This window comes from Alnus glutinosa, chromosome 8 (genome assembly GCF_958979055.1).
Source record: "Alnus glutinosa chromosome 8, dhAlnGlut1.1, whole genome shotgun sequence".
Lineage (NCBI taxonomy): Eukaryota > Viridiplantae > Streptophyta > Magnoliopsida > Fagales > Betulaceae > Alnus > Alnus glutinosa.
Window position 1 is genome coordinate 4,798,792 of NC_084893.1, and position 144,179 is coordinate 4,942,970.

General features: G+C 35.8%; 9 protein-coding genes and 3 long non-coding RNA genes across 26 annotated transcripts; 6 read left to right on the forward strand and 6 right to left on the reverse strand.

Moving 5' to 3' along the window:
* Positions 1–1,867: 1,867 nt before the first annotated feature.
* On the reverse strand, positions 1,868–2,275 carry LOC133876039 (NAC transcription factor 32-like). The gene has a single exon (XM_062314343.1). The coding sequence runs from the start codon at positions 2,273–2,275 to the stop codon at positions 1,868–1,870; it is 408 nt and encodes a 135-aa protein (XP_062170327.1).
* Positions 2,276–6,448: 4,173 nt separating this feature from the next.
* On the reverse strand, positions 6,449–9,220 carry LOC133874685 (uncharacterized). The gene is made up of 3 exons (XR_009901349.1): positions 8,437–9,220; positions 7,381–7,416; positions 6,449–6,465 (listed from the first exon to the last, which is right to left on the reverse strand). It is a non-coding gene; the product is annotated as an uncharacterized LOC133874685 (long non-coding RNA).
* Positions 9,221–41,198: 31,978 nt separating this feature from the next.
* Positions 41,199–85,468, forward strand: LOC133875412 (putative disease resistance RPP13-like protein 3). Of its 4 annotated transcripts, XM_062313544.1 has the most exons (3): positions 41,199–43,971; positions 84,722–85,049; positions 85,269–85,468. In XM_062313544.1, the coding sequence occupies exons 1-2, from the start codon at positions 41,652–41,654 to the stop codon at positions 84,997–84,999; spliced, it is 2,598 nt and encodes an 865-aa protein (XP_062169528.1). In that variant the 5' UTR covers positions 41,199–41,651; the 3' UTR covers positions 85,000–85,049; positions 85,269–85,468. The 4 variants fall into 4 exon arrangements, with proteins under 4 accessions (XP_062169528.1, XP_062169526.1, XP_062169525.1 ...); XM_062313542.1 differs by lacking the exon at positions 84,722–85,049 and having other exon boundaries at positions 41,200–44,307; positions 85,269–85,466; XM_062313541.1 differs by lacking the exons at positions 84,722–85,049; positions 85,269–85,468 and adding an exon at positions 44,524–44,830 and having other exon boundaries at positions 41,200–44,307.
* On the forward strand, positions 50,336–53,607 carry LOC133875411 (uncharacterized). The gene is made up of 2 exons (XM_062313539.1): positions 50,336–51,675; positions 51,943–53,607. Exons 1-2 carry the CDS (start codon positions 50,353–50,355, stop codon positions 53,560–53,562), a joined length of 2,943 nt encoding a protein of 980 aa, XP_062169523.1. The 5' UTR covers positions 50,336–50,352; the 3' UTR covers positions 53,563–53,607.
* Positions 74,091–75,714, reverse strand: LOC133876418 (uncharacterized). Its single transcript, XR_009901534.1, has 2 exons — positions 75,671–75,714; positions 74,091–74,313 (listed from the first exon to the last, which is right to left on the reverse strand). It is a non-coding gene; the product is annotated as an uncharacterized LOC133876418 (long non-coding RNA).
* On the reverse strand, positions 82,497–84,375 carry LOC133875414 (uncharacterized). Its single transcript, XR_009901452.1, has 3 exons — positions 84,286–84,375; positions 83,155–83,290; positions 82,497–83,071 (listed from the first exon to the last, which is right to left on the reverse strand). It is a non-coding gene; the product is annotated as an uncharacterized LOC133875414 (long non-coding RNA).
* Positions 85,469–91,221: 5,753 nt separating the features above from the next.
* Positions 91,222–94,510, forward strand: LOC133875413 (exocyst complex component EXO70B1-like). The gene is made up of 2 exons (XM_062313545.1): positions 91,222–91,375; positions 92,358–94,510. The coding sequence occupies exons 1-2, from the start codon at positions 91,316–91,318 to the stop codon at positions 93,996–93,998; spliced, it is 1,701 nt and encodes a 566-aa protein (XP_062169529.1). The 5' UTR covers positions 91,222–91,315; the 3' UTR covers positions 93,999–94,510.
* Positions 94,511–102,643: 8,133 nt separating this feature from the next.
* LOC133876040 (sialyltransferase-like protein 2) lies at positions 102,644–107,153 on the reverse strand. Its single transcript, XM_062314344.1, has 7 exons — positions 107,097–107,153; positions 105,191–105,344; positions 105,042–105,106; positions 104,389–104,543; positions 104,219–104,300; positions 103,548–103,657; positions 102,644–102,990 (listed from the first exon to the last, which is right to left on the reverse strand). Exons 1-7 carry the CDS (start codon positions 107,151–107,153, stop codon positions 102,786–102,788), a joined length of 828 nt encoding a protein of 275 aa, XP_062170328.1. The 3' UTR covers positions 102,644–102,785.
* Positions 106,758–110,855, forward strand: LOC133875336 (exocyst complex component EXO70B1-like). Of its 2 annotated transcripts, none has more exons than XM_062313440.1 (3): positions 106,758–107,230; positions 108,317–108,372; positions 108,895–110,855. In XM_062313440.1, exon 3 carries the CDS (start codon positions 108,908–108,910, stop codon positions 110,408–110,410), a length of 1,503 nt encoding a protein of 500 aa, XP_062169424.1. In that variant the 5' UTR covers positions 106,758–107,230; positions 108,317–108,372; positions 108,895–108,907; the 3' UTR covers positions 110,411–110,855. The 2 variants fall into 2 exon arrangements, with proteins under 2 accessions (XP_062169424.1, XP_062169423.1); XM_062313439.1 differs by lacking the exon at positions 106,758–107,230 and adding an exon at positions 107,723–107,878.
* Positions 110,856–119,854: 8,999 nt separating this feature from the next.
* LOC133875386 (sialyltransferase-like protein 2) lies at positions 119,855–125,846 on the reverse strand. Of its 3 annotated transcripts, none has more exons than XM_062313507.1 (13): positions 125,534–125,846; positions 124,633–124,743; positions 124,494–124,567; positions 123,902–123,991; positions 123,603–123,680; positions 123,211–123,311; positions 122,507–122,699; positions 122,326–122,416; positions 122,181–122,245; positions 121,528–121,682; positions 121,359–121,440; positions 120,711–120,820; positions 119,855–120,148 (listed from the first exon to the last, which is right to left on the reverse strand). In XM_062313507.1, exons 2-13 carry the CDS (start codon positions 124,718–124,720, stop codon positions 119,944–119,946), a joined length of 1,332 nt encoding a protein of 443 aa, XP_062169491.1. In that variant the 5' UTR covers positions 124,721–124,743; positions 125,534–125,846; the 3' UTR covers positions 119,855–119,943. The 3 variants fall into 3 exon arrangements, with proteins under 3 accessions (XP_062169491.1, XP_062169490.1, XP_062169492.1); XM_062313506.1 differs by having other exon boundaries at positions 124,633–124,860; XM_062313508.1 differs by lacking the exon at positions 123,603–123,680 and having other exon boundaries at positions 124,633–124,860.
* A 1,873-nt stretch (positions 125,847–127,719) lies between these two features.
* Positions 127,720–133,699, forward strand: LOC133874490 (ubiquitin-conjugating enzyme E2 4-like). Of its 3 annotated transcripts, none has more exons than XM_062312320.1 (8): positions 127,720–127,871; positions 130,427–130,540; positions 130,692–130,768; positions 130,943–131,022; positions 131,679–131,793; positions 132,094–132,146; positions 132,403–132,531; positions 133,334–133,699. In XM_062312320.1, the coding sequence occupies exons 3-8, from the start codon at positions 130,725–130,727 to the stop codon at positions 133,462–133,464; spliced, it is 552 nt and encodes a 183-aa protein (XP_062168304.1). In that variant the 5' UTR covers positions 127,720–127,871; positions 130,427–130,540; positions 130,692–130,724; the 3' UTR covers positions 133,465–133,699. The 3 variants fall into 3 exon arrangements, with proteins under 3 accessions (XP_062168304.1, XP_062168303.1, XP_062168305.1); XM_062312319.1 differs by having other exon boundaries at positions 130,695–130,768; XM_062312321.1 differs by having other exon boundaries at positions 130,695–130,768; positions 131,691–131,793.
* A 1,680-nt stretch (positions 133,700–135,379) lies between these two features.
* Positions 135,380–140,541, forward strand: LOC133876467 (ubiquitin-conjugating enzyme E2 4-like). Of its 7 annotated transcripts, none has more exons than XM_062314749.1 (9): positions 135,380–135,629; positions 136,072–136,167; positions 137,577–137,690; positions 137,836–137,912; positions 138,086–138,165; positions 138,823–138,937; positions 139,240–139,292; positions 139,582–139,710; positions 140,172–140,541. In XM_062314749.1, exons 4-9 carry the CDS (start codon positions 137,869–137,871, stop codon positions 140,303–140,305), a joined length of 555 nt encoding a protein of 184 aa, XP_062170733.1. In that variant the 5' UTR covers positions 135,380–135,629; positions 136,072–136,167; positions 137,577–137,690; positions 137,836–137,868; the 3' UTR covers positions 140,306–140,541. The 7 variants fall into 7 exon arrangements, with proteins under 7 accessions (XP_062170733.1, XP_062170728.1, XP_062170734.1 ...); XM_062314744.1 differs by having other exon boundaries at positions 137,839–137,912; XM_062314750.1 differs by lacking the exon at positions 137,577–137,690 and having other exon boundaries at positions 136,072–136,186; positions 137,839–137,912.
* Positions 140,542–144,179: the final 3,638 nt, after the last annotated feature.

The window sequence follows — 144,179 nt, forward strand, 5'->3', positions numbered from 1 at the left end:
ATCGATCACAAACCACAAAAAAGAAGAAGAAATATTACGTCTTTTGTTTTTCTTGTTTTCTCTTTACAAACAACGTCCAAACAATCGTTAATTATGATCGCGTATACACACACACACACACACAAACACATATATTTATAAACCCTAAATCCTAAACCCTAAAATATCTGTAACCTTAAATAAAAAATTAAAACATGAACTTAATCTTCAACAAGGTACTATATATATATTGTGCATTCATTATCAAGAATTGAATCAAGAATTTACAAACTCGATCTATCACAAACCACAAAGAAAAAGAAATATTATGTCTTGTGCTTTTCTTGTTTTCTCTTTACAAACAACGTCCAAACAATCGTTAATTATGATCGCGTATATATATATATAAACCCTAAATCCGAAACCCTAAAATATCTTTAACCCTTAATTAAAAAAATTAAAACATGAACTTGATCTTCAACAAAGTACTATATATATATTTCCCCAAAAAAAGTAAATTGTTATTGCACATTCATTATCAAGAATTGAATCAAGAATTTACGAACTCGGTCGATCACAAACCACAAAGAAAAAGAAATATTATGTCATGTGTGTTTCTTGTTTTTTCTTTACAAACAACGTCCAAACAATCATTAATTATGATCGCATATATATATATATATATATATATATATATATATATATATATATATATATATACCTTAAATCCTAAACCCAAAAATATTTTTAGCCCTAAATAAAAAATTAAAACATGAACTTGATCTTCAACAACGTACTATATCTCTATTTTTCCAAATCAAATAAATTGTTATTGTGCAATATTCATTATCAAGAATTGAATCAAGAATTTACGAACTTGATCGATCACAAACCACAAAAAAAAAAAAAAAAAAAATTACGTCTTGTGTTTTTCTTGTTTTCTCTTTACAAACAACGTCCAAACAATCGTTAATAATGATCGTGTATATATATATAAAGAAACCTTAAATCCTAAAATATCTGTAACCATAAATAAAAAATTAAAACATAAACTTGATCGTCATCAAGGTACTGTATATATATTGTGCATTCATTATCAAGAATTGAATCAAGAATTTACGAACTCGATCTATTACAAACCACAAAGAAAAAGAAATATTACGTCTTGTGCTTTTCTTGTTTTCTCTTTACAAACGACGTCCAAACAATCGTTAATTATGATTGCGTATACATACTCTAAATCCGAAACCCTAAAATATCTTTAACCCTTAATAAAAAAATTAAAACAAGAATTTGATCTTCAACAAAGTACTATATATATATTTTCCCAAAAAAAGTAAATTGTTATTGTGCATTCATTATCAAGAATTGAATCAAGAATTTACGAAGTTGATCTATCACAAACCACAAAGAAAAAGAAATATTACGTCTTGTGTTCTTTTTTGTCTTCTCTTTACAAACAACGTCCAAACAATCATTAATTATGATCGTGTATATATATACAAACCCGGCCTAAACCCTAAATCCTAAACTTAAAACCCTATATTCTAAAATATCTTTATCCCTAAATGAAACAATTAAAACATGAACTTGATCTTCAACAACGTACTATATATTTATATCCCCAAATCAAATAAATTATTTTTGTGCATTCATTATCAAGAATTGAATCAAGAATCAATGAACTCGATCGATCACAAACCACAATTAAAACATGAACTTCAACAACGTACTATATATATATGATCATCAAGTACGTACTGTACGTTAAAATTATATTCATCCATCATCATGTTCTAAACCGATATAAAGAAATTAACAATCATTAATTATGAGATTAAGCGATATTATAAACACAAAACCCTAATTGAATAAAAATCAATCATCATTACTTACTTACTTTTTCCTCCAGCAAAGAAAATTCGTGCATGATCCAGTGGCCGTTAGCGGGGCCCTCCTGCTCCTTGGCTTCGAATACGAGCATTTTTTTGTACCCAACATGTTTGTCACCATCCATGATCTTTTTCTTGTTTTGACCTTTCCACGTACCGCACCCAACAGCCCTTTCAATCCTTCCCCTGCTCCTCCTTTTCAGCTTGGTGAAGACATAGAAACGTTCATTCGAGTCTTTGTCGAAAATCTTCCATGGCTCTTTGTCGCCGTACATTTCACAGTCGGTGACAACGTTGGGAGGCAGTGGCTCTCCATTCACTCTCCTCTCAAGGTAATAGAACACTAGCTCTTCATCAGTTGGGTGAAAGCGAAATCCTACCGGTGTTTCTTGGAGTTCTTCCATCCTCTCGATCCGATCGCTCCGATATGTGCCTAAATTCTAATAGCTGGGGTTCTTCAATATGCCTACAAAGCCAGTCGGCCACCTCCAATATTTATACAAAAACCTTGGAATATTCCACTGCTAATAGAGTTTTTACTTTATCTATGATTAATCCTAGCTAATCACAAACATCGATCCTTATCTAGTTATCTAGGATTCATCCATGCATATACACCGACCACAATGCTCAGGCACTACGTACGTACGTACGTGCTGCTAATGTAAATTCTAAAAGCACTTAAGTGCATGCAGAGATGTTCATTTGTATGGGCCCACAGACGTAGCTGAGGGTGGGGGCCCATATTTCATGATCATTTAAAATTAATCACAACGCTCGTTTAACTCCAAATAACTGATTAATTTGGATTTTGTCATACCAATAAACAATGAAAATAAATGCAGAAAGCTATATTTTAAAAGTCGCACATTACATAAATCTCTTTCCTGTTTATTTTTTGTCGTCAAAAAACTCAAACTAGTTTTAAATTAAATTGTTGTTTGGAAGTGAACTCAACTTAACATCAATCTTATATTTTAAAAACGGATGTAGTTAGATGTTTTGAGCTCTTGGAGTTTTGTACAGAGTGTTGATTTCATAGAAAAAAAAAAACAATGTAAAAATTTGAATTTTTTTTAAATAATTAAATCCTAAATTTGCACGTGAATCTGTAATGAAATAATAATAATGAAGCTTCCAAACAAGGCAATGAGTGAAAAACAATTTTTTTTTTTTTTTTTTTTAAAAAAAAATAAATTATGAATTGAAAACTTTTATAGCTTAAACAACCAAGAATTACACATCAGAAAATAACTGGTTCAACCTTAAAACATTACAAAGGGCAAAGAGAAAACAACTCAAAAGCCAGCCGGCCTACAACCAAGCTAATACAGAAACTACATCTGCAAAACACCTTACAACACAATGAAACATACCACATGAAAAAACAACAGCAAGTAACATACTAAGAGAAAATCTTGTGAAGATATCACAAAGTCTCAAGCTACACATTCATGGAGGTCTTTTTATAAGGACCTTTAGCCATTATACGAGCCCGAATCTCCCACTTTATCTTGGCTATAATCATCTCTTCCGATTTTTCTTTTTTTTTTTTAAAAAAAAAAAATTGAAGAAAAATAGAGGGGTGGCTAAGCCTCCCCCTTGGCCAAAATGGTCCCTTGATTCCATACCGCTAAAACTACACTCAAAGAAGTGATGGTCCCTTGATTCCATACCGCTATGACAGAAAGGACATAGACAATCCCCCACATATCCCCAACCACGCATACGGCTTTTAGTAATCATAGCATCCTGAAAACTACAAACCATAACAGAAAAGCATGATTATGAATGAATGAAAAACAATTAAGTCCCATATTGAAAATATATAACAAGAAAATGAATGATTAATATAAAACAATTGAGCCTAAACCCCATTAGTTTAAGCATTTGGTTCAATATTGTCTTAATATGTTATATTACTTATGGTCTCATTGAAAAAACAATCTAAAGAATAATTAAATCTCTTTACTGCTTACTCGTCAAAGAAACTAAAACTAGTTTTAAATTTAATATTGTTTTCATTGAAACTGCATATAAGATAAAACCAAAATTAATTCAAATTAACTTGGGTTTAGATAAATTACATTAAAAAAAAAAACTAAAATAAATTGAAATTTGAGCTGATTTTATCTCAAATTTGATCTAGAATTGAATTGGATTAGTTCTCTAGTTCACCAAACAACTCAGAATTTTAGTGGTTTGGGGTTCAATTTGTATAGGTGTAGAATTTGCTCTAAATCAAAAAATAAAGGGATAACTTCACAAAAATGTATTAAATTATACGTCGTTTTGAGATAAGGGAACTGAACTAGCAAACGTCTCAAACTGAGGTATCCATGTTTCCAAACGTCTTATTGAAGGGCACTCTTTTAGAATTTGATGTTAAATCCTGTCAAATTTTTTAAAATACCTGTTGTGCAAATTATAATACTCGCAAGTGCACGAATCGTTTTGCAATATAGTGTTATGTAAGTGCGAGGTCGATCCCACAGGAAATTGAGTTGCGAAAATTAATCTCTATTCAAACTAATCCTATTTTAACTTAGTTCCAAATTTAGGGGTTTTTGAGAAAATAAAACATAAACAAAATTAATGAAAATAAAGGGGTCTAGGGTTTTGGAATCCACACCCACCAAATCACAACAACATAGGCTCATGCTCATCACACATATTTCGAATTCTCTCATTCAAATCTTAGGTATGCTCTACTTTTGCTTCAAAAATTGTTTAAATCATTCAATGAATCAATTCTTCCACAAATCACAAAAGATATCTAGTTTCAACTAAATCATCAAATGTATCCATAGAATGAAACACAATGAATATCCGAAATACATGAAAACCCAAGCCATCAATTTAATGAAACTATATCAAATCATCACTTGTATCCGGAAATCACAAGAGATATCCAAAAATAATCTCAAAAACCGAAATAGAACAATGAGAAATCAAGCCCATAAACTCAAATAGCATAAACAAGCATGAAACTCAGTTTCTATTCACTGGTGAGGTTTCATCCTCAACCCTAGATGAAAGTATTAGCTAGACATGAACAAAGAAAGCATAAATAAACTACAAGAATGCATTAAAAACGAATAAACTTACAAAAGATTGAAGTTCTAGGTCAAAATGGACCCAAAAACCCTAAGATACAGTGAAATCGGCCCTTTGGGCACTCCTAAGCGGCCTCCTCCTCGAACAAAAGAGAAAAGAATGGTATTTATAGAGTTATCTAGGGTTTCTAAAATTTCAGCTCCGCATAAATTCGATCGATCGATTTTAAAATCGATCGATCTACTTTTCGATTGATCTACTTAATATTCGATCGATCTACTTTTCGAATTAATTCGATCGATCTACTTTTTCAGCACTTCCGAAAATCCAGCTTTTCTATGTATTTTTGCCTTGAATATTGTCATTTTTCTCTTATTGCCCTGCAAAACGCAAAAACATTAAAACTAACCAAAACATCAGAAAGTAACAAAGCTAAAGGTTTAACTAATGTAAATTAAGGGGGTCCAAATATACACTTTTTTGCACTCATCAATACCCGTTTTTTTTTGTTTTCTTTTATATATATAAAAAAAATTAAAATTTTCAAAGATTTAGGCATGGGTATTTTTGCAAATTTTGTTAAATTCTGATCAACACCTAAATCCTAGAATTTTTTTTTTTCCTAAAAAAAGATAGAGAAGTATTTAGGGTACTCAGTTAGGATTTAACAACAAATCTTAACGGAGTACCCTTAAGTGAGATGTTTGGAAACGTGGATACCCTAGTTTGAGACGTTTGCTAGTTCAATACATTTATTTGAAAACAGCGTATAATTCGATACTCTTTTGTGAAGTTATCCAAAAAAAATAAAACGATATAGTTAAATATAAAGAGGCTATAGAAAAGAAAATCATTGAAATGGTAAAAGAAATGATGTCGTCGTTTGAGATAGAGATGTAGTCAAGATGGTGGCAGGTTTTGCAAGATGCAAATTAAACGGTGACAAACTTTTCTAGTCAAGAGGCTGACACGTAATTATTTCACAAATTAACAAATAGACCATAGTACACATAATAATCACCTTAATACACCATTTTAGGCCAAGCATTCAATAGGGTGGGTGGCAAGACCACCCCTAAGGCTTTTCAATGGTAGTCCCGCCACCCTATTGAATGGTTGGCCTAATTTTAAGGTGATTATTGGGTGTGCTACTAGGTGCGTGCATTTGATCTTTTTGCTCATTTGTGTGGTGTACTCAGCTTCAATGGCCATACCTAACCCTGAAAGGTCTTTAAGGCTAGCTCATATACGTACTGAAAAGCCACTCACCGGGCCACCACTAGAATTCTTGTCACGCCCCGTTTTAGGATATAAGAAAAAACGCAAACTTGAGTGCTAAAAACATTTAAATGGAAGCGTGCATATAGATTATAACTTCCTATTTTATTATTCATGTCCGTTAATAATTCTTTACATTGCCATGAACTCCAAAAAGAAACATACTACACAAAGTAAAGATTTTGTCGGTCCACAATGATCTATTGCTCTTAGCGAGGTCTACGCCAATACCAAGAATGACATCGTCTTACTGGGTCATCTGAAAAGATTTGGGGGAAAAATTGGTGAGTTCGACAACTCAGTAAGGAAATTACAACACCAGGGAAATAAAACATGCTATAAAACCTTCATGCCATAATCTTTTGTCATGCATAATGACAGTTTATGCAAAATATCAAAATGAACAATTAAACAGAATTTATGAGCAAGTGAATGAGGAATATGAGTAATGGCATAAGAAATTTATAAAGATCTAGTAAATTCTTTTTGTCTATTTTCTCTTAAAACTGTAACTGTGGTTTAACCTCTTATAGACTCTACACCGCTATTACCCGTGAACAGAGCACGTTGGCTTTTGTTCCAAGGACCTATGGACTCAACCTGTTGTCACAGAGAAGAGTCACCGGGTTGGGGATCTTCCCTAGATGAAGGCCAACCTCGGCCGGTAGCACACTCCGTCTTTCGGTATGCTTGCCTTACTACCCTATATGGTACCCATCATAACTGTAATAGTGCCTCAGGGTTAAACAATTATTGCACATGAACGCTTTTCTGTAATTCTGTAGGCTCTGCTATAACTGTACACTTTACTTTAAAACTGTAAGAGCTGCTTTCATAACTATAGTCATGTGCAGAATTTAAACTTTAGATCCTCTTTTCATTCAAAACTGTATTCATGTATAAATCATAAACTTTGGAATGCTCTTCACACAACTATAATTATGCATAAAATGTCCTTAATCATAACTGTAATTATGCATAAATCATAAACTTTGAAATGCTCTTATCCACAACTGTAATTTATGCACAAAATTCTTGAGTAATAACATATGAGTAATAAAAGCTGGGCATTAAAAATCACATAAATGAATCATTTGTAAAATTTCCCAACATTTTTTCAAAAGGATTTGTAATAAAATCTTGATGGGAGTTTTTCGGTGATGTATCCCCTTACCTGAACTTGCCATTAGCGTCAAGGTTGACCTTCTCCCTAAATAAATTGCCAGAAGAAGTTTAGAGAAATATTCTGAGATATGAAGCCTAAAAATTAAGCTAAGATATCCTATAACATATAACCATAGATCTCTAAATTATACTACCTATCTATATCAATATTAATACTTAAGTAGACTATATCGTCAATATTCTAGGAATTTCAATATGAACTCATTCGGCCTAAACTACATAAAATCCCTTCCAAAACAGTAACTCTTTTGAATCACCTAATCATTAGTCTAACACTCCATACCCCAAACAAACTAATTTTAATTAAAATAACATTATAAAAGTTTTAACATTAAAAAGCGTGTATATATATATATATATATATATATTATTTTTATGTCAGATAAACATAATAGTTTACCAAATATAAATAATGAGTTTTATATTTCAAAACAAATTAATAGAATAATAACCTTATTTTATTCTTATATAATTTGGGCAGAATAATGGCATTAGTATCAATAATGCCTAAAAATACTTTAAAATATTATGGCGGCATAACAACGTTTCTATAAAAATATTTATTTTTACTCGGACACCACAATGGCATGATTTATTATCTAAATACACCATTTAAAATACCTTGTTAAAATACAACTTAAACTTAAAACATTAGATACTTTAATCTAATAATTTTAAAAACATCAAAGCTCTATATATAAATCAAAGCTTTAATTGATTAAAAACATTTTGAGATATTTAAAATATTAAAGATTTATTTTCTTTTATTTATTACTCTTGTCCTTTTCTTACCTTTTGTTCCTTTTTTTTTTTTTTTTTTTTTTTTTTTTTTTTTTTTTTTTTTTCCTACTGAACGTACATCACACAAACCGGTTCTCTTATTATAGTCTTTTCCTTTTGTTTATATTTCTCTCTCTTTTCTTTTAGTTCCAGAACGTCCTTCCACTTTTTTTTTTTTATCTCTTTTTGTTTCTTCTTCTTTGTTCCTGCACAGTCGAAAATACACAGAAAAGTGAAGAACATAGACAGAGAAAGGGAGTCTTACGGTGGAGAGCTGCTGTTGCTTCTACTTTCTTTTGGGTTTTTTTTTCTTTTCTGATGCAACTCAAGAGGAAGAGATCGAGAGTTTCTGGTTTGCCTACAAGAACAGAGGGAGTTTGAAGGTTTTAAGTATTCCCTTTTCTAAGGCGTTTTTTGAGAGTGAGTAAGGCCTATGGACTTTTACATGGTATCAGAGCAGGTTCCTTTGACAATGATGGGCATTTCCCTCCCGTTGTTGAACACATGTTTGGCCAAAAATGCCACACGTGAGGGGGCGTGTTAAAGTGTCCCACATTGCTAAGAGATCCTTGTCTTGTAAATTTTATAAGCCATGGACACTCCTCCTCGCTCAAGGCGTCTTAGAGAGAGGATTGGGTCTTCCCTCCCGCTGCCGCTCTGATGCAATACACGTGATTGGACAATAGTGCCACACGTGAGGGGGTGTGTTAAGTATCCCCTTTCCTAAGGCGTCTTTTGAGAGTGAGTAAGGCCTATGGACTTTTACAGAAGGAATTTCTGCAGCTTTTAAAAGAAGTGATGCTGCAGATTTTCTGTTCTTTTTCTACTATGAAGAACCAAGAAATGAAGAGTTTGAGGGCTTTGCTTTCCTGCATCTACTAAAGAAAAGAGAAGATGGGTTGCTGATCGGGACTAGGACAGAGAGAAGATGGAGACTTTTTTGGTTTCTGTACTGAGCCGAGGAAAGGAACTTGCAAAAAATTCTGCACTGAATCGAAGAGAGGGAGTTTCCTCTCCGTTTTTTTTTTTTTTTTTTTTTTTTTTTTTTTTTTTTTTTTTTTTTTTCTGTTGCTGAAAGTTGAGAGAGGAAGAGAGTGTTTGAGAAAACAGAGAAGACTTTGCTTCAGAAAAGCACCAGAATTTCTAGCTGCAGAGAAATAGAGAAGAAGAAGAAGAAGAAGAGAGGTGCATGAAGTAGGGGGCTGTTCTCCTCAATTTATAAGAGCTTGAATGGTTGGGATTGCTTGAGAAGAATCTTGATCAAAGGCTGAAAACATCTACTTGGACAGCAAGTAGAAGATATTTTTGGGTGTACAGAAAATCAAACGTAGAGAGCAAGCTTTTTTTTTTTTTTTTTTTTTTTTTTTTTTATAATGTAGAGAGCAAGCTTGGGCGTGATCAATGTGTATGGGGCTGGCGGGGTCTTTTAACGTGTTGGGCTGGGCTGTTTTAAAGGCTGGGCTGGGTTTGTATATGAATAAAATGGGCCCATAAATTATTAATGTTAATTTTCGTCCAAAACAGAAATAGTAATTTTCGCTGGTGTTTTCGTACCTTTAACGAAATTAAAAAATTATGAAATTTGGAAGGTAGTTAAAGGACTTCGAGACAAGCGTTCTGATTTTTGAATCAACCAAAACGGAGTTCGTCTGACCCTATTTCCGTTATTCTAAAGTTTAAGGCCCGTTTGAACTTTTATTAAACTAAAACTATAAACGCTAATTAATAAATGAATATTTATTTTAATAAATATTTATATTTATTCTTTTGCCTTATTATTAGATTTTAAATCATATTTTAAAAATACAGGGTGTTACAATTCTCATGGGCCAACTCATATCTAAGTTGGCATAGGAAATTGGGGGCTACTGGTATATCCTTAGGCCTATAAGGTTCGTCCATCAATCTTAGGGCATCTCGGGTGCAAACATATACAAAATTCATCACTTTCAAAGAGCCCATAAAACTCACATGTTGAAAGGCCCGTCTGCCACAGGCCAAGGAGAGAGGCCCTAATTTGGCCATTGTATAAACATTTTGAAATATATAGATATATACATGCCAACATGTGAAGGAAGAAGCCGGATGTAAAATAATATTAGGATTTTACAGTCCATCGTCATTGAATTTAAACTCATATTTAAATCGATCCGGTAGAAATATTTCCTTGTTTAGAACAAGTTTGGTGGTGTTCTCCATTCCCAAGTCCCAACTTCGAATTATGGGTCATGTCGTATAAGCTAGACTTAATTTGAATAATTTTGAATTATTTGTCAAAGTAGTGATCATGTCGTACGTACGTGTAAAAAGTTTAGCACACGCCAAAGCTGGTTAATCTGGACAGAGTCAAAGGCCTAAGTATGCTTTCACCCGGCCAGTTTTCTCCGTTCAAAGTAGCCCAAAAAGAAAGCCAATGGTGAAAGAAAGTGTCCAGACTTGGGCTTAATTCAGTGAATGAAACAAGGGTTAGTCCGACCTCTTTACTTTTTAGTTACTTTTTAATTTGTTTTCTTTCAATTCCTTTTTCCATTCAAATAATATGACTTCTTATGATCGAGCATGTGAAAGACGTACCTTCATTGCACTGCACGACTTCTTTTTCATGCATGTGAAAGACGTAAGCTTTAGGATTGAAATCAGACCCAGTTTTTTCCTTTTGCGACCCGTTCAACTTTCAAGCTTTTAATTAGCATATATAAATAGTCAAGAGTCAAACGGTTCCAACATATAGAAAATTGGAAAATTCGATCAAGTCATACAAGCAAGCTCGTGCATATAAATACCCCATTTCCCTGACCGATTCTTCATCAAATTTTTTATTTCCATTTTGCTTCAAGAACAAGATGAGGCTTCTAAATGTGCTTCTTGTACTCGCAACACTTCCTTTTCTTATCAGCATGCACGCATACAACGCTTGCAGAATCTTGCATGGAGAAGAACAAAAACTGATGAACAAAAGCCTTTTGTTAGGGTCACTGGAGAAGGGTCACGTGCCTCCATCTGCTCCTAATTCGGGCACTTACATCCCTGCTTCAACAATCAATTCAAGGGCTTTTGCAGGTCATAATTTCGCTCTTTTGATGGGATCATTGCAAAGAGGTCATGTGCCTTTATCTGCACCCAATCCAGGCACTCATATTCTCGGTTTAAAGCTCGGCCAAAAGGCATTCGCGGGTCACAATATAGCTAGTTTGCTAAACTCATTGCAAAAGGGTCTTGTCCCTCCATCCGCACCTAATCCAGGCACCCACATCCCCACTTCAACGCTCGGCCAAAGGGCCTTTGCACGTCACAATATGACTCATTTGCTACTCTCCTTGCAGAAGGGTCGCGTCCCTTCCTCTGAGCCAAATCCAACCATCCCTTAATTAGTGCATATATATATATATAATTATATGCTATAGTAATGGTTCCTCATGACATGCTAATTGAGAGGAAATAAAGCTCCTTTAACATGGCCGGGCACGAGCATAAGTATACATTAATTGCCAGCCTTTCTTACCATTTCATTTTGGAATTCTTTTGTATAAATCCTGGTATTTGCTAAATACAGCATATGTACGTACTTGAAAGAATAAAATGAAGCTGACGAGATTCTTTTATGTTCTTTTTTTGCTTTTCTAGAGCATCCATGAATGTGTACACGCGTGTTGTTTCCGTCTTCTGAAGTAATTAACATTGATATCGAACTCCTAATTTATTAATTTTATGTTATGCATCCTAATCATTTATGAATTAAGCTGCTTGTGTATCCTAAATCAAACCATATATGCATACATGCATTAATAGACATAACAACGAAACAAATTTCATTGAATAACGTGGACTAGTCAGATCTTTAATTTCAGCCAACACTCAAATGCAGAGAGAGAGAGAGAGAACAAGAGAGATATATATGGACGTTGTATATTTATGTTGGGCCATGATATTTTGAACTTGAAAAATATAAATTATTACTTATTAGTGATATGAGTATTTTGTAAGAATTTGTAAAAAGATTAACATATGAACATAAAAGAGAATTATAAAAACCGCTTGCTTGCATCCTGCTATTGTTGCTCAAGTACTTTAATTGAAAAATTAGATTGAATGTCTCTAAATTTGTAAAATCTTTTAACGTAACTCTCACGATGTCTTATAAATGGAGAGTGATGGATAGACTTTTTAGCCTATCTTATTCTCACGTTAAAATTGTGATTGATGGCCAATCACAAACTTATTTGTAGATAGGTCAAGACCTTTATTCAAATATGTACAACAAACCAACGTTGATTCCTACCATCAAAATTGTGGTTCTGTTAATTTTTTGGTAATTCATTTACTCCATTTTCTAGACTTTTCATGGTCAAAATTATCCCGTGAATAATGAGAAAGAATGGCAGCATTTGGTGGCCGGGTACGTATCACTTAGATTGAAAACACTTTGTAATGATGATTAAAAAAACATTTAAAATGACACGGCAGTTTTGCAGGTTTTACAACATTTCCATTTGTCATAAATAAAAATAAAAATAAAAATAAAAATAAAAAGTGTATTTGAAATGAATGGTTGATGTACAACTTCCGCAACTAAATCCATATTCTTAAAGTAGAAAACCTAGTCTTATCTTTTATAATAATATTCCCCATTAATACTTGGCATATTATATATGTGTTTTTTGGTAGTTTGTATATATAATATTCTTTTATGTGTAGAATTATTTATATGTAAAACGAGGAGCGGTGGTACATGCTTTCTACCTTACCCTTTCTATCAGCTAGCCTAGAACTAAGGTAAATGTTATAACCTTTATGCTTCGTTTCTCTCGGCGTAAAATGATTTTTAAAAAATAATTTTGGCATTTTTTGGTGTTTGGTGGGAGTGAAAATAATAATCAACCGAAAATATGATTTCCGTTTGACTAAAAATACTTAGTAAATTTCGAAAAATGATTTATGCTTTTTAAAAGCGTAAATCATTTTTTCCAGACGGCAGATGCATTCAACACTCTTTTAAGCGATGCAGTTGACCTTCACGTTCAAGCAGTTGACCATCACAGGAATCTAGCCAGTGTCAGAATCCAACAACGTTCGGTCACTGTAGCCGGATTCCGGCCACCTTCGTCGGAATCCAGTCAACCCAGATTCCGGCGACTAGAATGGTTAATGGATTCCGGCCACCTAGCCAGGATTTTGCCAGAATGGCCGGATTCGGCTAACCCAAATTCCGACAAAACTGTCTGTATTCCGGCCTTTATCCCGGAATTTGGCAACAGTAGCCAGAATCCGATGAAAGTGGCTGGAATCCTGCCAGTTAGTGACGAAATCTCGTCACCAGTGATTTTTATATTATTTTACAGTAATATTTCTATGTTGTGAATAAAAATTGATTTTTATAAGTTAATATGATTGAATGAAAATATAAAAAATATTTGGAATTTTCCATACACGCCAAACACCGAAAAATGTTTTTGGCGAAAAATATTTTTCTGAAAAATGACTTCCCTGAAATCATTTTACGTTGAAAACCACTTTACAACGTTAATTTTCAGCTTTGTTTCAATTAGTGTTGCATGAAGTGGAGTGATCTATTTATGATTTTAATTGAATTATTTTGGACTTTATGGTGTTTTTCTCTTCGGATTTGTCATGGGTGATGGGATAATTAGTCCATGAGAATATATAGTTTATGCTTTCCAAGCTGGTTTTGTTCAAGGTTGATTAATAGTTGATGGTATTTTCCAGTTAATTAACATTAATTCATAACACATGTATTCATCTTCTCGATCTTCTCTTCTTTTAATATTCTCTTGCTTCTTTTCTTTTTGTGCATGTTGATATATTACTTCTGAAATATTTGCTGTGGTGAGCAGCTTAATTTCTTTTCACTGATTTTAGCTAGTCGGAAGTTGATATATAACTCCTTTAGGGCACAATTATATATCCATCTTAGCAAGTATATATATCCATTTCTTCGAGCATTGTATCATTGTATGTATGGCCTCAAACAGGTCCCATGCATGCGCTTATCTTTTCTTTTGTGTGTTTTAGTTGTTTTTGCGGAAATTAAACCTTGAATTTTTGTGTGTATATATATATAAAATCATATCAAACATAGCGAATTTAATTGGCCAGGATTTCAATTGATCATGCTTAATTGAAATTTCACTTTGTATAATGAGGAAGAAAAGTACTTGGTAGATGGTGATTAACCAAATAAACATAATTAGTGTATTGTTGATTTACATATATATATATATATATATAGAGAGAGAGAGAGAGAGAGAGAGAGAGAGAGAGATTGGCCTTGCCCGGCCTGTTAATTTATTTCTCCCTTTCTCACTGTCTTGCTGCACTTGTAAATATATATGCAATTGCTAACTATGAACTTAGAACCCTTAATGAGCAAATTTTGATATTATTCTTGCAGTCATGTTGGTGGGAGGACCGAGGAGATTCACTAGTTTGCAATTATTTAATATCGGTTGAGTTATTGAATATTAAGCTAATGAAAATGGCATGGTTATTATATATCTTATAAGCTAGTCTTTTCCGATTACTATCTTATAAGTCTCTTCGGATTATCTCAATTAAAAGCATAATCATATATATATATATATATATATATATATATATATATTTTCTGGGTTTATAAACAGGCCGTTAAAAAAATTTGGTTATACACTACAAAAAAAAAAAGGGGGTTTTTGAGCCGTTTTTGTTGGAGTCATTTAAACAAAACGGCTCTAATTTGAACCATTTTTAACTAAAGCGGTTCAAATTAGAGCCGTTTTTTAAAAGGGCTCTAATTATAGTCACTTTTTTAAAACGGCTCAAAATTATTTGGAGCCGTTTTTGTTAAAAGGGCTCTAATTAGAGTCTATTTTTTAAAACGGCTCAAAATTATTTGGAGTCCTTTTTGTAAAAATGGCTCCAATTTGAACCGTTTTTATTGGAGCCATTTTAGTTAAAACAATTCCAATTAGTTTGAGCCTTTTTATAAAAAAAAGGCTCTAATTTGAGCCATTTTAACAAAAACGACTTTAATTTAAGCCTCTTTTCTAAAACGGCTCTAATTTGAGTCGTTTTAATAAAAACGGTTCGAAATGGAGCCGTCTTGATCAAAACGATTGATCACACATGATCGTACCACGATCTATCACACTTAGATAGTACCATGATCGATCATACATGCATGATTGTACCACGATCGATCACACATGATTGTGCCACAATCAATCATATAGATCATACCACGATCAATCACATAGATTATACCATGATCGATCACATTGATCGTACTACGAACTATCACATTGATCATACTATGACGGATCACATAAATCGTACCACAACCTATCACATTGGTCATACCACGACCAATCACATAGATTGTATCACGATCGATCACACATGATCGTGCCACAATCAATCATATAGATCATACCACGATCAATCACATTGATCGTACCACGAACTATCACATTGATCGTACTAGGACCGATCACATAAATCGTACCACGACCTATCACATTGGTCATATCACGACCAATCACATAGATCGTACAACGACCTATCACATTGATCGTACCACGACCGATCACATAGATCGTACAACGACTTATTGATCGTACCATGACCTATCGATCGTACCATGACCTATCACATTGATCGTACCACAATTGATCACATAGATCATACTACGATCGATCACATTGATCGTACCATGTTCCATCACATAGATCGTATAACAATCGATCACTTAGATCGTACAACGATCGATCACATAGATCGTACCATCATGTGTCAAATGTTCCCCCTGAAACTACTAAAAAATGTCAACGTTCCCTCTAATGATAAAAATACATTTCATAAAATTATTAAAATTAAAAAAATATATATAAGATAACAAAAAATTATAGAAAATAAATAATAAATAAAAACTGGTTTTAATTTTTTTTTTTTCGTTTGTTTATTTATTTATTTTTTTAATAATTTTCAATTTCGTTTTAATTTTTTTTTTTAATTTTCAGGTTTTTTTTTTAAACAAAAATTTGTTTTTTCCTTTTTTCTTCAATTTTTTTAGTTTTTTTTTTTTTTTTTTTAAATTTTTTCAAGATTATTTTCGTTGGAGCCCTTTTGGGTGAAAACGACTCCAAGTCGTTTTGAGGGGTGCCCGACTTAGGGGGGCGCGCGGGGCACGGAAATTTTCGTGTCCTGCGTACCCTCATCTTTTTGTTCAAAATTTTTCAAAATTTTTTTTTGTTTCTTTTTCTCTTATAAAATGTACCCATTGGCTTGCCCCCACGCAACTCCTTTTTCTTCTTTCTTCTTTCTTTTTCTGTCCTAATTTCTTGTATCTCCTCTTCTCACCCGAACTCAAAGAGATGAAAAGAGAGTTTGAGAGAGGGTGAGACTGAGAGATAGAGATCGAGAGAGAAGAGTCTGAGAGAGGGTGAGACGAAGAAGGAGAGACCGAGAGTGGGAGTTCGAGAGAGAGAGCTGGGAGCCAAGAGAAACGCAGGTCGAAGTAGAGAGGAGATCCGGCGAACCCGTGACCCAAAGACCCGATCTTCCATGGATCGACAACCGGTGGAGCCAGAAGCTGATTTCCAGCGATTAGAAGCAGTTTCCAGCGACTGGGCAAGGGGTCGAGTCGGAACCCATGATTTTCGGACGTTCATTGCTTTTAATTTGTTGGCAATGGCTGTTACTCTGTTTTGATTTTTCTTGAGTTGTGGAGCGGTGTGCTTCTTGCTTCTTTGGCTGTATTGTGTTGTGTGTTGTGGTGTTTGCTCTGCTGTTGAGCTGGGTGTGTCTTGGTTTGCTGTTTAGATGCAGGCATCCAGGTTTTGTTTCTTGTTGAACTTCAAATCCAGTTTTGATTGGAGTGTAGTTTGCTGTGTTTGGTTATAAAGCTTTTAGTTCATCAAAAGCAACAAAAAAATGACGTCCATGATTTTCGGCGATTTCCGGAACCCTTGATTTCCGGTTTGTTTCTGCACAATGACTTCCATGATTTAATTTGTGTATTCTTATCCTTTTCTAGGTGAGTTTGAGTCGCTGTGTGTGGTAAAAGACAATGAATTGCTTGATGCAATTTCGTCTGTTGGTACTGGCTTGAGAAAACAGCAAATTGCAAGACCCACATTTTATAAATTGGTATATTGGTATATAATTTTTTTTTAATTTCTTTTTATTTAGAAAAACGACTCAAAAAAATGTTTTTTTTTTTTTTTTTTTTAATTTTTAATTTTTTTTAGAGCCGTTTTAGGGAGCTTAAAACTGCTCCAAAAAAAATAATGATTTTTTTTTTTAATAAAAAAATTAGAGCCGTTTTAGGGTCCTTAAAATGGCTGCAATTAATTAGAGCTGTTTTGGTCCAAAACGACTCCAACCGATTTGAGCCGTTTTAAAAAGCGGCTTAAACCAGTTTGAGTCATTTTTATTAAAACGGCTCAATTAGAGTCGTTTTAGTCCAAAACGGCTCAAACTGAGATTTTAATACGCTAGTGTTGAGCCATTTTGAAAACGGCTCAAGAAAAACGACACAAAACATTTTGAGCTATTTTAAGGCCTTAAAACGGCTCAAAAAAAAAGGCTTAAAAAGTCATTTTTTTTATGGGAAAAATACATATATCCCTCTCAAACTACCACTTCATTGTCAATGTCTTCCCTAAACTATAAAAAAATATCAATGTCCTTAAAGACAAAAATATCGTTAGTAAAATTATAAAAATTATATTAAAAAAAACCAGTTTTTCATTTTTAAAAATTCTCTTTTTATTTTTTTTTATTTTTTAAATAAATAAACTTTTTTAATAATTTTCAGTTATTTTTTAAAATTTTAATTTTTTTAAAAAAAAATTGTATTTTTTTCTTTTTTCGGATTTATAAAGACATCACGCCTTGGAGGTATGTTATTCCTTGATAAATAAAAGCTTAGAATTAGTTCTTACCGTTTTATTCTTGGTGAAGTTAATATATATATATTAATTTGTTTTTTGTGGTGATAGCTTACTACGTGGAAAATAACTGTACAAGCTCACTACATATAGAATAATTTTCACTACATGGAAAATAAATGCACTATTGATTGTATAACTTTAGTCTGCCATATTGTAGCAAGCATTCATAATTCATATTCAGGAGCTTCTTACTTTAAAAGAGTAACTCTCTCCAAAAAGGACGCTCAAATATGCTCTCTCTAAACATTTTTCATTTAGATATTTTGTCAAACAATGTTATACCGATTGAAGCATCAGAGTGTCTCCGGTCCCTCAAGGATCAACATAAAGATTTTCAGTGACCATTTTCTTTATTTTGCAAGAGGCCCATTGCCGGTCCGGCCATCCAAAAAATTGCTTCAACATATACTATAGGTTTTAATTTGTTAAAATACATATGTGTCACTAAATAAAAAAGAAACCAACATATGTCGTTATATATAAAGATGGCAGAAGAAATTAAGGAAAATCACTGAAACGGGTGGTCATGTTCATATCCATTCCCAATTACTTCAAATGGGTCATGTGGTAATTATGAGCTAGACTTCATTAATTTCATTAGTTTTGAATTATTTTTCAAAGTAATCATGTCGTGTAAAAGGTTTGCACACGCCAAAGGATCAGCTGGGGATATGATGATGTTTTCACCAAGTTTTCTCCGTTCAAATTTAAGTGGCCCAAAAGAAAGCCGATCGATGGTGAAAGAAAGTGTCCGGAACTGGCCGGGCTTCAGTCAATTCAACAAAGGGCTACTCCGATAGACCTATTTTTCTTCTCTTTCAATTTCTTTTTCCGTTCAAAATGCCCGAAGGGAAAGCAAAGTATAGATAGTTTCAGCTGAGGGCCAGGGAATAAGCGAAAGGAAATTCCAAATCACTACAAAAAACTTGGTATTTAGCCACATGCAGTTAGCCACGTGGATTAGAGTCATTCACGTTGCTAACGGCTAGCCACGTGAGTTCCGCGTGTGGCTAAATGCATTTTATTTTTGAAGAAAAATAATGCACTTTTAGCCACGTAGAACTATCTCACGTTGCTAACCACCACATTTTTTTTAAAAAAAAAAAAAAAAAAAGAACAGAAATTAATTTTTTTTTTTTTTTAATTTATGTTCTTTTTTTCTTTCGCCAATATTTTCTTCCTAGCCCTCGCTGGAAACTTTTTTTTTTTTTCCCTCGCCGGAAACTTCTTCAAGGCCGGCGAAATCTTCCCCTTCCTTCCCCCACGAAATCCAAACCAAAAAATCCTCCAAAAATTCTCCGTCAACCGCATTACTAAAATCACCAACAAAACACCAAAAATCACGACATCTTCGTGATGCATGTTTACCGGAGATGAAGTGAAATGAAACTACCAAAAAAAAACCCCAAAAAAAAAAAAGCTGGAAAAACACCTCCTTGGCTTCACGCACCGGCGTCGGGCCGTGACCCTCCAGACTCCGGCACCTTCGTCAACCACGACTCTCTCTCTCAGAATTGCTCAAGTTCTCTCTCTACAGGTCTCTCAGTCTCCCTCTTCCATCTCCCTCTCTTTGTGAAGAAAAGGAATTAAAAAAAAAAAAAAAAATTTAAAAAAAAAAAAAAAAAAAAAAAAAAAAAGGGGAGAAGGAGGAAAGGCCTCCGTGGGAAAAAGGGGAAGAGGGAAGAAAAAAAAAAAGGGGGAAATGAAAAGAAAAGTTAGAGGGGGCAGGGGAAATGAAAAAAAAAAGGAGAGAAGTTAGAAAAAGTAAGAACGAGAAAAATAATTAAAGAGGGAAATTAGAAATGCATTGGAGGGAAGTAATTACTCAAGTGGTTTATGTGCCACGTGGCCAATAAACCACATGGTTTATGTGCCACATGGCCAATTGGCAATGTGGCCAATAAACCATGTAGCTAAAATTTCAAACCTCAAAAAATTTGGAAAAATTTCAATTTTTGAAATTTTTTTTTTTATTTTAAAAATGAATATTTTAGCCACGTGGCTAATTGGCGACGTGGCAAAATCCACGTGGCTAATTACCTACGCAAAGCATTTCGCTACGTAGTAGATTACCCACATGGCAAAATCGCGATGTAGATAATCACCACGTCGCGAAATCGCCACATGGCTAGAAACCAAGTTTAGAAATTTAGAAAATGTGCTCTTGGAAATCTTAGGCCATTGTCCCTTAACTTCCTCTTAATTAATATTGTTAAATTACCTATCACATAAAAGTTTAAGCTAATAAAAAATATAAATTTAATCAAATATTTTACGGGTCTTCACAACATATACTGAATGTACGTTCATCGCACTGCACGACTTCAATCTTTTTCATGCATGTGAAAAGCGTAAATTTTAGGATTGAAATCAAACCCATGCAGTTTCTTTGTTTTGCAAGAGACATTTTGTTGCGTATTAGAAGATCTGCTGTGTATTTTCATTGGGTGAGATATAACCCATTGGAAACCGGTAATGCCTCTATGCCTAAGAAGAAGTGCAAGTCTCCAAGATCTTTTACAGCAAAGTCAGCAGTGAGCTTGGTGGTGATCAAATTTTTAGCAGCTATGTTGGATCCTGTACTATTATGTTGTCCACACAAATGAGAAAATAGATACCCAAGTTGCCTTGCTGATATATAAATAGAGAAGTATCGGCCTTTGAGCTAATGAATCCAAGTCCTAGAAGGCTATTACTAAGCCGGGAGAACCAAACACGAGGGGCTTGTTTAAGTCTATAAAGGGCCTTGCGAAGATGACAAACATGATTTGGCATTTGAGGATGACTGAAACCCGGTGGCTGAATCATAAAAACTTGCTCATCAAGAAAGCCATGACGAAAGGCATTTTGAATGTCAATCTGTCTTAAACACCATCTGGATGAGACTGCAATAGAAATGACAGTTCTAATTGTCGTCGTTTTAATAACCGGGCAGTAAGTCTCGTGAAAATCCACTCCTTGGTGCTGATGATAGCCTTTGGCTACTGAACGAGCTTTATACCACTCAATGGACCCATCCACCTTTCGTTTAAAGCGAAACACTCAATTGCATCCAACTACATTTTGATGAGAGGATGGGGCAATAAGAGACCATGTACCATTGCGAAGAAGGGCATCAAATTCCACATTCATTGCTTCACGCCAATAAGGATGCTTTACTGCCTCAGTGTAACGAGTTGGTTCTTGGGTCATATGAGAATTTTCTGCAATGAGAGCTTGTGGTAGAGGATATTTGATGGTGTCGTCATGGTGTGTTTTAGGCTTGAAAATATTGTCTCTAGCACGTGTAATCATGGGATGATTAGAGGAAGGTCCTGCAGTTGTTGTTTTTGGGACGTGTGGACGTGCGTAAGGTATAGGGACAGCAGAGAAGTCTTCCATTGCAGCTGCATGAGACGTGGATGCAATTGTGGGTTCAGTTTCCACATGCTGAGCAACAAATTTTGGTGTGGGTCCCACATTAGTAGCAGCAATGATTGCTAGATATGAGGCTCCATACATCTGGAGAGTATGATTCACGTGGCATCACATTTGATGGAGGTAAATCCCTTGCAGTTGAGTCATGAGAATTTAATGACACATGTGGCATTGAAGTGGGCAAGAGCATATTTTGCAAAAAAAAGAGTTAGTAGGAACATATTCTGGAGAGTGTGATGCATTTTCAGAATTGTTTGAGAAGGGAAATAATTGTTCATTAAAAACAACATCCCGAGATATGTAGATACGTCTTGAGGATTGATCACGACACCTATAGCCACGATGATGGGGACTATATCCCAAGAAAAGGCATGTTTTTTAACAGAAATCAAGTTTGTGACGATTATATGGATGCATACATGGCCAATATGCACAATCGAAAACCCATAAAAAAGTATAACCAGCCTTTGTATGATAAAGCATTTCAAAAGGACTTAAATGTCGTAAGATTGGAGTGGGTAGACGATTGATTAAATATGCAGCAGTAGCAAATGCATCTTCCCAATAAGTGTGAGGCATGTGAGATTGGGCTAGGAGGGCAAGACCCATTTCTGTTATGTGATGATGATGACGCTCAATCGACCCATTTTGTTGATGGGTGTGTGGGCAAGCAATGCGATATATAATTCCATGATTTTTGAAATAAACATTTAAATGAAAAAATTCACCACCCTAATCAATTTGTATTAATTTAATGGTTCGATTAAATTGTTTTTCAACTAGTGCTTGAAATTGATAGAAAATTGTCTCAATATTATATTTCAATTTAAGAGGAAAGAACCATACAAACTTGCTATAATCATCAACAAAGATAAGATAATAGCGACCACCACTAGTGGAAATAGCGGGGGAAGGGCCCCATACATCATTGAAAATTAAATCTAGGGGCCCATGTGACTGAGATGCAAAAAGAGGAAATGGGAGAGAATGGCTCTTGGCCATTTGACAATCAGAACATATTGAGGGTTGTATTTTATTGGACATTGGAAGCCCAAACTTACCTATGATCTTGGATACAGTTGGAAATGCTAGATGACCAAGTCTTTTATGCCATCCTTCAAGAGATACCCGAACACCACTAAGAGCCCATGGAGATGATGAACGAGAAGAAGGACGCATGGAATATAGAGACCATTAAGGAGGGGTCTGCGATGCAGAAGTGTCTGCGATGCAGAAGTGTCCCCATACGACAATCCTTTATCAAAAAATAGTTAGCATGAAACATGAAATGAACTTTATTATCGTGAGCAAATTGTTGGACAGATAATAAATTTTTCTGAATATCTGGAACGAGTAAAATATTTTTGAGTGAGAATGAATGATTTTCAATTTCCAAATTAGAATAGCCAATATGAGATATTCATAGACCTATACCATTTCCCACTTGAATGTTGTCTGTGCCATGATAATCCTCATTTCTTAGGGAAAGATTTGCCATGTCTGCAGTAACTATGTTTTCACTGCTTGAAATATTTAATTGAATCATATGTGCATGAAATATAAATAAGCTTTACAAGATAGAAGGTATTGCTAAGCTAGGACTGTTACAAGCTCAAAATTCAAACTATGTTTATCTATAACAATATTGAAACTAACACTGATCTTGAGTATCTTCATAAGTGGAAGATAGTGTTGGAGATGAAGTGAACTTCTTGCTTATTCAAATGATTCAAACTTACTCTAATCTTGAGTATCTTGGTTGGTAGATGATGAGGTAGATTCCTTGTCTATCACTGAGTCTTCAATATTTTTAATGAAATAGAGTTTCTGTTTCAACAATCCTTCGTTTGGCAATAAAAAAAAATATTGATTCTTTTCTACTTTTTTAAAAACAAATTATATTTTATTTAACTTTTTTAAATTTTTTCAAATTTTATCTCACAAAGTCAAACCTCGAAATTTACGTAGTAAATTAGAATTGAATTCTTATTTCAAAAAAATCCAACCTCCAAACAAATCAGCCTGCGTCACTGCATCTATCAGCATCTACTCATGCGGATACCCATGAGCCAGTGCTCCTCAAGACTCCCTTTTACCTGTGAGTCACATTTCAACCATACCAACGGATACCCATGAGCCAGATAATAATCACACCGAGTCTCTACCAATTTCCAATCCCAATTCCCATGGAATCCAAAATTCTTACTGATGGCACCATCAAATATCCCCTACCCCAAGCCTTGAACATGTCACTTAGTCAAGTTGATTCTGAACTTACTTGCTTTACAACTGCATCCAAGCATTCTAAATGGAGAACATCAATGTTTGAGGAGTTCATTGCACTAAAAAAAAAAATGGGATGTAGGATCTGGTGTCTTATAAACCTTCTATGAATGTGGTTGGTTGTAAATGAATTTTCCGCATCAAAAGGAAAGCTGATTGTAGTATTGAAGGGTATAAGGCTAGGCTTGTTGCTAAAGGGTTTCATAAACAGCTAGGTATAAATTTTGGTGATACTTACAGTCTAGTCATTAAACCAATCACCATTAGAGTTGTGCTTTCTATTGTTATTTCTGCAGGTTGGTCCATCAACCAAATTGATGTAAGTAATGCATTTCTTCATGGATTTCTTCAGGAGTCCGTTTATATGGTTCAACCTCCTGAATTTATAGATTCTCAAAACACATTTGCTATCTGTCATTTCAAGAAAGCCATCTATGGCTTAAAGTAGGCTCATCGTGCATGGTTTCAATGACTCAGTTCCAAGTTATTGGAACTTGGTTTTCATGGCTCACAATCAGACACATCTTTATTTATTTACAACTCTGGTGGTGTTAGACTATTTGTACTTGTATATGTGGATGATATTATTCTTACAGGGTCCTCTAACAATGCTATTGACACTTAGACTCTCTCAGCAACATTTCCCATCAAAGACCTTGGCCAGTTGAATTTCTTCTTAGGTGTTGAAGTCACAGCAAGTCTTCATCTCTGTCAACAGAGATACATATCAGACATTCTAAAAAGGGCTAACATGGATCTTGCCAAACCCATTACTTCCCCTATGTCTTCTTCGGTACCACTCAATTGGTTTGATGGTGTCAAATTTGACAATCATACACTAGATCGCAACATTGTTGGAGCTTTACAGTATTTATCCATCACCAGACCGGACATCGCTTTTTCTGTAAGTAAAGTGTCTCAATTTATGCATGGACCTAAAGATACTAATTGGTCTACTGTCAAGAGCATTTTATGGTATTTGAAGCAAACAATTGCTCATGGTCTTCTTATGAAACCATGTGAAACCATGTAAGTCATCTCAACTATTTGCATTTTCTAATGCTGAATGTAGGGGTGGGCAAATACCTGCAAACCCGCCCCAACCCGCATCCCCCGCCCCACCCAAGTCGGTTTTATTTGTTTTTTTTTTTTGCGGGTATGGGTTGAAATATGGTATATCCATGCAGGGCGGAGCGGATTGCGGGTTGGAGTTTTAAAATATCCCAGGGACCCGCCCCTACCCGCAGGAAAAAAAATAAAAATAAAAAACCCTAACCTTGCACTGCAGCTTCTAGAGTCTTCTTCATTCTTCTCTTCTCTTCACTCTTCGTTGAGTTCATTCAGCCTCTTTTCTGATCTTCTCTTCATCATGTCTCAGTCTGAAAGTCTGAAACTCTGAGGAAGAAGACAACCCAAAGAACTGAAAGAAGTGAAAAGAGATTATTCATGCACTGGTATAGCTGGAACTGGAAGCCATGCGTTGGTTTGAAAAAATCAAAACGCACGGGTATTTGCGTTGAACCAACTAGTAAGCCATTATTCTTTCTTTTCTTTTCTTTTTTTTTTTTTTTTTTTTTTTTTTTTTTTTAATAAATGTTTATTTGTTTCTAAATCCTTCCTCCGCGTGTGACGTGAAGGAAGTAGTGGCTTACAGGCTTACAATTGCTTTGAACCAATGCAAATACCCATGCGTTGGTTCATTTACCAAATACAGCTTTACAGCCGGTACATTACATCTTCCTTCCTCAATATTCATGCGTTTTTCATTTTTTTATTTTATTTAAATTGATGTGTTGGTTCATTTATCCATGCGTTGGTACATTACTTCACGTGGAGGAAGTAATATTCAAACCGAATCAAACGCACGGGGTAAGCCATTATTCACTTACGAAATGGCATGTGGACTTCCCTCATTCCTTCATGCTTTTCTCCTTTTCCTTTTTTTCTTGTCTTCATCTTCTTTGTTTTAACCCTAGCGCCGCAGTGCTAGTGCCAGTGCCGCACACCTCTTCTCTTCATTTTTCTCCTCTCTTCACAGCCTCCCCTTGCGCCGCTCTTCGCCTCTTCATCTTTTACGTTTTAACCCAAGTGGCGCAGTATTTTCAGAGAAGATTGAAGAAGTTGAAGAGCGGCGCATCATCCCCGCCCTGCCCCCGCCCAACCCGCACCCCCCACACCGTACGGATTCTTCATTCTTTGTGCAGTTCGCGGGTGAAATTTTCTCAATCCGCAGTAGTGCAAGGCGGGGGGAAAAAGGGCAGAAATCCGCCCCGCCCTGTGCACACCCCTAGCTGAATGGGAGATATGCCCAAATGATAGACGATCCACATCTAAATTTTTAATTTTCATTGGTTGCAATCTTTAATATAATCTGTGAAATAAAAAAATTCTTTATACACAGTTTAATCAAAGTTTAATAATTGTGTCATAAGGTCTAAATATTTGAATATTGTGTTAGGAAATATATGTGTACCATATTGAAAACAACTTAGTCACTTGTATGTACGTCAGATAATATGTCTGTGTGTGGAATTAGATCTGCCACCTAGTGAATTGTGTAAAAGAAGACTACACAATTATTTCCATCCATCTTCATTAATATTTCCCTAACCTTATTCATCCAGTTGCTCATGATAGACTCACAATTTTCTTATTTGTCTTTCTTTGTGCTTTGGCTGCTTCATTCTCTCGCACAACAATATGCCAACCATCAACAATATTTGCTTCGTTTTCTTTCTAACTATGTGCACCATGGCCTCTTTGTCACTGGCATCAGCATCACACAAAGTAGGTTTCTATAAATCAACTTATCCATATGCGGCTGATTAAATCTTTTTAAATTCTATATATAAACATATTATGTACACAACGGGATTTAGTGGATTTATGTGTAATCACCAATATAACTGTGGAATATCATAGCAAATATTTTATATTGATAATGTCTCAGTTAATGAGCAAAATATTAATGCAAAGGTAGTTTATTCAGACATGATATGTTGCCACCTCATAACACGTGCAACTTTTTCTACTCATTCTTAGTTTGTGAAACAAAAGCATCAAGCATCCATAAGGTTGAGATCTATGGCAATTGTTTGAATTATTATTTTATTAGCAATTTGAATAAGTAATGTAAGAGATATTATACACGGTCTATCTATCTGAGTACGTGCAACTTCAAATTGATTTAAATAAGTGGGTTTTATATGGGATATCTCGCACTACCTGCAAATAATTGATGCAAATTCTTGTCTGTGTCATCGAAGCTTTGGCTACTCATTCTCAATTTGTCGCACATGTCTACATTGTGAAACCTTTGTACTTCTTGAAAAGTTGAAGAGACGTAATCATGGCAAGAGACCATTGCAGTAGCGTCATGAGCGGCTAAAAACCTTTGTAGGGTATTGATGTAGCCCTATTTAAGCACAATTGTTTGATTGTATTTTAATTCAGAGAATTTTAGTTTATGTATGTTGGTTGTATAATTATGAGAATTGCTACAATTTTATATTGCTCTTAATCTTTTAATGCAATTGTTCTTCAAGTTCATAATCAATATTAGTAAAATTCTTCTGTTGTTTTAGAAAGCTTTTTACCTTTATTGAACTTAAATCATTCTTATTTTCTATGATTATAAGAATGATGATTATACAAAGAGTTTAATTGACATATGATCAAGAGGATTAGATAAGCCATGCCTAGGGAAGACGGATCGTATTACACCCTAATTTAGTATAATTTAGGTAGACGATCCGTGCCAACCGAAGATGAGTTATACTATTCCATTGGTTATATGTATCCTATGAAAGACGTAGCTAATTCATATCTAGGAAAGACAGGTCGTATTATATCTTAGTGGTTAGGTGGACGGTCCGTGCCAACCGAAGATGGATTATACTTATTATTTAGAGGTAATTTCTTGTTTATTTATAACATGCATAGAATGAATTTCTCTAATTAAATATGATTAACCATTGATGTGCGGATAGCAGTGAAGTCAATACTCTACTCTCTCTCTCTCTCTCTCTAACATTTAATTATGTTTTACATTTATGCACTTTAGTTAAAATCAAAATCAACAAATCTTTTCTTTAGTTATTTTTAATTTTTATAAACTTAATTACAACACCCTTGCAGTCCTTGAGGTTCGACACCTTCTCTATAGCCTTGTCCTATAAGGATTCGTTCTATTGCGAGTGGTTTAATTTATTATGATGTATTTTTACTTTAAAAATACCACATCAATTTTTGGCGCCGTTGTTGGGGACTGTTACGATTACGTCGTTAAGTTTTTGGGATTAAATATAATTTGATTCATAGCTTAGGACATTGTATATATTACTTTTTACGTCTCTGTTTGAGTGTTTTATTGTTTCAGGTGTTGCACTACATTATCAGATTGGGCTCAAGTGCACCTTCCTAGATCAGTAGTACCGAAGCTACTTTACTGCAAAGAGCGGTACATCTAAACTTTTTGTGATTTTTTATTTATTTATTTCCTATATATATTTGTTTGTGTTACTTAATTATGATTGGCTGCTGTTCTTTATCACTTCTATATTTGCGACCTTGACCTTGAAATATGGCTATGGACCCATATGAAGGTTATCAAACTCACTTTGGGTTTGATCACTTTCACTTAGAGCTAGAGGCTTTCTCTATAAAGCTTTCTCCGCCGCAGCGTTTGGAGTTCGCTTCCTCTTCTTTGAAGTCACCCACAAGGGACCTCCGGCTCAGCAGTCTCGAGTCCAGCCTTCCTCATTGGCTTGGTTTTGCCCTTCTTATTTAGCAAGATCTTGTTCTCTGGGATATGGTACCCGAGATGCTCCCTCATGGCAGCATCGGTGACAATCTTATCAAAGTCGAGCTCGACTGTCTGATTCAATCCTTGCCGAGAGTAAGTGATCATCTCTACAACCTCAACCCGGTCAGCTACGTTCAAGGGCAGTGGCTCCCTTAGATCGTAAGCCAGATGCCTCCATTCCAGAGGGATCTTCTGATCCTCAGGGAGCTCTTCAGAACTGGGGCATTCCCATTCCCCTGAGACACGGAAGACTTGTTGCTTCCACTGTTTGTTGTTGGAATAACCCTCATTCAACCAAATAAAGAGGGGGTTTTGATGGACTTGAAGCTCCACTACCCCGTCACGGTTCATCTTCGGTCGATAGAAGTTGAAAAATTGGGGAATGCTCATCCGGGTCCCGAGCACCGTCTTCCACAAGATATAGGAAGCGAAAAGGTACCTTCAAGCATTCGGTGCAACCTGGCTCAGAGCAATCATCAGAAATAGCATGAGCTCCCAAGCGATCTCTAAGAACGGGAGCCGAAGTCCAGCCATGAACATCCTCTCGAAAAGAGTAATGTCCCCGCCGAAAATCATCCGGGTAGCCGAATCTTGGAAGTGGAGACAAACGGAAGGGCCAATCTCGTAATTATGGTAAAGCACATGCTCGTCCTTCTCAAATAAAACCGCCACCCGACAATTCTCGAGAGGTATCAGGGCCGAAGCTTAGTCGGCTTTAACTTCTTCGGCTTTAGCTTCCTCAATCTGGGCCCCTCGCCTGGATTTGCTCTTCTTGGAGCTCAAGATTAGCACCATACTCAGAGTGATGACCAGACTTGTTGGACGACACTCTTGAGAGGTTGCAATGAATGTTGGAGGATAAGGAAAAAAAAAAAAAAAAAAGAGCAAGAGCTAGAGTTGAGACAAAGAGAAGAAAGTGAAAAGTGCAAAATGAAGAAGTGAAAAAGGCTTATATAGGCGTGATTGTCACCGAAACCAGCCAATTTCGAATGACTAGGATTTCAATCGACGCCGGTTTCCACATGCATTCCCAAAAGACGATGCGACAACTATCAAGTCGCCAAAAATTGAATCGACGCCGTCAAGTCAATCGCCAATCGCTGTCAGACACGAAACCCGAGAATTCAAAATTTGAAAGAATCGCAGGAATATTGACAAGGTTGCTCCCCGGTATTCACTCATACAGATCCGACCATTTGTCTAAGTGATTGGAGGGTAACTCAGTTATAGATTATTATGCTATGATTTGCCCAGCTAAAGCACTCTCTCGAAAATAACTTCGAAAAATTATTATTTGTCTAACTTATTGAAACCCTGCTCAGTAACCATCCAGGCTTACCATAGAAAAAAACGAGGAATTCTAAAAATCACCAGTAAGGCTCGGGGATAGCCTAGTACACAATTGAGGCTCAGAAGTTGTCTTGTCTCCGGGAGAAGCAGTTGTCACATTGTTTGGAATCAAAAGAATTCAAATCCTAAGAAGACACTGGTAATTAATTCTCTTACATGCAAAACTCAAATAAAAGAATTGGGGGGTAACTGTTGCGGAAATTATCATTCCGAAAGCACAAGTGAGCCCAAGACTAGACCATGTGCCCAATCGGTCTGGCCGACCTGAGAAGGTCCAGTCGATTGCGATATTACAACCGAGATTTGTAAAGATCATGAATTTCGAGAAGCCAGGGATCTGCAGAGCATTATCTCCTTCAAGAGGTAACACTCTCAGAGGACAAGGGCCCCGGATAATCACACTCAATCCTTGAGTAGATCATGGGTCACGACAGATCCGGAGAGAGGACAACCAATCCCAAGAGATCCAGGGCATGAATTTTGGGTCATTAATTCCATGAAGGGATTTTGGATCCCTAGAAATTCGGGACCCCCGAATGCCATAACTGCACCCGTGTGCCAATAAATTGGCGACTATCCCTAATGTAAATTGATTTATAACATAACCCAATAGTATGTTGATTTTAATTTATTTTAGATAAATTAAGTGTTTTTGAGTATATTAAAATTTACGATGATGTTTAAAAGTATGAATATGATATGTGATTTTAGACTGAGTATAAGTTGGAGATTCAAATTATGAAAATTGTCTGAGAAGTGTTATGCTAGGCTGTTTATGTTTTATAAGAAAACACATATTAAAGCATGATTCATAAATGAAATGTATTGTTTTAGGACAGGTGGTATAGCATATGAACAATTAAATAGAATTTGAAGAATATGAATAATGGAATAAGAATGACAGTTTACGTAGATTAACAAGATGAACAATTAAACAGATTTTCTAATGATTCAGTAAATTCTTTTATCAGTTTTCACTTTAAACCTTCATCTGTGGTTTAACCCTTTATAGACTCTAAACCGCTGTTACTCGTGAGCGGAGCACGTTGGCTTTTGTCCCAAGGACCTATGGACTCAGCTTGTCGTCACAGGGGAGAGTCATCCAGGTTGGGGGTCTTCCCTAGGTGAAGGCCAACCTCGGCTGGTAGCACACACCAACTTATGGTATGCTTGTCATGCTACCCTATAGGTACCAATCCTAACTGTAATAGTGCCTCAGGGTTAAACAATTACTGCACATGAACGTTTTTCTGTAATACTGTAGGCTCTGCTTTATCTGTATACTTTATTTCAAAACTGTAAGAGCCGCTTTCATAACTGTAGTCATGTGCGGAATTTAACTTTAGATTCACTTTTCTTTTATTCACTGGATTCATGAATAGAATCATATACTTTGGAATTCTCTGTAATCATATCTTTGAAATGCTCTTTATCATCTCTCTGAGTATGCATAATTCAATGATTCTTGAAATGCTCTTAGTCTTAACTATAATTATGCATAAATCATAATGCTTAAAAATGCTCTTAACCATAACTGTGATTTATGCTCAAAATTCTTAAACAATATCATATGAGTAATAAAGCTTGGCATTAAAAATCACATGAGCAACGCTTCGTAAATTTCCCCAACACTTTTTTCAAAAGATTTGTAATAAAATCTTGTTGGAGTTTTTCGGTGTTGTATCCCCTTACCTGGACTTTTCATTAGCATCGGGATCGAGCTTTTACCTAATAAATTGAAAGAAGAAGCTTAGAAGAATATTCTAGAATTTGTAACCTAAAACTTAATTAAAATATACATAACACGTAATCAAAGATCTCTAAATTGTACGGTCGGTCAACATCCATAATTTCACATTATTTCTTAGTGACTAAACTACCAACAAGTGTGACTCACTCAACCCCAATCACAATAAATCTTCCAAAAATGGCAACCCCCTTGAATACATAATCCTTAGTCCGAGAGTCCACGACCCAAACAACCTAATATTATACTAACTCGTGTCAAAATCATTTGCTAATGTCATTCTTCCAACTATGAACTCAATATCCAAAATCACACTAAACACTACTCAGTTATTTCAATAAAACATGATAATCTCCAAATTAGCCTACAGCTATTACATACCCTCAACAGAAGTCACAGCAAAACAACATACCCAGTTCCCATAATTAATTCAGTTAAAACTAGGGAATAAACCTAGCTCCAAAAGTTAACAGGTCACCAATACAATCGGACAAACACCTTACAAAATCTATACCCAATTTTCAGAACATAGACCAATCACTCTCAGCTCACACACATATAACCGGAATAGGAAACACATTAACGTAGTAAATTTATGGACTATACAACTAATCAAAACTCAAATCCTCAACACGATAAACACATAATCATTCTACAAAAATACTGAAAATAGGGGAATAATACTATAATCGGTTATACAACTAAACAGGGAATCCAAATCCACAAATTATCAACTAAAATCCACTTACAAATCGGCTAACCAAAACAGCACATATATACAGGTTCTACCCAAAAATTCCATCAACAATTGATTATACCCCAAATCAGATTACCCGTCAACAATTGACACAAACCTAACCCATAAATCCAAGAACATAAATATTCATGGCCAACACCCATATACCCTGTCAATCGACTACTAAAACAGGGAAAACCAACTCAAATGGAAACACAATAAGCAACCAGCTAATCCACAGAGAACCCATCACACACATAATCAATTCTATGTCCAAAAATAGCAAAACACAAGATCAAACTCCAAGCTTTAACCATACGATTAAATCCAAAGATTAACACCGAAAAACACCACACACACAAACAAGGATAACCCAAAAATTACCCATAGATTCTGGACTTAAGAGTCGCCGGAAAATTCTACTAAAGCTCGCCGGAATTGCACTCCAAGTCACCGGAAATCGCCTCCGACGACAACCCACGGAAATCCCAGCTCTGTCTCGCTGGAAATCACGTCCTCCGGCCACCGGACTTCGCCCATCGCCTCGCCCCTTTGATGTACCACCGGAAATCAGCTCATGGATGTCCGGCCACCGACGATCGAGTCTCACAGGCTCACGAACCACCCAGGTTCTCTCTCTCGGGTCTGGCGGGTTGCGGTCACGACTTCACGGGTTCAACGATCGAAGCTTCTCTCGGGTTACTTCTGGTTCTCGAGCTCGCCGGAAAACCACATTACAGGTCGCCAGAAGTCACAGAACTGGGATCTCCGGCCATCCTCTGGCTCTCAGGTTGCTGGGTTCCATTCAAATCCCTCTCTGTTCGGCTCTCTCTTGATCTCCCGGATCTCTCTCTCTTCTCATCTCTCTATCTCTCCCTATTGGCATCTCTCTCTCTCTCCCTTAGTCTCTCGCTCACTCTTTGTTTCTCTCTCTGTGCGTGTTTGGCGAAGAAGAAAGAAGAAGTGAGGAAGAAGAAGAAGAAAGAACAAAGGGGTATCGGCAGGGAGAAGAAAAGAATTAAATAAAATATTTGAAAGAAATGTTTGGTTTTTATAAAAAGAAGAAACTTGCTGATGAAGTTTGAACAAAACTTATCAATTAAGTTTACTTAACTTATTTAGTAAGTTATATATATATATATATATATATATATATATATATATATATATATATATATATATCTTTAAAAAAAATTGGGATATTACAGAACTCCCTTTGAAGTGACTTGACTTAATCCTCCATTCCACGAAGGAAAGGAAAATTATTTTTGCACAACAAAAAATGCACAACTTTTACACAACTAAGACACATTGGTGGAGCCCATGCACAGTGGTGTCTTGATTGTGTAAAAGTTGTGCACTTTTAGTTGTGCAACTAACACATCCCCGAAGGAAATTTGCTTGTTGTGTGAGTACCTCGGGCAAGTACTATAGGAGGAAAGTAATAGGATTGTCTCTCATTTTAGCTTATACGCTCCCGTAAATGTCTTTCAAACTCACAAATTAACCTATGTTTTTTTTTCCCATTATCTGTTGGGGAGGTGATGGGAGGGAGAGGAAAGAGAGAAGGGAGGATGAAAGGAAACTGATCGATTGTTTAAGTCTGCGGGTAAAACACCATTTTTGATGTTTTGATCTTGGAAAGCCACTCACAAACTTTTCTTGGCTTCGTTCTTTTTTTTTGGTAATGGATAGGGGAGAAAGACAATAAGAGGGAAGGAACAATGGAAGAACTCAGTTCAGAAATTAACATTGACTGGTGGGTTTTTGAAGAAAGACTTGTTGGGTACTCTCTCTCACACACACACACACACAGAATTGGTGGGTCAATAATTACGATGACTTTTTAAAGAAAGACTGGCAGAGAGGGACCAAGATCCTCTCCAGTTGAACCAAGATCCTCTCCAGTTGAGAGGAGCTGGAGAGGAGCCGGTCCCTTATGTTGAGGGGCAATTTTATAATTTTACATCATATAAAATTACAAAACTGTCCCTCAACATAATGGACTGGCTCATCTCCAGTTGAAATTCAATTGAAAAGGATCCTGATGCGGCAGATAGGCAGAGTTGATAATTTTTTTTTTTTTTTGAACAGTGCCGTCTTATTCTTCCATTCAAACCAAAGGAAACAACTCCCCGAAAGGGGTACAACCAGGGAAGAAAACATTACAATCAAGGCACCAATAACAAATCAAACGCCCAAAGGCGAGAAACAGACTGGAAGGCCGTCGGAGTGAGCAGAGATGAAGAATCTCTGCCCACAAAACCAGGAAAACCTAGTTTGAAGCAACTACCCACCGGTAGACCGTGATTACAAGCTGGAATATACAAACAAAACCCAACACATACAGAAAAAAACACAAACAGAAACCCAGACAGCAGACTCCGGCAAGAAATTACTGCCGGAGACGGCACGTGTAAAACACGCCCCCTCGCCGGGAACCTTCCAAGCAACAGACGACTTCCACAAGCTGAGATCGGCATCTTCCGAGACCAGAGGAAACGGTTGTAGCCCACACACTCAAAAGCATAAAAACTGGAACTTCGGCGCGTGCGGGTCACGACCGACCATGGACGAACAGTACAACCTCGAAAAATGACCATCCTGACCAGAAGAGGTCGGCCATCGCATTTGGAAAGTTCTTGCTGAAGAAAACCCAGTCGAGGCTAATAGATCTGGCGTTGAACAAAAACTCCACCGGAAATCCTCCAACACCCACCGTTCTTCACGGGCCAGCACCTGGAATCACTGTTTGCCACAAGAAAACAATAGAAACAGAAAAAAGGAAAAAAGGAAAAAAAAAAAAAACCCACAACCTCCACCGGTAGGAGTGAGCAAATCCCCGCAAAACCCGCCCCGCCCCGTAAAAACCGCCCCAACCCTCCCCGCAGAGCCCAAAACCCGCACCCATGGTGCGGGCCATGGGGCTGTTTTTGGCCCCCCCCGCGCGGTGTGGGGCGGGTTGCGGGGGGGACCCTTAAATTTTCTCGGGTCCCCGACCCGCCCCGCATATTTAAAAAAAGAAAAAAGAAAAAAAAAAGAAAAAAGAAAAAGAAAAAGGAAGAAAGCTTACCGGCTAACCCTAAGTTCCTAACTTTTAGCCTTTTCCTTCTCTGTTCTCTAACTCCCTAAGTTCCTACCTTGAGTTGCGCCGCAGCCCAGACTGCCCTGCCCAGTAAGCCCACATCACTCTGTGGCTCCGCCAGTCGCCTGAGTCTCCTCGCTAGTCACCGGCTCACCAGTCACCCGGCCTCACCTCCCCGCACTCACGGTCCGGCACAGACACACCCGCAGCCGCAGGCCACAGCAGCTTGATTCAGAGAAGGGGAAATTGAGACTGAGAGTTAGAGAGAAGCTGAGTTAAATCACAAGGCCGAGAGTAATATACGGTACAATTTTCCCTTATTTTAAATCTGATGCTTCCGTTGATAACTTGATATTCCTGTTAAATAAATAACAGGAATGAATATAAAAAAGAAAAATATCATTATGCCCTTATGTCGTTGTTGATTAGTGAGGGTTTTCCTTTTTGTTTTTCATGAGTTTGATTTGAATCTGTAAATGATTTTTGTGGTAATTTATATGTTTATTATGATTTTTAGTTTCTGGGTAATGAGAAAGTAGTTGTGTTCTGATTATTAAATTGTTGTGGTTGGGCTTTTAGTAGAAATGTAAATGAGATTTTTAAATTGTTGTGGTTGTTTTCTAGTTAAGAACTAATATTTGGTCACAGTAATAGTGTAATACCATATTACCATGAACAGAGAAGAAATTGGACAATTTTTGGTCACAGTAATCAAATGGGACTTTAATTCTTGATGCAGCTAAACATGAGAAGAAATTGGACAATTTTCTAGATTTGCATATTGGTTAAATAAAATCATTAATAGTTTCATTATTTACTACTAGTTAAGCTACTAGAATTAGACAATCAGAAATGCAATAACAATCTCATTTTATCAATTTATTTTATAGTTAATTAGTTACTGTGTGTTCTCATCAAAATCATCAAGGGGGCATTTAGTAATTCAATGTGATCATTAAAAAAGTTGAAGCCTTTGATTTAATTTATGAAAACAGAAAAAAATGAAAAAGAAAGAATGTTTTGGATTTAATTTATGCTTAATTGATTCTTAACTAAAATTTAACTGATTTTTAAATTGATTGTAGTTGTTTTTGACACAATGATTTAATAAGAGATTTAATTTTTATGTTTTTTTTTTTCCACTTAAATTGTAGAATCAAGTCATGGACGATTCAACTAGTGCTACTATTGGACCTATTGGTTCTAGTTCTGCTTCATCTAGGCCTAATCTATTGGATACCAATATGGGTTCTAGTTCTTCAACTATGGGCTCTCAAAATCCTAGTGCAGCTCTCCCACCAAAACCTAAAAAAAATGAGCAAACATCATCGGTTTGGGAACATTTTACCAAGTTAGAGTCGACTGACCCCAATGATCATAGATCACAGTGCAATTATTTTAAGAGGGAGTTTAATTGTCACCCTAGAAGCCATGGTACTTCATCTATGCTACAACATATCAGAAAAAGCTGTAAAAAATTTCCTGATAGGTTTGATAAGACACAATCGAAGTTGAGCTTTGAGGCTAAGAGGGAAAGACAAGCAGCAATCGATGAAGGATCTAGTGGTAACCTTGTGCTTGCTAAGTTTAATGCTTCAAAAATAAGGGCATCGCTTTCTAGGAAGATCATAGTGGATGAGTTGCCATTTAGATTTGTGGAAGGTGAAGGGTTTAAGGACTTTATGAAAACAGTTGAACCTAGGTTTTCAATTCCTTCCCGTTTTACTATGATGAGGGATTGTTTTAAGTTCTTTATGTCTGAGAAAGAAAAGTTGAGGGGAATGTTCTTGACATCTGGTGTTCGGGTTTGTCTTACCACTGATTGTTGGACTTCAATACAGAACCTTAATTACATATGTATTACTGGTCATTTTATTGATAATTAATGGAACTTACACAAAAGAATTTTAAACTTTTGTTTAATTCCTAATCACAAAGGTGAGACCATTGGGGGAAAGATTGAGTCGTGTATGCATGAATGGGGCATTGGTAGCATTTTCACTATCACGGTTGATAATGCTTCTTCCAATGATGCTGCTTTGGAGTACTTGAGGAAGAGAAGTGCTCATAAGCCTAGTGCCGTATTAGAAAATCGGTTTATGCATGTGAGGTGTTGTGCACACATCTTAAATCTTATTGTGACTGAGGAGTTGAAAGAGGTTGATGAATCCATTATGAGGGTTAGAAGTGTGGTTAAATATGTGAAGTCTTCTCCTACAAGATTTGAGAGTTTTAAGATTTGTTTGGAAAGAGAAAACATTAATTTCAAGGGGTTGTTGTGTTTGGATGTTCCAACTAGATGGAACTCTACATTTAAGATGTTGGAAGGTGCAGAAAAATGTCAAAGTGCTTTTGAACTTATGGAAGAGTTGGATGGATATTATTGTCCTACGTTGTTGGATAGCAAAAACGGTTTAGGACCTCCTAATTGTGATGATTGAGCTCGTATTAGGGTTTTTCTCAAGTTCCTTGAAATTTTTTATAAAGCCACAATGCGACTTTCGGGGTCTTTGTATGTGACATGTAATATGTACATTGAAGAAGTTTCTGCCATTCAACTGCATTTACAAGAATATTGTGACAGTGATGATTATATATTGAGTTCTATGGCGGAGAAAATGATGTTGAAGTATAAAAAGTATTGGGGGGATCTTGATAAGGTTAATGTGTTGTTGTTTGTTGCTATTATTCTCGATCCACGGACCAAGTTGGGATCATTGGAATGTTGGTTCAATGATATTCTTGGTACTAAGCAAGGCAATGATATGATATTAAAATTGAAGAACTACCTTAAGAAATTGTTTGATCACTTCAACACTGGAGAAAACTCTCAAGGTGAACATAGTGGTGCACTTCCTCAAGGTTCCTCGGGAGAAACTGGGAAACGTACCTATACATTGATGAATAGGTACAAAAACCTCATGACTCCTAATAGTGATGTTCAATATAAATCGGAGTTAGATCGGTATTTGATGGAGGAGATTGAAAAACCGAATGAGAACTTCGATATTTTAAATTGGTGGAAGGTGAATTCAACCAAATTCCTAGTACTATCCCACATAGCACGTATTGTGTTGGCCATTCCCATTACTACAGTTGCTTCAGAGTCGGCATTTAGCATTGGAGGGCGTGTGTTGGATCCTTTTCGAAGTTCATTGGCTCCAATAACGGTTGAAGCATTGGTGTGTACACAAAACTGGTTAAGATCAAAACCCATCATTGGTAATGACACAGAGATGGTTGAAGATCCTGAAAGTTATAAACTCGAGTCAGGTAATCTTTTAGGCATTTAGCTTTCTATTATTCACTTCTTAATTTATTTTGCTATTTAAATATTCTAAATTTCTAATTATCGGTTCCAATCTTTGTAGAAATCAATTTGAAGAACATCAATCTTTTGCTTGAGGAGGATTAGTGAAGTGAAGATTCAATCCGATTGGGAGATGCTTGATGCTTTGGAACATTTAATATTTGGGTTTTCTTCATCTTGTAATATTATGTTCTTTGCTTTGTCAGTAATTTGTTCATCTATGGGATTGAATTTCTATTCGTAATTAGCAGTTATGTGTAATATTTGTAATATTATGTTTTTGCTTTGTAATCTTTTTTTTTTTTTTTTCAATTTTTTTTGCACTAAAAACTGAAAACAAAAGAAGAGGATTACTTAAGAATCCATGAAGCTTGTGTTCTCGGTTTGGCAGCCAAAAGGTCAGGACCAGAATGGCTGCCAAACACAGTATCAGAGGTATCAATGTATCAGTATCTTGACAAATCTCATATGCAAAATGGAAAATGTTGGTTGATTGTTTTGTGCAGGGTAAACATAATTTATAGTGTTATCTCAACAGTATAGTGCTTTTCCTCAAAAGTTAAAAGGAGTGTGTTTCTAGCATACCATTTGTTTACGTAGAAATTTAGAAAGTATGCCTGGTGTAAGTAATAAAAACCCCTATTCAAAAAAAAAAAAAAAAGTAATAAAAACCCGCGGGGATCCCCGCCCCGCAACCCCGCCCCATCCACACCCGCCCCATGCGGGTGCATGGGGTTTTTTGCGGGGTGCGGGTTCACTTTGGGGAACCCGCACCTCTGCGGGGTGGGGTCAAAAAATCCCCATCCCCGCCCCCCCCGCCCCATGCTCAGCCCTATCCACCGATGCAAACACCGGGAGGAACAAAAACTCCTACAGCCAAAAGGCTAGGATACAAAATCCCATGCCCTAACGGCCAGGGTAACACTAACACCAGGAGGGGGAGACGTGGAGCCTCCTCCCCCCCCCCCCCGGCAGCAGAGTTGATAATTTTAATTTTTTATATGAAAAATGCTATTTTGTGTTTTGGTCTCTTTTGAGATTAAATTTGGTCTGCATTAGAGCTAAACTCGTTAACCAATTGATATGAAAATGCTGTCCGTATTTGGCGAAGTTTCTTTTATATATATATATTGGAATAGTAAAACAAGAATCGGTTTAGGTGAAATAAAGATGAAAGAAATTTTAATTTTTTATTGTGAAAAGTAAAAATAAAAATAAAAAATCTGTTTGTTAATGTCGAAAAGTGAGGATAGAGCAAAAATTGAGCAATTTTTGGATAAAAAATGGGAATGAGTTGATATGAAATTGACTTTTCAAACAAATTTTGACCTGTTCACGGATGAGATATGGTATGACTTCTATCCCTCTCTTATTCATTCCACCCGTCTTACTTGTACAGCATTTTTGTTTCTTTTATTTTATCTGTTAACAAAAACAAACCAGACAGCATTTGTTTTCTTATTTTATTTGTAAAAAATAAAAAAAATCAAAATCAAAAGATCGAGACTCTCTCTCTTCTCTATCTGTTCATCTTGCCAGAAAAGAATAAAGTCTCTCCTGGCGAGAGAGAGAGAGCTTTTCCGGCGAGTAAGCAGAGTCCGGTGAGAAGACAAGAGAGAGAAAAAGTTTTTAAATCTTTTTAATTTTGCGGTCCGTAGCAAAGAGAAAAAGGTCAATGACAAATCTCGAGAAAATCTGAGACCTACGTGAACAAATTGTACCTTCAAATCTTCTTTCACACGTAAGACTGATGGGATATGAGAGAGATAAAAATGTACAATAAAATATGTTATTTTCACATTACCTTGATTTAGATCGAGCATATATTAAGACCCATAAGCGTACACGATAGCATTTCTGATTCACGTATTAAGCAAAGAATTGAACACAAAGTGTCCATGTATCATTTTTTCCTTTTTTTTTTTTTATAAAAAAAAGATGAATACAAGAATTTGTGGACAACAAACATCACTCTTAAGGAAAAGAGAATATGTGGCATGTGAGAAACTTTTGTAAGATGGGCCCACTTTACCAACCGTAGAAAAACTTGTAATGATTTCTCCGGTCAACAAAGAGACAAGAGCAAGAAAAATTGAAGAAAAATAATATTTGAGCATCTTTTAGTGTTTTTTTTAATATACATTTAAAATAATATAAATGTCATTAAAAAATTATATCTCTATTCTTTTAGATGATAAAAATATGATATTTTAATAAAAAAAATTACATATATATATATATATATCATTCTAATGCACCAAAAGCTGCTCTAGCTTTCCTCTTCAAAAAATCACCAACCAAGACACGTACGTTGACAAAGACATACAACCAGAACCAGTAACTACTAGTCTTTCTTTCTTTCTTTCTTCCCGAGTAACCAGCAAGTCTCTCTTCAGAACACTTCAACGAAAACAGCCGTATTCGTGTATTCTGAACTGCGTCTACTTCTTCCACCGTTCTTTCCCTCTCAATTTCCTTCTTCCCTAACAACTACCACCTCAACTAAGAACAGAGAAAGAATAAAAAAAAAAAAAAAAAAAAAAAAAAAAAAAAAAAAAAAATCCAAGGATAAACAACTTACATCCTCCCTCCCTCGATCACCATGTTTCTGAGTTTTTAAAAGATTCAAGGGAGGGAAGATAAGCAAGTATGGCCGACTTTGTTGGTGATTTTCTAGTAGAGCACTTCTCCCAGCTACTGGCAGAAGAAGCGAACTCCTTAATTTGGTGGAGTTAAGGATCGAGTCAAGTCGCTTCATCAGGAGCTCAGATGCTTTGAGGCCGTGGGAGGATAAAGCATAAATGGCCACCGATCTACTTACTCCCGTCGTACATTACTTGGTCCAGCTAATCGATGAGGAAGCAAGACTCTTTGGTGGAGTGAAGGATGAAGTCAGTTCACTTCAGGAGGAGCTCAGTTTCATATATAACTACCTGGATCCTTCCGAGGGGAAGCCGAAGGAGCATGCCATATCGAAGGTGGTAATCGGGCAAATTAGGGAGAAGGCTTACGAGGCTGAGGATGTAATCGACACATTCATCCTCAACACCTCAAAACACAGGAGGAGGAACCCGCTGAAAAAGATAATTTATGGGCCAGAGCACGCAAAAACGCTTCTCGATGTAGCAAGGACGATAGAAAGCCTCAACAAAGAAATCAATAAAATCTTCGCCAATAGCACAAAGTACGCCGGTGAAAGAGCTGAAGCTAGTGTAGATGCAGATCAGTCCGAGGCACTGCAGAGACGTAGGAGAGTAGTCGAAGAAGATGACGTGGTGGGCTTCAATAATAACTTAATGGCATTGGAGAAGCTTTTTAAAGCAAACGGTGAAGAGCTTGATGTCATTTCAATCATCGGCATGGGTGGGTTGGGGAAGACAACTCTTGCAAGGAAAATCTATAACACTACTCACTTCAGGTGGCGCTTCCCCCGCCGTGCTTGGGTGTATGTATCTCAACATGACAAAACTCGAGAGCTGTTGTTTAAAATTTTAAAGGAGATGCCAATATCAGATGAGTTGAGAAGGAAGGTCGAAGGCATGGGGGAGGGTGAGTTAAAAGAGACGCTGTCCAAATACTTGAGCGAGGAGAGTTACCTGGTAGTCATGGACGACATCTGGAAAACTGATTTCTGGGATGAGGTAAGATCTGTATTTCCTAATAACTCTAATGGAAGTAGAATATTGATTACCAGTCGTAACAAAGCTGTGACTTCAAAAGCAAGCCATACTCCTCCCTACATTCTCCCATTTCTCAATAAAGATGAAAGCTGGAAACTCTTTCATAAGAAGGTATTTCGAGGAGGAGAATGTCGTCCCGAGTTAGAGCCTCTGGCGAGACAGCTAGCACAAGGCTGTTGTGGCTTACCACTTTCAATTGTGGTATTAGGGGGCCTTTTAGCAAACGAAAAGCAAGAATTGCTAACATGGTCAAAATTTGTTCGAGTAAATCGCTATCTTACACAATGCAAAGACATACTAGCCTTGAGCTACACCTACTTGCCCCGGCACTTGAAACCTTGCTTTTTGTATCTTGGTGCATACCCAGAAGACTTAGAGATTCCTGTAAGGCAATTGATTAATCTATGGGTAGCCGAGGGTTTCATACAGCACACTCACAATATAGATCACCTAGAAGATGTTGCTGAAGACTACTTGGAGCAGCTCATTGATCGAAGCTTGATCCAGGTGGCTAGCAAGAGGACAGACAGAAGATCAGTAAAGACGTGTCGTATCCATGATCTTTTACGAGATCTCTGCATATCACAAAGTGTAGAAGAAAAGTTTCTCGATATCCGTACAGAAATTAACCATTTATCTTCGAACAAATCCCGCAGACTTTCCATCCAAGGTAGCATTGATCCATATATTTCTTCAAACCCCTCTCACCCTACATTTACCCGTTCTTTGTTGTTTCTTGGCCAAGATACAAATGATTTTGATCCAAACCACTGGTCATGGGTCCACGAAAACTTCAAGTTAGTTCGGGTGCTTAATTTCGGACATGTAAATATCTCCATTCCCAGAAGCATAGAAAGATTGATCCATTTGAGGTACATGGGTATAAAATCCGATACATTAAAAGTTATTCCACCTTCCATTTGCAACCTTACGAATCTAGAAACGCTTGACATGAGAGGTACTTTTCTGAATCGTTTGCCAAAAGGGATATGGAAAATGCGACGCTTAAAGAATTTGTATATGTCTGGGGCAGTGAGTTTTCCTGAGGATTTGGACCCAGAAGTTAAAGCTCTGTGGAGCCTTCAAGTCCTTTCTACTGTATCCCTTACCCCACAAAATGTACGTCTAATTGTCGAGGCCAAGCTTGCTCAAATAAGGAAATTAGGAATATGGTTTGCGTCTAACGAGAGCAACAGCCAAGTAGTAGATGTTTTGAAAAGCCTCATCCACTTGCCTCATCTTCAAACATTGAAAATTATAAATTGTTCAGAGCGCCCTGGTTTTCTGATTTCATATCCGCCGAAAATCACCAAAATAACTTTGCGACAAGTGTGCTTTGAAGTCAGTGGCGGCATGAAAGTGCTGGGAGAACTTCCCAATCTTCTGATACTGAAACTACAAAGATGCTTGGTTTCTAATAATTGCCTCCAAGTCATTGAAGGTTCAACCTTCCCTCAACTCGAAGTCTTAAAATTAGAAAATTTGAGAATTAAAGAATGGAAACAGGAGAGAGGCGCATTCTTATGCCTCAAGCATTTGGTTATCAAAGGATGCACTGAGTTGACCGTCCTCCCTTCGGAACTCTGGAGTTTGTGTGCTTTGCGCGATGTGGAGGTGTTATGGAGCAACATAGGATCAGTAATTACGCTTCAGGAATCGCAGAGAAATCTTGGGTTCAATCTATTGATCGATCCTCTTCCGGGTGACAACTTTTATCAATGAAACGCGCGCGTATTGATCTCCGGTCCGATGACTTCATCAAAGAGCTAGCAAGCTGGTAAATACTTTCTCTACTTTTTGTTCTTTTGATTTTGATCGAGTTAATTAATCACACTTGACGTTTGTAGTGCCCAAATGTAGGGTTTTTTTTTTTTTTTTTTTTTCATTTTCCTTTTGCAAACAAATAAAATAGTCAAAATTATGCTGATAAAGTTACCAATTAATTGTTCTTGCTTTGTCTATTCTACATTAATTTTTAATTATATGATTACAGAAATTCTTTGGAAATGAAAATGGCGTTCCTTTCTAGTACTGATGTTGATTGTTGCAAGGCTTTCCCCGTTCAATAATTGATCGATGTTATCAGGTTCAAGCATGAACCGGCCGGCAATTGGCTCTCCACGTTCAATTACTGTTTTCCAATCCTGGTTTGCTTCCTCAATGGCTGGTGCTTCTCATTTTGTATTCTCCTCCCACATTTTGTGGTTTGGCGTACTTTGTTGTTGGTGATTAATTATTGAAGCAGGACTATCATGTAAGGAATTAATCCTCTTTGGGTAATTGAAAGGGTTCGATGCGTTGGTGGATTTTATATTTATATACCACTCACAACGTACGGTATCATTTTATAGACATCGTTTTTTCGGTCACAAAAATAGTAATCGTCAGCTATACTCAAAAATCTAAGAAATTTTATAGACAAGAAAACACTTTTTTATGAATAACTATAACTTGAAAATCGATAACAAAACAGTTTTGCAATTTTAAAAACAAGATTAAAATCAAAATAGTTTAAAATCATCGAGACTACACGATCATCATACATATTTTAAAAACTTTAAGAACATTAAGAATAAATCATAGTATTTGGAAAAGATTTGATCAAAACTCTTAGAAGGGATTAGTTACACATAATGAAATGAAATTAGGAATGGAAATAGACTTGAAAATGAAATAAAACAAAGGCTAATTTTTTCTGAAAAATAAAACTAAAATTATTGAAGAAATAACTAAATTAAAGAGATGCAATAAATAAAAACTGAATTTATTCAAAAGACAATCAAATACAAAACTCTCTGAAAAATCTTCTTCAAAAGTTGCATTAAAGGAAACTAAAATTAAAAGCTCTGTGAAAAATATATCACAAATTAAGGAAGCAAGAAATAAAACTAAAACTAACTGAAAAATAGACTAAAGCGACAGATGCTCTTTGGAAGATAAGCTCCAAAACAAAAGCATGAAATATCAAGGGATGGAGGTGCAATTTCAGCCACACAATTTATAAGTAATGATGACATTCTTTTGAGCCACACAAAATAATGTGGCATCTTGATTTCATGGGCTATGACGTACGTGATCCTTGACATAGAACATATGAGAGCTTTAAATCATCAAGTGGGACGCCTTCTTCAAGCTAGTCGGCTGAAAATTGAAATTTCTTTAAGGCCTTGTTTGAAAACAACCTTCCCCCTCCCCCAATTTTTTCTACCTTTTTTCTCCTTTTCCAGGCCCACTCAACAAACCTTACTAAAAAAAAATTTGAACATTTTTTTCCCCTTTACTTGTGCATCCAACTTTTCTTTGAGTGAGCAAAATTGTCTAGATTTTTTCTGGCAAGGACTATTGAGTGGGCCCGAGAAATTGTCCACTCAACAAACCTTACTAGAAAAAATTTGAATATTTTTTACCCCTTTACTTGCGCATCCAACTTTTCTTTGAGTAGGCAAAAGTTGTCCAGATTTTTTTTGACAAGGACTATTGAGTAGGCCCGAGAAAAGAAGAAAAAATTGAAAGAGAGAAATGGGGTTTTCAAACAATGCCTAAGTTGGATCTTTGTGTTACAGCCGCACAAAAGCTTCCAAAATATCCACGTACATGTCATCATTTGAATTTCAACTTCAGATTCCAGCCACACATTAAAATATCAAGATGTCTGCGTTTCTAAGCCTAGTTTTAATGATTTTACTAGTATTTTTTATTAGGACTTAAAAATAAGATAAAACACAAAAATATAATAAAATATTATATTTACAACACATTAAAATTAACAAATGTAAATGAAGGGTCTTCAATATAAATATTCAAAACTTATCAGTTCCTCATAAAAACATTGAAATGCTAATTTTAATGAATTTTCAATAAACTACAACACTGTTTCTGCTTCCATTTAATGTTCAAGTATCGAAGAATAGTGCTGCACGCTACGTAGTACAACTTGTTGACGCTTGCTAGTATTTCATTGCAGTAAAAGACTTGTCTAAATTTATAATATCATCAAACATCGGGGGCAAATGATTCACACGGCGCGGACGTCTTGATTTTTTTTTGAAGTTACAGTTTCAGCCTTCTACTCTTTTTAGGTTAAAGAAGAAGTTACAATTTTTCTGTTCCAGACTACCTTTGACAACACGCACCAGATAATGAATTTTATGGTTGCAAATGTGTGAGTACTAACAAAATATAAGCAAAGAACGGCTCTTTTTTTCTTTCCTTTTTTTTTTTTTTTTTTTTGGTGAAATCAACATTAATTATAGATGTCAAAGTGCCGTGTATCACTTAGATTCCATTGCCACCAAAGTCGATTTTTCCTCTAAGTGTGAAATCCTATTTGTTGTTTCCTCTCGGCATAATCAATATATGTAAACGCAAGAGATAGTTCAATTGGTTGGAAATAACGTCCATGAAGTGAAGGTCGATAATTCTAATCTCCATTTGCTTTCCTTTATGTGGACATGCCAATATATATATATATGTAACACTTGACAAAATTAGATGCTAGAAAAAAAAAAAAAAAATTTAGAATATAGTAAATAAAATAATAGAATATTTTGTATTCATTGGTGACATTATCATTGATTCTGCTAGTTGCGACATTTACAGTTGAAAGAGCCTTCTCTCTAAGGATTTTGCCCTCTTTCCTACACCCTCAAAAGCTTCCCCTTTCCCCTTGTTCACGCCTCCCATGAGGCCCCTACCTAGCTAGGGTTTTCCCTAGCCCTATCCGCCTCTTTGGAGACTTGTTATCTTTTTTTTCTTGTTTGCTTTTTGTGCTCCCCGTCTCTTCAATGCAGCCCCCATTGATCTTCTGCTGGTTTCTTATTGGTTTTTGGATTCGATTTTTCGAACTTAGATCTACAAGCCAGCTCAAGCTTCGGCGTGTCATGTGCCTCTTTGTTGTGTTGCCCGACGCTTTTCGCCTCCACCGACACCAACCGCTCATCGTCTGGACCTCCTTGCCATAGAGTGTGTCTTGCACGAGCCAGTGGGTGTTTTGAACTCGTCGGTACGTGACGACTCCTTCTCCCCCCAGCTTCCCCCTGTTGCTATTGATGGCGGATCTAGGCTGCTTGCGACATCCTCAACCAGAGAGAGGTCGCCCGATGCTAGCGCATGGTCTACACATGCCAGCACCAGCAACTCCCGATTGGGTGGCGCTATATTGTGCTTGTTTTTCCATTTTTTGTATTTTTTAGCTTTTTTGTTAATCATCTATGTTCTCCATGTTTATCTCTGTAATATTTGTGTTAGGGTCCTATGGACTTTTAGTACATCTACAACCACCTTAATTGGTGGCTCATTTTTTTGGCATTCATGCCAAAAATCAATAGACCTGCTTCATCACGCATTGTTTCCGTGTACTTAGATTTTCTTTGTTTGGTTGCCCAGCCCTAGACTCTTGTAATTTGCTTGCTGTTGTTTGTAATTTTTTTTCATGTATCTATATAAATAATAATAATAATAATAATAAAAGAAAAGAAAAGGAGTCTTCTTTAGTAATAAATATTGTTAAAAATCGTTTACTCAACTGAACGAAGAATTAGTAATTAGTAATGATTGTCTGGTTACATACATTGAGATTGATATATTCAACACTATCTGTAATGAAGAAATCATGTAGCAATTATGCGATTTCAAAATATGTAAGTTTTGTCAAGGACAATTTAATAAATAAATGCTAGGCGTGATAAAATAAATTGTAGGTTACATTTATATGTTTTAAACAATTTTTTTTTTTTTTTAAACATAATTCAAAATATGAAGACTCGTCGATGACAACTGAATAAATTAATGTTAGGCATGACAAAATAAATTATAAGTTACATTTATATGTTTTAAACAATAGTTTTTTGTTCTCTTCAAAAAAAAAAAAAAACAATAGTTTTTTGTTAATTGTTTATTTATTTCGTTAGTTATATTATTTAGTATTTTTAATCAATTTTTGCATACGTTTATTTTCTAATCTTGACCCTTCTAAATTAAAATTTTAGCTCCCCCACTATCCTTTTTTTTTTTTTTTAATATTAAAATGGGTGAGAGGGAACGGTTAAACATCTATTTTCTATCAATTCTCATAAATAAAGAAAGAGGAGAGTGATGCTCCAACAACTCCACTGAATCCTGTCCAGGAGAATTGATAGTGGGGACGTTTAACTTTCCCCCCTCCCCCATCTTAATATAAAAAAAATTAATTTCAATCAAAAAGAAAAAAGTTGTATCTTTAGGTGATATTGAATCATTACTCATCTTTTCACCTAAACTCCTCCGGTCCTCCCTCCATATCCACCTTCCCTCCCCCCCCCCCCCCCCCGAACACCCAACGCTGCCCACCGCCGACCCAACTTAACCGATCGGTTTTCTTTCATCCTCCCTTCCCTCTTTCCTCTCCCTCCCCAAACAAGAGGGATAAACACGCGTTTGTCAGTTTCAAAGAGATTTAGGGGAGGGAAGATCAGCAAAAATGGCAGACATTGTTGTTCCTTTCCTCCTACAGTACTTGCCTGAGGTAATAAAGAACTTGGACCAGCATAGGTACTTGCCTCGGATACCCGCACAAGAAGCAAATTTCTCCGGTGGGATGGAGGAGGAAGTCAACTTAACTATGGGGGAGCAGAGTCTGAAAATTATCTCGGGTGCAAATGAACTCAAATTAATCCATAGGGAGCTCGGACCGACAAATATCTTCCTGAAGAACTCCGAAGAGAAACGGAACGAGCATGAAATAGTGAAGGAGTTAGCTAGCCAAATCAGGGACGTTTCTTACGAGGCTGAAGATGTTATCGATACATTCATCCTCGACATAGCGTACGTGTGGAGCGAGAAGACCCGGAGTAACCGCGCATTTAGGCTTCTCTATGTTGCACAGAAGTTAAATGTCCTCAACAAAAAAATCAGAAAAATCTACGACGATGTAGAAAAGTACGGCATTGAAAGTTATCAAGCTATTGTACATACAACGACGGAGGCACTGCGCAACCGTAGAAGAGAAGTCGAGGAAGATGACATGGTGGGCTTCGTTGATAACTCAACTAAATTGATGGAGCAGCTCGTTGATGAAGGGAATCCACGTCTTGATATCATTTCAATCATTGGTATGGGTGGGTCAGGGAAGACCACTCTTGCCAGGAAAATCTACAATAATATTGGCATCAAAAGTAACTTTAATTACCGTGCGTGGGTGTGTATTTCTCAAAATGTTGGAACCAGAGAAGTGTTGCTTGAAATTTTGAAGTCTGTGATGCCAATATCAGATGAGTTGACAAGGAAGAAGCTGTTCAAATACTTGAGTGAGGGTGAACTAAAAAATAAGCTATTCAGATGCTTGCAAGGGAAGAGGTACCTTATAGTAATGGACGACATATGGAGAACGGAAGTCTGGGATGAGGTAAGATCTGCTTTTCCGGATAACTCCAACGGAAGCAGAATATTGATCACCAGCCAAGTAGACTTACATGCAACCCTTACTCCTCCCTACTTTCTCCGATTTCTTAACAAAGATGAAAGTTGGGAACTCTTTAGTAAGAAGGTGTTCGGAGGAGAAAAATGTCCTCCTGAGTTGGAAACTCTGGGGAGAAAAATTGCAGAAGATTGTTGTGGCTTACCACTTTCCATCGTGGTATTAGGGGGCCTTTTAGCAAACAGAGCAAAGACACCCCGAGCATGGTCCAAATTGATTGGCAATGTAAATTGGCACCTTACCGAGGCTAATACAATATGCAAAGACATACTCGCCTTGGCCTACACCCTTCTACCTTGGCGCTTGAAACCTTGTTTTTTGTATTTTGGTGCATACCCATAAGGCTTTGAGATCCCTGTAAGGCTGTTGATGCACCTGTGGGTTGCAGAGGGATTCATACAACACACTGGCCATAGGGTCCCAGAGAATGTTGCTGAAGAGTACTTGGACGAGCTCATAAATCGAGACTTGATCCAAGTAGCTAGCAGGAGGACAGATGGAGGGGTAAAGACATGCCGTATTCATTATCATTTGCGAGATCTCTGCACATCAGAGAGTGCAGACGAGAAGTTTCTTGAGGTTAGTACAGATGTTAACCTTTTATCCGCGAACCAATCTCGCAGACTTTCCATTCAGGGTAGCATTGATCTATATATTCATTCAAATCCCTCTCACCCTTCCCGTTCTTTGTTGTTTCTTGGCCAACATACATATGACTTTGATCCAAACCACTGGAAATGGGTCCTGGACAACTTCAAGTTGGTTCGAATGCTTAGTTTCGGGTGTGTAGATCTCTACTCGATTCCCACAAGTATAGAAGATTTGTTCCATTTGAGGTACTTGGGTATAGAATCTGATGCACTGAAAGCTATTCCAGCTTCCATTGGCAACCTTATAAATCTAGAAACACTTGATTTTAGAGGGACTTTTCTGAATTGTTTGCCCAAAGGAATATGGAAGCTTGGACGTTTAAGAAATTTGTATATGTCTGGGCCGGTGAGTTTACCTAACCATTTAGACCCAAACGATACAGCTTTGAAGCATCTTCAAGTATTCTCCACTGTATCACTAAACCTACAAACTGTTTCTCCCATTGCCTCTGGTAGGATCCCTAATCTAACAAAATTAGGAATATGGTTTGCTTCCGACGAGAACATCAGCGAAGTAATTGATGTTTTGAAATGCCTCAACGATTTGAGTCATCTTCAAACATTAAAAATTATAAATTGCTTAGAACGTCCTAGTCTGCCGGTTTCATTTCCACCGGCAATCACCAAGATAACCCTACGACATGTGCGCTTAAAAGTCCGTCGAGACATGAAAGTGCTGGGAAAACTTCTCAATCTTAAGATACTGAAACTACGAAGTTGTTTGCTTTCCAGTAAGTTCTACGTCTTTGGAGGTTCATTTCCTCGACTCCAAGTCCTTAAATTAGAAAATTTGAGAATGAAAAAATGGAAACAGAGAAGAGGCGCAATGCCATGCCTCAAGCATTTGGTTATTAAACAATGCATGGAGTTGGTCATGCTCCCTTCACAACTACAGAGTTTGACTGTTTTGCAAAATGTAGAAGTATTGTGGAGCACCTCAGAGTCTGCATTGATGCTTCAGAAATTACAGATGAATGTTGGATTCAAGCTATTGATCTATCCTCCTAACAACGATTCAAACGTCAGATTTGCTAAAGAGATGGTACGTTGTTTTCGTGTACACTAATATAGCCACACTTTTTTTTTTTTTTTTTTTTTTTGAGTAGAATATAACCACACTTGTTAACAACGCTTTTCCTAATTAATAAGATTTTACGTGTCTCTTTCCATATAAGATGGACATAATTTTTTTAATTGTACAAAGTTAGAAGAAATTTTATTAAAAGTAAATTTGCTTTTTTTAATTGTACAAAGTTCGACGAAAACTGCTATTTCATAATTATTGTTTTTACTGTTTTTGTTTTCGTAGGAGACAACGACAGGGTCCACGGACGAGGTCCGCCACATTATGATCCGGAACATGGTCCCGCAAGATGCCAAGCACCTCTGCGAGTTGATCCGCCAGACCAGGCTCTCGTTCTTCGAAATCGTTGAGAACAGTATGATCAGTTGGTCGACGCAGATCAGTGCGATCAGCAGTATGATCAGTAGGTCCACGCAGTCCAGTGCGAGAATAGGCGACGACGTTTCGGTCGATTTGATCAATGCAAAAGCGGTTGGTGAATTGAAAGAAATTGCGGACCGGATGCTTCGCTCTGGCTACGAAAAGGAGTTCGTTCAGGCCTATAGTAGTGTCCCCCGTGACGCTCTAGATGAGCGTCTTGCAATGCTAGGGATTGACAAACTTAGTATTGAAGAGGGTCAGATGAATATTGGGCGGGATTCCTTGGAAGGGAAGATGAGGATATGGATTGAGGCCGTTAAGAATGTTAGTGTTTTTGTCAGCCGTGAGAAAAGCCTCTGCGATCATATTTTCCATGATGCCGACGGCATCAAGGAGATTTGCTTCAACGAGACCGTGAAAGGCTTCGTGATGCAGCTGTTGAACTTAGGCGAGGCAGTTGCGATAGGGATCGGAAGGTTGCCTGAGAACCTGTTCAGGATATTAGACATGCAAAATGTGATGGCAGACGCATTGCCTGACTTGGAAGCAATGGTTACTGATGAATTCGTGATCAATAAGGCGAAAGGAGTGCTTGGCGGACTGGTCGAGGCGGCCAGAGGGACATTTGTGGATGTGGAGTTTAAGAATGCGGTGCAGAGTGACACATCGAAGATCCCGATGCAAAGCGGTGACATTCACCCACTGACGCGGTATGTGATGAATAATTTTCTGTATGTAGTACAGAAAGGGAAAGATAAGGATCTTGGGGAGGTTTTAGGTGATAACTTCGAGAGCTTCATCTTTGAGAACAGTATGATCAGTAGCTCCACGCAGATCAGTGCGAGAAGTATGATCAGTAGCTCCACGCAGTCCAGTGCGAGAATAGGCGACGACGTTTCGGTCGATTTGATCAATGCAAAAGCGGTTGGTGAATTGAAAGAACTTGCGGACCGGATGCTTCGCTCTGGCTACGAAAAGGAGTTCGTTCAGGCCTATAGTAGCGTCCAACGTGGCGCTCTAGGTCAGCGTCTTGCAAAGCTAGGGATTAACAAACTTAGTATTGAAGAGGGTCAGAAGAATATTGAGTGGGATTCCTTGGAAGGGAAGATGAGGAAATGGACTCAGGCCGTTAAGATTGTTAGGGATATTGTCAGCCGTGAGAAAAGACTCTGCGATCATATTTTCCATTATGCCGACGGCATCAAGGAGATTTGCTTCAACGAGATTGTGAAAGGCTGCGTGATGCAGCTGTTGAGCTTCGGCGAGGCGGTTGCGTTCGGGAGAAGGTCGCCTCAGAAGCTGTTAAGATTATTAGACATGTATGATGTGATGGCAGACGCATTGCATGACTTGGAAGCAATGGTTACTGATGAATTCGTGATCAATGAGGCGGTAGGAGTGCTTTGGGACCTGGGCGAGGAGATCAACCGGACATTTGTGGAGTTTAAGAGGGATGTAAGATTACTTGGATGGTGTAAAAATTGAGAAATTCTATTATAAATTTTTGAGTAAACGTGAAATTTGAAATTACTCTTAACTTTTTAATTTTGAAAATTAGATGCCTTAGATTTCAATTATTCTAAATAGATCCCTCCATTAATTTACCATCCAAATTTATTGTAGACCGTTAGTGCTACGTTGACATTTTTGTTTAAAATAATATCTTTGTTATTTTATTAGAAATTTAAATCAAAAAATAATAAATAAATAAATAAATAAAGCTCACAGCTTTATCTTCTTCTTCAACCTCTTGAAGACTCCCTCTGTTGGTATAATTTCCAGTCTGGTGACGTGTTAGCTCCAGATTCGCTTCTTCGCTGGTCCGGGTCTTTGGGTATTCTACAAAATAACAAAGGTTCGCTGGCAGAACCTCCTCCGATGCCTAAATCAATGGGGAGTCCATGAGAGTAAGAAGAGAGAAATTACATTTTTCAAATACCTCTTAACACACTATTTATAGGCCGTTTCAATTGATTGGCGTATATGGAGGTCCTTGATTTTCTGAGATTATTGACCACCCTGGTATAAGACGGAGAGTGATCTGGTACAGTGTGAATAGTGACTAGGCATGGTGTTTAGACACCCGGTAGGGTGTGCAGAGATTAGGCGCGGCACACAATACTGACACCTAATTAGATTTCTGACTTAATTTGACCAAGTTAATAAGTGTCGGAGATCCTAATAAATGCTGAGCATTTTGGTCACTAAGCCCCCCATACTTCTCATGGCAGGTGTACTCTATGCTGCGTGTCTTAGTGTATTCCTGGCACTACCCTTTGATAGTACCGAGCCCTCCATTACCTCAATGGTCGGTAGTATGCTAACCCCTTGGTTACTAGATTATTTTCTGAGTGTGGTTGTGTATATCCGACTTGCGTACAACCAGCTGGTTCATCTCCAACCCGACGAATCCAGCCGGGTTTATCTTGACCATGGGCCCACTTGGGCCTAGGGAATGATAATTCCCCAACAGCTACCTAATAAGTCTTGAATTATTCGATTCAAGACCCCTTAAATTGCATTTGTTAGACCTAGTTCGTATTGTATATATAACGTTTTGTTGTAGTTTTGTTTTATGTCTTATTTTCAGGTTTTAGTTGAAATCTAATTCAAAATACTTGAATTAGACCTGAAAATACATCAAGAGTACTTTAATCATTTCCAGAGTTCGGGATTGTTCCTGCAAGTTGAAGAATTGGCTAAGGCAGTTCGATCGATCGAAATAAAATTGGATTGATTGAAAGTTAGATCAATCAAAATAAAAGTCGATCGATCGAATTCTCCGTCTTCCAGAAAATAAGATATTTCCAGATCTTTGCATTCTTTATGCAATTCAAATCATAAGTTGGATTTTGTGGACAGAAATGGACGCCGATCAGCTCTGTTTGTGCGGCTAGAATTAACTCTTGATGATCTTTTGTAAATCCAATTCTCTATATATATGAGATTAGGGATTTAGGTTAAAACATGCATCTTTTGGGGTTTGTTCGGATTTTCTCAGATGTATCACTTAATTTCTCATGTTTTAGTTTACTTTGATGCACGTTTTCTGGGCTTAATTCCAGAGAGCAATTTCTTCTTCTCTTTCCTCTTTGTTCTTCATGTTCTAGCTTAGGTTTTTCTTCCTTTTTGTAATCCGAATTTCATAATTTCAATATAGTTGTTTTTGATTCATTTCTTTCTTGTTTCTTTACTGCTTTCCTTTAAATTCATGCTTAGATTAGATTCAATTCATGTCTAGCTAAATTAGTTCTTAGGATTTGATCAAAATCCAATCCAAAAACCTATGTAATGTTCTTGAGGTTCTTAGGATTTTCTTTAAATGTTTGATGATTGTTAAGGATTAGAGGATATCAAAACCCATGCTAAAAGGTTTTGGTATCAAGATTCCAATCTATTTATACATGGAAAAGAGTTAAACTTGTCTATGAGCTTTCTTAGATTTCTTGAGTAAAACCAACATTCTTAGAAATAAGAATGATGTCTTTTGCAATGGTTCTATATGACTTGATGTATGACTACCTATTAGAGTCACTTTATAGGGTATGCTAGGGAACACCGATCATTTCATACATTTGGTAGTATAGAATGTCTTTCCATTGTAGTTTAATCTTTACATGGAATAGACCGGTGTGAAACTAGATACCTTATCATTGTGACATAGTTAGGGTTTTCGTATATCTTGTATACTTTTTAGGATGTGTTGTAGAGTAGTAAGCTAGGGAGCATTAATCACTCCACACATTTCATAGTGTAAATGTTTTTCAATTATAGACTAATCTTTACGTGGAGTAGATTAATGTGAAACTAGGTGCTTTATAACTACGTCTTAACGAAAGTGTTTTCACGTCGAGGTCGTCGTAATGGTTGACGCCCATTACGCGCTCATATCAAGCATGTTAGGAAGGTCCATATAGACTTTAAGCATTTCATTGGTGGAGGATTGGATAAGATCAACACCCTAAGTTTTCTCTTAGTTTGTTTTCAATTTCCGCTTTCCTTTGCCTTACTTGTTGTATCTTCAATTCTACAACTCTTGCTTTTATTTTTATCTTTAAGTTAAGTTAAATACGCTCTTTAAATATCCTGTTACGCAAAACAACCAATAATCTCTGTGGTTCGATAACCCTTACTATAGTACAATCGATACGTACTATTGCGAGTGGTAAACTTATAAATTTAAAATCCACATAGCCGCTTGGCGCGCTACCACTACCCCTCAATTCTCTTATCTTAGATTTAAGATGAAGAGAATTAAGCACCAAAATTTTTTGGAACCTGAATTCCAGAAATCAAGTTCTCTAATCGTTCGTTTCCCAAGATAATTATGGAAGGTGACGCTTCGAATCTCGAGTTGTCGGACCCAAAGCATTGCCTTAATGGCAGACGTCAATTCGATCCTTGAGTGCGCATGAAATCCGATGTATGGATGAACGCCTCTTCGGCGTATGTGGTTCAATAGGCGTATTTAACGTCTAAAGAATCGCCTGGAGCATTGATTGGTCCTCCCCTATAAATACCTCTGTTCGTGGGAGATTTTTCATCCAACTCTCCAAAATCTTTCTTCTTTCTTCCTTTCGTTATAAAATATGCTCCCTTCAATGGCCTTGTAACTTCTTACGTCGCCGTCGGTTAGCCTTAGCTGACTATCGAGTGCAGCGAAATCTCCACCATGAACTCTGCGTTCATCCGTTATTGCTCCCTTACGCAAGAGAAATTGGGATGTGTAATCTTCGGCATTGTACTCACTGAAATGCGTAATCTCTGGCTTTGCGTCCTCTTGATTTTGATACGATCAAAAGAGGACGTAGAATCCTTCTGGCATCAGAAAACATGCGTACTTCTTCATGTTTTTCATCTCTTTTGATTTCCAACTGATGCGAAAGTTGCCCCTTTCGAGGATAGATGATTTTAGGATCTCGAACTTCTATAACTCTTGAATTTCCTGTAATAGAGTGGCTGTTTCCGAGCCTTAGGTTTCCAAGCTTTTGTAACTCTTGAACTTCCAATAACAAAAATTGTTATTTAATAGAATATTTGCTTCCTCTGTCGTGTGTTGTGATGTGTTATTGAACAAAGGTCTCGGTAAGTTAGGCAAATCAATCTAAACTGTTTGTGAGTTAACACTTTGCTGTGCCACCTATAACTTATCAAATCATAATTGAGAATCCAACTCCAAGAGATTCAAATTTTGGATTCCAAGTCTAAAGTTGTAAGCATTGATTGTAGGCCAGATTCCAAGGACAAAATTCTAAGGACTTCGGAACTCGATGAGTCTGAACCCAGCTTAGTGGGGGCATAACCAGAGATCTGATTTTAGGAATTAGGTTTCGAGTCCCGAATCGTAACCAGGGATCAAATCCCAAGAAATCTAAGATTTAGATTTCAAACTTGTCAAATCCTACTTTTCTGGAACGATGAAGGATGCCTTGGATCCTGTATTCTAGGATTCGAGGCTTCATCCTGGTGACATACGCTAAGACAAGATCAATCTTTATCGCATCATCATAGCCACCAACTTCATCCTATTAGCTATCTTTCTAACCTATCATTTATGTGTTAGGAGTGTTCGAGTGGATTGTTAGGCGGGCAGCTAAATCTGGCTTTCGGGCTACCCCCCTTATCGAGGGAGGATGGCTACTTCCGAATGAGAAGATTCCCAAAACAAAGCTTTTGGATTTTCATAGAGTTCGGCATCCATGAACCTATTTATGAGAAATGTTGGTAATGCCAGGTTATCCTTTATTAAGTCAGGAATTAAGGATTTGTCTAACTTACTTCTGAAGGGGTATACGTTCGAGTAGATCGTAACTTTGTGACTTCTCCTTCTTACCCCCCTAATTAACTAAGGCTAAAAAATAGATGACTTCTAATTCACTACAAAAATCGAAGTGATTTGTGACTAATTTTTAGTGGCCTTTCAAGGCGTTTGAAAGGCCACTAAACATTAGTGGCATGTGATTAGTGGCCTTTCTAGAAGGCCACTAATCAAGGAGTCAGTATTCCTTACTTTGTGGCGTGTCATTGACTGACACGCCACTAATTAAAGTATTTTTTTTAAAAAAAAAAAGATAAAAATTCTACAATCCAAAAACCTGTAATTCTGTATTGATCCGAAATTCTACAATCTGAAATTCTGTATTGATCAACAATCAGAATTTGACATATCTATCAATCCATGATCCACACAATTTATTCAACAATCACAACCACAAAAAAATCATTCCAAAAGTTTCATTAAACATATATATATGACATAGATTCATAACAATCAAATTAAAACTTACAACAAACAAAATATACAATCAATCTTTGTCCTAGATTGATACCAAAAAGTTATTCCAAAAGTTTCAATAAACATATGTCATAAATTCATAACAATCAAAATAAAAGTTTCAACAAACAAAATATACAATCAATCTTTGTCATAGATTGATAACAAAACCATAACAAAAAAGGCAAGTACATATTTGTCAATTAAACTAAACCTAAATGTTACCCAATATCAATCATCAGCAAGATTTTCATGATCGGGTAACTGCACAGCATTTTCCGTATGATCTGCGAATGATAAAACAAATATAGTTAGAAAACAATATGATCAAATCATATCAAGTCCTAAGCATTCAACAAAGTGTGAATTTAAACAGACGTAATCATACCACGGGAAAAAAATCCATTAATTATTACCTGATCTGCTATCAACAGATGATATATTCATATAATGTGCGGAATTTTTGTCTGGCACTACGTTATCATTAGACACTCCGGGCACGGATACTGACTGGCGCCACAATGACTCCATTTGGCTAAAACGAGACATAATCTGAGATTGTGCTACCAACACCTCATCCATTTGTAACTTGTGTTGTGCCCGCTCACCCTCAAGTACTCTCTCGATCTTAGAAGCTTGTCGTGCCCGCTCAGCCTCGAGTGCTCTCTCCATCTCAGAAGTGTGTCGTGGCTGCTCAACCTCGAGTGCTCTCTCCATCTCAGAAGCAAACATTTCTTGCGAAAAGACGGCGTGCCCTTGATTTTGTGAATGTGGCTGTGATGGTGTATGGTATGAGCGCATGGACCCCCGCACAGGCCAAATATTTGGCCCAACCTGCCGAACTCTGCCGGCGTACTCCGGCTTATTGCCGAGCGCCTGGGCGTACGCATCGTCATGTCTCCAGCGTACTGTTCCTTGTGTTATGCTTGACAATTTGGCAGAGTCGGTTGGCATTAGCATCACCATCCTCTCCTGCATGTATTAAATGTTGGTGTGTCAAACTAATGTGCATCGTAAATAAGTAATCACACATATAAGTAAAACAATATATAAAAGGTGAATATCATACACATCTCTCTTTTACTATATCATTTGGATAGCTTCCATCCTTCCTCATGTGAGTTTTTATGTACGATTGTGCTCGTGTAGGAGGAGTGCCATCCTTGACAGTCTGCCAAAAGAATAAAACATTATAACACATGTTTATATATATAAAATGTTTACATTTATATGAACGGGATAAATTGGTGCACATACTTCTTCGTGTGACAACCTCGCATAACTTTTGGTCCCCGTGCAATGAGGAGTATTTTGCAATGCTTGTAATTGCTTCATATGGTCAGCATACTCCTACACAATTAACATTCTTATTATGTAAACACTAACACAACTAAATGAAATTAATGAAACTACACAAAATAGGAATATAATTCATGACTAACCTGATACTCTTCGTCACACAATTTATTCAACAACGCATCCAAGTCCTCGAGGTGGTAGTTGGAGAGTCTTCTTGCCCCTACTCTTGCTCGTACCGTCTCAGAAGTATCGCCCCGTTGAATGCCTAGTTTATCTTTTATGCTGTGTCTCCAATTCTTAAGCTTTACACCCATATTCCGAAACACACCCCGTTTTATTTTTTGTAAATCATAACTTGGCGGGATGTAAAAGTCAACCTACACAAGTTGGAAGTTGATAAATAAAAATAAAAACAATTAAAAAAAAAAGAGCTTGAGGTATGTAAAAGTCCACTTACCATCAGGGCTTCCCATATATCCTCCTTTGTACGAGCCGATACTTGCGCCCAGTCGTCCCATAAATGCACATAGTTCCCGCTCCTTATTAGCTTCCCGATTTGCCGTGTAAATTTATTGGCGCTAAATCCTACGGGTTGCCAGCCTGGATTATAATCCAGCACGACCCTCTTCCCCATGGGGATCTCCCATGCCTTATGCGGGTCTGTAATAGTCATGACTTCAAAACAAGTGCTGCCATCCGGATTAGTACCTATAACATTAATAGATATTGATGTTAATTATTTCAAAATGAATATAAAATACAAAACAATAAATACGTATATATCCTTTAAATTTATAAAAATATGTACTTACTTATCGTCCGGATCTGATATGCGCCCAACACTTGTGTAGCAAGCTCATCCTCGGGCTGTGCATCATGTAGGCCCTCCGCGAGCTGTGCATCATGCAAGCCCTCTGTGGGTTGTGCATCATGTAGGCCCTCTGTGGGTTGTGCATCATGCAGGCCCTCCGGAGCTGCTGTCTCACTATAGTTTGAAAGATGTGTCTCGGTATCATGTGAACCCGATATGCTGTAGTCAAATAGCCGCGCCACGTGACCAGGGGAACACGCCTCTAACTGGTTCACCGTCTAGTTAGTTTATATGATGTACAAGTTCAACATTTAATAGTTAAACATGATGATAATTCGTACATATTCACGGTACCAATCGCAAAATTGTTCATGATGTTGGGCTTCTAACTGATCATCCATTGTTCGCCCCATATTATGTGATCGCCTAAGCGTATCCATGTGCATCCTACAATTGGAAATTAGTCGCATTATTATTCACCATAAGGCTGTAACATAATTGAACATACATATTTATGTAACACAACTTATGCCCGGAGCTGAAGGAACTCGTCAGAGTTCTTCGTAATATATCGATGAATCTGTGTCAATGTGATACAGTCAAGGATGACTCGTCAGAGTTCTTCGTAATAAATCTTGTTGCTAATTTCGCCTATGCACTTCAAGTTGTACAAAATGTACAGTAGCACTCAGCTTGCTATGTTTAGTACCCCCATGAAGTGGCTTCTCTGACTTTTTAAGTATGTCGTAGTACTTCTGAGCATTCCCTTCAGCTGATTCTTCATTCCACCCAATTTCTTCACCTCCTTGAACCACGACTTCAGGCTCACAATTGTCTTCTCTAACTTCGTGCATGCCAAATGCATCACGCAACATTGAGTGCATGTCGCTGCCTTATTCTGTGCTTCCACTAGCCGCATCTGCGGCTGAGCGATTCGAGTAAGAACCTGCAACAGGACCCCGAACATGCTTCTTACCATGCCAAAACCATGCAGTGTATGTAGTCATTATTCCCTTACCCCCTGTCAAGTGGGCAAGTACGACATCGGGCTAGTGACACTGGTTATTTCGACACGACTTACAAGGGCAGTGTATATTTCCATTGGGAATTCTACAGTTACTAACTGCGAAGTCAACAAACAATCTACACCCATCTCTATATTCCCTCGTACCCCTAGACTTTGTCATCCAAGTCTTGTCCATCTTCTTCTCTACGTACAATACAAAATAGTAACAAAATAAAGTAAATCCCTTGTTAGAAAAGTATCAAAGTCCACCTACTCACTCAGGAACTAATGTCTTACATGAGAACATTGTTCTATACCTTTATTTCAAATTTGATTGACTATATTCTAATCACTAATTATAAAGTTTTAAAACTTCCTCCTTTTGGTGTAAGAACATGACTTCAAAGATCTAATTAATTCTCAAGTCCCATTATGTTATTGTTTGAAAAAATATTTCCATGTAACATAAACGTGAAAAATAGTTTTGATGTTTTTTTAATGTTCATTTTCTTTTCAAGTCATTAAATATTAAATCGATTTTCATAGTTTTCATTTTATTTTATTAGTTCTTGTACACTAATTGCACCATTATTAAATTGATCATTTTGTTTATATATATATATATATATATATATATATATATATTTAAAAAAAAAAAAAAAAAAAAAAGAATATACTTGATAATAATGCAATTTGCAAGAATCAATAAGATAAAATTGAAAACTCGCGGTTATATAACATATCCAATTGAGAAAATTATTAAATTGGTTCATGTGGTTTAAGTCATTAAATATTAAAGGCATTAATAAATAAAGGCATTGCCCTGACATCATGATCGAGGTGAGATGCAATTGGAAATAACAATAATGGCAAACACTAACCAATTGATCAAAATAATTAATTATGCATAATAAATATACTACTGATTAATTAATCTTATTGCTAATTAAACAGCGAAGAGATTAAACAAGAAGGGGGCCGGGGAAATAAAAATGCCAACGAAGCAGCTGCATGCCATGCCATTTGTGTATCCTTGAGAAGCGCTAGCTCTTTGCCACCATCTAATGTCATGAATTAGTGGAATGGTTTTAAAATTTCATTTTAATAGTTAATACGACATTAATTAGAAGCTACAGAACATCATTACCAATTTAAATTAGGTTTTATATGTTTCTTTGGTAAGATAGATATATTCCATTACATTAAAAGAACATTACACATTATGGGTACCAAAGATTTACAAGTACAACAAAAAGAACAACAACAAATGGCCTTCTACGGACATCCATCCTAACAAGTACATACCAAAGTTTAGATCAAATAAAACTATAGTATATCGATTGTAATTTTTTTTTTTTTTTGAAAAAAAAAAAAAACACTAACGGTTTAGATTTAATTTATCTCTCTCGATTTTTAATGAAAAACCAATTCTTCCACATTATTGAACCCTTGTCCCCTATGCCTGAGTTAATTGCCCATATTTTTAACATTTTTTCTCTAATATAAAAGGCATTAATAAATAAAGGAAAAAAATTCTAAATCTAAGCATTTATGCATGAATTTTTTTTGCTAAAGAAGAAGAAACGGAGCACTTACCTTACGGATGGACGGCGTCGGAGGTCTTGTGCGGCCGGGGATGGACGGCATTGGTGGTGGCCGACGTTTGAGCTGGGTGGAGGAGCTACAGATGAGAGAGAGAGAGAGAGAGAGAGAGAGAGAGAGAGAGAGAGAGAGAGAGAGAGAGAGAGAGAGAGAGATGCATACCGTGTGGTGGTCAGAGCTGGTGCGGCGGCCGGCGATAGAGAGAGAGAGAGCAGAGTGAGAAAGGGACACAGGAGAGAGAGTACAGTGAGAGAGGGAAACAGAGGGAGAACCGGGCGGGGATGCGCGGTTCTATGAAAATTAGTGGCGTGTCTATGAAAATTAGTGGCGTGTCATAAATGACACGCCACTAATTTACCGACGCGTCTTATTGACACGCCACAAAATTGTGGCGTGTCAGTCAGACACTCCAGTATTTTACTGGCGTGCTGAATCCAACACGCCACTAATTCAGTGGCGTTTAATTCATACACGCCACTAATAATTTTAGTGAGGTGTTATGATTTAACACGTCACTAATTAGTGAAGTGTCAAAAAATCATTTACTGTAGACACGCCATTAAATGCAGAGTTTTTTGTAGTGATTTAACTGTTTGTGTATGTGTGTGCAATGTGTAACAAAATATCAAAAAGCGGAATATAAATGAGACAGATATTTTGTTAACGAAGTGGAAACTCAATTAAGAGAAAAACCACTCTGGTGCAGCCAAACCTAGGATTTCCACTATTTAGAAGACAAAGCTAGTTACAAAGCAATTGCACTAACATACCCCTGATGCAGTGGGCGTACCTTGAACTCTGACGCGTAACCCAACGCGAACGCCTCCCAACCAAGTCACCCACTTGAAGGGATCTTCAATAGAATCCTTTACCTTAAGGCTCCTCCCTAAGATAGACTTCAACACGAGCACAACAATAGCACTACGGCAACGGCTTGAGAGCAAACTGATCAGCACAATAAATCTTAAATTACACTCTTTAAGCTCTAAGGAATTCAATACCGAATTCATGAATTTTACATGCCTATGGACCTCTCTTTATAGGTTTAGAAGACCTAAATTGAGTCTGGAACAGAATTCGCTAGGTCCTTAAAGCGTCCGGACAGTCAACTGTACAACTAGCTTTCCAAAAAGTGCTGATATTCTTTCCTGAATAGGGCCACGTTTGGACGGTGTTGCCTTAGCATCTGGACGGTGGGACTTCTGCTACACGCAATTTCCATAATAAGGACTGGTGTTCGGACATTGTTGCCCTGATGTCTAGACGGTTGTAATTCTTCTCCACGTCTTGCCTTATCAAGGATAGCGTCCGGTCGGTGTTGACCTGTTGTCCGGACGGTTGTAGCTGTTTTTTCATATTTGTGTCTGCGAAGGAAATCATTTTACTTGTCGAACACTGACTGGCGTCTAGACGTGTTGCTAAGACATCCGAACGGATGCACCTTTGAACAGTTCGAAGCTTTTGGACACTGATGGGAATCCGGACGGAAATACCACGTTGTCCGGATGGATGTTGCTTGATAAATGAGCGTCTGGACGCTAAACAAGATCGTCCGGACGGATGCTTGGGATCCAACTTCTCTGACTTGGAAACTGCACAGAATCTTCTTAGAACTTCTTGAAGCACATATTTGAATTGAAGACTCTGAAATTAACGGCATCCCTGATTAAGAAGCAACATTACATATAAGTGATTTTATCAAACAGAATGCATCCAATCACAAACTAACAGAGGCAAATCTTTGTAGTTGACTGAGGTGTTTAAGAAAAAGTTGTTTGTTTATCCAAGTAAAAATAGTTTTGTTCAGGTTTGTGAGTTGCCCTCCTTATCTGAAGGAGGATAGTCGATTAAGGTTACCCCTCTATCTGAGAGAGGATAACCATTAAAGAAAAGGCTATCCCTCTTATCCGAAGGAGGATAGTGATTTAAGGTTACCCCTCTATCCGAGAGAGGATAACCATTAAAGATAAAGCTACCCCCTTTATTCGAAAAAGGATAGTGATTTAAGGTTACCCCTCTATCTGGGAGAGAATAACCATTAAAGAAAAAGCTACACCCTTTTATCCGAAGGAGGATATTGATTTAAGGTTACTACTCAATTCGAGAGAGGATAACCATTAAAGATATAGCTACCCCCTTTTCCGAAGGAGGATAGTGATTTAAGGTTACCCATCAATCCGAGAGAGGATAACCATTAAAGAAAAAGCTACCCCTTTATCCAAAAGAGGATAGTGATTTAAGGTTACCCCTCCATCTGAGAAAGGATAACCATTAAAGAAAAAGCTACCCCCCTTATCCGAAGGAAGATAGTGAATTAAGGTTACCCCTCTATCCGAGAGAGGATAACCATTAATGAAAATGCTACCCCCTTATCCGAAGAAGGATAGTGAATTAAGGTTACCCCTCTATCTGAGAGAGGATAACCATTAAAAAAAATGCTACCCCACTTATCCGAAGGAGGATATATAGTGATTTAAGGTTACCCCTCTATCCGAGAGAGGATAACCATTAAAGAAAATGCTACCCCACTTATCCGAAGGAGGATATATAGTGATTTAAGGTTACCCCTCTATCTGAGAGAGGATAACCATTAAAGAAAAAGCTACCCCCCTTATCCGAAGGAGGATGGTGAATTAAGGTTACCCTTTGTAATGCCCCGCTTTTACAAAAAGCGTAAGTAAATTTTTTTTCGATTTTCACATGACATTCCGACATCATTAGAGTTATAAATTGGCAGTGGAATATATATATATATATATATATATATATATATATATATATATATTTTTTTTTTTTTTTTTTCTTAACAATAACACATTAGAGCTGACTGAATTACTTCATAATATAAAAATACTAACTATTTGTTTTGATATAATAAATACATAAAATAATAACATATGTGCTACAAGCGGCACTTAATATTACATAACCATTGTTTTCAACTAATACAAATTAACATATAAAAATATTACATATCAACTTAAAAGTCTTTAACTATACTGTAATAATATTATCATAATATTCCTAGTAGTTTCATCCTCAATCCATCTTGTAAAAACTTGCATGAGATTGCGGTTACCACCACAATCTCATGCTAGGGTCAAATGAGTTAACGGTCCTCAACCACATAAAGAAATACTGAATCATTTAAAAGTACATTATACAATCATATGATGACAGTTATATGTATGCACAATTTTCATATTCATTTATGCCTCGGTACTTAAACCCCTAGTCTTTGCCTCTGGACTTAAACCGCTGGTCTTATTCTTGATTAGTACCAGAGGACTCCAACCTTGGTCTTACCATTATTATTGGTGATTACTGATCAGTGCTTGGGGACTCTAACTACCTTTGGTCTTATTTAAACCGATGGTCTGAATCAACATTGCCTCCGGACTTCAACCTTCGATCTTTTGCCATGGGACTTGTTAGAACAGTTTTTAGTCCGGTGACGTGTAGATCTTTGATTCGCCGTGTTCTTCGTAATCTGGAAGGAAGAACAAACAATGCGTCAGAGGGGGGGTCTCCCGACGTCCCCTCTCCGATGCCTAAGTCAGTGGGCAATTTTGGAGAGTATCGAGAGTCGAGAGTTTAGTATATTTTTAGCACATATTCAAAGTATATTTTGTACCTGGGGTAGCAGCCTATTTATAAGCACATAGTTCTCAACCGCATTGTTCCACCTTCATGTCATGGCTGAGTGGGACCCTTAGTGGGATGAGATAGAGGTTGAGTGGGAGAGTGGGACACTTACTCCTCATGGGATAATGTATTTATCCCATGTGTTCCAAATATAGCATTCAAGGTGTTATAAGATTCTGTTAAGCCTTAGTGACTGAGCGGGTCAAGTTGGGCCAGCAATATCAACTGGGCCCTGGTTCGGGTATAGGCCCATTTGCCTAAGGGATGATAATTTCCCTAACAGATACCCCCCGATTCCCATTGGCTGATTCATCCAACTAGTCGGGCATTGGGAATCTTCTTTTGTACTTGCAGATGGGGCTATTTTTGTCCGTTGATAATGAGGACTCAATGTTGATGGTCAGACGCTTGTGGAGACCATGGTTGTCGGAGTGTCTAGTAAGCGGCATAGCTTTTACCCCCTTGTGCTTGTGACGTTTTGTCTAGGAGAAATTTTCAGACTTGGAAACTTTTTCATCTCGGAGACATTTTCAAACTTGGAAAATTTTTCGTCTCAAAGACTTCCTTAGTCTCGGAAAATTTTTTGTCTAAGAGACATTTTCAGACTTGGAAAATTTTTTGTCTAGGAGACTTTTTTAGTCTAGGAAAATTTTTCATCTTGGAGACTTTTTTCATCTCGGAGACTTTTTAGTCTCGGAGACTTCTTTAGTCTAGGAAAATTTTTCATCTTGGAGACTTTTTTCATCTCGGAATTTTTTTTTTTTCTTGGAGACATTTTCAGACTTGGAAAATTTTCCATCTTAGAGACTTTTTAAGTCTCGGAAATTTTTTTTTTTTGTCTCGGAGACTTCTTTTGTAAGGGTTGTCTCCTTGTTTGGTTTGTTGTGATGACTTTTGCCGAAGCCGGATCCCTGAAATCTATTAGAACAGATGTATATATGTATCAAAAATAATAATTAGTTTGCATACCTGAGTTGATAGGCTGATTTCCAAGCAAATGTGGTTGTTGGCGTTTGATGATGTTTAGAGCCTTGGCTGAGGCTTTGGATGCTCTGACTGGTGTCGAGGCTTTTTTGCGCTCAAATCGTGCCGAGTAATCTCGAGGCAGGATGAGGTTGTAGTGCTTGAATCCCCTCAACGTGATTCAAGTCTCGGCATTCGTCCGGTTTGAATCCCCTCAACGTGATTCAAATCTCAGAATTTGTCCGGTTTGAATCCCTTCAACGTGATTCAAAACTCGGAATTTGACCGACTTGAATCCCCTCAACGTGATTCAAGTCTCGGAGTTTGTCCGCTTTGAATCCCCTCAACGTGATTCAAAACTCCAAACTGGACCGACTTGAACCCCCTCAACGTGATTCAAGTCTCGGAGTTTGTCCGCTTTGAATCCCCTCAACGTGATTCAAAACTCCAAACTGGACCGACTTGAACCCCCTCAACGTGATTCAAGTCTCGGAGTTTGTCCGCTTTGAATCCCCTCAACATGATTCAAAACTCCAAACTGGACCGACTTGAACCCCCTCAACGTGATTCAAGTCTCGGAGTTTGTCCGCTTTGAATCCCCTCAACGTGATTCAAAACTCCAAACTGGACCGACTTGAATCCCCTCAACGTGATTCAAGTCTCGGAGATTGTCCGCTTTGAATCCCCTCACGTGATTCAAAACTCCAAACTGGACCGACTTGAACCCCCTCAACGTGATTCAAGTCTCGGAGTTTGTCCGCTTTGAATCCCCTCAACGTGATTCAAAACTCCAAACTGGACCGACTTGAACCCCCTCAACGTGATTCAAGTCTCGGAGATTGTCCGCTTTGAATCCCCTCAACGTGATTCAAAACTTCAAACTGGACCGACTTGAACCCCCTCAACGTGATTCAAGTCTCGGAGTTTGTCCGCTTTGAATCCCCTCAACGTGATTCAAAACTCCAAACTGGACCGACTTGAACCCCCTCAACGTGATTCAAGTCTCGGAGTTTGTCCGCTTTGAATCCCCTCAACGTGATTCAAAACTCCAAACTGGACCGACTTGAACCCTCTCACGTGATTCAAGTCTCGGAGTTTGTTCGCTTTGAATCCCCTCAACGTGATTCAAAACTCCAAACTGGACCGACTTGAATCCCCTCAACGTGATTCAAGTCTCGGAGATTGTCCGCTTTGAATCCCCTCAACGTGATTCAAAACTCCAAACTGGACCGACTTGAACCCCCTCAACGTGATTCAAGTCTCGGAGTTTGTCCGCTTTGAATCCCCTCAACGTGATTCAAAACTCCAAACTGGACTGACTTGAACCCCCTCAACGTGATTCAAGTCTCGGCATTTTCTGCGACTTGAATCCCTTCAACGTGATCCAAGTCTCAGAGTTTGTTGTGATGGCTTTTTGCGTTTTAGTATGCATCACATGAACTTCTGGAAGCCACCTGTCTTCCAATGAATATTCTCTAGTTGGTTGCCATCAAAATTCTCTCGACGGGCCCTTTTGACGAGCTCTTGACTTTTGTAGCCAAGGAAGACCTGCGTAGGAGAAGCTTGACAAAGCATGAGTATTTTTTTTTTTTTTTATAATTTTTGGATCTCGCTGGATAGAAACCTCTGGTATGAAATATTAGCCTTCATTGTGTCTAAAAGGCACATAAGTATGCATATATGCAGCAGAATCTAGCAATTAACAATTTATTAATGCAAAGTATGCAAAATTGCACTAAGATTCAATCATGTGATTTTTTATAATCTTCTGTTTCAGTTTTCTCTATTTTAGTGAGTTGGTACCCCCCCCCCCAACTTTTATACTTAGCTAATTGTTAGCTAAGTATGAAAGTTTAGGATATTTGTTTTGTACTACCGGAGGAAAAGTTTGTGAGTACCACCCAATTTTTAGACTTGATGTGTAATCATTTTTATATGTTGCGGTGAGAAGTTCATTTTAAACTTCATTGATCAATGCATGAGATATATTTGACTGTCTAAAAATTTATGAGTAGGCTAGCAAAAATGAAAATGCAAAGAGTAAACTTATCTCCATATTCGATGAAGTTGTGCATTAAGCCTCGATCGGATTGCTCCCTTGGCTTGGAATGTTTCCACAGCTCTGAATTTATCTTTGTCTCGGATTTTTATCCTCGGAAAAATTGGAGCCTCGGTCGGATTAAAGCTTCGGTCGAACTTTATCCTCGGTAAAATTGGATCCTCGGCTCAGATTTCACTTTCGGTGAAATTGGACCCTCGGTCGGATTAGATCCTCGGTCGAATTTTATCCTCGGTAAAATTGGATCCTCGGTTCGGATTTCACTTTCGGGAAAATTGGACCCTCGGTCAAATTTTATCCTCGGTAAGATTGGATCCTCGGCTCGGATTCAACTCTCGGTGAAATTGGACCCTCAGTCGGATTTATCCTTGACTCGGATTTTTACCCTTGACTCGGATTTTCACGGCTTCGGATTTTTCACCCTCTGGAAAATTGAACCCTCGGCTCGGATTTCACTCTCTGTGAAATTGGACCCTCCGGTCGGATTTATCCTTGACTCGGATTTTTCCTTTGACTCGGATTTTTACCCATGACTCGGATTTTCACGGCTTTGGATTTTTCACCCTCGGCTCGGATTTTCATGGTTCGGATTTTTCAACCTCAGCTCGGATTTTCATGGCTTCAGATTTTTCAACCTCGGCTCGGAATTTATTCTTGGTTCGGGTTTTTTTTCAGCTCGGAATTTCACCCTCGGTCAGAATTTATCCTCGGCTCGGATTTTCACAGTTTCGGATTTTTCACCCTCGGCTCGGATTTTCATGGTTCGGATTTGTCAACCTCGGCTCGGAATTTATTCTTGGGTCGGGTTTTTTTTCAGCTCGGAATTTCACCCTCGGTCAGAATTTATCCTCGGCTCGGATTTTCACGGCTTCGGATTTTTCACCCTCGGGAAAATTGAACCCTCGGCTCGGAATTTATTCTTGGGTCATGTTATTTTTTCAGCTCGGAATTTCACCCTTGGTCAGAATTTATCCTCGGCTCGGATTTTCACAGCTTCGGATTTTTCACCATCAGGAAAATTGAACCCTCGGCTCGGAATTTCACTTTACACGGACTGCACCCATGAAGCAGTAGATCTTCAAGAAGTCGTAAATTTAATTGCCTGAGAATGAAAGATGGGTTGGTGGCGAACATGTCACTTTCCATTATATATGAAACGTAAATGGTTATTGTCAAGCACAATTATCAATTTTCAAACTCATATGCCGCCTCTTTTTATGTTGTTCGGACAAATATTGACCTTCTCGGCTATTGGGCCCAACCTAGGAAGTAGGCCCACTTTGGTCCACCCGACCAGGCCCAAATATCAAAAAGAGCATAATCTACCCGGGCCCATTGAGACCACTTGGGCCCAATCTGTCGCAACTGGCCTGAGTTGGCGACCCAAATGCTAGTTGGTATCCGCATCTGCATGTATCTCGGCAGTACCCGAAATCTAAGGGACACGATGCACGTCATGGAGTGCATGCACCTCGGCAGTACCCGGAATCTAAGGGACACGATGAACGTCATGGAACCCAATGATGCCACCGAGGGACACGATGAACGTCATGGAACACGCAGATGACTATCTTTAATATCATGACAGAGGTATAAGAGCTTAAGATCATGTCTTATAATCATTATTTCCTTTATCAACAAAAAGTGAGCAAGACAATAACATTTTCAAATCTTGTCTCCAATCATAGGTAAACCTCAAATTATAAATCAGGCAATATCCTTGCATTCCATGGCAAGGTTTAACCTCGAAGTATAGATCAATTAATCATCAACGGTATACTTAATATCTAATAAAGATGCAGAAATTCTAAGATCATCAAGTATAAACATCAAGTCTGTAAATCAGCAAATTTCAAAATCCAATGCTTAAACCTCAAATAACATAATCAGTTCCCTTGATCATATTATCGGATATAGAAACGGTTTCATTGGCTTCCATGAAGTATCTTTCACTTTCCTAAAATTAACTAAGCATCGATATCAGTAATACACCAAAACCTAGTCTCCATATTTGTCATTACCACTCATCATGATTCTAGTCAAAAAAAAATATATATATATTAACAGTATTATCCCATAAACATTATTCTAATCCCAATGAACCAACTAACCTCCAAAATGGGATTTAATCATAACATATTGTTTTCCAACAGTAATTATGCAAATCATATTTCTATATCACCAAAAATTCTTCCAATAACAAAAATCATCTATTTCCAGCTCCGTGATTCAGAATCGCCTTAAAATATAAACCTATCATCAAAATTCGTAATCATTGGCTACTATCATAGAATTGATATTAAACTTTTAAACCTCAAAGTCAGCCAACATAAATCAAGTTAAAAATCTTTCCTTAGAATCCCGACAGTTCATCATAATTGATTATCTAGATATCATTTAAGAAATCCTCATATATTAGAATATCAAAATTCTCAATTCATGGCTAAGATTGATAATCACCACAGTCTTACCTAACAACCCGAGCAACTTAAATCCATTCCTAAGGCTTAGCATCAGTTTAATCCACTAACCATCCAAGCAAACGTTATCTCCTCTTCAAATCTATTATAACTAAAACTAAGAAAAACTAGATTACTAAATAAGGAAATAACAAGCTTCTGACAATAACACCATTTATTCGAAGAGTCTCATTGTATCTTATCTCCACATAAACACAATTATTAGGCTAACAATGAACTTCTCAAACGCAGAAATTCTTAATTAGAACAGTTGAGCACTAATTTTTCTCAATTTAATATCAAGAATAAGTACGCACTTACCTCGCATGATAGTAACCTTACCCGACATTAATACTTGATTTGAGCGTAGACATTCGCCTCGTAGTGCGTGATCCTAATTTTGTTAAACCACTGCATGTTCCCAGCATTCCTCTATGTCGTCATTGCAGCGAAGGACAAACGATCACAGTAGAAAGGCGCTCATCCAACCAGTCAATCACACACATATTAATAGCGAAAAATAGTTGATCAAAAATTGGTAATGAACATGAAACTTATCATAATACTTATTCAAACTACGATCTAACCGATCTAAATCATTATGCCCTAAGTATCAACCTATATCTTAATAAACAATTCTTAGGTATTGATATTTACCCAAATGGTTGATTCTTGATTGATCAAAATTCTCATCTCCAAACTCTTAATTAACAAATCCACTGCTTGCATAACCTCAAAATTCATAGACCGAAATATCAGATTTTATCAAATCCTACAAATTAAAATACCTGAAGAATTAACAATCCATACCTCAAAGCATTGCAGTCCTCTTTGTGAGTTCATAATAATCCTCAATCACAACTAAAAATCTTCTCAAAGAGATTAAAAGAAAATCATCATATCAAAGATCTTCTAAGACTGTCATATTCCTTGAACTTTTATTCCTTTGATTCTTTACTTAGGTGCTATGATCTTTTTCTTATCCTGCATAAATACTATTATCCTCATAGGTCAATGGATTCAGTCTTAACCTCAATCCAATTCAATTATGTCATTGATCAATCCTCAAATATATTAATTAGAGCATTTCTCAAACTTAAGATCTTCCGAAAGGTTCATCTTATCATATGGATTATCTTATCCTCTAGAAAACTCCAATAATTTCTCGATGTATTCTAACTTCACTAAAGTTATCCGATCATAGGAATATATTTGCTCTAAAAATCATCAATTTACTTGATCAACTTATTTCCTTATATGTCCTTAAATCACATGAATCAGCATCTGTAGATTAAATATCCATCCTCAAAAAGATACCAGATTCAAGATCATAGATATCTTTGCTTACGTCCTTCAGTAAATCAAGTAATCTCAAAACTTCAATATTTATTCTAAGCACATAAAATATCTATGTGATGCTTAATACATTTATTGTCTTAATATCCATAAATCTGCCAAGATATTAAGCATCCAAATTTCTATAATCAATATCTTTAAAAGCATTTCATAAATCATGACTATACCTCAAAATATGATAGTTATCAATACCTAACCATCCAAAACAAGTTGGTCTATATCCGATGCAATTTGCTATTCCTCAAGAAAGATTGTACAACTTAACACTTAAGTAAACAGGTCTTGAAAACCTATTATACTTTGATACTGATCATAACTTACTCCTTAGTATTGATTCCAACTTAGAGATTTCAACCTTAATAAGATCAATCCTAGGGTTCACAAAGTCAATCTGCTATGATGCAAAATCCTATCCGCTCCCTAGATCTTATAGAAGTTAGACTCTAAAAGATCCACTCCTACAGTCCATAGAGCAAAATGCTCTGATACCATGTTGTCACGCCCCCGTTTTGGGATATAAGGGAAAACGTGAGTTTAAGTGCTAAAAACAAACATTATAAATGAAAGCGTGCATTTACAACTAAAAATTTAAAGTTTCTACTCTCTTAAAACTTTCTATTTATAAATCTATACAAAATCATGAACTCCAAAAGGAACAAATCATACTATACAATATTAGGGTTTGGCTGGTTCATCACGAACTATCGCTCTCAGCGAGGTCTACGCCCTTACAAGAAAAAGACTTCGTCTTACGGTTGTCATCTGGAGAGGGGTGGAGGAAGAAGGGGTGAGTTCGACAACTCAGTAAGGAAAATACAACACCAGGGGAAATAAAACATGCTATAAACCTTTATGCCATAATCTTTAGTCATTTTCATAATGACAGATTTATTCTACTCATTGTTAAGAATTAATTTCACATATGATGAATTGCATAATGTAAATTGATTTATAACCTAAACCAATTGTATGTTGATTTTAATTTATTTTAGATGATTTAAGTGTTTTTAAAATATATTAAGATTTATGATGATGTTTAGAAATATGAATATGATATGTGATTTTCGACCGAGTATAAGTTGGAGATTCAAGTTATGAAAAATTATCTGACAAGTGACATGCTAGACTGTTTATGTTTTATAAGAAAACACATATTAAAGCATGATTCATAAAATGAAATGTATTGTTTTAGGACAGGTGGCATAGCATATGAACAATTAAATAGAATTTGTAGAATATGAATAATGATATAAGAATGACAGTTTATAAATGAGAATGACAATTTATTATGATCCAGTATATTCTTTTTATCAGTTTTCTCTTTAATCCTTTCTCTGTGGTTTAACCCCTTATAGACTCTACACCGCCAATTCCCGTGAGCGGCGCACGTTGGCTTTGTCCAAAGGACCTATAGACTCAACCTGCCGTCACAGAGAAGAGTCGCCGGGTTGGGGATCTTCCCTAGGTGAAGGCCAACCTCGGATGGTAGCACACACCGATTTACGGTATGCTTGCCATGCTACCCTATGGGTACCAATTCTAACTGTAGTAGTGCCTCAAGGTTAAACAATTACTGCACATGAACATTTTCTGTAATACTGTAGGCTCTGCTTTATCTGTAAACTTTATTTCAAAACTGTAAGAGCCGCTTTTATAACTGTAGTCATGTGCAGAATTTAACTTTAGATTCTCTTTTCTTTCAAAACTGTATTCATAAATAGAGTCATTTATTTTGGAATGCTCTATAGTCATAACTTTCAAATGCTCTCTTTTTCATCATTGCATATTTCACAACTTTGAAATGCTCTTAATTATGACTGTAATTATGCATAAATCATAACTTTAAAATATGCTCTTAATCATATCTGTGAGTATGCATAATTCATAATTTTAAAATGCTCTTAGTCTTAACTATAATTATGCATAAATCATAATTCTTAAAAATGCTCTTAACCAAAACTGTGATTTATGCTCAAAATTCTTAAACAATATCATATGAGTAATAAAGCTTGGCATTAAAAAAAATCGCATGAGCAACGCTTTGTAAAATTTCCCAACACTTTTTCAAAAGATTTATAATAAAATCTTGTTGGGGTTTTTCGGTGTTGTATCCCCTTACCTGGACTTTCCATTAGCGTCAGAATCGACCTTTTACCTAGATAAAACACAAGGATGAATTTAGAGGAGCGTTCTGATATTTCAAGTTTAAAACTTAACTAAGATATCTTATATATATATATATATATATATATATTCTACATACAAAATCTCTATTCTAAATCTACTACACTTATGAAGACCATATTTCTATCCAACTAATATTTCCCTAGATAGAAATTCATTTCAACGAAGAAACACACCATATAATCATCTAGAGAAAATATCAATAATCATCCCACAACAACTAAGCTCATAATCAAGCCTAAAGCCATGGTCAAAACTCAACTCTAGGAATCACAAGCAATCGGTTACACGGCTAAATCGGGAATCCAAATTCACAAAAATTCCCAAAACAGTACACAGTCAAACTCATAAAAAATTCTCCATATTTATAAATATGGCAGAACACCTCAATTCACCCAACTCTCAGAGTGATTTCAGCAACTAAAATCAACACATCACTACTGACACATAAAATCAATACTTAAAACTTAGCTCAACCTAACAGTGGATTATTTCCATTCAGGAGTACACGGCCAATCTTCAAAACCCATAATACCACACAATCGGTTAAGAGACAAGAAACCCAATTCAGACTATAGCCAAAACAGGAGGAATATACACTCACTGCCAACAACCGGAGTCACACCCAATCAGTTTAACAAGCCTCAACTAGAATCACCCCACTGCCAAAACTTTTACAGCCAAATCAGAAACACAGGCAACAACAAAAATATTCATCATCAATTCCTAAATATCATGCATATTGATCAAATAGCACAATACCCATATATACCTATTCAATCGGCCAGCACCCATGGAAAACCACAAAACAGAAAATACCAAACAATGATATCTCCCACCAATATTCAATCACCACATAATTAACAAGAAATTACTCTAATTTAAAGAATAACTCACATTAAGAATTTCACAGAAAATCCACGACAAAACAGTGAAATCGGCAACGGAAAGGATCGCCGGAAGTCCACCATCGAAGAATCGGGTTGCGGGTTGCACTCCCGGGTCTGGCGGGTTAAGGTCGGGTTCTGGTTCACGGGGCTTCGAGTCTTCATGGATCGGCCGGAAAAACACCTGAGCCCGCCGGAAATCGGCTTCTAGTTCGCCGGAAGTCCACCAGTACCGCCGGAAATCACACCGGACTCCACCACCGAAGGATCGGGTCTTCTTCGGTTTTGCTGGGTCGGTCGGGTTTTGCACTAACGGGTCACGAGTTCTGGGTTACGGGTCACGACCTTGATGGGTTCGGGGTTACGGGTTCGTCGGAAACTGGCACTGGGTCCGCCGGATTCCCGGCCAGAACCGCCGGAATTCACTCCCAGCTCAACCGACCAACGATCCACCGGAAATCGCGCCACTACTCGCCGGAAATCGGGTCTGGGTCCGTCGAAAATCGCGCTCCAGAGCACCCACCGGCGTCATCCGTTCTGCCTGCGTTGTCCGTCGACGGATCGAGACCCACGGCTTGGGTCACCGGTCGATGCTTCTCCCGACTCTCACTCTCGATCTCTCTCTCTCTAATCTCTCAGTCTCACTCTCTCGTCTCTGTTTCTCTCCTCTCGCGCTCCCTCTCTGTTCTCGGGTAGAAAGAAAAAAAAAAAAGAGAAGGAACGAAGAACAGAGAAGAAAGAAAGAAGAAAAGAAAGAAGAGAAGAAAAAGGAACAACTTGCACGGCAAGTTGTTGCTTCTTTTTTTTTTTTTTCAACTTATCGATTAAGTTACTTACTTAAAAAGTTTTATTTTATTAAAAAAATATATATAGATATTAGGCCAATTAATAAGTTTTAAAAAAAAATATCTGGGGTATTACAGCCTTCAAGGTGTTATAAGATTCTGTTAAGCCTTAGTGACTGAGCGGGTCAAGTTGGGCCAGCAATGTCAACTGGGCCCTGGTTCAGGTATAGGCCCATTTGTCTAGGGGATGATAATTTCCCTAACAGGACTTTAACCTTCGGTCTTCAAAGATTGATTAATGCATAGGGACTTTAACCTGCAGTCTTTTCCTTGGGACGTTAATCCTTGGTCTTTCTTATTTAATAGTTCATATCTTCTGACAGTAAAATATGCAATGATTGTTTAACAACATGTTCATTTTTCATACCAATAAGATAGGCATAGTTCCAAACAAGCATGTTAAATAATGTAAAATGCCACACATCTCGCATACAATTAATTAAATAAAACAAACTTCACTATATTAGTAAAGACCACAACCACACGTATCATCCCCAGTGAGTAAGTAATACTCACAGTTCTATTTTGCTTCAGAAAGTATCCACACACAAATATTCGCTGCAATATAAATTAATACAAACAATAGTGAATTAGTATAATTCACTAAAAATGCATTTTAATTCTATTTTCATTTCTAACCTTTAAACCTTAATATAATCTCTATTTTTGCTTAAACATTATATAACACCTCAGAAAAATAATTAATATTTAGAATATTTTAAGAATATTATTATTATTATTGGTACAATTAAAAGAGACTAAGTCCTATAAATATTTCATTTAATTAGGACAAATTAATAAGATATTATTAAGTATCAAAAAAAAAAAAAAAAGAAGAAAGAAGAAGGGCACGTGGGCCCTACCTAGTTGACAAATGGAATTCTTAACTCCAAGTAGGCTCTACATGTATTTCAACCCCCTTCCTTTTTCTTATACAAATGTTCCTCAGGCAAAATGGCCTTGTTTGCCGAGCACCAGAACAAAACACAATAATGCTAGTTACTATTTATGTACTTCTTTTTTTTTTTGTACTTTTTCATATATTTTGATACCAATCAACGTTAAAACATTCCACTTTTTTTTACTTTTTATATCACATCAATAATTTTTTATTACTATTCAAATAAAAAAATTCGCTACAATACAAAACTTTTTCACTTTTCTATACAAATTCTTTTTACTTTATATCACATCATCACTTTTTACTAATTTCAAAATTAACAATCCACTACTTTGTTCTGTATATGTCTTTGCCAAACAAGCCTAACATTTGAACGGGAAAGGAACGTGTGGTATACAAGTTTTTTTTTAGGTGAGCTTACAGTGACACGTTGTCCAGCAAAACTCTCTCTCGTGGCACCATCCCTGTTTTCCTCTTGAACACATGTATGTCATGCATGTGCCTATTGGGACACTTGTTTGTCCCCACCCTCTATTAAAAAAAAATGGCACCTCTCGTTCTCTTCCACCTCAAGCAAAATCAAACTAAACCTCTTTTCATACCTGCAGAAGCAAGCATCGGTAATTCCTTTGACCTTCACGTTTAATTTTTTTTATAGTTTATTTTACTCAGCATGTTGTCCTTCTATTTCTTTTTTTTTTTTTTTTCCCCTTTTTGTTGTAAGCACCCACACACACACACTCTTGTCTTTCTTTTTCTTTTTCCCTTCTATTTCTTTCTTCTTCTTTTTGTTCTATACTCTTCTCTTTTTTTGAGGGGAATGCTATACTGAAGCCCTTTGTCCGTCTTTCATCAGCCACTTTCCCACGTGGCAGTCCCATTTTGTTAAAAAAAATTTGAAACCAAAATCACGGGTCGGAGGAATAAAAACCATTTCCCCCCAAAAATTCTCCCCCCTTTCCGACGTCGCTCTCTCTGTCGAACCCAGCAGACTAGCCCACCGATTGGCGCCCAGATCGACTCCCAGCTCTCTCACAGACCGGCCGTCCCAGCTCTCTCTCTCGAACCCAGCAGACCGGCCCACCGATGACCCACCCGCCTAGCTCCGTCGGACCCAGCACAGAACGGCCGCCCAGGTCTAACGCCGACGTCGCTCTCTCTGTCGAACCCAGCAGAAATTGATGTTTGCTTTCCTATCAATTTCTTATTCTTCTCTGTCACTTGGGCAGATTATGTCTATGGGGAGTTGAACACAAAAATCCACTAATCTCCCCCCATTTCCAGCAGCCCATTTCCGGTAGAAGTCCCCCCCTTTTCTACCCATCTCCACCGCTGACCGAGCTCTCAACTTCTAGCGCCAACCGATCTCAGGTTGTCTCCAAGGTCTCCATTTTTTTTTTTTAAATGAAATTTACTTACTGCTACTCTGACCCTAATAGGCATATTATGTTGCTCATAAATTTAGACTTGCAATCTTGTTCCTTTGGCAAAGAGGTCTATGGGTTATTGTCTTCAAATTAAATGAGCATAGGGAATTACTGGACAAATATATCTTGCTGTGACAAATGTGCAAACATGTAGCTTTTGTGTTTTACTTGTTTGTTTGATTTTATCGAAATGGAAATCTTTGTAATGGAGATACACCAATAAAGAACGCTTCTATAGAAGATACACCTTATTATATACTTTCAATTGTTGATATTGCAGTAGAATTATCTATTAATTAAAAGTTGATTTCCAAGGACTTATATCATCATGCAGCTATGTAGTTGTGAGTTGTTGTAGATAGTTTAGCTGCAGTTGCTTGTTTTTCTACAGTTGGCTGTCTGTTTTGTTGAGTTTGTAGTTGTGTAACTCTGCTTTGATGGTTTAGTTGTTAATAACATGCTTATTCATCTAAAAAAAGAATGCTAATAGAAGCTGAATTTTAGCTTAAGATGTAACAATACTATGACAAATAACATTTACATGAGAGGAGAATGGGATATGTCAAACAGCTTCCCACAAAGCGAATGCTGACATTTCTCACCATTGTTTAGGGTATGGCTCTCAAGCACTTAAAAATTGTTGCACTAATATGCTGACATTCCTCTCTCTCTCTCTCTCTCACAGCTAGCCTTATTTGTAATATCATCTGTGTTTGTGGTACTTCAGAGCCAGTGCAGAGCAAGCGCTATCGATAATGAATGGAGCTGATCAGTTAGCAGGACAAAGTATTAGACTTTCATGGGGCCGTAGTCCTTCAAACAAACAGGTTTTTAGTTGCAACCACATTTTTGAATGACTTTTTAATGGTGTATGCTCTCTGCTATCTGGATAATTAATAGATTTCTTCTGTGGGAATGGTTCAGACTCAGCCAGACCAGACCCAGTGGAATGGGGCTGCTGGGGCATATTATGGGTACCCACAAGGCCACAAGGATATATGCATATACATATGCACCTCCTACCCAAGACCCTAACATGTACTATGGAGGCTATCCCGGATATGGAAATTACCAGCAGCCTGGTGCTTACCAACAGCCACAGCAGGTAACTAATGTTGTCAGCTTCAGCGTCTCTTTTCCTCTGTGTTCTTTTCTCCGTGGTGAAAAAAAAAAGGCAGACATCTGAAGGCTAAGTTTTGCTAGTGGGGATTTGGCAGCCTGGTTATCTTTGTGTGAAATCAGGTTGCTCACAAGTTGTCCTGGTTACCTTATTAGCTAGTTGGCTTCCAGTTGTTGTCATTGTGACCCTGGACATTGACGTACAAAATAGGACATCTAGGTGTCCAAGATGGCCTTGGACATTCCTTTGACATAATTTGTGGCTATATATCTCGCGAGAGTTGGCTTGAATGGTTTGATGTAATTCCACGAGGTCGACCGATCGAGTCTTCTCAATTACCTGATAATCCGGAATTTGCTCAATATAGATGGGTTCCAAAGGGGCCCTGCCTTGAGGGGTTCCTTGTCATAAATAAATAAATGTTGGTGCATATAATGCAGTTGCTGGTGTGTTTTGAAGCTAGGAAATTCTATAATATTCTTTCTTATCCTCTGATTCACATTTTTGTTTTTGCTACGTGCAGTGATCATTTAGCTTTTCCTTTATCTTCTTCTTCTTTTCCCCCTTTTTCCTAATAGTGATCATTAAGAAGATAGGTTAACGTTTGCTACTTGCAGTGATCATTTAGTTTATTCTAAGCTCATTGGCTGTAGAATGACGGTGTGGAGATCCGTATGAGTTTGTTTTAGCTTTCCTTTCGATTTCTTCTTCCCCTTCTCTTTTCTATGACATCGAGTATGTTTAAGGCACTACTATTCGATCTGGTGATGTTGGTGGGCCTTTTTAGTTGCCAGATACTTGGTTTTGTATGGACCTATTATTTGTCAAAATGGAGATGGCTCTTATTTTCTTTTCATCGTGTCATGGTGCTTTTGTGATTATATGATTTGTTTTATGAGCAACTAATTCGGATTCCCATAATTCTTTCCATTGCAACTTTGTTTTCACCAAATTGTGATTGGGAATGGGGATGGTAAAATATGGAAGCTGCAGGAACTCTTCCAGTTTTAAAATCATTATATGCTTTTCAATTCCTCTAATGTACTAGGGCAGGATATAATTAAGGCTGTTTAGTGGCTTGAATTTCTTAATGGAATATAGAATAACTGATAAAGAAGAAGAAAATTTACACGCCAATATTGTTGGATGCTTTTATCAAGTGAATGTTTTTGAAAGAATAAATGCTTGAAAGAATTTACACGCCAATGTTTATGTCTTCGATTTTTGGAAAAATAAATGTTGTAGATAAAAAAATTCGTCAGAACTAAAAGATGTAAATTCTAGTGGTTGCTCCAAGAATGTGTCTTGTGAGGTATCATCACAAGACACATTCTTCGAGCAACCAATATTGGTTGCCCAAGTTTCAGCATCATCGATCATTCTTAATTAGTACATAAATATTAGGCAATCTAGCTACAGTAATTTTCTGTCCTCCTGATAGCAATTGGGTCTCTGACTGCAAACATTTAAAAATTGGTTAACAAAACATGTAAAAAATAAAGATTATACATTACATCCAACTAACCTATCATACACAATTGTTTAAACAACTCAAAAATAGATAACGGACTAAATATAACATTACATTAAATACCATTCATTACTAGCAAGTAAACTATCATATTACATCCAACTAAAAGTTGGATGAAATAAACTGTCATATTACATCCAATCACAAAATAACGTTCCTCTACAAAGTGACCGCATTACAATCCAACATACTACAATAGAATACATCCCAACTTGATACATAACTCTCATTTTCTTTTAGTTTAACATCAAATAAGTACCTCGAGATCCACTATAGCCACTAAGGTAAAAAAACAAAAAGCAAAATGACTACTACTATCATACCCCGAAACATCTTTCCATTAGTTTGACATTGCTCCGGCTCCCGTCGAAGTTTAACATATTCATTTTTATATTTTTTTTTCAATCAGCTTCTCAAATTTAACATATTGATCATTATATTTTTTTTCAATCAGCTTCTCAAGTTTAAGATATTGATAATTTACTTTTGTTTCAATTAGCTTCTCAAGTCTATCATTATCTGCATTTCTTCTATCGTCGAGGACTTTCAGGCGTTCCATTATCTTCATCTCGTACGTAGTCATTTCATTATTAGCCCATGCCAAAAAATCACAATCACCCTTTCTCTGAATGACAAAGCAAGATTAAAAAATGTTATCACCACCTACTAGCAAACAAAGTATAACACAATATTAATTTCAAAAAGTACCTTATAATTTTCACAGCCATACCACTTTCTGGTGGTATTTGTATTAGTCCAAGAATACCTTACACGTGCAGGCACTCCACAATAACATAACGGACACACACTTGACGCACCACTATTTATCGACATTTTGTCATGCCTATGTAAAAGACCAACCAACCAACCGTAGAAAATATCATTCAACCAACCAACCAATCTAAGCATCCGAGCATGTCAAACAAGCACCAGTCAAAAGAATATCAAAATAAAAAATAAACAAACCCCCAAATGAATATCAAAATATCACTAAATATCATAATAAAGAAGAAAAGTAAATAGTAGTATCTTTAAAATGTACCCTGTAAGCATTATAACAATCTATTGCCAAATGTACAAGCAATGATACATGAAGTGCATGGCTCACAAAGACACATAAATTTGATAACGACGCAGCTGTTTGCTAATTCACAACATTAGAGGGCTAATTTCTACAAATATAATCCAAAAATAAGAATATGATATTACAAATATAATAAACCTTAATTTGATCATTCAACAACAATAAACCTTAATGTTGTGCCTGGTTACCAATAAAAGGTTTTTTCAAAAAATAATAATAAAATTTAAAACTTACACTACAACATAAACAATCCTCAGGTTTCCAGAGAAAATAACAAAATTATTTCTTCTTTTGTTTTATTCCAACACTTGTATATGTGCTAAGACCCTCTCATCTTCATTTTCAACTAACCCATTAACAAAACTATATTTCTTGAATAACATAGGAGTTGTTAGAGGTGACCATAAACACATACATTCCATAACCATGGATTATTATACACAGATAAAAATGCTCAGCGTCCTGAACTTTCCAAAGCAACAAATAAAACAGCTCCAATCTCTCTCTCATTACAAAGCAACAAAAGCCCATTATAAACTAACAAAACCCCCAACCTCAAAACCAAAAATAGTTGTTATATATATGGGTTTTTTTTAGTTGAGTCACTAAATATATATAGTCATTCGCCAAAACAAATAAATAACATGTCATTCGTTTCAGACATTTTATCGAATACCCTGCGAGCATCAAAAGAAACACCATTTTTGTAGGTCATTACAAGAGGAAATCAATTAAAAGAATGGAGAAAACCTTACCTCTTTTGGTGGCCTGGACATTCGATGGTCAAGGGAGGAAAGGGAGGAGCACGGTGGATTTTTGTGTTCAACTCCCCCAAGACATAATCTGCCCAAGTGACAGAAGAATAAGAAATTGATAGGAAAGCAAGCAGCAACAAGAAAAAGATAAATGCAATTGAATTTGGAAAAACTTAAAAAAAACCCCTTACAAATCCTGCATGTTCTAGTGTTCACGTGAGTGTTAATAGTATACTAAAAGTGGTGTGAAATCTCAACTTCCAAAAAATCATCTGATTAGTTATTTTTACTTGTATTTTCCTGAGAGTATCAATAAAATAATGGAGGATGGTTCTGGTTCTGGTATGTGAGGGCCAACATGAAACTTACAGTACTATAGAGAGTATTCGAGAGAGAGAGAGCTTGGTTTCTAATAATTGCCTCCAAGTCATTGAAGGTTCATTCCCTCAACTCGAAGTCTTAAAATTAGAAAATTTGAGAATTAAAGAATGGAAACAGGAGAGAGGAGCATTCTCATGCCTCAAGCATTTGGTTATCAAAGGATGCACTGAGTTGACCGTCCTCCCTTCAGAACCCTGGAGTTTGTGTGCTTTGCGCGATGTGGAGGTGTTACGGAGCAACATAGGATCAGTAATTACGCTTCAGGAATTGCAGAGAAATCTTGGGTTCAATCTATTGATTGATCCTCTTCCGGGTGATAACTTTTATCAATGAACCGCGTATCGATCTCGATCCGATGACTTCATCAAAGAGATAGCATGCTGGTAAATACTTTCTCTACTTTTTTTCTTTTGATTTTGATAGAGTTAAGTCACACTTTACGTTTGTAGTGCCCAAATATAAAGTTTTTTTTTTTTTTTTTTCATTTTCATTTTCCTTTTACATACAAATAAAATAGTCACAATTATGCTGATAAAGCTACCAATTAATTGTTCTTGCTTTGTCTATTAATTCTACATTAATTGTTAATTATATGATGACAGAAATTCTATGGAAATGAAAATGGCGTTCCTTTCTACTGATGTTGACTGTTGCAAGGCTTTCGTCGTTCAATAATTGATGTTATCAGGTTCAAGCATCAAATAGTGTTACCAGCCCGCAATTGGCTCTCCACGTTCAATTACTGTTTTCCAATCCTGGTTTGCTTCCTCAATGGCTGGTGCTTAACTCTCATTTTGTATTCCCCTCCCACTTTTTGTGGTTTGGCGTACTTTGTTGTTGGTGATTATTGAAGCAGGCCAGGACTATCATGTAAGGATTAATCCTCTCTGGGTACGTAATTGAAAGGGTTCCTTATAAAAACATTGAAATGCTCATTTTAATGAAATTTGAATAAACTACGACACTGTTTCTGCTTCCATTTAATGTTCAAGCTAGTATCGAAGAATAGTGTTGCACGGCAGTACAAACACTTAGATTCCATTACCACCAAAGTCTACTTTTCCTCTAGTGTGAAATCCTATTAATTTGTTGTTTCCTCTCTATCAGCATAATCAATATAATGAAACGAAAGAGATAGTTCAATTGGATGGAAATAACGCCCCATAAAGCGAAAGTCGATAATTCTAATCTTTCATTTGCTTTCACTTATGTATACATGTCAAAAAAAAAAAAAAACAATATATGTAACACTTGGCAAAATTAGATGCTAGAAGAAAAATAAAAATTTGAAATATTGTGTATTCATTGGTGACATTGTCATTAATTCTGCTAGTCGCAACATTTACAATTGAAAGGGGCCTTCTCTCTAGAGAGAGAACGTATGCCTTCTCTCTAAGCATTTTGCCCTCTTTCCTGCACCCACAGCCATGGGAGGGAAGGCTCCCTCCCCTTTTACTTCCGTTTTTCTTTCCCTTCCATCCCTTTTTCCCTTGCTCACCCCTCTCATTAGGCCCCTACCCAATTAGGGTTTTCCCTAGCCCTATCCGCCACTTTGGAGGCTTTTTATCTTCTTTCTTGTTGTCTTTTTGTGCTCCCCGTCTTTGCAACGCAGCCCCCATAGGTCTTCCACTGGTTTTTTTAATTGGTTTTTGGATTTGAGTTTTCGAACTTAGATCTACAAGCCAGCTCAAACTTAGGCGAGTCACGCGCCTCTTTGTTTTGCTGCCTATTGCTTTCTGCCTCCACTGACACCAACCGCTCACCATTCGGACCTCCCCGCCATGGAGAGTGTCTTGCACGCGCCAATGGGTGTTTTGCACTCGCCAGTGCATGACGGCTCCTCCTCACCCAGCTTCCCCTTGTCGCTACTGATGGCGGATCTAGGCTGTCTGCGACATCCTCAACCGGAGAGAGGTTGCTCGGTGCTGGTGCGTGGTCTACACACACCGGCATCGGCGACTCCTGATTGGCCAGCGCTGTGTTGTGCTTGTTTTTCCATTTTATGTATTTATAAGCTTTTTGGTTAATCATCTGTGTTGGGGAAATATCCTTGACTAGTATGGGAAAAAGGGCTTATTGTTCCAACTCAGCCACGTCATCTTGTTGACTCATCGATTGGGCCCGTTGAACAGTAGACAGGAATTTGGATCCCCCGGATATGACACAGATTCATGTATACATGGGTCTGGAAGACAACAAGAGTCCCTGGAAGCTCCAGAGGACATCGGAACCTTCAAGGGCCGGGGGGTCTTTAAGTTAGCAATCCAAGGGAACCCCAAAGCCTCTTGGGAGCGAGGGCATATTGGAGAGATTTTTATGAAAGCGGCTGGGTTAATAAAGGAGCTTTAATTACAGAAGATTCCTCTCATTTATTAGTATCTAAGCATTTAATGAGCTGCGTACTTGGACTAGTCAAATGCGACTGTTTGATCTGACAAGTTGTCACCGTCAAATACAAATGTTCCTTGTGGACCATACCAAGGACGTGCATCAATGTTCAATCACCGTCCATGGAGCAATTCACACGTGCGAGTCATTAATGAAGGGAATCTTTGAGGCTAAATAGTAAGTTCAGAAAAGATACATGGAATATATAAGGTATAATTTTCCTGCAGATGAGGTAATTAATTCACTCTGAATCACATTTACTATCCTTCTAAAAGACCTTCACTGACTTAGCCGTCGGAGGAGGCGTCGCCGGCCAACCCCGGCAAGCCTTTATTGTTTTGCAGATTACTACCTCCCCGCAGTTGAGGATCCACTTAGAGTTTGACACGTCATCGTTCAGAAACTGTCACTAACATCTGTGTTCTTCATGTTTATCTCTGTAATATTTGTATTAGAGTCCTATGGACTTTTAATACATCTACAACCACCTTAACTGGCGGCCTAGTTTTTGGGCATCCGTGCCAAAAATCAATAGGCCCGTGTCATAACGCATGGTCTCCGCGTACTTACTTTCTTAGATTTTCTTTGTTTGGTTGCCCAGCCCTAGACTATTGTAATTTGCTTTTATGCTGTTTGTAATTTTTTTTCATGTATCAATAAAAAAAAAAAAATTTAAAAAAAAAGAAAAAGAAAAAGAGTCTTCTTCAGTAATAAATATTGTTAAAAATCGTTTACTCAACTGAATGAAGAATCAGTAATCAGTTATAATTGTCTGGTTACATGCATTGTGATTGATATATTCAACACTATCTGTAATAAAGAAATCATGTAGCAATTATATATGCAATTTCAAAATATGAAGTTTCGTCAAGGACAATTTAATAAATTAATGCTAAGCGTGACACAATAAATTGTAGGTTACATTATATGTTTTAAACAATAATTATTTATTTTTTTACATGTTTCAAAATATGAAGACTCGTCAATGACAACTGAATAAATTGATGTTAGGCGTGAAAAAATAAATTGTTAGTTACATTTATATGTTTTAAACAATAGTTTTTTGTTAATTGTTTATTTATCTCGTTAGTTATACTCTTAAGTATTTTTAATTAATTTTTGTACAAGTTTATTTTTTAATCACCCCTCTAAACTAAAGTCCAAGCTCCACAAGTACCTTCTCTGTAATTTGTTTACAAATGGCCCCGTTTAATAACCCCATCCCCTCCCCCTTCTCCTTATTTTTACTTTTCCCAAAAAAATCAACTCAAAATATTCTTAACATTTTTCACTTTTTATATCACATCAACAATTTTTTATTATTATTTAAATAAAAAAATTCACTACAATCCAAAAATTTTCTACTTTTTCATATAAATTCTTTCTACGTTATATCACATCAATCACTTTTTACTCACACTCAAAAATATAATTCTCCCATAAAGAAAAGGGAGAGGAGGGAGATTACTAAACAGGGCCAATTACCTAAACTTACTCCATCCTCCACTATATTTTCTTAATCAAGTTTGGTGTATAATTGAGGTGAAAAATTATAATCGGGGTGAGCTAGCGGGCCCACTATTACAGCATTTACAAATCCTAAATCAAGGATTGATATGGAAAAGTTTGTTGAAATAATTTAATGTGTTTGGGAGCAGAAACGGAATCCTATTCTAGTCGGGTTTTGGAAAAAACCCACCCACCCGGTTTCAACCCAAATCCTAGCCCGTTTCACGCCAAGAATTCACTCTCAATTCAACTATTCAAGGACAAAAACGGCTGATAACTAACCGGGACCCACGCGTGAGAAAAAGGTTCTCCAGAAGAACCAAAAACACGTGGGTCCCACACTTTAAATAATTAAATAATCAATATTTAAATCAAACAATAATTTTTTAATAATAATTCATTATTATTTAAATCATTATACCACACTACTTTTCACAATACCAATCATTATACACAACTTTTCAAACCTCTAATCATTTTCAATCATTTATTCTCATTAAAAAATAATAATTTTCAATTTAAAAAATCTAACACCCAAACACAAATTTAAAAAAAATCTAAATTCTATTCATTATTCAAACACATTTCTTTGCCTAAAAATCTGCAAACAGAATAAGAATTCAATTTTAATTTTAAAAATTTAACACCCAAACGACCAGGTCGTTGGGACTCTGGACTGGATTAAGTGATCCTTATCATGGCTTTTTTTCTTTTTCTTTTTTTCTTCGTGTTTTGCAACCAAAATCTAATATTGGTCTCAAAAAAATATTAAAAAAAAAAGAAAAAAAAAAAAGAATATATAGCATTACTTTATCTACACACGTGCTGGTCCTGCTCAATGAAATTAGCAGGTGACATGATTATTGATGGCCAGTGGGTGGCTTTGATGTCTTCAAAGAGTGATGCTCCAACCACGGAGTTCCACGTGTTCTACACGGCAGGCTGGGGTTGGACCCGCAACACTGACTTCGATTCGTCAGTGACATGATTATTGGTGGCCAGGGGAGACGTAGGCCTTGATCGATAAGCATGGTTACAGGGGTAGGATAGTGCTCGGCACTATTTACTGTATTTTTTTTTTCACTTTTTTATCTTTTCAACAACGATTCACATCAAAATATTTCTACTTTTTTTTATTTTTTATATCATATCAATAATTTTTTTATTAATATTCAAATAAAAAAATTCACTACAATACAAATTTTTTTTACCTTTTTATATAAATTCTTTTTATTTTATATCACATCATTACTTTTTACTAATTTTAAAACTAACAACTCACTACTCTGATATGTTATATTCTTTGCCAAACAACTCCTTAGATTCGTCCTTTTCCTCGTTCACCCAACTCAATATAAAAAAAAAAGGCCAAAAAAAAGTCTTTCTTAATAAATAAAGAAAGAAAGAGGAGAGTGATGCTCCAACAACTCGATCCACTTGAGTTGTTCTACAGGGCAGGCTGGGCTTGGACCAGCGAACGCCCAAGTCTTAAAGAGATTTAAGGGAGGGGAGATCAGCAAAAATGGCAGACATTGTTGTTCCTTTCCTCCTACAGTACTTGTTCGAGGTAATAAAGACCGTGGACCAGCATAAGTACTTGCCTCGGATACCGGCACAAGAAGCAGATTTCTCCGGCGGAATGGAGGACGAAGTCAACTTGATCCTGAGGGAGCTCAGTCTAAAAAATATCTCGGGTGCGAATGAACTCAAATTAATCCAAAGGGAGCTCGGACCGATAAATATCTTCCTGAAGAACTCCGAAGAGAAACGGAACGAGCATGAAATAGTGAAGGAGTTAGTTAGCCAAATCAGGGACGTTGCTTACGAGGCTGAAGATGTTATCGATACCCATTCATCCTCGACATCGCGCACGTGTGCAGCGAGAAGACCCGGATTAACCGCGCATTTACGCTTCTCCATAATGTTGCACAGAAGTTAAATGACCTCAACAAAGAAATCAGAAAAATCTACGACGATGTAGAGAAGTACGGCATTGAAATTGATCAAGCTCTTGTACATACAACGACGGAGGCACTGCGCAACCGTAGAAGAGAAGTCGAAGAAGATGACATGGTGGGCTAAAGTTGTATTTTTAGCATTATCCTTATGGAGCACCTCAGAGTCTGCATTGATGCTTCGGAAATTACAGATGAATTAATGTTGGATTCAAGCTACTGATCTATCCTCCTAACAACAATTCAAACGTCAGATTTGCCAATTAAAGAGATGGTATGTTGTTTTCTCATACACACTACACTAATTAAAGTTAGAAGAAATTTTATTAAAAGTAAATTTACTCTTCTAATTTTACTGTTGCAATTTAAAACAATATACTCTGGATATTATTTAATAATTAAAGTACAAAATTTGAATAAATAATTTATTAAAATTAATATAGTGCAAATAAATATTTTTAAAGTCCAAAAATATATATATATAAATTAGAAAAGGAAATAAGAATAATAAAAAGAAAAAAAAATTCAGAAAAAGAAAACCAAAGAAAAGTCAAAAAGAAAAATAAATAATAATAATAATAATAATAATAATAAGAAAAAAAAAAAAAAAGAAAGGACACCAAGACAGGAACAAATAGTCATTTAGATAAAATAATAATAATAATAAAAGAAGACACAGAACCACCCAGTGCCTTTATGCACAAAAGACTCCCTAGTGCCTTTGTCTTTCTGAGAGAAACAGAAAAAAAGAAAAGAGAGAGTCTTTTGTTAGAAAAACCGTGATCTACAAAGATTTAATGGTCCGATCTTTGATCCGTCTTCGGAAACGTATCTTTGCACTCGAATATCATTTTGAGGTAAAATACTAAACTCATGTTCTTGAGATTTTGGGTTAAAATCTTGAAATTTAAGTTTAATATTGTGTTTTCTTGAAGTAATTGACTTGTTAGAACTTGCTTAAGGTTATTCAAACCAGGAGTTTTGGTTTGGTGAGTTTCCCTAAACTCTAACTCTTGGGTATTTAATTTTAGTGATGTTTTTATGTTATTAGCCCTTAGTAAATGCTATTGAGTTAATAATTATTGTGATTGGGGTAGTGTTTTGATGATTTGGGTTTAAGTTTGGAAACCCTAATTTTATGGGTTAAATTAATTTGAAGGTTTTTAAAGTAATTAAAACCTAAATTGTTAATTTGTGGATTAATTGCGGTTGTTGTGATGATTAATCCCAAATCAGCTTTGAGTTTTGTAAAAGATTAGTGAACATAATTTTTAGGGTTAATGTTATTTTAAATACGGTAGTGTTTTATGTGACTAGGTTAATTAAAATAATTTTAGGGCTAATATTATTGAGAAAATGTTAGTGAAAAATAATTTATAGATTAGTGAAATATAATTTGGGGCTAATATTTAAGGTTATAGGTAATTAATTAAATGGTGATTTTAACCAATTGTATGTTGATTGTAATTGTTTTGGTTGTTTTGAGTACTTTTGAATATCTTGAAATTATGATAGATGTTTGAAAATATGAATATAATATGTGGAGTTTGAATGAATTGTGTGACTGTACGTGGTGGTTGACAATTTTGTAGACTATGGTTGCATTGTAAATTATTGAGATTTTTAGTGTGAGTTATAAAATTAGGACATGATGCATTGCGTACTTGCTGCGACGCGTACTCGTGTCGCTGTGAAGATCCATTTTTATATTGAAAAAAAAAAAAATTTGGTCGTCACACTTCTCATTATGAACCATGTTGGAGGAAGTTTCTCCAAAAAAAAAAATTAGGACGAAAACGGTTATATCCTAATTATTGTTTTTACTGTTTATTTTTGTAGGATACAACGACAGGGTCCACGGACGAGTTCCGCCACATCATGATCCCGGACACGGCCCCGCTCATTGACCAGGGCCTCTACAAGCGGATCAGCCAAATGACGCAGTCGGATTTGACAATCAGCCATGGGAACAGTAGCTCCACGCTGCCCAGTGCGATCATAGGAGGGTACTTTTTTGTCGATTTGATGGTTGCGAGAGAGCCTAATGAATTGAAAGAAATTGCGGACCGGATGCGTCGCTCTGGCTACGAAAATGAGTTTGTTCAGACCTATTGTAGCGTCCGCCGCGATGCACTAGATAAGTATCTTCAAAAGCTAGGGATTGACAAACCTAGTATTGAAGAGGCTCAGAAGAATATTGAGTGGGATTCCTTGGAAGGGAAGATGAGGAAATGGGTTCAGGCCGTTAAGATTGTTATGGATATTGTCAGCCGTGAGAAAAGCCTGTACGATAATATTTTCCATGATGCCGACGGCATCAAGGAGATTTGCTTCAACGAGATTGTGAAAGGCTTCGTGATGCAGCTGTTGAGCTTCGGCGAGGCGGTTGCGATTGGGAGAAGGCCGCCTGAGAAGCTGTTCGGGATATTAGGCATGTATGATGCGATGGCACACGAATTGCCTTACTTTGAAGCAATGGTTACTGATGAATTCGTGATCAATAAGGCGAAAGGAGTGCTTTGCGGACTGGGCGAGGCGGCCAGCGGGACATTTGTGGAGTTTAAGAATGCGGTGCATGGTGAGAGATGGGAGACCCCGATGCAAAGCGGTGACATTCACCCAAAGACCCCGTATGTGATAGGTTATTTGAAATTGCTTGTTGAGAACGGAGATACTCTGAAGTTGCTGTTGGAAAGTGGTGAAGATGATGGGTTTTTTGTTGCTCTGCAAAATGATAGTGATAGTGATAATGATATTTATAACGATAACTCCGAGCTGTCTCCCGTGGCCCGTAGGTTATTATTGTTGGTGATGTCCTCGGTACAGGCCACTCTTAAGGCTAAATCGAAGCTGTGTGAGGATAGTGCCCTGAAATATATATTTCTGATGAATAATTTTCAGTATGTAGTACAGGAAGTGAAAGATTCGGTTCTTGGGAAGGTTTTAGGTGATAATGATTGGGTTCGTAAACGTAGTGGCCAGATAGACCAGTATGCGATGAGTTATCTTTGCGCTTCTTGGAGCAAGGCATTGTCTTGTTTGAAGGATGAAGGGATTGGTGGGAGCACGAGTGATACCAAAAAGGTGGTGGCCGCTTTGAAGGAAAGATTTAAGTATTTCAATACATGCTTTGAGGAAATCTACGGGGTTCAAACTGCTTGGAAGGTTCCCGATGCCCAACTTCGTGAAAAGCTGAGGATATCTATATCGGAAAAGTTGATCCTGGGATACAGCTCGTTTCTGGGGAGGTATGGGAATCAAGTAGAGAGGAAATACATAAAGTACACGGCAGAAGATTTACAGAGCTATTTGTGGGATTTGTTTGAAGGATCACCCCGAGTTCTAAACCACATGAAGAAAAAAAGTAAGAGAAATGTTAGAGCATCTTCTGGTGTTCTCCTAGTGTTCTCCTGGCATGGCATAGATGTAATTAAAAAATTACATCTATGTCCTTTTGGATGGCATAGATGCAATTTTTGAATAAAAAAAATTACATTTATGCCATCCCAGGAGAACACTAGGAGAACACCAGAAGATGCTCTAGCATTCCTCAAAAAGTAAATAGGATATATATATATAGAGAGAGGACTCTTGTATCAGGTATGGTATGCCCCCTCCTTTCTTGGAAAGGAGTACTTCTCCAGTTAAGTGTAGCTTGATTGTGTGATTTTTATTTTTGTTGTTTGTTGATGTAATCCTAATCTGTAAGGATTACATTTATATCTAAGTAAAAGATATATCTATGTTGAAGATATATCTAATGTGAGTTGTAGTTGAATAAAAGTCTTATCTCTTCTAGGGAGAGAAGACGAGTAATAGTAGTTGTTTTCATTTAAAGTTCTATTTGAATAACAATATGTTATCTAACTCAATATATGGGATAACTCTATCTAGAATAGAGTTACGTTCCTATGGGGAGTTTTCTAGCTTTATTGTGTATTTAAAGGAAAGATTATGGAATATATGTTAAGTTGAATTATTTGTTTGATAAATACAATTTATTGTGTTTTGGGAGTTTCTGGCTCACTCGAAACAGCCAACCTATTCATTCCTGTGTTTTGTATTAATTGGTTCACATCATTGCTAATGTGATAACCCGCATGGGATTTTAGGAATGTTAATCCTCTCCCTCCCCACAGGCTATATACTGTAATAACTGATGTACATTATGCAAGTGTTGTAGATTTTAGTTTTTGTATATACGTGTGGATTTTGCCATGGTTCATGTATTTTATTGCCATTAATCGCCATTTGCCATGAAACATCCTTGTGGCCCACTTAATTTGGTACCCTAGCTATGAGCTACTTGATTGCATACTTGCTGCTTTAGCATGTTTGTATTTTTATGTTAGTTTTGTTAGTGCAATTCTCTTGCTAAGCGTATGTTTGTGCTTTTTAAGAACCAAGCTCGATCGTCATTGTGTAGGAATACGGGATTTACACAAAAACTAGTACAACATATCAATTAAGTTTTCTTTTTCCTACAGTCTAATTTGATGGGATATCTTGTGTATGATTGGAGCCAGCCAGACGACAGAGTAGCCTCTCCCTCGGATGGCTTCGTCCCACGGTCCATATATAGCAGCCTCAAAAGACTTTTTCTGTCTACAAGAAGCTAGCGTATACTCCTTTACTTTTTATGCTCATTTCACACTGGTCGATGTTTTGTGTTTTAAGCCACATAAAAGGTTAAAACAAGTCACATCAGTTAGTATGAAATTGGTATGGTAAATGAGTGAAAAGAGTGGCATTATTAAAAATTAAAAATTAAAACAACGTAAAACACTCAATTATTTTTACTTTTACGTCACATCTAAACATTTTTTTCAAACAAAAAAACGCAGTAAGAAACATACCAGTTTGTGGACGTTCTTGAAAGAACATTCATAGGTTCTGTTTTTCGATCACAAGATATCACGTTTTCTTTCCTAAAAAGTTAAATTAAGTTTATAAGTGAATTGAATCATTTGATTAATATCCCAATGATAATAAAGTAAGAAAAAGAAAAAGGCAATAATCAAATCATATCAAAAGATGAATATACCACTCTTTTACCAGCTGAAATGGGTGCAAATGCTCTTATGCCTTTATTTACTAAAACAATAGATCATATGAAATCATAACACACGTTAGGTTATGAATTTATGTGCTATTGACGAACTATAACTTGTTCTGAATCATATGCTAGGTTCACAAATGAATTAAGTGGTTTAGCCCCTTATGGTCATTGGTGGGGTAATTTTGTAGAAAACATTTTGTCAAATATGAACCGTACCCAAAAAAAAAAAAAACACTTTTAAAAGTAATTTTCGCCTTTATAAATAACAACATTTCCAAAACACATTAACGATCATACCCAATTAATATTTCCTACTCTCACAATTAATATACACAAACAACAAACATTGCAACAACAAAAAATAAAAATAAAAATAAAAATAAAATAGCGTGAAAAGTTCAACCAATTTTAGGTGGTCCATGATCAACAATGGGGAAATAAAAATAAAATAAAATAAAATAAAATAAAATAAAAAAAAATAAAAAAAACTGGTGCCTATCATGGCTGTCAAAACTTCCCATATCAAAATGAAAAGCTAGACCAAGACTGGAAATTTTGACAGAGCTAGCCATGGCTCGATATGGTCCAAAGACTGGTTGTGCCCTTAGATGTGAAGGAAAAGGCATGTGAGCAGTAACTTCCCCTCCACAACAGGCGGCATGGACATTAGTATTATTGATCAAAGATTTAAAACTAAAAAAGGAGCAAAAAAGAAAACAGTTTTTGTTCTTCTAAAAAGAAAGTAGCTTTAAAATTCCGGGACTGATAAAGTACTTTTAACTCTTTTTAATAATCATATGGGAAATGCCAGTTTCCGGCAAGTGATAATGATGTGTTAAGCAGGAGATTATGTGATGTATACGTGGCACAATATTATAGGAGGTGACCAGGCTATTTGTCTAAGTGGTATATATGAATGTTAGTTTTTGGATTAAAAAAAAAACTAAAAACGATGTAGTAATTTGATCAATATCCAAAACTCAAATAGTAAAATCATCACTTTTTAAAACATGAGCATAGCTTTTTGACAAAGACTAAAATTGGATTTAACCCTAAAATTGGATTTTTTTTTTATTATTTTTTTTTTTTCACCTAAAATGAATAGCGATGGATAGTAAAAGTCCTAGAAAACTTTTGACAAAAATTTAAATCCTTATCTATTATACATAAAACTAGGAAGTCCTTAACCCTAAATTGAACTATCAAATTAAATATCCTTAGCCATATGATCATAAATACGTGTTCTTTTAATAGTATTCGAGAAATACATGTTTTTTTAATATAAATTTTCACAGTTCTTTTAATGCTATTAAAAAAAGATGTGTCTCTCGTATGATTAAAAGACATGATTATTTTATAAACTTGAGCGGAAGAAACGGCATTTGAAGGAAACTTTTGTTCATTTTAGAATGAGTCTATCAAAACAAAGCATTTAAATATTATCCAATTTGAAGTCAATTGTACTTTTCTCTCCACACTTGTGTCCTGGTTTTTCTTTTTCTTTCTCTGACTTCGTGTTTTAGGCTTTTAGACTTTCAGTTATAGTTATTTAGTTTCTTACAATGTACACCAATTTGACGAAGAGCCAGGCATTTTCCTTAGCTATTTGGATTTTTATTCACGACCCAGGTGCTTCAAATTGTTCCACAATTCAAAGCCCCAATCTTTTCACACTGCCACTTGGTCTTAACCAAAAAACCCTGTTAATACCCGGCCCAGTAGGATCAAAACCTTTGAAGATTCCCGTTTCATGAAGCTCATGAATTTTTCTGCTTGTTCTCATTAAAGGACATTGGAAATGGGCTATACAACGAAACTCAGAAGTGGGTAAGCAAAGATCAATTGAGAATATAAGGATAGGTTGTAAGCTACGAATCACGAGTTATGGGTTCAGCTATTTCTTCTACGTACAGGATTCTATCCCTTCAAACCTGCCTGTGCTCAAGTCAAGTAGAAATAGGGTGGTTAGGGAGGGTCGATCCATCAATGGACCACGGAGAAAGAAAAGAGTGTATGACTAAGATCTGTCTTTTGATGCAGGAAAATGAGGCAAAGAAGTCAGTGCAGGCTCTTATGATTAATAAGAGGAAGGTAAGTTTACGCTCTTACTACCGAAAGCGAAAAATGACTCGACCTTTTTAGACTTTATCAGAGGAAGGAAAACGAAAGCTCCGAGGAAGACATAGTAATTCGATCTTTTGGGAAATATTATGTTAAATCTGAGCCGTTTATGTTTAACGGCACGTATGCTGTTATTTTTTTAACGGTATGTAAACCGGATCCGTTGGGAAAAAGTCTTTTAATCAATTTTAGTGCATGCTTGAAGCATTTACGGTGGCTTTCTTTTGATTTTTTTAAAATTTGAAAAACAAAAGTGCTTTTTACTTTTCTATTCAAATGCATTCTATAATAATTTTTCTTATCTTTCCTTATATTAATTAAATATTATTTGTTTACAAATATAAATTTGTACCTATCCTCAAATTTTTTACAAAAATTTCAACACAATTCTCAATAAAAGACAAAAAGATGAAAAATCAGAGGTCAAAAACATGGTATTAAGATGTTTAGAATTGAAGGAAATTTTTCCTATTAGTTTTGGTGGATGAGTACGTGTCATGATTCATCGTCTATCTGACGGTGATCATTGGCTGCTCATCTTTCAGCTCAATTCACTAATCACAGCTCAACATCTTTATGAATTGCTGACTGTTCTGATTCTACGAGCACTGCAAGAAAAAAAAAATTAGTGTTAAACCTAAAAATATTATGATTGAAAATTTTTGAAGTCATCAATAGTCGTTTGAATTATTCTAATAACAAAGCATTTAATTGAAACATAGGTACGTATACAATAGAGAAGTAATTACATAAAATTGTTGGAAGAATAATTATAGTATGGACGACATCTTCATATGATTAACAATAATTTTGTGTGGTTTAAACTTTTTAGTTAATAAATCCTAAAAATACCATTTGCTGATGATTTTCCGAATGAAGCGATACACTTATGTCATATTTGTTTCGGCATAAAATGTTTTCTGAAAAATGTTTTCGGTATTTGGTGGGGATAAAAATAATGGTCAACGAAAATTATTTTCAATTTGACCGTAAAATCTTCTTTAATTTTTGAAATACGAACTGTAAATTATTTTCTTGATTTAAACTCTTCATTCTTGCACGGACGTTTGTGGGAATTCACCACAACTGGAGTTTGTTGGTAACCCGACTCTAACGTCAAAGATCTCCGAATTTTAGTATCGAATTGCCAGAATCTGACCAATATTGACGGAATCCAGCCAGTACAGCCGGATTCTGACATTTTTTCGGGATTCTAGCCAGTTTGCATATTAGAATCCTATTAAACTGGCCAGAATCTGACCAGTACAGCCGGATTATAGCCGTTTTTTCCAAATTCCGACCAGTTTGATCGGAATCTAGAAATTTCTGCAGGAATCTGGTGAAGTATCCAGAATCTGACAAGTACGGCCAGTACAGCCTAATTCCGACCGTTTTGTTTGCATTCCGACTAGTTTGGCCAGAATTTGGAAATTTCTGCTGGAATCCAGCGACTTTGCCAGATTATGGCAAACAAGATTTCAGCCAGTTTGGCCAGAATCCGACGACAATAGTCGGACGTACGAGCCAAGCGCCGGAAAATAGTTTCAAGAAAGTTATTTTTTCTGAAAATTAATTTCGTCAAAAATATTTTACGAAGAAAAATATTTTACGTCGAAACAAACGGAGCATTAGTTCAAGAATTATATCAAACATGAAACAAATAGAAGACACTGTTTTGAGACCCGTGGGTTTTGAAGAGTGTTACCGTCCCAAAGGGTTTTGAGGAGGGTTGCTGTTCCCAAAACCGCCCATTTCAGAGTGGTGTCAATCTATTCCCAAAACCGCCTATTCCAGAGTGGGGTGAATCCATTCGAACCAAAATGCCTTTGGCTCTCCCGTCTCATTTCAAGTAAAGGAAGTAATTAGATGGGATGGAAGAGAAGAGGAGAGTTAGGATATATATATATATATATATATATAGGGGATAGGAGAGGTGACCGGTTGAGTAGGTGAGGATTGGGAGAGTGAGGCAAAGACGTTAGGGATTTCTGCACCGCTTATACCAGCCAAGCTAGCGGTCGTGAAAGTCACAACATCAATGCTGTTTCGTATTTTGTCACGAAGAGTTGGTGGTGGCAGGATCTTATCAATGTTGCCTTCAACACTTGACCATTCAAAGATCGACTTTGTCGGTAGAGTATTAATATTACTATTATTGATCAAAGATTTTACGCTAAAACTAAACTGAATTTGAATTTAAATTGAATTGAACTCGAAAAAAGAAGAGCCGGACGTTCATTAAACACCTCTATTTGCTAAAGTTTTTGTTCTGTTATTTTGTTTTAGGAAATATTTCAAAAAACTCTCATGAATTTTCATTTATTTCGAAATGACTCTTTAAAATTTAAAAACTTTCAATTTCACTCATTAAATTTTTAATTTGATGCAATGTTTCCCTCTCCGTTAATATTTGGCGTTTAATCCTAAAGGAACCCTTTAAAATGACAAAAATACCCTCATTTTTTTGAAAAGAAGTTGGGTACTCGTGGGTCACAAATTTACCCCTTTATATATATATATATATATATATATAAAATAATAATAATTTGAAATTAAGGGTGGATTTTATAAAAGTTTCATGGGAATAAAGGTCATTTCACATCTTTTGCTGTTCGATTTAATGTTAAACCTTAACGAAAGGAGGGGCTCATTAATTGCATCAAATTAGAAGTTCAATGAGTGAAATTGAAAGTTTTTGAATTTTAAGGAGATCATTTCAAAAAAAGTAGAAATTCAAGGGAATTTTATGAAGATTCCCTTTGTTTTATATGTTGAAAATAAAAACATTAAATACTCAAAAAACCATGAATTTTTTTTTTCACATTTATGTCATATTAGAAAATTTCTTCAAACCAAAAACAAAAAACATCTTTCAAACACATTGACAAACGAGATATGTTAGCTACGCAACAATTTTGCACAACAATTGCGCAACAACGTTGATGTGTTCAATATTTTCAAATTTTTTTTTTTAAAAAAAAAAAATACTTGACACATCAGCATTGTTATACAAATAACATATCTCTTAACAAAAAAAAAAATATAAAATGAGTACACCACATAATTAATGGGCAAATTTAAAGCATAATTAGGAAGGTGATCATATGTGGTTGACAAATTTATTAACCGATGAGATTCACACCGCGCGTATATTCACATCTTAATTACTGTTTACAACAACAAAAAGGGATCGATAATTAAAACCTACAAATTATTTATTTGCTTTCAGCTAATTACGCGGAGGATAGTGCAACATGAACTGTAAATATGATGCTATTAATAGATTAAGAAAAAAACTTTCACTTATTATTTATGATCTTTCATCATTTTTGCAATCATACTCATAAATTTTAATTATTAATTTAGTGTATTCGTCTTTCTTTCTTTTTTATTTTTTTAATGTCATTCTATGTTATAATTTTCTGTTAAATCTTAAAGGAAGGGTGTCAAAAATCCGAAAAACCCCCTCCTCTTTTTAGGTAAAAATAGGAGAAAAAAAAATTGTAAGGATTTAAACGTTGGTCAGAATTTAATGGAATTTGCAAAAATACATATGTCCGAATCTTCGATTTTTAAAAAATATGGATATTTTGTGAATTTTGACATGATTTAACAAAAAATTATAACAGACGGGTGAAATTGAAAAAAACAAATTTAAAAAATATATAAACTAAATTGATAATTTTTAAAGTTTAAAAGTATAATTACAATAATATGAAAAATCAAAGTTTTCTCGCAAACTAATTTACAAGACTACACGTCTACTCCTAAAGCTAATAGAAATGATATTTTTACATCTTCTACTCATTTTTTTGTACATCTCATTTTTAAATTTTCTTTTAGATTTATGAGACCCCCATGAACCTCACAAATTTAATAGTAAATTTGAAACTTTATTGTAAGTAATTTTACAAAAGATATATAAGAAATATAAGTGTATCATTTTTCTAAAGCTAAATATATAGTGATTAAAAAGTAGCTAATACTTGCCACTCAAGCAATGAGCACGCATTACTTTAACAGCTAGTTGATTTATTGTCGTATATGAGCCCATTATACCGTCACTAGTGACTATTTGCTCAAAATGCATTTTGTTTAAACAAGTCATAGTGATAGCCATCTCTTCTCAATCCTATATAAGTATGATAGTCTTTTAAGGATTTGGTTTTGGTCTAATTTCAAATAAAACTACTTTTTTTTTTGTTTAATTTTATCATTGAGACAAAAATATTGACTTGACTGTCAGATGTTCCCTCTTTAACTGCGGGTTGATGCTATTCAAATAATTTTCTTCTTATTTTAGAAGTAATTTGCAAGCCAGTATGAACGTAAACGTACGAAATATGGTATCATCACAAATTATGTTGAATTTGAATCTTCTCCGATTAAAATGAATCACCGAGAATCCAATTCATTTAAGAGAAATACTACATGTACTTAAATTTTTACAAATGAAACCTTTATGCGAATTTATCATATTATTTATAATGCGCTAGTTGTTTGCTGATAATAAGTGATGGAGTGTGAAGATTTTATGTGAAAATGGGATTGAAATGGTTTTTTTATAGAAAGATTCTTGAAATGGTTTTTTTATAGAAAGATTCAAGTTTTGCTGTTTGCCCTTGTATCTCTGTTGGTGCAGATGAAGCGTGTGGTTGTGAATTGAGTGGTGGAATTGTGCATCCGACACTACTTATTGCTTTTTCGGATCATTTCTCGATGGCCCATCAGACCATTTGATTGTTTAATTGTTTTTGTGAAGTGCAAAGATTGTATCATGAGTGTTCTTTCTCATTTCAGTGGGAAATCGAGCAAGTTGAGACAATTTCAACCTTTTTTTTTATTATTTAAAATTCCAGTTTTTGTCATTTGCTGACTCTACTTATGTTACATTAATGTAATTGTCTTTTTGAACAATCTTTTAGTATTACTTTAACACCCAGAAGAGAATTTAAGATTTCATAGTGGTTTGACAATAAGGAAAGAAGCAAGAAAGCTTAAGCTCAAGAAAGGAATAGGCTCTCTCAATTATCTCTTCGCATAAAAAAAATCGTGTAAAGCATGATATTTATAGGTAGGGGAACAATTTAGGTGATTCGATTTGCTGGCACTGTGCAAAGTGCCCCATGTCCGAGACTCTGCTCCAAAGGGTACATGGTTGTGCCCTTCACAAATTTTTGATGGTCAGCAGCAGCCTTTCTGAGGTTTGACAATGCTATAGGCTTCCTCTCAACTCTCCCCTTAATAATTGAGCATGCGGCTAATGGGTCTCCAGACCCTGCTCCAACCCTCCTACAGAAAATTATAAAAGAAGAGGAAAAAAATATCATTCACCACATGTCCGATACAATAGTTTTTCAACCATAGAAATCTGGCTTGGGATTATCCTTAATCAGCCCCATCTACTCCTCTCCTTCAAATTAATACACTAGAGAACTCAACTAACATTGTAGATAAAGATACGAAAGTTGGAGTCTCACATAAAGTTTATAAACTGGAGCATTAATCATATCATATTGGGTTGGGATTATTGGATGTTGTCAGTCTTCTCTACTTGGTGAGACCATTTCAAACAGAACCCTCTCCTCTCAATACACAAACATGCCTCAAGTACTTGGCCATGCTGTGTCTGCAAGGTTGTCTAACTGATAGTTGATATATATTCCACTCATCATATAATGTGTCATAGCTTGCAGGACCAAGTATTGCAGAGGTTTATCAAATTATGAGAGAAAATAGAAGTAGCACAACTAGTTCATGACCAATCAAGCCAATCAATTATGGCAGCCTGTTCTCAAATACTGTATTCTCAAATTTAGAAACAGACAATATAAGTTCAGTTCACTTACGTCAATAATTTCTCTGATGCGATTCTAGCGGCTCTAATTGTGCCACTGCTTGGTACCCATTTTACAACACGATTTGGATCAGCTCGCATGGGAGAATGAATTTTGATAAGCTTAACAAGCAGAAGAAAAAGATAAAAAGACAAAGTTAAAGATAAAAAATAATAACCAATGAGAAGATTTCACTCATATCAGGAAGGAAGAACGGAGTGTTTATACAAGTTGCAACAACGAAAATTTTATTAGCAAAAATGATATAAAAATTTAGTTCTGGATATCAAGCAATCACCATGATTACAATTCAGTAATCAACATATAACTGTTTGCTCGGTTACAGCATTGGATCCCAGATGGCACTATCCTATGAAAATCTGGCATTTTTTTTTTATTACTTAAAAAAAAAAAAAATACAGCATTTTCCTAGTATAGTGCCATCTGGGATCCAAAAATGGGGGTCATTGACCCAATACACCACAAAAAGAAAAAACCTCCACCAATGCTCCATGACCTCTTAATTAGAATTTGCAACTTCAAGCCTCCTTAACAGGTACTGAGAATTGGTAGTCTTTCTTCTCTCAAAAAAAAAGCTTATTCCGGTACCATTTTCATGAGGTTAAGATCCAAAAAACTATAGAAGTATGAGCATATGGAGAAAAGAAAAGCTGAAGACTTACTCCCAAACACTCCATCATTTGATAGTAAGCTCTACCATGCAAAGGAGTATGACCTTGTCGAGATTCGGAGAAATATCTAGTCCTGCAAATATTATAAGGCTCCCTGCTCAGGTAAACATTAGCAAGTATATAAAATTGGAAATACTGACTGCTGAAAGAAAATTTTATACCATTCTTTATAACCGGGATCCACAGTGAAACCATACATATCTACGGATTCACAAATAGACAGAGCAAATTCAAGAGCCTTGAGCCCAGTTCCTTTTGCTGCTGAACCAAAGGATGCACCTAACATGAGATATACATGATTTTTTATTGGAATTTCCTGCATAGATAGCCCCCAAAAAAGAAAACCCGAGGTTTCAGTAAGATAATTATCCCCAAAAGCAAGGACGTGATGTCTCACAGTTCTATCGAGCAAATGCCAGAGCAAACATCTATTCTAGAGGGAATACAAATGAGCCAAGTTTCTACAAGTAGATGCAAGCAGAGATTTCGAAAATTGGTTTGCTTTTAGCAATTAAACTTTTCTCTCTGGGTTAAATTCACCAATTAAAGCACCAATTGAAAGCAGGGTCCTATAATATGGAATACATGTATGAACATAGATAAATATATGTAATTTTTAAAGGAAATGAATGTACAAATAACTATCATTTTCAAGTTACAAGAACAATTAATTAATTACATTTGTAATTGATGATTTACGGCAGCAAGAAAATGTTTAAAAGGAAAAGTTCAAACTTAAGCAACAAATATAGGAGACCAACTTCGTTTTTGTTTTGGTAGGATGAGCAAAACTAAAAGGAAACAACATACGAACCCATATCATTTTGTTCATAATGTCATGAATTGTTGTTTTAATGATCAAGGCCTCCTTCCTCATTTCTGCATGCAGAACCCATATCTTTAGTGTGCTTCTAGTAATATGTGACAGGCTTCACAAGTTACAACAAAGTATGGTGCCCATACCATCTAACTCCACAACTTTATCAAGAGCTTTGGCAGATCCCCTATTAAGGAGACGAAATGTACTCTTCTTGCCCACATAATCTGAATAGTTCTGTAATAAATCAAAAATTAGAAAAGGTAGAGCATTTATTAGGTGAAGTAAGCACCAGAATTTCTAAGATCGACATAGGAACAGCTTAACCTGAATTGGAGCACCATTTTCTCTAACTGATGAAAATTTAGGTGATCATATGTGGTTGACAAATTTATTAACTGATGAAGAGATTCACATCTTAATTACTGTTTACAATTAAAAAAAAAAAAAAAAAAAAAAAAAAAAAAAAAAAGGATGAATAATTAAAACCTACAAATTATTTATTTTCTTTCAGCTAATTACGCGGAGGATATATAGTGCAACATGAAATGTAAATATGATTCTATTAATAGATTAAGGGGAAACTTCATTTACTATTTTTAATCTTTCATTACTTTTATAATTACTTTTACAAATATATATAGAATAAAATAAAAAGAGAAGGTAAAAGAGCTCTTCTTCAGTAATAAGTATTGTTAAAAACCGTTTACTCAACTGAATGAAGAATCAGTAATCAATAATGATTGTCTGGTTACATGCATTGTGATTGATATATTCAAGACTATATGTAATAAAGAAATTATGTAGCAATTATGCAATATCAAAAGATGAAGTTTCGTCAAGGACAATTTAATAAATTAACGCTAAGCGTGACACAATAAATTGTAGGTTACATTATATGTTTTAAACAATAATTATTTATTTTTTTACATGATTGAAAATATGAAGACTCGTCAATGACAACTTATCAATAAATTAATGTTAAGCGTGAAAAAATAAATTGTTAGTTACATTTATATGTTTTAAACAATAATTTTTTGTTAATTGTTTATTTATCTCGTTAGTTATATTCTTTAGTATTTTTAATCAATTTTTGTACAAGTATATTTTTTAATCACCCCTCTAAACTAAAGTCCCAAGCTCCACCAGTACCTACTCTGTAATTTGTTTACATTACCTAAGCGTACTCCATCCTCCACTATATTTTCTTAATCAAGTTTGGTGTATAATTGAGGTGAAAAATTATGATCGGGGTGAGCGGGCCCACTATTACAGCATTTACAAATCCTAAATCAAGGATTGATATGGAAAAGTTTGTTGAAATAATTAAAGTCGTTGGGACTTGTGGACTGGATTCAGTGATCCTAATCATGTCTTGTTTTCTTTTTTCTTTTTTTTCTTCGTGTTTTGCAACCAAAATCTAATATAGCATTACTTTATCTACACACCTACTCAATGAAAGCAGGTGGCAGGCTGGGGTTGGACCCGCAACACTGACTTCGGTTCGTCAGTGACATGATTATTGGTGGCCAGGGGAGACTTTGATTCGTCCTTTCCCTCATTCATCCAACTCAATATAAAAAAATAAAAAATAAAAAAATAAAAAAAGTATTTCTTAATAAATAAAGAAAGAAAGAGAGAGGAGAGTGATGCTCCGACAACTCCGGCCACTTGAGTTGTTCAACAGGGCAGGCTGGGCTTGGACCAGCGTACGCCCAAGTCTTAAAGAGATTTAAGGGAGGGAAGATCAGCAAAAAATAAAATGGCAGACATTGTTGTTCGAGTTAATAAAGAACGTGGACCAGCACAGGTATTTGCCTCGGATACCCGCACAAGAAGCAGATTTCGCCGGTGGAATGGAGGACGAAGTCAACTTAATCCTGAGGGAGCTCAGTCTAAAAAATATCTTCCTAAAGAACTCCGAAGAGAAACGGAACGAGCATGAAGTAGTGAAGGAGTTAGTTAGCCATTGAAATTGATGAATATTGGCATTGAAATCTACGACGATGTAGAAAAGTACGGCATTGAAATTGATCAAGCTCTTGTACATACAACGACGGAGGCACTGCGCATTAACCGTAGAAGATCAGAAGTCGAAGAAGATGACATGGTGGGCTAAAGCTGTATTTTTAGCATTATCCTTATGGAGCACCTCAGAGTCTGCATTGATGCTTCGGAAATTACAGGTAAATGTTGGATTCAAGCTATTGATCTATCCTCCTAACAACAATTCAAACGTCAGATTTTGCCAAAGAGATGGTATGTTGTTTTCGTATATATACACACTACACTAATTAAAGTTAGAAGAAATTTTATTAAAGGTAAATTTACTCTTCTAATTTTACTCTTGTAATTTAAAACAATATGCGCTTTTTGTAATGTTCGGAATATTATTTGGTAATTAAAGTATAAAATTTGATTAAATAATTTATCAAAATTAATTTAGTACAAATAAATATTTTAAAGTCTAAAGAAAATAAAATATATATATATATATATATATATATATATATATATATATATATATATATATATATATATATATATATATATATATAAATTAAAATAAAATAAAATAAAAGGAAACCAAGATAAGAACAAATAGCCATTCAGATAAAAAAAAAGTAATAAAAGAAGACACAGAAGCACCAAGTGCCTTTATGCACAAAAGACTCCCTAGTGCCTTTGTCTTTCTGAGAGAAGCTGAAAAAAAAAGAAAAAAAGAAAAGAGGGAGAGTCTTTTGTTAGGAAGACCGAGATCTACGAAGTTTTGATGGTCAGATCTTTGATCCGTCTTCGAAAACATGATCTTTGCACCCGGATATCATTTTAAGGTAAAATACTAAACTTGTGTTCTTGAGATTTTGGGTTAAAATCTTGAAATTTAAGTTTAATTTAGTGTTTTTTTGAAGTAATGGACCTGTTAGAACTTGTTTAAGGCTACCCAAACCATGAGTTTTGGTTTGGTGAATTTTTTGTGAGTTTTCCTAAACTCTAATTTTTTGGTATTTAATTTTAGTGATGTTTTTATGTGATTAGCCCTTAGTAAATGCTATTGGGTAAATAATATTGTGATTGGGGTAGTGTTTTGATGATTTGGATTTAAGTTTGGAAACCCTAATTTTATGGGTTAAATTAATTTGGAGGTTTTTAAAGTAATTAAAACCTAGATTGTTAATTTGTGAATTAATTGCGATTGTTGTGATGATTAATCGCAAATGTGAGTCTAATGTTACAAAATGTCAAGTAATGTGTAATGTATTATTTTTCAGTGACGCATTGCAAGGTGGTGTCTAGAAAACCTAGTACTTAATATCCGCACAGCCAGGTGAGTATTCTACTCATTGAGAAACTTATTTTCATATAATATAAAATTGCTAAATATATATTGTTTTACTAAATTCGAACCAACCGTATGTTGATTATAACTGTTTTGGTTGTTTTGAGTACTTTTGAATATCTTGAAATTATGATAGATGTTTGAAAATATGAATATAATATGTGGAGTTTGAATGAATTGTCTGACTGTATGTGGTGGTTGGGAATTTTGTAGACGATAGTTATATTGTAAATTGGGAATTTTGTAAACTATGGTTGTATTATAAATGATTGAGATTTTTAGTGTGAGTTATAGGATTGGGACATGATGCATTAATTGCGTACTTGCTGCGACAGGTAATGGTCCTACTGTGAAGATTGATTTGTATATTTAAATAAAAAAAACAAATAGGTCGTCGCACTTTTCATTATAAAATATGTTGGAGGAAGTTTCTCTGTAAGAAATTAGGACGGAAACGGTTATTTCCTAATTATTGTTTTTACTATTTGTTTTTGTTGGATACAACGACAGGGTCCGCCACATCATGATCCCGGACACGGCCCCGCTCATTAACCAGGGCCTCCTCTACGATCGGATCAGCAAAATGACGCAGTCGGAGTTGAGAATCAGCCATGGGAACAGTAGCTCCACGCTGCCCAGTGCGATCATAGGTGGGTACGTTTTTGTCGATTGGATGGTTTCGAGAGAGCATAATGAATTGAAAGAAATTGCGGACCGAATGCGCCGCTCTGGCTGCGAAAATGAGTTCGTTCAGACCTATTGTAGCGTCCGCCGCGATGCACTAGATGCGTATCTTCCAATGCTAGGGATTGACAAACTTAGTATTGAAGAGGCTCGGAAGAATATTGAGTGGGATTCCTTGGAAGGGAAGATGAGGAAATGGATTCCGGCCGTTAAGATTGTTCTAGAGGATATTGTCAGCCGTGAGAAAATCCTCTACGATCATATTTTCCATGATGCCGACGGCATCAAGGAGATTTGCTTCAACGAGATTGTGAAAGGCTTCGTGATGCAGCTGTTGAACTTCGGCGAGGCGGTTGCGAACGGGAGAAGGTCGCCTGAGAAGCTGTTCAGGATATTAGGCATGTATGATGCGATGGCACACAAATTGCCTTGCTTTGAAGCAATGGTTACTGATGAATTCGTGATCAATAAGGCGAAAGGAGTGCTTTGCGGACTGGGCGAGGCGGCCAGCGGGACATTTGTGGAGTTTAAGAATGCGGTGCATAGTGAGAGATGGGAGACCCCGATGCAAAGCGGTGACATTCACCCAAAGACCCGGTATGTGATAGGTTATTTGAAATTGCTTGTTGAGAACGGAGATACTCTGAAGTTGCTGTTGGAAAGTGGTGAAGATGATGGGTTTTTTGTTGCTCTGCAAAATGATAGTGATAGTGATAATGATATTTATAACGATAACTCCGAGCTGTCTCCCGTGGCCCGTAGGTTATTATTGTTGGTGATGTCCTCGGTACAGGCCACTCTTAAGGCTAAATCGAAGCTGTGTGAGGATAGTGCCCTGAAATATATATTTCTGATGAATAATTTTCAGTATGTAGTACAGGAAGTGAAAGATTCGGTTCTTGGGAAGGTTTTAGGTGATAATGATTGGGTTCGTAAACGTGGTGGCCAGATAGACCAGTATGCGATGAGTTATCTTTGCGCTTCTTGGAGCAAGGCATTGTCTTGTTTGAAGGATGAAGGGATTGGTGGGAGCACAAGTACTGATACCAAAAAGGTGGTGGCCGCTTTGAAGGAAAGATTTAAGTATTTCAATACATGCTTTGAGGAAATCTACGGGGTTCAAACTGCTTGGAAGGTTCCCGATGCCCAACTTCGTGAAAAGCTGAGGATATCTATATCGGAAAAGTTGATCCTGGGATACAGCTCGTTTCTGGGGAGGTATGGGAATCAAGTAGAGAGGAAATACATAAAGTACACGGCAGAAGATTTACAGAGCTATTTGTGGGATTTGTTTGAAGGATCACCCCGAGTTCTAAACCACATGAAGAAAAAAAGTAAATAGGATATATATATATATATATATATATAGAGAGAGAGAGAGAGAGAGAGAGAGAGAGGACTCTTGTATCAGGTATGGTATGCCCCCTGCTTTCTTGGAAAGGAGTACTTCTCCAGTTAAGTGTAGCTTGATTGTGTGATTTTTATTTTTGTTGTTTGTTGATGTAATCCTAGTCTGTAAGGATTACATCTATATCTAAGTAAAAGATATATCTATGTTGCAGATATATCTAATATGAGTTGTAGTTGAATAAAAGTCTTATCTCTTCTAGGGAGAGAAGACGAGTAATAGTAGTTGTTTTCATTTAAAGTTCTATTTGAATAGCAATATGTTATCTAGCTCAATATATGGGATAACTCTATCTAGAATAGAGTTACGTTCCTATGGGGAGTTTTCTAGCTTTATTGTGTATTTAAAGGAAGGATTATGGAATATATGTTAAGTTGAATTATTTGTTTGATAAATACATTTTACTGTGTTTTGGGAGTTTCTGGCTCACTCGAAACAGCCAACCTATCAATTCCTATGTTTTGTATTAATTGGTTCACATCATTAGTAATGTGATAACCCCGCATGGGATTTTAGGAATGTTAATCCCCTCCCTACCTACAGGCTATATTCTGTAATAACTGATGTACGTTATGCATGTGTTGTAGATTTTAGTTTTTGTATGTACATGTTGATTTTGCCATGGTTCATGTATTTTATTGCCATTAATCGCCATTTGCCTTGAAACACCCTTGTGGCCCACTTAATTTGGTATCCTAGCTATGAGCTACTTGATTGCATACTTGCTGCTTTAGCATGTTTGTATTTTTATATGAGTTTTGTTGGTGCATTTCTCTTGCTAAGCGTATGTTTGTGCTTTTTAAGAACCAAGCTCGATCGTCATTGTGTAGGAATATGGGATTTACACAAAAACTAGTACAACATATCAATTAAGTTTTCTTTTTCCTCAGTCTAATTTGATGGGATATCTTGTGTATGATTGGAGCCAGCCAGGCGACAGAGTAGCCTCTCCCTCGGATGGCTTCGTCCCACGGTCCATATATAGCAGCCTCAAAAGACTTTTTCTGTCTACAAGAAGCTAGAGTATACTCTTTCTACTCTTTACACTCATTTCACACTAGTTGACGTTCTGTGTTTTAAGCTACTTAAAAGTTTAAAACTAGTCACGTCATCACATGTGAAATTAGTATGATAAATGAGTCAAAAAAGAGTGACATTATTAAAAATTAAAATATTGACACACAACATAAAACATTCAATTATTTTCACTTTTACGTCGTATCAAAACATTTTTTTTAAAACAAAAAACGCATTAACAAACATACCCGTTTGTGGTCGTTCTTGAAAGAACATTCACAAATCCTGTTTTTCCATTCACAAGATATCACGACTTTCTCTCCTAAAAAATTAAATAAAGTTTATAAGTGAATTGAATAAAAAGAAAAAAAAAAAAAAAAAAAAAAAGCAATAATCAAATCATATCAAAAGATGAATATACCACTCTTTTACTGGAAATGGGTGCAAATGCTCTTATGCCTTTATTTACTAAAATAATAGATTATATGAGATCATGGCACATGTTAGTTTATGAATTTTCGTGCTATTAATGAAATATAACTTGTTCTGAATCACATACTAGGTTCACAAAGGAATTAAGTGGCTTAGCCCCTCATGGTCATTGGTGGGGTAATTTTGTAGAAAACATTTTGTCAAATATGAACCGTACCCAAAAAAAACACTTCTAAAATAATTTTCACCTTTATAAATAGCAAACACCTCCAAAACACATTAACAATCATACCCAATATTTCCTACTCTCACAATATACACAAACAACAAACATAGCAACAACAAAAAAAAATAGTGTGAAAAGTTCAACCAATATTAGGTGGTCCATCCACAAAGGAAAATCCAAAAAAAATGGTGCCAATCATGGCTGTCAAAACTTCCCATATCAAAATGAAAAGCTAGACCAAGACTGAAAATTTTGACAGAACTAGCCATTGCTCGGTATGGTCCGAAGACTGGTTGTGCCCATAGATGTGAAGAAAAAGTAGGGGTGTGCACGGGGCAGGCTGGGGCGAACTTCCGCCCTTTTTGCCCCCACCCCTCACCCCTGCAGGTTAACCTTTTGGCACCCGTGAGCCGCACAAATAAGGGAGAGTCCGTGCGGTGCGGGGTGATGAGGGGCGGGGGGTGCGGGTCGTGCAGGGCGGCATGGGGCGGGGCAGGTTCAATACCTAGATCTAGAATCATGAGAAACCAAAGCCAAATTTTCTAAGATACTAAATAAATCATATAGAAATAACAAACAAATCGACGATTTTCACAGTATTATCCAAACACTAAACTAAACCAAACCAAATAAAAACGAACAATTTTTTTTAAAAAAACTCAGCTTAATCACCATCGTGCCCACCCCTAAGCTTCGTAACTCACCGGAATGCCCAAGTTTGTGGGTCACCTAGGGGAAAACGAAGAAGATGAAGCGCGGTGGGATTTTCTCCTTGCATCTTGATTATGGACATCGTGGTACTGTACGGTGCGAGGTTTAACAAAGAGAACTATAGAAGAGAAATGAAGAGAAGGGGAGGCACAGCCTGTGCGGCGCTAGGGTTAGCGCGATCAAAGTCTCTAGAAGACAGAAGAGAAGACTGGAAAAAAAAGGGGGGGGGGGGGGGGGGGCACTAGGTTAACTTCATTATGTTAGGCTTTTTTTATTTTTTTTTTTCTTTTAATATTCATGCGGTGCGAAGCTGGGCAAGGCAAGTCCTCAGGATTTTTCAAAATCCAGACCCGTAAACCACACCACACCGCACAGTTTTAACAGAACAGAAACGCGATCCGGCTCAAAACATGCGAGTTTATTTGATCGTTGGGCGGGGCGGGGGGTCGATTTGGCCGAGTCGATGCAATTTGATCGCTTCCTGCACACCCCTAAGGAAAAGGCATGTGAACAGCAACTTCCCCTCCACAACAGGTGGCATGGACATTAGTATTATTGATCAAAGATTTAAAACTAAAAAAGGAGCAAAAAAGAAAACAGTTTTTGTTCTTCTAAAAAGAAAGCAGCCTTAAAATTCAGGACCGATAAAGTATTTAACTCTTTTTAATAATCATATGAGAAATGCCAGTTTCTGACAAGTGATAATGATCTGTCAAGCAGGAGCTAGACTATGTAATGTACATGTGGCACAATATTATAGGTGGTGACGAGGCTATTTGTCTAAATGGCATATATGAATGTCAGTTTTTAGACCAAAAAACTAACGAACGATGTAGTAATTTGATCAATATCCAAAATTCAAATTGTAAAATCATCGCTTTTTAAAACATAAGCATAGCTTTTTGACAAAGATGCCAACAACAAGAACCAAAATTGGATTTTTTTTTATTTTTATTTTTTTTTCACCTAAAATGAATAGCGATAGATAGTAAAAGCCTTAGAAAACTTTTGACAAAAATTTAAATCCTTATCTATTATACATAAAACTAGGAAGTCCTTAACCCTTAATTGAACTATCAGCTTAATAAATATCCTTAGCATATGATCATAAATACGTGTTTTTTTAATAGCATGTGAGAAGTACATGTTTTTTTAATATAATTTCTCACGACTATTTTAATGCTATTAATAAAACATGTACCTCTCATATGATTAAAAGACATGACTATTTTATAAACTTGGTAGGAAGAAACGGCCATCGGAAGAAAATTTTTGTTCATTTTAGAATGTGTCTATCAAAACAAAGCATATTTAAATATTATCCAATTTGAAGTCAATTGTACTTTTCTCTCCACACTTGTGTCCTGATTTTTCTTTTTCTTTCTCTGACTTCGTGTTTTAGGCTTTTAGACTTTCAGTTATAGTTATTTAGTTTCTTACAATGTACACCAATTTGACGAAGAGCCAGGCATTTTCCTTAGCTATTTGGATTTTTATTCACGACCCAGGTGCTTCAAATTGTTCCACAATTCAAAGCCCCAATCTTTTCACACTGCCACTGGGTCTTAACCAAAAACCCTGTTAATACCCAGTAGGATCAAAACCTTTGAAGATTCCCGTTTCATGAAGCCCATGGATTTTAATGCTTGTTCTCATTAAAGGACATTGGAAATGGGCAATACAACGAAACTCAGGAAGTGGATAAGCAAAGATCAACTGAGAATATAAAGATAGGTTGTAAGCTACGAATCACGAGTTATGGGTTCAGCTATTTCTTCCACGTACAGGATTCTATCCCTTCAAACCTGCCTGTGCTCAAGTCAAGTAGAAATAGGGTGCATGGTTAGGGAGGGTCGATCCATCAACGGACCACGGAGAAAGAAAAGAGTGTATGACTAAGATCTGTCTTTAATTTGATGCAGGAAAATGAGGCAAAGAAGTCAGTGCAGGCTCTTATGATTAATAAGAGGAAGGTAAGTTTACGCTCTTACAACCGAAAGCGAAAAATGACTTGACCTTTTTAGACTCTATCAGCGGAAGGAAAACGAAAGCTCCGAGGAAGACATAGTAATTCCATCTTTTGGGAAATATTATGTTAAATCTGAGCCGTTTATGTTTAACGGCACGTATGCTGTTATTTTTTTTAACGGTATGTAAAATGGATCCATTGGGAAAAAGTCTTTTAATCAATTTTAGTGCATGTTTGGAGCATTTACGGTGGCTTTCTTTTGATTTTTTTAAAATTTGGAAACAAAAGTACTTTTTACTTTTCTATTCAAATGCATTCCATAATAATTTTTCTTATCTTTCCTTATATTAATTAAATGTTATTTGTTTACAAATATAAATTTGTACCTATCCTCAAATTTTTTACAAAAATTTCAACACAATTCTCAATAAAAGACAAAAAGATGAAAAATCAGAGGGTCAAAAACATGGTATTAAGATGTTTAGAATTGAAGGAAATTTTTCCTATTAGTTTTGGTGGATGAGTACGTTTCATGACTCATCATCTATCTGACGGTGATCATTGGCTGCTCATCTTTCAGCTCAATTCACTAATCACAGCTCAACATCTTTATGAATTGCTGACTGTTCTGATTCTACGAGCACTGCAAGAAAAAAAAAATTAGTGTTAAACCTAAAAATATTATGATTGAAAATTTTTGAAGTCATCAATAGTCGTTTGAATTATTTTAATAACAAAGCATTTAATTGAAACATAGGTACGTATACAATAGAGAAGTAATTACATAAAATTGTTGGAAGAATAATTATAGTATGGACGACATCTTCATATGATTAACAATAATTTTGTGTGGTTTAAACTTTTTAGTTAATAAATCCTAAAAATACCATTTGCTGATGATTTTCCGAATGAAGCGATACACTTATGTCATGTTTGTTTCGGCGTAAAATGTTTTCTGAAAAATGTTTTCGGTATTTGGTGGGGATAAAAATAATGGTCAACGAAAATTATTTTCAATTTGACCGTAAAATCTTCTTTAATTTTTGAAATACGAACCGTAAATTATTTTCTTGATTTAAACTCTTCATTCTTGCACGCACGTTTGTGGGAATTCATCACAACTGGAGTTTGTTGGTAACCCGACTTTAACGTCAAAGATCTCCGAATTTTAGTATCGAATTGCCAGAATCTGAACAATATTGACGGAATCCAGCCAGTACAGCCGGATTCTGACATTTTTTAGGGATTCTAGCCAGTTTGCAGATTAGAATCCTATTAAACTGGCCAGAATCTGACCAGTACAGCCGGATTATAGCCGCTTTTTCCAAATTCCGACCAGTTTGATCGGAATCTAGAAATTTCTGCAGGAATCTGGTGAAGTATCCAGAATCTGACAAGTACGGCTAGTACAGCCTAATTCCGACCGTTTTGTTTGCATTCCGACTAGTTTGGCCAGAATTTGGAAATTTCTGCTGGAATCCAGCGACTTTGCCAGATTATGGCAAACAAGATTTCAGCCAGTTTGGCCAGAATCCGACGACAATAGTCGGACGTACGAGCCAAGCGCCGAAAAATAGTTTCAAGAAAGTTATTTTTTTTGAAAATTAATTTCGTCAAAAATATTTTACGAAGAAAAATATTTTATGTCGAAACAAACGGAGCATTAGTTCAAGAATTATATCAAACATGAAACAAATAGAAGACACTGTTTTGAGACCCGTGGGTTTTGAAGAGTGTTACCGTTCCAAAGGGTTTTGAGGAGGGTTGCTGTTCCCAAAACCGCCCATTTCAGAGTGGTGTCAATCTATTCCCAAAACCGCCTATTCCAGAGTGGGGGTGAATCCATTCGAACCAAAATGCCTTTGGCTCTCCCATCTCATTTCAAGTAAAGGAAGTAATTAGATGGGATGGAAGAGAAGAGGAGAGTTAGGATATATATATATATATATATATAGGGGATAGGAGAGGTGACCGGTTGAGTAGGTGAGGATTGGGAGAGTGAGGCAAAGACGTTAGGGATTTCTGCACCGCTTATACCAGCCAAGCTAGCGGTCGTGAAAGTCACAACATCAATGCTGTTTCGTATTTTGTCACGAAGAGTTGGTGGTGGCTATCAATGTTGCCTTCAACACTTGACCATTCAAAGATCGACTTTGTCGGTAGAGTATTAATATTACTATTATTGATCAAAGATTTTACACTAAAACTAAACTGAATTTGAATTTAAATTGAATTGAACTCGAAAAAAGAAGAGCCGGACGTTCATTAAACACCTCTATTTGCTAAAGTTTTTGTTCTGTTATTTTGTTTTAGGAAATATTTCAAAAAACTCTCATGAATTTTCATTTATTTCGAAATGACTCTTTAAAATTTAAAAACTTTCAATTTCACTCATTAAATTTTTAATTTGATGCAATGTTTCCCTCTCCGTTAATATTTGGCGTTTAATCCTAAAGGAACCCTTTAAAATGACGAAAATACCCTCATTTTTTTAAAAAGAAGTTGGGTACTCGTGGGTCACAAATTTACCCCTTTATATATATATATATATATATATATATATATATATATATAAAATAATAATAATTTGAAATTAAGGGTGGATTTTGTAAAAGTTTCATGGGAATAAAGGTCATTTCACATCTTTTGCTGTTCGATTTAATGTTAAACCTTAACGAAAGGAGGGGCTCATTAATTGCATCAAATTAGAAGTTCAATGAGTGAAATTGAAAGTTTTTGAATTTTAAGGAGATCATTTCAAAAGAAGTAGAAATTCAAGGGAATTTTATGAAGATTCCCTTTGTTTTATATGTTGAAAATAAAAACATTAAATACTCAAAAAAACATGATTTTTTTTTTTCACATTTATGTCATATTAGAAAATTTCTTCAAACCAAAAACAAAAAACATCTTTCAAACACATTGACAAACGAGATATGTTAGCTACGCAACAATTTTGCACAACAATTGCGCAACAACGTTGATGTGTTCAATATTTTCAATTTTTTTTTTTTTTTTAAAAAAAAAATACTTGACACATCAGCATTGTTGTACAAATAACATATCTCTTAACAAAAAAAAATATAAAATGAGTACACCACATAATTAATGGGCAAATTTAAAGCATAATTAGGAAGGTGATCATATGTGGTTGACAAATTTATTAACCGATGAGATTCACACCGCGCGTATATTCACATCTTAATTACTGTTTACAACAACAAAAAGGGATCGATAATTAAAACCTACAAATTATTTATTTGCTTTCAGCTAATTACGCGGAGGATAGTGCAACATGAACTGTAAATATGATGCTATTAATAGATTAAGAAAAAAACTTTCACTTATTATTTATGATCTTTCATCATTTTTGCAATCATACTCATAAATTTTAATTATTAATTTAGTGTATTCGTCTTTCTTTCTTTTTTATTTTTTTAATGTCATTCTATGTTATAATTTTCTGTTAAATCTTAACGGAAGGGTGTCAAAAATCCGAAAAACCCCCTCCTCTTTTTAGGTAAAAATAGGAAAAAAAAAATTGTAAGGATTTAAACGTTGGTCAGAATTTAATGGAATTTGCAAAAATACATATGTCCGAATCTTCGATTTTTAAAAAATATGGATATTTTGTGAATTTTGACATGATTTAACAAAAAATTATAACAGACGGGTGAAATTGAAAAAAACAAATTTAAAAAATAGATAAGCTAAATTGATAATTTTTAAAGTTTAAAAGTATAATTACAATAATATGAAAAATCAAAGTTTTCTCGCAAACTAATTTACAAGACTACACGTCTACTCCTAAAGCTAATAGAAATGATATTTTTACATCTTCTACTCATTTTTTTGTACATCTCATTTTTAAATTTTCTTTTAGATTTATGAGACCCCCATGAACCTCACAAATTTAATAGTAAATTTGAAACTTTATTGTAAGTAATTTTACAAAAGATATATAAGAAATATAAGTGTATCATTTTTCTAAAGCTAAATATATAGTGATTAAAAAGTAGCTAATACTTGCCACTCAAGCAATGAGCACGCATTACTTTAACAGCTAGTTGATTTATTGTCGTATATGAGCCCATTATACCGTCACTAGTGACTATTTGCTCAAAATGCATTTTGTTTAAACAAGTCATAGTGATAGCCATCTCTTCTCAATCCTATATAAGTATGATAGTCTTTTAAGGATTTGGTTTTGGTCTAATTTCAAATAAAACTACTTTTTTTTTTTTGTTTAATTTTATCATTGAGACAAAAATATTGACTTGACTGTCAGACGTTCCCTCGTTAACTGCAGGTTGATGCTATTCAAATAATTTTCTTCTTATTTTAGAAGTAATTTGCAAGCCAGTATGAACGTAAACGTACGAAATATGGTATCATCACAAATTATGCTGAATTTGAATCTTCTCCGATTCAAATGAATCACCGAGAATCCAATTCATTTAAGAGAAATACTACATGTACTTAAACTTTTACAAATGAAACCTTTATGCGAATTTATCATATTATTTATAATGCGCTAGTTGTTTGCTGATAATAAGTGATGGAGTGTGAAGATTTTACGTGAAAATGGGATTGAAATGGTTTTTTTATAGAAAGATTCTTGAAATGGTTTTTTTATAGAAAGATTCAAGTTTTGCTGTTTGCCCTTGTATCTCTGTTGGTGCAGATGAAGCGTGTGGTTGTGAATTGAGTGGTGGAATTGTGCATCCGACACTACTTATTGCTTTTTCGGATCATTTCTCGATGGCCTATGTTTAATTGTTTTTGTGAAGTGCAAAGATTGTATCATGAGTGTTCTTTCTCATTTCAGTGGGAAATCGAGCAAGTTGAGACAATTTCAACCTTTTTTTTTTATTTAAAATTCCAGTTTTTGTCATTTGCTGACTCTACTTATGTTACATTAATGTAATTGTCTTTTTGAATAATCTTTTAGTATTACTTTAACACCCAGAAGAGAATTTAAGATTTCATAGTGGTTTGACAATAAGGAAAGAAGCAAGAAAGCTTAAGCTCAAGAAAGGAATAGGCTCTCTCGATTATCTCTTCGCATAAAAAAATCGTGTAAAGCATGATATTTATAGGTAGGGGAACAATTTAGGTGATTCGATTTGCTGGCACTGTGCAAAGTGCCCCATGTCCGAGACTCTGCTCCAAAGGGTACATGGTTGTGCCCTTCACAAATTTTTGATGGTCAGCAGCAGCCTTTCTGAGGTTTGACAATGCGATAGGCTTTCTCTCAACTCTCTCCTTAATAATTGAGCATGCGGCTAATGGGTCTCCAGACCCTGCTCCAACCCTCCTACTGAAAATTATAAAAGAAGAGGAAAAAAATATCATTCACCACATGTCCGATACAATAGTTTTTCAACCATAGAAATCTGGCTTGGGATTATCCTTAATCAGCCCCATCTACTCCTCTCCTTCAAATTAATACACTAGAGAACTCAACTAACATTGTAGATAAAGATACGAAAGTTGGAGTCTCACATAAAGTTTATAAACTGGAGCATTAATCATATCATATTGGGTTGGGATTATTGGATGTTGTCAGTCTTCTCTACTTGGTGAGACCATTTCAAACAGAACCCTCTCCTCTCAATACACAAACATGCCTCAAGTACTTAGCCATGCTGTGTCTGCAAGGTTGTAACTGATAGTTGATATATATTCCACTCATCATATAATGTGTCATAGCTTGCACTTGCAGGACCAAGTATTGCAGAGGTTTATCAAATTATGAGAGAAAATAGAAGTAGCACAACTAGTTCATGACCAATCAAGCCAATCAATTATGGCAGCCTGTTCTCAAATACTGTATTCTCAAATTTAGAAACAGACAAATATAAGTTCAGTTCACTTACGTCAATAATTTCTCTGATGCGATTCTAGCGGCTCTAATTGTGCCACGGCTTGGTACCCATTTTACAACACGATTTGGATCAGCTCGCATGGGAGAATGGATTTTGATAAGCTTAACAAGCAGAAGAAAAAGATAAAAAGACAAATTAAAGATAAAAAATAATAACCAATGAGAAGATTTCACTCATATCAGGAAGGAAGAATGGAGTAGTGTTTATACAAGTTGCAACAAGGAAAATTTTATTTGCAAAAATGATATAAAAATTTAGTTCTGGATATCAAGGATATAACTGTTTGCTCGGTTACAGCATTGTATCCCAGATGGCACTATCCTATGAAAATCCGGTATTTTTTTTTTAGAACTTAAAAAAAAAAAATACAGCATTTTCCTAGTATAGTGCCATCTGGGATCCAAAAATGGGGGTCATTGACCCTATACACCACATAAAGAAAAAACCTCCACCAATGCTCCATGACCTCTTAATTAGAATTTGCAACTTCAAACCTCCTTAACAAGTACTGAGCATTGGTAGTCTTTCTTCTCTCAAAAAAAAAAAAAAAAGCTTATTCCGGTACCATTTTCATGAGGTTAAGATCCAAAAAACTATAGAAGTATGAGCATATAGAGAAAAGAAAAGCTGAAGACTTACTCCCAAACACTCCATCATTTGATAGTAAGCTCTACCATGCAAAGGAGTATGACCCTGTCGAGATTCGGAGAAATATCTAGTCCTGCAAATATTATAAGGCTCCCGCTCAGGTAAACATTAGCAAGTATATAAAATTGGAAATACTGACTGCTGAAAGAAATTTTTATACCATTCTTTATAACCGGGATCCACAGTGAAACCATACATATCTACGGATTCACAAATAGACAGAGCAAATTCAAGAGCCTTCAGCCCAGTTCCTTTTGCTGCTGAACCAAAGGATGCACCTAACATGAGATATACAGGATTTTTTATTGGAATTTCCTGCATAGATAGCCCCCAAAAAAGAAAACCCGAGGTTTCAGTAAGATAATTATCCCCAAAAGCAAGGAAGTGATGTCTCACAGTTCTATCGAGCAAATGCCAGAGCAACCATCTATTCTAGAGGGAATACAAATGAGCCAAGTTTCTACAGGTAGATGCAAGCAGAGATTTCGAAAATTGGTTTGCTTTTAGCAATTAAACTTTTCTCTCTGGGTTAAATTCACCAATTAAAGCACCAATTGAAAGCAGGGTCCTATAATATGGAATACATGTATGAACATAGATAAATATACGTAATTTTTAAGGGAAATGAATGTACAAATAACTATCATTTTCAAGTTACAAGAACAATTAATTAATTACATTTGTAATTGATGATTTAAGGCAGAAAGAAAATGTTTAAAAGGAAAAGTTCAAACTTAAGCGACAAATATAGGAGACCAACTTCGTTTTTGTTTTGGTAAGATGAGCAAAACTAAAAGGAAACAACATACGAACCCGTATCATTTTGTTCATAATGTCATGAATTGTTGTTTTAATGATCAAGGCCTCCTTCCTCATTTCTGCAGAACCCATATCTTTAGTGTGCTTCTAGTAATATGTGACAGGCTTCACAAGTTACAACAAAGTATGGTGCCCATACCATCTAACTCCACAACTTTATCAAGAGCTTTGGCAGATCCCCTATTGAGGAGACGAAATGTACTCTTCTTGCCCACATAGTCTGAATAGTTCTGTAATAAATCAAAAATTAGAAAAGGTAGAACATTTATTAAGTGAAGTAAGAACCAGAATTTCTAAGATCGACATAGGAGCAGCTTAACCTGAATTGGAGCACCATTTTCTCTAATAACAGCATCATAACCATCTATCTCCTTCCCAAACCTAGTTTTCAGAAGATCTCCCGAGTTACCAATAACAGCACACCGGCCAAATTGCCGTGGAAGATATGGAGGCATTTCAGGGAGTACCAGTGAAAGTTTCTCCATGCATAGCGTCTTATTCTCACAGCGGTTGCTGCAACAGAGAATAAAACAAATCAGCTTACATGTGGCTGTGAAGTTTCTCAGCAACTTTAAGAAACCAATTTACATCAGACTATAAACGGTGTATCTAAACCAAGTCCCAGACTCCAGACTCCAGAGAACTTTCTATCAAGATTTTTCTTTTGTATTAATTTTTAACTTCCTCATGATTTATAGGTCAAAGTACAAAGTAAGATGTCATTACACACACATAAAAGCTAAACATTCTCCACTACATGTAAAACTCTCATACTATACCACATCATAGTTTTACTAGAAATAGTAATCCATGACATATTCACACAGCTCATGGGAATAGCAAGGTTTTCATCATCATTCAAATAGCTCATGACTGGCTTAAATGAAAGTATATCAACTGCATCAATATTACATACTTCATAATATGGGTAGATACTTTCCTTTCAATATTTTCTTCTCATTTTTCATTTCAAACATAGAATAAAATAACTAACTGCAGTACCAGTCACTTTTAAACTACTCACAGAAGTATTCCCTTATTGATCCTGCGCCATGCGTATTCCTCCCATCCATTTGGTAAAGCATTAATGAACTCCTTGGTGAGTATTGTGGTACTATTCCGCACCTGAGCAATCAACTCACTTGCAAATCAAATGTAAAGCATACAAGGAAATCCTAAACAAACAAATTGAATAAAAAAAAAAAATCACTATGAACTTGACAATAATCTAGGTAAAGAGAAATGGGAACAACAGATTTAACATTGTTACACCAAGATGTCAGTTAACTAAATGAAACAGTAATTAAAAAAATATCCCACTAAGTCTATTATAAGCATATCTTGTCTCCATCAAAATTAATGCATACAGTTGAATGGTAGGATCACATATTTTGGAATGCAGAACCACAAGCTCACCTGTTCCCATGTAGCGACAGCTTCACACAAATTAAAATTAAATGATAACCCTTCTAGTTCACGAGTTTTAGGATCTCTCTGTTCACATACAAAATTTCCAAGAAACTAAGTCAGAGGAGAACAACATGCAGTTAATCAGTATAAAGAAATACCAAATATCATGAAAATAAAATATTAAAAAAAGTTCGTTGGAAAAAGGACTCACATATCCCATATCATAATTTATTAATTTATACGTTTGCAAGCATCACCAGAACGTAAAGTAGCAAATCTAATGAAAATCTAAGAGAAGAACCTACCCATTTGGGGACAGTGTCGCTCGAGAAGTCTATCGTGACTTCACAATAATCTTTACCACGCACAGCTTGTAAACCTAATCCATTTGCACTCTGAACCAAGAATCAAGTTTCAGCAAATACATAAAATTCACACCAAGCAAAACTTTCCTACACTCAAAACATGTAGCTCACATAGATTTCTTTTTCTTTTTTAATGATAAGGAACCCTCCAAGGCAGGGCAACTTCGTATCCCCACCCCTATCAGGTAAACCTCATGCCCATGTAAAGCGACCAAACAGATTTCATATCTACTAAACACACTTCACAAAGAGTGTAACCACCCAAAACTCGAATTTTAACAGATATTTGAATTCCCTATATGCTTCAAGCTACTATAATTCTCACAACGTAACCTCATTTGCAACTAAATTCAAATGAAACGATTTCGTATCCAAACCCTCAATTAATCCAAAGACGATTTTAACAAGAAGCTAAACGAATTAGTGAAATCATTTCATTTCCCGGCATTAAATAACACAAATTGAATCAATTAATACCTAAAGCAATGCCATAGATTCATCAATATTTATTACCAAAAAACAAAAACCTCACCACACACTTCTGGAAATCGCTCTGCAAAGACTGCAAGGCTTCAAAATCTTCATCGGAAGGCTGATACTTGCCGTCTGTAGATAGCACATTCGTCAAATTTGCACAAAGAATTAGCATACGAACACAATGTTTTACGTACAGAGAGTGGAGAAACCAGTGATGTAGATGACGATTGCAGCGAGACCAGAAGTTAAAGACAACAAGAAGCTCAGCCGCAAAAGCCTCATCAGATGCTAATTCACTTGCTAAGCTTCGAAAATCAAAGAACAAGAAGCTAGTCGATGAAGCAGTGGAAACCCTAATTTCAAGTTGTGTAAAAGTTGTGCACTTTTGGTTGTGCAAAAATCATACCCATAACATACTGGAGCTGTTCATGAGAAGTTCCCACATAATTTAAGTTTAAAATGTACATAAGAAGTAATTACATAGAGTATAGTTGAAAGAATAATAGTATGGAGGTGGGCCGATATCTTCATATGAATATAAAAAAAAAGTTGAAATTGCCTCAACTTGCTCGATTTCCCACTGAAATGAGAAAGAACACTCATGACACAATCTTTGCACTTCACAATAACAATTAAACAATCAAACGGTCTCATGGGCCATCGATAAATGATCCGAAAAAGTAATTAGTAGTGTCTGATGCACAACGCAACCACTCAATTCACAACCACACGCTTCATCTGCACCAACAGAGATACAAAGGCCAACAGCAAAACTTGAATCTTTCTATAAAAAAACCATTTCAATCCCATATTCACATAAAATCTTCACACTCTATCACTTGTTATCAGCAAACAACTAGCGCATTATAAATAATATGATAAATTTAAAAAGAAACAAAGAAAAAAAAAGTGGGGGAGGTATATTTATCATTCAAATCCAAGAGCTCCATAAAGTTAAGATTATACACAAACTGCTCTCATAACAAGATCTATGGACAACCCATAAGAAAATCCAGAGAGACCCAATATACAATCTTGCTCCATTTGATTGGTTCCTGACAAAATGCGAGAAAATACAAAGAGAAACTATCTTACAATTTGGCACTCAATTTCAGTAGAGCTAATGCCACTGGTTGAACCTTGTCTTTCTGATCGGAGAGGAAAAGTCCCCGGCACCAAACAGGAAAAAGAAATGGGAAAATGTACTGTACGAGGATTAATCGGTACACAACAGTTGAGATTTAAAAAAAAGTATAAATTCAATGAGATTTTACGAAGTTTCCCTTTGTTTTATATGTTGAAAATAAAAACATTAAATACTCCTAAAAACATGAAAATAATTTACATTTATGTCATATTAAAAGACTTCTTCAAACCAAAAACAGAAAAACAGCTTCCAAACACATTAACACACAGATTTGGAAAAAATATAAAATGAGTACACCACATAATGGAATGGACAAATTTAAAGGATAATTAGGAAGGTGATCATATGTGGTCAACAAATTTATCAACCGATGAAGAGATTCACACCGCATATTGATCACATCTTAATTATTGTTTACAACAAAAAAGAGGGATCTATAATTAAAACCTACAAATTATTTATTTTCTTTCAGCTAATTACGCGGAGAATATATAGTGCAACATGAACTGTAAATATGATCCTATTAATAGATTAAGGAAAACTTCATTTACTATTTTTTATTTTTCATCACTTTTATAATTATATTCATAAATTTTAAAAAGTGTTAATTTAGTGTATTCATTTTTATTTTTATTTTTTTAATCTTACTCTCTGTTATAATTTTTTGTTAAATGCTAACGGATGGTGTAAAAAATCATAAAATATCCCATCTTTTCTTTAGGTAAAAATAGAAGAAGAAACAAAATTTACAAGGATTTTAGCGTTGGTCAGAATTTAACGGAATTTGTAAAAATATCCATGTCCAAATCTTCTTCTTTTTTTTAACAGGAATATTTTGTGAATTTTGACATGATTTAACGAAAAATTATAACAGATAGATGAAATTCAAAAAACAAAGTTTAAAGATAGATACACTAAATTAATGTTTTTAAAATTTAAAAATATAATTACAAAAATATGAAAAATCAAGAATAATAATGGTGTTTTCTCGCCGACTAATTTACTGGACTGCATGTCTACACCTAAAACTAAATATATAGTGATTAAAAAGCAGTTAATACTTGTCACTTAAGCAATGACCACGCAGCTGGTGATTTATAGTCGTATATGCGTTTGACTTTCCATCTATTTGGATGGTTCCCGATAAGAATAGATCTTATGGGAATATGATTTTCTCCGTTTGAAATGAAGTTGATATTATTTATTTTATAGTCAGGATTTAAAGTTAATATATTTAATGGTGTACACGGTTTCACATTATTTTAAATTTTAAAAGGCGTGTCAACATTAATTTTATATACACCATTAGATACATCAATTTTAAATCCTGATCTTTTATTTAAATTGAATAGTATCAATTTTTATTAAATGAAATGGACGATCCAATCCTGATCTTATGAGTCCATTATGTCGTCACCATTGACTATTTGCTCTCTATGTTTTGCTCAAAATGCATTTTGTTTAAACAAATCCTAACCATTTATTGTTCTCAATCCTATACAAGCCAGTATGATAGTATTTTAAGGATTCGGTTTCGGTCTAATTTCAATTAAAACTGAATTTATTGAAATTGAAACACGTATCTGTTGTATTTTTTTTATGGAACACATATTATAATCTCAACGGTTGAATTATAACAAAACCCTTATTTGAATGATAAATGTTCAAAAAAAGCTTAAAATAAAGGGATGTATTATTCCTACATCAATTCTACACTAAGACACATTAGGAGTAAGACCCACATGCAGGGATCTCACACCCTATGTATCTTGATATATGATTAATGTAGAATAATGTAATGTCAAAAAATCATTTCCCTAAAATAAAAGATTCGTTCTCTCCACAATTCAAGAAATAACCGTCTTTTCTTTGGGAAGAATTTTTTAATAATTTTTTAACAAAATGGCAAAATTGTCAAAAAAAAAAAAAAAAAAACAGAGTGGAGCTGGAGCAGCAAAACTAATTAGTAAAACCAAAATGTAGACCTAAATCATACAATTACGTACTCACCACGAACTAATTAGACTAACGCAAAGCTCGCTGCCACGTGCATTACGGAATTTCGAACGCGTGGCTTTGAACATGTCGAAACTCACACCCCATACTCTCTCTCTCTTCCGCTATGTATACAGTATATATAATAAATGTGTTAACGTGTATCGTGCTTCTGAAATTTCACATCTTCCCATTTCTTTTTCCGGTTTGGTTCCGGGGACTTTTCCTCTCCGATCAGAAAGACAAGCTTCAACCCGTTGCATTAGCTCTACTGAAATTGAGTGCCAAATTGTAAGATAGTTTCTCTTTGTGTTTTCTCGCATTTTGTCAGGAACCAATCAAATGGGGCAAGATTGTGTATTGGGTCTCTCTGGATTTTCTTATGGGTTGTCCATAGATCTTGTTATGAGAGCAGTTTGTGTATAATCTTTCAACTTTATGGAACTTTTGGATTTGAATGATAAATATACCTCCCCCTCTTTTTTGTTTCTTTTTAAATTTATCATATTATTTATAATGCGCTAGTTGTTTGCTGATAATAACTGATGGAGTGTGAAGATTTTATGTGAATATGGGATTGAAATGGTTTTTTTATAGAAAGATTCAAGTTTTGCTGTTGGCCCTTGTATCTCGATCTGTTGGTGCAGATGAAGCGTGTGGTTGTGAATTGAGTGGTTGTATTGTGCATCAGACACTACTTATTGCTTTTTGGGATCATTTATCGATGGCCCATCAGACCGTTTGATTGTTTAATTGTTTTTGTGAAGTGCAACGATTGTATCATGATTCATGAGTGTTCTTTCTCATTTCAGTGGGAAATCGAGCAAGTTGAGGCAATTTCAACTTTTTATTTATTTAAAATTACAGTTTTTGTCATTTGCTGACTCTACGTATGTTACATTAATGTAATTGTCTTTTTGAATAATCATTTAGTATTACTTTTGATAGCCCTATTGTCATGCCCTTGATTAGAAATTAAATGTGGAATACACTTGTTGATTCATGGAGTTCTTTGTATTGATCCTTGACAGATAACGTGTGCTACTGCATAGTTGTTTGTTAAAGAGACAACATAAATAGGCTAATATATATTTTGTGTGACGACCAAATAATAATATAGGAAAGGAAGACAACTAGTTTGAACTTGATATGGAGGCATTTGAAGGGCAATGGTTATAGATTGTACAATGCTACATATATTTGTCCTCAAATCTGTCGTGTGAATTCTTTCAACTTTACGATCAAGCGCACAGGAGGCGAGGACAACCCTAGACCACTTTACATTAGTTGTGCTATGGAATCCACCAAGATCTAATCCACTAAATATTTAACAGATTTTATGCTGGAGCGGTAGTCCTAGGACTAGGATTTTTTTGGGCTGCAGGCAAGCCATTTGAAGAAATTTGAGTTGTACTCACTACTATGTTGGTTAGATGGTTTTAGAAACTTTTTACTTGATCCAGGAATTGGTTTTAGCATATGCAAAAGGTCAATTAATTGTCAGAAACGAACTAGATTTAGAGTTGGATGACGTAGCATTCAATCTTTTTATTGTGAGAATGGTTCGTCTCTTTTTCTTCCTTTTTACTTTCTTCATGTTATTTCTCATAATAGTCTACCATTGTTAGATACATCCATTGCTGACACAATAATGGTTTCATTACCATTGCCCTATAACATCTTTCAGTCTTTTTGTTATATTCTTGTTTCATCTTAGATATCACTTACCTTTAATTTTGTTTGTTAGTGGTTGAAAAGCGGTTTAGAGCCAAATAAACACACCTAGACGGGATTGAATAGGTGTTCCAAGACAAAATTTACCAATAAAATTGAGAGAGGCACAAACCAAACAAAATCAATTAACAAAAATCCAAAATATAAGTGCAGTGATAAAAAGATAATGCGCATAGATTTCTGATTTTTGTTTACGAAGTGAAAATCTTTTGAAGAACTCTTCAAAAGAAAAACCACTCTATAGGGACTCAGCCACAACAAAGTTCACTATAGAAGAAAAGTATTACAACTTGTTTAAGTACTCACAAAATCTTTCTAGACTCAAAACAAGACTTGTAATCCTATGAGTAATACACTAGATCTCCACTCCAAAGTAGCTCCAATACTTTGGCCTTTTACAGTGACTTGCCATGAACAAACTCGTTCAATCTTTGGAACTCCATCTCTAATGAACTCAACCCCAATACCCAGAAGAGAATTTAAGATTTCATAGTGGTTTGACAATAAGGAGAAAAGCTTAAGCTCAAGAAAGGAATAGGCTCTCTCTATTATCTCTTCGCATAAAAAAATTGTGTAAAGCATGATATTCATAGGTAGGGGAACAATTTAGGTTATACAAGGAATCGTATTTAAAAAAGAATTAGAGTTCCTGTAAACTCACTCGAGCGACTGTCAAGCAAGAGTCGAGCCAAGTTTTTGATTCTGCTTGTTTAACCTCCGAACTTGCACAATCGAGTGTGGGTCGAGCGAGTCTTCATAAAGTGCAAGCCTTGAACCAAATTTTGAACCTGACTCAACTCTAATTCAATACTATCAATTACAAAATCTAAATCACCCATGTTTTAACACTGGGATTTGCCAACACAAATACAAAACCTAACAATGGTGATTTCCTTTGTTATATCCTTCAAATATCCTTCTGGATGTAGACTTTCCTATCTTGAAAGTTTAACCAAGTGAAGGTGTTAATGGTGGAAGCTTAACTATTTGATATGGCACTGTTTTGTGATGTCCGTGGTTTATCGAAGAAAATTTCTGTTTTTTTAAGCATATTTAACTGATCTTCTTATAAGATGTCTTGATTTGCTGATTTCTTTTCTTTGGATCAACAGATATGTGACTTCCTTGTTCCTAGTTTAAGCGGTTAAGCAAAATTTGAGGTTTCTGATACTTTGGTTCCTGCTTTTCCATCTCATATTACATTTTGTGAGTCTCTGCAAATACCGGTATGTGCTTATTCTCGTACTTTAGACTATTTTATGTTCAACCATTTTGTATCTCCGAATATTTCTGAACACAAGTGTATGTTTGATTTTATTGAAGTTAATTCTTTAATCAACAATTGGAAAAGCTATGAGTTTCTTTGTTGGATCCTAGCAGGTTGTGGAGTTTTAGTTTATATAAACTAAGATGTCTTCTCCAAGCAAGAGGAGAGAGATGGATGTCATGAAGTTGTGAGTTGCTCAATATTGTTAAATCTTCATGTGAAGTTATATTTATATGCTATTTTACCAAGTTGGCCTTGTATCATGAGTTTTATTTCAGGATTACAATTACATTTTCACATGTTGAAGTTGTGAGTGATGATCATCATTGTGGCACCTCTCACACGTGTTAATGCTGTCCAGGATGATGAGTGATTATACTGTGGAGACGATAAATGATGGGCTCAATGAATTCAACGTGGAATTCCATGGTCCAAAAGAAAGTACTACCCTTGCTCATACTTCTATGTCCTCATCATGTGTTGTACTTTCGTAATTGGTTTGATGGATATGATCTCTCTCTCTCTCCCTCCCTCCCCATGTGGGTGCATGGTAATATTGACTTGTGTGAATGAATTCAGAATTACTTGCTGATCAATCCTAAGGAATATTAATTTGGCCAAGTCCTTGAAAACCTTATGATCTGTATGCTTTTAAATACTACAGCAGACAAAAGAGATCCATTACCTTTCATTATAAGTTCCTAAAGATCCTTAATATCTATCTCACCAGAAACCTTTGTGTTCCTTGTCCAGTGACCCTTAGTTAAATTGTGCATTATCCACTATCTTCCTGTTGTTGATGTCCATGGAAATACAGGGCTACATGATGCTTTGAGATAATGGAAAATTAAATCCAAATTCAAATTCTCGATAAGGTTTGGATCCTTATTTTTCTTTTGTTTTGTTGAATTTTGAGACACTGTTTATGAAGAGAATGGTTCAGGAAAATCCAATTTTTTCTACCACTGAATTCCTATTTTACTGAGTGTCTCTGAGAGCTTTCCCTTTTTCCCCCCTTCTTTAAAAGCCCTTTTGGTTTTTTAGATTTTTGTCCTTTATGTTATATTCTTTGCGTTATATGACTGTGATGGTTTCAGGCCTTTATGAAGGTGCGGTTTGGAAAATCCGTGTTGAGCTTCCTGATGCTTATCCATACAAGTCTCCTTCTATTGGGTTTGTGAACAAGATATACCACCCAAATGTTGATGAGCTGTGAGCAACTTATACCTTAAAAAGCAATCTCATCTCTTATCATTTCCAACTAAACTCTTCTGCCCTAGTAATATTTAACTGCTTGAACAAAGCAGCTGGAACACTTGGTCGTATAAAGTTGAGTTCTATTACAATTTAAAAATAAACTGGCCTGCTACTTCCTCTTGAGAAGCATCAACTAATGGCAATATGATTGCTTTGCTGATTTTTTCATAGAACAGTTGAATAGACTGCGGGTTATATTTGTATAAGATTGTTGTCAAGAAGGCTGACTTGGTTTTTTTATGTCACCAATTGCAGATCTGGTTCTGTGTGCTTGGATGTTATTAATCAATCTTGGAGTCCAATGTTTGGTAATCATCAATTATCAACTCTTTCTTTTCCTTTTTTTCCTTCAGTAAAAGCTTCAATTATTGCGTAGGTTATTTCCTACAGGTGTCTCTATTCATGCTTTTCATGTGTTATGGTCCCCAGAATCTGTTACAATGTTCATGAACAATCTTTTTGTATTCTTTTACTCTTGCTCAAGTCAGCAAACTATCTCTTTCTATTTCTCTCTAAACTTTTTGGATTCCTCACATAATATAACCATGGTTTCTGCTTCCACAGATCTGTTAAATGTATTTGAAGTTTTCCTCCCACAGCTCTTACTTTATCCGAATCCTTCCGACCCACTTAATGGTGATGCCGCATCATTGATGATGAAGGATCGGAAGCAGTATGATCAGAAAGTAAAAGGTGAAAATTTGATTACTATCTAATGTACCTTTGTTTTTGCAATATTGATGAGTTTTCTACCAAACCAACTTCAAGGAAGAATCACAACTATCTCTAATTTTGCAATTTGGAACACACTCTGCAGTGGCACAGAGGGCTTCCTAGAGGGTATTTTCATGACATTTTTGTGTGAAATGAAATTTAGGTTGATTAGATGATTTAGGACTGTCTAATATATCTTGCTCATTTAAGTAGTATAAGAGAAGGAACATAAAAAATAAAATAAAAAAAGTGGGCAAAATATGATGGTCTGACTGCAAATCTCCTGAGGAAGGTCCATCAAAATGTGTCATCAACCTTCTGCCTGTGGCCCTTATACAAGATTCTTCCACAATAAGTTGGTACCACCTACTTCAAAGAATATCAGAGGGGGAATACTATAGTCGTTTAAGTGTGTCATTAAAATGTATGCTTCCTAACCCGTAAGGGTGCAGCCTGGTCAAAGGACAGGCTTTGGATTAGCCATAAACTCAGACATCTTGAAGTTCGTTTGGATTACTTGATACACGGCTTTGACGAGTGGGGTCGTGTATTCGAGGTTTACTCCCCCTAGCCCTACCTTGGTGAGGTTCAACGTCATAAAAAAAAAAAATATATATATATATATATATATATATATATATATATATATATATATATATATATATATATATATATATAAATAATGTATGCTTCCTTGAGATTGTTTCTTAAATTATAAAATGCGATGAATGCCATATCTGGAATTACAAATATAAGGTATTCCACTTTTATTTTGTAACAGAATACTGCGAGCGATATGCGAAGGAGGCTATCACCAATTCCACAGCTGAAGTGGAGAGTAGCGATGAAGACATCAGTGACGAAGAAAGTGGTTCTAGTGACGATGATATTGCTGGACATGCCGACCCATAATGAACTGGGTGTGTGCCAGCAGCAATGAAATCCTATAATATACTAACTAAACTCTTCAATTGTTACTAGTTGTATGATGCTATGTTATTTGCTTGTAGAATCATGATTGATGGATACCGGATATTTCCATTGTGACACCTGTACTGATATTTAAAGATACAGGGAATGAAATGGAAAACAAAGGAACAGAAGGAATCAACAAGTTAATCCATATCTTTTTACTAATGTTTTATTACTTCTTTGGCCAGCTTATCTTCTTATGTATGTTGAGGTTTCTCCAAGTATTTTTGCATGTTTATGTTAAGGTCCTAATATTGGTTTTATTGTATGGTGAGTTATATAAGCATTGGCCAATGATATTTTATTTTTTTGTTCTATGCAAGATAACACCAATATTGATAGGAAATAAAACTATAAAAGGAGGGGGTCGAGATTGTCACGTCAATATTATTTGGGATCACGTCAATATTATTTGGGATTAATTTTACTTAGCTTTTCATTAATCACTCACGCCTATAAATAAGAGAATTACAAAGACATAAAATATAACATGAACTTCAATCTCTACTCGATTATAAACTCCTGCTACAAAGAAACTACTAGGAGATAACTCTTATAACTTGGTTTCAGTGAAACCTTGCTCTATGTGGAAAGTAGGTTTTATGATGGAGTTGCACGATTTGGAGGCTGGCTATAGAGAATAATATCAAATTGCAGTAATGAGCCTTTTGCATTTTCTTGATCTTGATTTATCTTTCGTATTGAATTGATTTTGTTAACAAGATTTATGTATATGAGATGTATGTGTATAATTTCTCATTCTTAAAGAGATGATGTTCTTACACCTCTTACATATCTCATTTTCAAATCTATCATTGGATTTATGAGACTCACATTGAGTTCTACAAATTCAATTGTAGATTTGAAACTTGGTTATATGAAGATGTGTAAAAGATGTATGTGTATTATTTCTCATTCTTAAAGAGAAATGATATTCCTACACATCTCATTTTCATATCTACCATTAGATTTATTGGATTCAAATTAAGTCCCAAGAATTCAAAAGTGAATTTAAAATTTAGTTGTATGAAGATGTATCTGTATCATTTTTTATTCTTAAATCCTATAAATGAACTTCATATTTGGGTTTCTGAGTTCTAATTTCTCTTTATGCAAGGTATATGCAAGGTGTATGCATGAGTTTGGGAACCAATTGGATGATTAGGTCTGGAATTTGCTTATTTGCTACTTGTTTTCAGGTTTTACTTTAATTTTCACAGTCAGTGTTTGGCTTGCATTTATGTGCATAGCTCTGTATTGTTAACATATGGACCAAACAGCTGTCCTTTTCGACGATTTTGGCACTTTTTTTTGGGTTTTCAAATTAAAAATTAGCTCTAATATGATATTCAAAAATAACAAATATTTAAATTAAAAAAAAATGTATTAATAAATAGAACATGGGTGGTTAACACTGGCCCAACCATTGCTAAATGAAGGAACCACAAATGAGCCATGATCGTGGCCCACGATCCACTGACCCACTAACACCTTCCAGAACTAACTCAAGCGTAAAGAACTGCAGCATCAAATGACGGGTGTTAGTTGAGTCCGACCGTTCGTGAATTCGGTTCAATTCGACTTGTTTAAATTTAATTTGGACTCGGTTTGAAAAATAAAAGAATCGTTCGTAAATATAATAATTCGTTTGTATATTAAATGAGACATATTTGTATAAATTCGATTCAGTTCGAACAAAACTCGTGAACTCACCTTATATAAATTTGACTGAATTCATTTAATACGAGCCAAACTCGAACTCGGCTAAGCTCTTAACGAACTGAATTCAAACACTCTTCAAAACTAAACTCAAACTTAAGTTACTATTCTATGTATTCTAGCAAAATCCGGTAACCCCAACAAGCTCAGTACGGCTATGCATGAATACAGCAGTATCGAATGTCCTTCTCGGTCTTTTTCCGCAACCCAGTACCCACTGACGCGCCTTAAATCCTGATTAACTGCATGAAAGCCACGTGGCGAGCTTGCTTCGGACATCCCAAGCGACACGCGTGACACGTTTGGTTCTGGGGAATTTTCCTCTCCGATCAGAAAGCCTAGCTTCAACCCGTGGCACTTGCTCTACTGAAATTGAGTGGCAAATTGTAAGACAGTTTTTCTTTGTATTTTCTCGCATTTTGTCAGGAACCAATCAAATGGAGCAAGATTGTATATTGGGTCTCTCTGGGTTTGCTTATGGGGTAGTCCATAGATCTTGTTATGAGAGCAGTTTGTGTATAATCTTAGAACTTTATGGAACTTTTGGCTTTGTTTGCTGATATAAGTGATTGAATGTGAAGATTTTATGTGAATATGGGAGGGATTGAAATGGTTTTTTATAGAAAGATTCTCGTTTCTCTGTTTGGTTCTTGTATATCTGTTGTTGCCGATGGAGCATGTGGTTGTGAATTGAGTGGTTTCATTGTGCAGCAGACACTGCTTATTGCTTTTTTGGATCATTTCTTGATGGCCCATGAGACCGTTTGATTGTTTAATTGTTATTGTGAAGTGCAAAGATTGTACCATGAGTGTTCTTTCTCATTTCAGTGGGAAATCGAGCAAGTTGAGGCAATTTCTACTGTGTCGGTTAGATGGTTTTAGAAGCTTCTTACTTCATCCAGTTGTTTTTAGCATTTGCAAAAGGTCCATTTTCAATCTTATTGTGAGAATGGTTCCTCTCTTTTTCTTCCTGTTCTTCACTTTCTTCATGTTATTTCTTATAATGGTCTGCCTTTGTTATATACGTCCATTGCTAACACAATAATTGTCCTAGAACCTATTTCAGTTATTTCCATTGTTTCATCTTAGACATCACTTGCCTTTAATTTTGTCTGTTAGTGGTTGTAAAACGGTTTAGACCCAAACAAACACACTTAGAGTTAGAGGGGATTGAATAGGTGTTCCAAGACAAGCTTTACCAATTAAAATTAAGAAAGGCACAAGCCAAACAAAATCTTTAACCTTTAATTTTGTCTGTTAGTGGTCGAAAAAAGGTTTAGACCCAAATAAATAAACACACCTAGAGGGAATTGAATCGGTGTTCCAACTCCAAGACAACTTTACCAATTAAAATTAATAAAAAAAAAATTCCAAATAGAAGTGCAGTGAATAAAAAGGTAGTGCTCATGGATTTTTGTTTACAAAGTGTAAAACTTATCAAGAACTCTTTAAACGAAAAAAAAACCACTCTGGAGACACTCAACCACCAGCAAATTTCACTATGGAAGAAAAGTATTTCAACTTGTTTCATTCAACAACATCTTTGTAGACTCAAACAAGACTTGTAATCCTACCAGTAACGCACTCAATCTCCTCTCTAAAGCAGCTTCAGAAGAATTTAGGATTTCATAGTTATTTGGTACTAAGGAGAGAAACAAGAAAGGTTATGCTCAAGAAAGAAATAGGCTCTCTCTCTCTCTCTCTCTCTCTCTCTCTCTCTCTCTCTCTCTCTCTCTCTCTCTCTCTCTCTCTCTTTCTCTCTGGTTTTTCTTTCAGGTCTCCTCTCTATTATCTCTTCACATAAAAAATCGTGTACAGCATGATATTTATAGGTAGGCGAACAATTTGGGTTAAACAAGGAATCCTATTTAAAACAAAATTAGAATTCCTCTAAACTCATTCGAGTGATTGTTGACCAAGAGTCGAACAAAGTTTTTGTTTTTGCTTGTTTAACGTCCAAACTTGCACGCTCGAGTGTGGGTCATGCAAGTCTTCATAAAGTGCAAGCATTGAACCAAATTTGGAACCAGACTCAGCTCTAACTCAATACTATTAATTACAATCCAAAAGACCCATGTTTTGATACTGGCATTTGCCAACACAAATACAAAACCTAACAAATTAACAATGGTGATTTCCTTTGTGATAGCCTTCTGAATGTAGACTTTCCTATCTTGAAAGTTTCACAAAATGAAGGTGTTAATGGTGGAGGTTTAACTATTTGATATGGCATTGTTTTGTGATATCGAAGAAAATTTATGTTTTTTAAGCAGATTTAACTGATCTTCTTATAAGATGTCGTGATTTGCTTTTCTTTTTCTTTGGATCAACAGATATGTGACTTCCTTGTTCCTAGTTTTAGCTGTTAAGCAAAATTTGAGGTTTCTGATACTTTGATACCTGCTTTTCCATCTCATATTACATCTTGTGAGTCTCTACAAAAACCGGTATGTGCTTATTCTTGTACTTTAGTTATGTACAACCATTTTGTATCTCCGAATATTGCTGAACGCAAGTGTATGTTTGATTTTATTGAAGTTCATTCGTTAATCAACAATTGTGAAAGCTATGAGTTTCTTTGTTGGATCCTAGCAGGTTGTGGAGTTTTAGTTTATAAAAACTAAGATGTCTTCTCCAAGCAAGAGGAGAGAGATGGATGTCATGAAGTTGTGAGTTGTTCAATATTGTTAGATCTCCATGTGAAGTTATATTTATATGCTCTTTACCAAGTTGGCCATGTATCATGAGTTTTATTTCAGGATTACAATTACATTTTCACATGCTCAAGTTATGAGTGATGATCATCATTGTGGCACCTCTCACATGTGTTAATGCTGTCCAGGATGATGAGTGATTATACTGTGGAGACTATAAATGATGGACTCAATGAATTCAACGTGGAATTCCATGGTCCAAAAGAAAGTACTACCCTTACTCATGCTTCTATGTCCTCATCATGTGTTGTACTTTTGCAATTGTTTTGATGGATATGATCTCTCTCTCTCTCTCTCTCTCTCTCTCTCTCTCTCCCTCCCTCTCCCTTGTGGGTGCATAGTAATATTGAATTCTGTGAATGAATTCAGAATTTACTTGCTGATCAATCCTAAGGAATATTAATTTGGTCAAGTCCTAGAAAACTTTATGGCCTGTATGCTTTTAAATATTACAGCAGAGAAAAGAGATAATGGGATTCCTAAGACATCCAGGGCTACATGATGGAATTCCTAAACTTTATAGTCCAATGACCCTTAGTTAAGGTGTGCATTATCCACTATCTTCCTGTTGTTGATGTCCATAGACATACAGGGCTACATGATGCTTAGAGATAATTGAAAATTAAGTTTAAATTCAAATTCTTGATAAGGTTTTGATCCTTAATTTTCTTTTGTTTTGTTGATTTTTGAGAGACTGTTTATAAAGAGAGTGGTTCAGGAAAATCCAGTTTTTTTTTTCTATAATTGTCATTCCTATTTTACTGAGTGATTCCTCTGAGAGCTTTCCCTTTTCCCCCTTTTTTAAAAGCCCTTCTGGTTTTTTAGATTTTTGTTCTTTGATGTTATATGACTGTGATGGTTTCAGGCCTTTATGAAGGCGGGGTTTGGAAAATCCGTGTTGAGCTTCCTGACGCTTATCCATACAAGTCTCCTTCTATTGGGTTTTTGAACAAGATATACCACCCAAATATTGATGAGCTGTGAGCAACTTATACCTTAAAAAGCAATATCATCTCTTATCATTTCCAACTAAACTCTTCTGCCCTAGTAATATTCAGCTGCTTGAACAAAGCAGCTGGAACACTTGGTTATATAAAGTTCAGTCCTATTACAATTTAAAAACACTCTGGCTAGCTACTTCTTCTTGAGAAGCATCAACTACTGACAATATGATTGCTTTGCTGATTTTTTCATAGACAGTTGAAAACTGACTGCTGGTAACATTCTTTTAAGATTGTTGTCAAGAAGGCTGACTTTGGTTTTTTTATTTCACCAATTGCAGATCTGGTTCTGTGTGCTTGGATGTTATTAATGAATCTTGGAGTCCAATGTTTGGTAATCATCAATTATTAGTTCTCTTTTTTTTTTCTTCAAGAGTAAAGAGTACAAGCTTCAACTATTGTGTAGGTTACTTTTTTTTGGTCTCTCTATTCATGCTTTTCATGTGTTATGGTCCCCATTTTCTCCCTCCCTGATTGGAATGTGTTACAATTTTCATGACCAATCTTTTTGTATTCTTTTACTCTTGCACAAGTCATCAAACTCTCTCTCTCTATTTCTCTCTAAGCCTTTTGGATTCACTTGGATTCCTCACATAATATACCCATGGTTTCTGCTGCCACAGATCTGTTAAATGTGTTTGAAGTTGTCCTTCCACAGCTCTTGCTTTATCCGAATCCTTCCCACCCATTTAATGGTGACGCCGGAGCATTGTTGATGAAGGATCGGAAGCAGTATGATCAGAAAGTAAAAGGTGAATATTTGATTACTATCTAATCTACCTTTCTTTTTGCAATATTGATGAGTTTTCTAGCAAACCAACTTCAAGGAAGAATCACAACTATCTGAAATTTTGTAATTTGGAACTCACTCTGCTGTGGCACAGAGGGCTTCCTAGAGGGTATTTTCATGACATTTTTGTGTGAAATGATATTTAGGTTGATAAGATGATTTAGGACTGTCTAATATATCTTGTTCATTTAAATAGTATAAGAGAGAGAACATTAAAAAAAAAAATAGAGAAATATGATGGCCCTGATACAAGATTCTTCCAGATTTTCTTATTGTTACATTAACTATTTTAATATCCAAATTCTTCAAAGAATAGCAGAGGGGGAATACTACCTTGAGATTGTTTCTTAAATAATACAATGCCATGAATGCCATATCTGGAATTACAAATATAAGGTATTCCACTTTTATTTGTGGAAACAGAATACTGTGAGCGATATGCAAAGAAGGAGACTGTCACCAATTCCACAGCTGAAGTGGAGAGTAGCGATGAGGACATCAGTGACGAAGAAAGTGGTTCTATTGACGATGATATTGCTGGACATGCCGATCCATGATGAACTGGGTGTGCTTCATTCCCTGATTTTAAAACCATCTTTATAGCAGCCAGCAACGATGAAATCCTCTAATATACTGTACTCTTCAATTGTAACTAGTTGTATGATGCTATGTTATTTGCTTGTAGAATCATCATTGATGCTGGATATTTCCATTGTGACACCTGTAATGATGTTTAAAGATACAGGGGATGAAATGAAAAACAAAGAAACAAAGGAATCCACAAGTTAATCCACATCTTTTTACTAATGTTTTAATATAAATAAGTATTTGTTAGTTGTTTGGCCAGCTTATCTGAAAGACCAGCTTGTGAGATTTAAGGATGGTTGAAGGTAGTTTGTGAGATTAAAGATGCTATGTTATGTATGTTGGGGTTTTGTCCAGTATTTCTGCATGTTTATGTTAAGGTCCGAAATTTATATTGGTTGTACGAATATGGCTATGCAATTTTAATCATGTGTATATAAGTTCTTGGGCCACCCTTCTCTTGGCAGCCGGTTTTCAATGGTGAATTCTACCTAAGATTCGTGCCATTGGTTTTTTGTCTTTCTACTTGGACCTAGTTTTCCATGGTTATCTCCTCAAGGCTGGCTTTACATCTTTTCTCGGGACATAAAAAGCTACCATTGAGATTGAACTAATTTTATTCTATGGAGGGGTATATTAAAGCATTGGTTAATGACAATTTTTTTTTTTTTTTTTTAATTTTTTAATCCAAGCAAGATAACGACAATATTAATAGAAAGTAAAACAAAACTATAAGAGGAGGTGTAAGACCTAACAAATACTTCAATACAGCCATACAGGGGCGGAGGGAGGGGGGGTCGAGAGGGGTCAAATGCCCCTTCTCTCCTCCCAAAAATTCTTCTTACTCCCGGTTGAATTTTTTTGAATGTCCTAATTGCACACCCTCAGCCATTCATCTAGGGCCAAATCTTTTTTAAGAAAAATGAGATTTACGACTCTTGCCATATTCGTTATGTTACTATAATTAGGTCAGAGGCTCAAATAATTTGATGAAGGTTGAAGACGAAAGTTGAAGATGTTCTTTTAGTTATTGAAAAAACGCACCATTTAACTTTGTCAAAACTATCATTTTAATGTTGCGAACGCGTCGTTTAACTGTCTTAAGCTTAATGCACCCAACACACCGTTTTGGCCTTTAGCGTTTGTTTTTTGTTTTCTCTTATTTGCTGGACGTTTGTTGAAGAGTGTTTCAAAATTATGACTTACAAGGTTTATTTTATGAGTAATGTTTCTTGCACAATTTTTACACAACTTTTGCACAACTTTAACATTTTTTAAAAATCAACCATTGAATATTTATGGTCCACATGTAGAAAAAAATCCAATGGTTGATCATAAAAATAATTAAAAAAAAAAAAAAAAAAAAGTAGTTAGAATTGTGTAAAAGTTGTGCAAAAAAAAAATTGGCCTTTTTTTTTTTTTTTTTTTTTTTTCTTTGTTTAGATATTATGAGGGTTTAGAAGGGGTCAAACCGTCAAAAAGGCCAATTTTATTTTTTATTTTTTTTATTTTTTTATTTTTTATTTTTAACTCACTTTGGCCTTTGCTAATGGCCCGGACTTTGTTTGTCAAAATGAGCCATTCTACCTACTATCATGGAGGTATAAAAACATTGATTTGCAAAACAGTAAAAGTTGTAAAAATGAGTGTATTTTGGTTATTTGCATTTGTCAAATTGTCATTCTTCAAAAAAAATAGGAAGCTTTCAACAATTTAACAATTTGTAATTTAGATTTCTTCTTACATCAAGCCTTCAACAATTTAAATCAATTGCTTAGTATATTTTTTGTTGCATATTTCAATTGTATGAAATATATAATTGTAGTTACATAAAATTCTGGAGAATAACAAAAATACTATTGAACTTCAATCAAATTCTAAACGAGTTCGTGCTAGTAGATCATTGCTTAAAGAAAGAAAAAAAAATGATTAACATCCTCATGATAGAGACCAAATCTGAAGAACATATCTAGAGAAAAGATCTTGTCAACCAGTTAGCCATAATTGACAAGACAAATGGTAAGTTACATTTATATGCTTTAAATAATAATTAAAATTTTTTGAATTGTTTATTTATTTGGTTAGTTATGTTCTGTAATATTTTTATTCATTTTTTTTTTCATTCATAAAAAAATAAAAAAAAATAAAAAATCTTGACCTAGGGATGTAATCAAGCCGAGCCGAGTCGAGTTTGAAGCTTTTAAGACTGGCTCGTTTATGAGTCGAGCCTAAATAGTCGAGCTCAAATTCGAGCCGAGCTATAAATTGCATGTTCAAGCTCGGCTCGTTTAAAACTCAGGTGAGCTCGAGTTCGTTGAAAATGACATTCGAGCCGAGCCGGGTTACTCAACAAGCTCGGCTCAACTAGAGGTCGATATAGACTATTAAATTTTTTAATGAGTAATCAAAGCAGAATTCAAGCCCAAGTTTATGAACAACTTCTATGCATTTATTAATAACATAAATATATAATATGTAACTATATAAGGCATATTATAAAATATAGTACATAACTCTAGTTTATAAGTAACAAATTAACAAAATGTTATTATATATAACTAGAGAATATAAACTATGGTATATGTATAATGTGAACAAATAGTAAGTCTAATATATTCTATATAACTAAGTAACTATAATATATAACTATTGTTAACCATGTGTGATGTGATATGTGTGTTTATATATATATATATATTAATTTAACATTCTAAATATTGTTATCAAAGTATTATAATTAATATGTAATACTATATATATATATATATATATATATATATATATATATATATATATATATATATATATATATATATATATATATATATATATATATATATATATATATATATTATACTATATTTACTATTTACTAATATATATGTAAGATATGAACGAGCTAACAAGCCGGACGAGTGATCCGGTTGAGCTTTAAACGAGCTGAGCTCGCGAGCCCCTATCGAGTTTTGTCTAGCGAGTCGAGTATGTATCACTTGCTAATCGAGCGGGTTTTTACAGTAACGATTGAATTCGAGTTCAGATCGGGATAAACCAAGCGGGTTGTCGAACGGACTGGTTTATTTACATCCCTTAACCCCTCTGAACCAAAATCCTGGCTCCGCCACTGCAGCCGTAACAGGCAAAAAATAAAAATTAGGAAAAACTTCACTTACCACCATTAATCTTTCATCACTCTTAAACTTTAAAAAGTGTCAATTTAGTGTATCCATTTTTTCAATTTTTTTTTTCAATTTAATCCATTCGTTAGAATTTTTTATTAGATCTTGTAAAAAATTTCAAAATATCCTTGTTTTCAGTTTTTTTTTTTTTTTTTTGTAAATTTCGTTAAATCCTGAATCAACGCATAAATCTTTGCATTGCTTTTTCTTAAATAAGTAGGGATGATTTGGAAATTTTGACACCCCTCCGTTAGGATTTAATGAAAAATCCTAACGGATGGTTGAAATTGAAAAAAATTAAAAGATAAATACACTAAATTGACACTTTTTAAAGTTTAAGGATATATTGTAAAAGTGAAGAAAGATCATGAGTCATAAGTGAAATTTTCCTTAAAAACTAGATAGGAAATAGATTCAAAATTATGCAACAAAGCATGTGAATTATTTAGAAAATTGTCCTTGAACAGTCATGACATGAGGCACGAAATTAACTTAATTGTAGCTGGATATTGGTATGGCTTGAACAGGAAGGCATGACAAACCGATTTAAGAAAGAGGAAGAAGAAGTTAGTAGCTTTAATTGATAACATGTATTACTGCTAATCTGCTATTACTATTACTCTTACATAATCTTGTAAGGCAAGTCCATTAAATCATTATTTATATT

Excerpts from the sequence above, each read along its gene's own strand:
- LOC133876039 (XM_062314343.1), bottom strand. The coding sequence starts at position 2,275 with ATGGAAGAACTCCAAGAAACACCGGTAGGATTTCGCTTTCACCCAACT.
- LOC133875412 (XM_062313542.1), top strand. The coding sequence starts at position 41,652 with ATGGCCACCGATCTACTTACTCCCGTCGTACATTACTTGGTCCAGCTA.
- LOC133875411 (XM_062313539.1), top strand. The coding sequence starts at position 50,353 with ATGCACCTGTGGGTTGCAGAGGGATTCATACAACACACTGGCCATAGG. Across the intron at positions 51,676-51,942 it reads TCAGATTTGCTAAAGAGATG|GAGACAACGACAGGGTCCAC; the intron begins GTACGTTGTTTT and ends TTGTTTTCGTAG.
- LOC133875413 (XM_062313545.1), top strand. The coding sequence starts at position 91,316 with ATGGTCCGATCTTTGATCCGTCTTCGGAAACGTATCTTTGCACTCGAA. Across the intron at positions 91,376-92,357 it reads CACTCGAATATCATTTTGAG|GATACAACGACAGGGTCCAC; the intron begins GTAAAATACTAA and ends TTATTTTTGTAG.
- LOC133876040 (XM_062314344.1), bottom strand. The coding sequence starts at position 107,153 with ATGTCATCTTCTTCGACTTCTGATCTTCTACGGTTAATGCGCAGTGCC. Across the intron at positions 104,301-104,388 it reads GATCCCGGTTATAAAGAATG|GACTAGATATTTCTCCGAAT; the intron begins GTATAAAATTTT and ends TAATATTTGCAG. Across the intron at positions 102,991-103,547 it reads GCATCAGAGAAATTATTGAC|GAGGGTTGGAGCAGGGTCTG; the intron begins GTAAGTGAACTG and ends AATTTTCTGTAG.
- LOC133875336 (XM_062313440.1), top strand. The coding sequence starts at position 108,908 with ATGATCCCGGACACGGCCCCGCTCATTAACCAGGGCCTCCTCTACGAT.
- LOC133875386 (XM_062313507.1), bottom strand. The coding sequence starts at position 124,720 with ATGAGGCTTTTGCGGCTGAGCTTCTTGTTGTCTTTAACTTCTGGTCTC. Across the intron at positions 122,417-122,506 it reads AAAATGGTGCTCCAATTCAG|AACTATTCAGACTATGTGGG; the intron begins GTTAAGCTGCTC and ends GATTTATTACAG. Across the intron at positions 121,441-121,527 it reads GATCCCGGTTATAAAGAATG|GACTAGATATTTCTCCGAAT; the intron begins GTATAAAAATTT and ends TAATATTTGCAG.
- LOC133874490 (XM_062312320.1), top strand. The coding sequence starts at position 130,725 with ATGTCTTCTCCAAGCAAGAGGAGAGAGATGGATGTCATGAAGTT. Across the intron at positions 130,769-130,942 it reads GAGATGGATGTCATGAAGTT|GATGATGAGTGATTATACTG; the intron begins GTGAGTTGCTCA and ends AATGCTGTCCAG. Across the intron at positions 132,532-133,333 it reads GTATGATCAGAAAGTAAAAG|AATACTGCGAGCGATATGCG; the intron begins GTGAAAATTTGA and ends ATTTTGTAACAG.
- LOC133876467 (XM_062314750.1), top strand. The coding sequence starts at position 137,869 with ATGTCTTCTCCAAGCAAGAGGAGAGAGATGGATGTCATGAAGTT. Across the intron at positions 139,293-139,581 it reads ATCTTGGAGTCCAATGTTTG|ATCTGTTAAATGTGTTTGAA; the intron begins GTAATCATCAAT and ends CTGCTGCCACAG. Across the intron at positions 139,711-140,171 it reads GTATGATCAGAAAGTAAAAG|AATACTGTGAGCGATATGCA; the intron begins GTGAATATTTGA and ends TTGTGGAAACAG.